Source organism: Pseudophryne corroboree, chromosome 9, assembly GCF_028390025.1.
Source record: "Pseudophryne corroboree isolate aPseCor3 chromosome 9, aPseCor3.hap2, whole genome shotgun sequence".
Classification (NCBI taxonomy): domain Eukaryota; kingdom Metazoa; phylum Chordata; class Amphibia; order Anura; family Myobatrachidae; genus Pseudophryne; species Pseudophryne corroboree.
The window spans coordinates 207,517,506-207,661,684 of NC_086452.1; the positions used below are offsets into that span (position 1 = coordinate 207,517,506).

A 144,179-nucleotide genomic window follows, 5' to 3' on the forward strand; every position below is an offset into this window, starting at 1 on the left:
TGGACTTGTACAGCAGCACTGGACATATGGCAGCAGAGGACACCACTGTGACTGGTCACTGGAATGACTGATGCACAGGAAACTACCACTGGTCTGATGCAGGACAACACAGCAACACTGTAAGGGACTTGTTGTTATTATTATTATTATACAGCAGCACTGAACATATGGCAGCAGAGTTTACCACTGTGACTGGTCACTGGAATGACTGATGGCTGATGCACAGGACACTACCACTGGTCTGATGCAGGACAACACAGCAACACTGTAAGGGACTTGTTATTATACAGCAGCACTGGACATATGGCAGCAGAGGACACCACTGTGACTGGTCACTGGACTGACTGATACACGGGACACTACCACTGGTCTCATGCAGGACAACACAGCAACACTGTAAGGGACTTATTATTATTATTATTATTATTATACAGCAGCACTGGACATATGGCAGCAGAGGATACCACTGTGACTGGTCACTGGACCGACTGATGCACAGGACACTACCACCGGTCTGATGCAGGACAACATAGCAACACTGTAAGGGACTCTGCACATGTTATATCTGCTCCTCCTGTAGTGCACATGGTTTTTCCCAACTGCTAACAAAATTGCTGCTGCGATCAACTCAGAATTAGGCCCCATATTGTATATCTAAGAATTAAAATATATTAATGGCTTTGAACAGACTAGAGTCTGAAAATAGTAGATTTGCCAATTAAATTGGACAGCACTTTTGGCCAATAGCAAATGTCTATAGTAGTGTTAAAATTGTTGTTATCTAAACATATATTTTTTACAAAGTAGTAATCAGTTGCAATGCTCAGAAGAAAAGTTTAAATTGTTGTTACCAAAACATATATCTTTACAAAGCTTTAATTAGTTGCACTGTTCTGCAGAAGAGCTGAAATTGTTGTTACCTTAACATATATCTTTACAGTGCAGTAATTAGTTGCAGTACTCTGTAGACAAGTTGAAATAGATGACAACAGAGCCGTAACTAGACTTTTTGGTGCCCTGCGCCAGAAAGAAAATTGTCGCTCTCTCATTTTTCCAGTATGGACATAAGGCCTAATTCAGATCTGATCGTAGCATCAACTTTGTTAGCAGATGGGCAAACCATGGTGGTCATTCCGAGTTGTTCGCTAGCTGTTTTCGGTCATTGCACAGCGATCAGGCAAAAAAGCGGCACTTCTGCACATGCGTATGCGGATTAATGCGCACACGCGACGAACTTTCATAACGGCTGATGCAGTTTTACACAAGGTATAGCGAAGCATTTCAGTCTCACTGCTGGCCGCAGAGTGATTGACAGGAAGAAGACGTTTGTGGGTGTCAACTAACCGTTTTCAGGGAGTGTTCGAAAAAATGCAGGCGTGACAGGAAAAACGCATGCGTAGCTGGGCGAACACAGGGCGTGTTTGTGAGGTAAAAACAGGAACTGAATAGTCTGAAGTGATCACAAGCACTGAGTAGGTCTGGAGCAGTTCTGAAACTGCACATTTTTTTTTTTTGTAGCCGCTCTGCGGTCCTTTCGTTTGCACTTCTGCTAAGCAAAAGTACACTCCAGAGGGCAGCGGCTTAGCGTTTGCACGACTGCTACAAACTGCTAGTGAGCGAACAACTCGGAATGACCACCCATGTGCACTGCAGGTGGGGCAGATATACAGTGAATGTGCAGAGAGAGTTAGATTTGGGTGGGTTATATTGTTTCTGTGCAGGGTAAATACTGGCTGCTTTATTTTTACACTGTAATTTAGATTTCAGTTTTAATACACCCACCCAAATCTAACTCTCTCTGCACGTGTTATATCTGCCCCCCCCTGCAGTGCACATGGTTTTGCCCATTTGCTAACAAAGTTGCTGCTACAATCAGGTCTGAATTAGGCCCATAAGGCGCATGCCTCGCAGGGAAGGGGAATGACAAAATTGATCCCAGAGAAAGCCCCTGAAGCTGTGATGCCCCTACACACACACACACACACGCACACATTTTCTACAACCACATTTATAGAACACTGCAAGAGAATGGATTTGGACACAAATCCTCTTTATACCACATTCATGCACTCAACCCAAGGACTCGCTCGCTGCCAGTCAGTCACAATACCCTTCATTAAATAACACATTTCAATATTCTACCACACCCAGAACTCAAACCCACAACCTGCTGCATACCCGCCAAACTCTTCGCCCACCGAACTACTTGATTTTGCATAAATACAATGAGATTTGCTGTATATGTATTAGCGACAAAAAGGGTGGGAGTAGGAGATAGGGGTGGACAGGAGATGCAAAAAAGGGGGAAGTTGCAATGAAATTACTTAAATAATTGATAAATGACAAGTACTGCCAAAAGCACCCCCTACCTTACAGCGCTATAGAGTATGTAGCGCACTCTCTGCATACATATAATTATGGGCCTGGATGACAATAAGAACGAAAGTCACTTCATTGTCTACTGTATATATTAGAGATGAGCGCCTGAAATTTTTCGGGTTTTGTGTTTTGGTTTTGGGTTCGGTTCCGCGGCCGTGTTTTGGGTTCGAACGCGTTTTGGCAAAACCTCACCGAATTTTTTTTGTCGGATTCGGGTGTGTTTTGGATTCGGGTGTTTTTTTCCAAAAACACTAAAAAACAGCTTAAATCATAGAATTTGGGGGTCATTTTGATCCCAAAGTATTATTAACCTCAAAAACCATAATTTACACTCATTTTCAGTCTATTCTGAATACCTCACACCTCACAATATTATTTTTAGTCCTAAAATTTGCACCGAGGTCGCTGTGTGAGTAAGATAAGCGACCCTAGTGGCCGACACAAACACCGGGCCCATCTAGGAGTGGCACTGCAGTGTCACGCAGGATGTCCCTTCCAAAAAACCCTCCCCAAACAGCACATGACGCAAAGAAAAAAAGAGGCGCAATGAGGTAGCTGTGTGAGTAAGATTAGCGACCCTAGTGGCCGACACAAACACCGGGCCCATCTAGGAGTGGCACTGCAGTGTCACGCAGGATGGCCCTTCCAAAAAACCCTCCCCAAACAGCACATGACGCAAAGAAAAAAAGAGGCGCAATGAGGTAGCTGTGTGAGTAAGATTAGCGACCCTAGTGGCCGACACAAACACCGGGCCCATCTAGGAGTGGCACTGCAGTGTCACGCAGGATGGCCCTTCCAAAAAACCCTCCCCAAACAGCACATGACGCAAAGAAAAAAAGAGGCGCAATGAGGTAGCTGACTGTGTGAGTAAGATTAGCGACCCTAGTGGCCGACACAAACACCGGGCCCATCTAGGAGTGGCACTGCAGTGTCACGCAGGATGTCCCTTCCAAAAAACCCTCCCCAAACAGCACATGACGCAAAGAAAAAAAGAGGCGCAATGAGGTAGCTGTGTGAGTAAGATTAGCGACCCTAGTGGCCGACACAAACACCGGGCCCATCTAGGAGTGGCACTGCAGTGTCACGCAGGATGTCCCTTCCAAAAAACCCTCCCCAAACAGCACATGACGCAAAGAAAAAAAGAGGCGCAATGAGGTAGCTGACTGTGTGAGTAAGATTAGCGACCCTAGTGGCCGACACAAACACCGGGCCCATCTAGGAGTGGCACTGCAGTGTCACGCAGGATGTCCCTTCCAAAAAACCCTCCCCAAACAGCACATGACGCAAAGAAAAAAAGAGGCGCAATGAGGTAGCTGACTGTGTGAGTAAGATTAGCGACCCTAGTGGCCGACACAAACACCGGGCCCATCTAGGAGTGGCACTGCAGTGTCACGCAGGATGTCCCTTCCAAAAAACCCTCCCCAATCAGCACATGATGCAAAGAAAAAGAAAAGAAAAAAGAGGTGCAAGATGGAATTGTCCTTGGGCCCTCCCACCCACCCTTATGTTGTATAAACAAAACAGGACATGCACACTTTAACCAACCCATCATTTCAGTGACAGGGTCTGCCACACGACTGTGACTGATATGACGGGTTGGTTTGGACCCCCCCCAAAAAAGAAGCAATTAATCTCTCCTTGCACAAACTGGCTCTACAGAGGCAAGATGTCCACCTCATCTTCACCCTCCGATATATCACCGTGTACATCCCCCTCCTCACAGATTATCAATTCGTCCCCACTGGAATCCACCATCTCAGCTCCCTGTGTACTTTGTGGAGGCAATTGCTGCTGGTCAATGTCTCCGCGGAGGAATTGATTATAATTCATTTTAATGAACATCATCTTCTCCACATTTTCTGGATGTAACCTCGTACGCCGATTGCTGACAAGGTGAGCGGCGGCACTAAACACTCTTTCGGAGTACACACTTGTGGGAGGGCAACTTAGGTAGAATAAAGCCAGTTTGTGCAAGGGCCTCCAAATTGCCTCTTTTTCCTGCCAGTATAAGTACGGACTGTGTGACGTGCCTACTTGGATGCGGTCACTCATATAATCCTCCACCATTCTATCAATGTTGAGAGAATCATATGCAGTGACAGTAGACGACATGTCCGTAATCGTTGTCAGGTCCTTCAGTCCGGACCAGATGTCAGCATCAGCAGTCGCTCCAGACTGCCCTGCATCACCGCCAGCGGGTGGGCTCGGAATTCTGAGCCTTTTCCTCGCACCCCCAGTTGCGGGAGAATGTGAAGGAGGAGATGTTGACAGGTCGCGTTCCGCTTGACTTGACAATTTTGTCACCAGCAGGTCTTTCAACCCCAGCAGACCTGTGTCTGCCGGAAAGAGAGATCCAAGGTAGGCTTTAAATCTAGGATCGAGCACGGTGGCCAAAATGTAGTGCTCTGATTTCAACAGATTGACCACCCGTGAATCCTTGTTAAGCGAATTAAGGGCTGCATCCAAAAGTCCCACATGCCTAGCGGAATCGCTCCCTTTTAGCTCCTTCTTCAATGCCTCCAGCTTCTTCTGCAAAAGCCTGATGAGGGGAATGACCTGACTCAGGCTGGCAGTGTCTGAACTGACTTCACGTGTGGCAAGTTCAAAGGGCATCAGAACCTTGCACAACGTTGAAATCATTCTCCACTGCACTTGAGACAGGTGCATTCCACCTACTATATCGTGCTCAATTGTATAGGCTTGAATGGCCTTTTGCTGCTCCTCCAACCTCTGAAGCATATAGAGGGTTGAATTCCACCTCGTTACCACTTCTTGCTTCAGATGATGGCAGGGCAGGTTCAGTAGTTTTTGGTGGTGCTCCAGTCTTCTGTACGTGGTGCCTGTACGCCGAAAGTGTCCCGCAATTTTTCTGGCCACCGACAGCATCTCTTGCACGCCCCTGTCGTTTTTTAAAAAATTCTGCACCACCAAATTCAAGGTATGTGCAAAACATGGGACGTGCTGGAATTTGCCCATATTTAATGCACACACAATATTGCTGGCGTTGTCCGATGCCACAAATCCACAGGAGAGTCCAATTGGGGTAAGCCATTCCGCGATGATCTTCCTCAGTTGCCGTAAGAGGTTTTCAGCTGTGTGCGTATTCTGGAAAGCGGTGATACAAAGCGTAGCCTGCCTAGGAAAGAGTTGGCGTTTGCGAGATGCTGCTACTGGTGCCGCCGCTGCTGTTCTTGCGGCGGGAGTCCATACATCTACCCAGTGGGCTGTCACAGTCATATAGTCCTGACCCTGCCCTGCTCCACTTGTCCACATGTCCGTGGTTAAGTGGACATTGGGTACAACTGCATTTTTTAGGACACTGGTGAGTCTTTTTCTGACGTCCGTGTACATTCTCGGTATCGCCTGCCTAGAGAAGTGGAACCTAGATGGTATTTGGTAACGGGGGCACACTGCCTCAATAAATTGTCTAGTTCCCTGTGAACTAACGGCGGATACCGGACGCACGTCTAACACCAACATAGTTGTCAAGGACTCAGTTATCCGCTTTGCAGTAGGATGACTGCTGTGATATTTCATCTTCCTCGCAAAGGACTGTTGAACAGTCAATTGCTTACTGGAAGTAGTACAAGTGGGCTTACGACTTCCCCTCTGGGATGACCATCGACTCCCAGCGGCAACAACAGCAGCGCCAGCAGCAGTAGGCGTTACACGCAAGGATGCATCGGAGGAATCCCAGGCAGGAGAGGACTCGTCAGAATTGCCATTGACATGGCCTGCAGGACTATTGGCATTCCTGGGGAAGGAGGAAATTGACACTGAGGGAGTTGGTGGGGTGGTTTGCGTGAGCTTGGTTACAAGAGGAAGGGATTTACTGGTCAGTGGACTGCTTCCGCTGTCACCCAAAGTTTTTGAACTTGTCACTGACTTATTATGAATGCGCTGCAGGTGACGTATAAGGGAGGATGTTCCGAGGTGGTTAACGTCCTTACCCCTACTTATTACAGCTTGACAAAGGGAACACACGGCTTGACACCTGTTGTCCGCATTTCTGGTGAAATACCTCCACACCGAAGAGCTGATTTTTTTGGTATTTTCACCTGGCATGTCAACGGCCATATTCCTCCCACGGACAACAGGTGTCTCCCCGGGTGCCTGACTTAAACAAACCACCTCACCATCAGAATCCTCCTGGTCAATTTCCTCCCCAGCGCCAGCAACACCCATATCCTCCTCATCCTGGTGTACTTCAACACTGACATCTTCAATCTGACTATCAGGAACTGGACTGCGGGTGCTCCTTCCAGCACTTGCAGGGGGCGTGCAAATGGTGGAAGGCGCATGCTCTTCACGTCCAGTGTTGGGAAGGTCAGGCATCGCAACCGACACAATTGGACTCTCCTTGTGGATTTGGGATTTCAAAGAACGCACAGTTCTTTGCGGTGCTTTTGCCAGCTTGAGTCTTTTCAGTTTTCTAGCGAGAGGCTGAGTGCTTCCATCCTCATGTGAAGCTGAACCACTAGCCATGAACATAGGCCAGGGCCTCAGCCGTTCCTTGCCACTCCGTGTGGTAAATGGCATATTGGCAAGTTTACGCTTCTCCTCCGACAATTTTATTTTAGGTTTTGGAGTCCTTTTTTTACTGATATTTGGTGTTTTGGTTTTGACATGCTCTGTACTATGCCATTGGGCATCGGCCTTGGCAGACGACGTTGCTGGCATTTCATCGTCTCGGCCATGACTAGTGGCAGCAGCTTCAGCACGAGGTGGAAGTGGATCTTGATCTTTCCCTAATTTTGGAACCTCAACATTTTTGTTCTCCATATTTTAATAGGCACAACTAAAAGGCACCTCAGGTAAACAATGGAGATGGATGGATTGGATACTAGTATACAATTATGGACGGGCTGCCGAGTGCCGACACAGAGGTAGCCACAGCCGTGAACTACCGCACTGTACTGTGTCTGCTGCTAATATATAGACTGGTTGATAAAGAGATAGTATACTCGTAACTAGTATGTATGTATAAAGAAAGAAAAAAAAACCACGGTTAGGTGGTATATACAATTATGGACGGGCTGCCGAGTGCCGACACAGAGGTAGCCACAGCCGTGAACTACCGCACTGTACTGTGTCTGCTGCTAATATATAGACTGGTTGATAAAGAGATAGTATACTCGTAACTAGTATGTATGTATAAAGAAAGAAAAAAAAACCACGGTTAGGTGGTATATACAATTATGGACGGGCTGCCGAGTGCCGACACAGAGGTAGCCACAGCCGTGAACTACCGCACTGTACTGTGTCTGCTGCTAATATATAGACTGGTTGATAAAGAGATAGTATACTCGTAACTAGTATGTATGTATAAAGAAAGAAAAAAAAACCACGGTTAGGTGGTATATACAATTATGGACGGGCTGCCGAGTGCCGACACAGAGGTAGCCACAGCCGTGAACTACCGCACTGTACTGTGTCTGCTGCTAATATATAGACTGGTTGATAAAGAGATAGTATACTCGTAACTAGTATGTATGTATAAAGAAAGAAAAAAAACCCACGGTTAGGTGGTATATACAATTATGGACGGGCTGCCGAGTGCCGACACAGAGGTAGCCACAGCCGTGAACTACCGCACTGTACTGTGTCTGCTGCTAATATATAGACTGGTTGATAAAGAGATAGTATACTCGTAACTAGTATGTATGTATAAAGAAAGAAAAAAAAACCACGGTTAGGTGGTATATACAATTATGGACGGGCTGCCGAGTGCCGACACAGAGGTAGCCACAGCCGTGAACTACCGCACTGTACTGTGTCTGCTGCTAATATATAGACTGGTTGATAAAGAGATAGTATACTCGTAACTAGTATGTATGTATAAAGAAAGAAAAAAAAACCACGGTTAGGTGGTATATACAATTATGGACGGGCTGCCGAGTGCCGACACAGAGGTAGCCACAGCCGTGAACTACCGCACTGTACTGTGTCTGCTGCTAATATATAGACTGGTTGATAAAGAGATAGTATACTCGTAACTAGTATGTATGTATAAAGAAAGAAAAAAAAACCATGGTTAGGTGGTATATACAATTATGGACGGGCTGCCGAGTGCCGACACAGAGGTAGCCACAGCCGTGAACTACCGCACTGTACTGTGTCTGCTGCTAATATAGACTGGTTGATAAAGAGATAGTATACTCGTAACTAGTATGTATGTATAAAGAATGAAAAAAAAACCACGGTTAGGTGGTATATACAATTATGGACGGGCTGCCGAGTGCCGACACAGAGGTAGCCACAGCCGTGAACTACCGCACTGTACTGTGTCTGCTGCTAATATATAGACTGGTTGATAAAGAGATAGTATACTCGTAACTAGTATGTATGTATAAAGAAAAAAAAAAAACCACGGTTAGGTGGTATATACAATTATGGACGGGCTGCCGAGTGCCGACACAGAGGTAGCCACAGCCGTGAACTACCGCACTGTACTGTGTCTGCTGCTAATATATAGACTGGTTGATAAAGAGATAGTATACTCGTAACTAGTATGTATGTATAAAGAAAGAAAAAAAAAACCACGGTTAGGTGGTATATACAATTATGGACGGGCTGCCGAGTGCCGACACAGAGGTAGCCACAGCCGTGAACTACCGCACTGTACTGTGTCTGCTGCTAATATAGACTGGTTGATAAAGAGATAGTATACTACTAATATTATATACTGGTGGTCAGGTCACTGGTCACTAGTCACACTGGCAGTGGCACTCCTGCAGCAAAAGTGTGCACTGTTTAATTTTAATATAATATTATGTACTCCTGGCTCCTGCTATAACCTATAACTGGCACTGCAGTAGTGCTCCCCAGTCTCCCCCACAATTATAAGCTGTGTGAGCTGAGCAGTCAGACAGATATATAATATATATAGATGATGCAGCACACTGGCCTGAGCCTGAGCAGTGCACACAGATATGGTATGTGACTGACTGAGTCACTGTGTGTATCGCTTTTTTCAGGCAGAGAACGGATATATTAAATAAACTGCACTGTGTGTCTGGTGGTCACTCACTATATAATATATTATGTACTCCTGGCTCCTGCTATAACCTATAACTGGCACTGCAGTAGTGCTCCCCAGTCTCCCCCACAATTATAAGCTGTGTGAGCTGAGCAGTCAGACAGATATATATAATATTATATATAGATAATAGATGATGCAGCACACTGGCCTGAGCCTGAGCAGTGCACACAGATATGGTATGTGACTGAGTCACTGTGTGCTGTGTATCGCTTTTTTCAGGCAGAGAACGGATTATATTATGTACTCCTGGCTCCTGCTATAACCTATAACTGGCACTGCAGTAGTGCTCCCCAGTCTCCCCCACAATTATAAGCTGTGTGAGCTGAGCAGTCAGACAGATATATATATAATATTATATATAGATAATAGATGATGCAGCACACTGGCCTGAGCCTGAGCAGTGCACACAGATATGGTATGTGACTGAGTCACTGTGTGCTGTGTATCGCTTTTTTCAGGCAGAGAACGGATTATAAATAAAAGTGGTGGTCACTGGTCACTATCAGCAAAACTCTGCACTGTACACTACTGAGTACTCCTAATGCTCCCCAAAATTAGTAAATCAAGTGTCTCTCTAATCTATTCTAATTCTAAACGGAGAGGACGCCAGCCACGTCCTCTCCCTATCAATCTCAATGCACGTGTGAAAATGGCGGCGACGCGCGGCTCCTTATATAGAATCCGAGTCTCGCGATAGAATCCGAGCCTCGCGAGAATCCGACAGCGTCATGATGACGTTCGGGCGCGCTCGGGTTAACCGAGCAAGGCGGGAAGATCCGAGTCGCTCGGACCCGTGAAAAAAAACATGAAGTTCTGGCGGGTTCGGATTCAGAGAAACCGAACCCGCTCATCTCTAGTATATATAACTAATTATTCCGCTGTAACGCAGAAGTTAAGCTTCAGTTTTGATCACACTTTGAAAATATGCACATGGATAATATGCAAAGCCTGTTTGTTCAACAACCTATGGAAGGAAACTTTGTATGCATGTGTTGCAAGACTATAAATGCTTTCCTAGCAGAGGTGCCAGACAAAAGTGCAAAAACTTTGTTAGCTGTCATTATTAACAAAATAGCAAAGGGCCCCATTATTTATTCAGATTCCTGACATGGTTACAAGACCAATGAACTAGAAGAATCTGTCTTCAAGCACTTCCAGGTAAATCACAGATACCTGTTTGTGGACAAGAACAAAAAGCAGAGAGGTACAGCAAGACATCACCATAAATCCTATCTAGCCAAGTTTCTATGGAAAACTGAAAATGGGAAAAAGAGAATGGCGTAAGGATGCTAAAGATCTCAAAGATGCTTCTTTATCTGCATAAACTGTTCTTAGATCTTAGCTGTTTTGCACATTTGACTGAGAAAATAGAAAATGTTTTAGCAGGCCTTACTGCCTAGTCAGAGTGTATCTTTGTCCTTAAAGTGTAAGGTTTTCACTATAAATGTGCAGTGTGGGATTCTTGGCGATGGGAAATGGAATTCTGTGAACTTTCATTAATGCAAACTGTATAGTGAGCTCCTCTCTGCCAAACACATGGACCTATCACTTCTCCAAGACAACCTCCTGATTATTTCCCTCTGATTTTTTTTGGCAGGACCACCAATCTTTCATTGCATCCATTTACCTTCCTACTATACAGATGTGCCCTCATACACCTAGAGTCCATATGCCATACAGCACAAGCCACCTGTACCAATTGAGCCCCTCTGACAACAGGTGCAGTGACACACCACTCAAAGTGTGCTATAGACGTTAGATTGTGACTTTCTCCACACAGGAATTAGTTTTAAACATGTACAGTCGCAGATAAAACACAACGGAACTTGTCATAAGAATGAACCGGGTGTGGTTCGTTTTATCGACAGTGTCTAGGTCGACAATGTTTAGGTCGACAGTCACTAGGTCGACATGGATGGAAGGTCGACAGGGTTTCTAGGTCGACATGTGCTAGGTCGACTGGTCTAAAGGTCGACATGAGGAAATTTTTTTTTTTTTGGTGTCGTTTTCTTCGTAGAGTGACCGGGATCCCAAATTAGTGCACCGCGTCCCCTCGCATGGCTCGCTTCGCTCGCCATGCTTCAGGCATGGTGCCTTCGCTTCGCTCGGCACACTTTACCGTTCCAATCGTAGTCCACGTGGATCGTTAAGTATGAAAAAATTAAAAAAAAGAAAAAAATATGTGAAAAACTCATGTCGACCTTTAGACCTGTCGACCTAGCACATGTCGACCTAGAAACCCTGTCGACCTTCCATCCATGTCGACCTAGTGACTGTCGACCTATAGTGGTCGACCTAAACATTGTCGACCTAGATTTAGATGCAGTCGCACACAAATATACAAATGTTGCACGTCAAATCAATTAGTGCAAGCTATCAATATAGTTGCTTCATTTATTAGAATAAGACACATAGGGGGAAATTTCAAATGTTTGAAAAGTCGGTAGGGTGTCTGTTTTTTCTTATCTATTAGATAGGAAAAAACAAACACCCAACTGACTTTTCAAACATTTGAATTCCCTCCATATTTTGAGCTAATAAGATACTAGGCGCACCTGAGTAGACTGGGACCTGACTTGCCGAGAGGGACTATTTGCTGCGACCAGAGCCAGAGTGAACGATGACAAATCTTCATGCAGCAATTGTGGATACCAGGTTAGCAATATCACCTTTCATAGGAGCAATTGTGTCTTGTCTGTGCCTATATGACTCTGTCTAATCCATTAACTCCTTTATTGGAATGGCAGGGAGGCTACCAAGAATTAGGTGGCGCTCTCGGCCCTTCAGAAAGATAGACAAGTCCCCCACATACCTCTCCAGTCACGTGCATCCCCCATGAGCTGCTTGCACCCCGAACATCCAGCAACTTACAAAGCACAAGAGAGTGGTCCGAGGGGGCCTTATTTCACAATTTGTGCTTAATTGCATCATCATAGCCCCACTCACCACTACAGTATATAAAGCTTGTTTTCTTGCCACTGTAAAGCCAGGGCGAAGCCATAAGGGTGCACAGCCTACCTTTGCAGCCGCCATGCCCCCTATGCGGTGACCGGGCTAACCCCTCCCGAAGGAGGGGGAAGCAAAGTCAGCAAGTATGATTTAAGTGAGGCACTCTTTGTACTCTGTCTTAGAACTATTCACTGATTACATCACTTATTTCTACATTTCTTACCTCCTTCCCATTCAAGCGATCCAGATACTTTTTGTAATGCCAAATACCCAACAAATTCTAATAGATTATACACTCATATTGTTGGGGTGGGCACCACAGGCGTGCGCAGAACATTTTATTAGGGGGTGCACAGTCAGAGGGGTGTGTTTAGCACCACCTACTGGGAGTGGTCTAGCACCACCTATTGGCACTCAATGCAGTATAAATCACATACCACAAGGGGCAACATGACACGCCATCTATTTCTAATCACTCTGGGACCATTCCTTTCCATTCCATATGCACCTTACCTTTATGGTGGTTTTTCACAATGGGGAACCTCTGAAGAAATGTATCCTCCCTGGTCAGACAGCATCTTCAGTCGGTAATAACTATTCATGTCGGAAATAACAAGGTCCAGAAGATGCCTGTTTTTGTAGGAACATAACCAAGATCATCATCATGCAATAGAGGTTCAACCAGACTCATGTCACCACCTGCGTCTGTCAGCCACATCATCTCCTCCCCCAGAGTCGGTCATAGGTATAGGCAAACTAGGCAATTGCCTAGGGCATTTGATATGCCTAGGGGCATCAGAAGCTTCTGCTGATTAAAATGATATGCGGCATGCCTATATTCTGTGTGTAGCATTTCATATGCAGATACAGCCACAGTCTCACACAGTATATAGGCATGCTGCATATCATTTTAATCAGCAGAAGCTGCTTGTGCATCCTAGCCACATAGCAGCGCAAATAAGATGCATTTTCATAAAAAAAAGGTGCCCGACGTTAGCATTGAGGCAAGATTTATGAGGACACATCTGTATCCAAGCAGAGGCAGAGGTCACAGCGTTAGTGGCAGTGTGAGTGCTGTGTGCATGTGAGTGGGTTGGTTGTGCGTGCAGTAGTGTTCGGAATATGTGTAAGCAGCATGTGTGTCATGTAAAAATGCATTAATAATGTGCAACATATGTGTAGGGGGCACTATGTGTGTCATTATGTGTATAAGGGCATTAATAATGTGCGGCATATGTGTAACAGGGTACTACTGTATGTGTGTCATTATGTGTATAGGGGCACTAATAATGTGCAGCAAATGTGTAGGGGGCACTATGTGTGTCATTATGTGTATAAGGGCATTAATAATGTACGGCATATGTGTAAGGGACATTATGTGTAAAAGGGCATTAATAAAGGTTGTCATAATGTGTAAGGTGCATTATGTTTATAAGGACATTAATAATGTGTGTCATATGTGTAAGGTGCATTACTGTGTGGAATTATGTGTATAAATGCATTACTAATGTGTGGCATTATGTGTATAAGGTGCTCTACTATGTGGCGTTGCGTATAGAAATGGCACTACTGTGTCATCTAATGGGAATAAAGAGCAATATGGTGTGGTGTAATGTGAATAAGGAGCAATTCAGTGTGATGTAATGTGAATAAGGGGCTCTACTGTGAGGAGTAACGTTTAAGGTAAAGTGATACTACTGTGGGATGTAATATGAATTATGGACACTATCACATGATCAAATGTGAATAAAGGTGCAGTACAGTGTGGCGTAATTGGAATTGGGGTTACTATTGTGTGGCCATGCCTCTTGCCAGCAAAAGCACACCCCTTTTTGGGCTGTGCGCCAAATGTGCAAACTGTTCCTATTTAAAATATAGGGGTACAAACACCAAAATAAGGACTGCTATGGGTGAGGGGTGATGGTGCTGGGAAAGAGGTGCAAGGTCAGAGCCGGAACTAGCAGCGGTGCTAGGGGGCACTAGCCAAAATCTTGCCTAGGGCATCATATTGGTTAGGGCCGGCTCTGTCCTCCCCTCCCTGCATCACCCACACCATCATTCTCTCTCTGTGCCATCTTTCATCCACACCATCATCTCATGCCTGTATCTCCCTGCCATGCATCTCTCACAATTTAAGGGTTACATAATGTAATCCTTCTTTTCCTTTTCATTTTTCTACCTCTAGAGTGCACTGTGCACACTGCACCCACAGATCTCCTTTTTATGGTTGGGTTGGGTAACTAACTTCATGAATGTACTGCTGTCTTTAAATATATATACTACATACTTTTGTGCCCCATGGCCCGGGCCCCCTCTCTTTACCCTACAGCAGGAGCAGCTGCAGGCTGAGCATACGTGCACACAGGGGGGGTTTCCAAGTATCTAGAAACCCCCCCATGCCAACAATATATTGCGCAACTGACCTTTTTTATATTTACACAACGGTCCCAGAGCAGGCAGCATCAGCAGACATCTCAGTTCCAAACCCTGCACACTGAGAAGTTAGAACTGGAACTGGCCACTGGCTGCATGTAGGGGGATCAGCTCCTCCCAGGCTGTTCTTTCATGTTGCTCAAGATAGAGGTGAGTGAGGCCCATGGTAGGCAGCATCGATGGATGGACTGTCTTCACATGTACAATAAACTCAGCAACAGCAAGGTCTGTGCGGAGGGTGGCTGGGCGAACACCGGCAGTCTTTAATTATGCTGGCTGAGTCATGGTACTCAAATTTTCAATTAACAGTAGAACATCCACCTGAATGTGTGGATGATGGGGTGAAGAATGATGGTGTTCTCTGACTATGGAGGGGTGGGGTGAGGTGTGCAGGAAGAGGGGGGGGGGGGAGGTTATGGAGCCTGTGCTTTCATACAATGGTGTTGTGGTGATGGGGTGGGAATTATGGTGCCTGTGCTTTCTGCCTATCGGGGAAGGGGAGGGGGAGGAGGGGGTGCTGGGGGAGGGGGGGTGCCTGTGCTCTCTGGAGCAGGTTATTTAATACTGAAAATATATTTAATACAATGAAAACACACCGACCAGTAGACAGATAAAATCACAATACACAACACATCAATAGGATGAAACATAGAATCCAGCAGTCACATGACTTAATATGCCATGATGTATATATATATATATATATATATATATATATATATATACATATACATACATATACATACTGGAATGGTGGACCGGTACTCCTCATAATAGATCCCAGTGCTCCGGTGCCTTCTGATATTCTTTTGAATAGAATACATATGTAGCAAAACAACGGCACTCAGGAGACTTTTTAGCAAAACAAAGAGTGTATTTCACATGTCAAACTATTAAGTTTCGGGGCGTTCTAGCCTCTTGAACAACAGTGTAGAATGAGTAAAAACTAGAGATGAGTGGGTTCGGTTCTTAGAGAACCGAACCCCCCCGAACTTCTTGTCACGAGCCCGGATCTGACTCAGGCTCTGGTTTTCCCGCCTGACTCGGAAACCAGAATGTGGCAAAACGCCATCAACCCTCTGTCGGATTCTCACGGGGTTTGGATTCCATATAAAGAGCCACGTGTCGCTGCCATTTTCATTCCGGCATTGGAGAGTGTAGAGAGAGGACGTGTCTTCGTCCTCAGTGTCCTGCTTCAGTTCAGTGTTAGTGTCTTGTTCTGTGTCAGTCCAGTCACAGTGGTTGTGTCCTCTGCTGCCATATATCTAGTAGAGATGTGCACTTGAAATTTTTCGGGTTTTGTGTTTTGGTTTTGGGTTCGGTTCCGCGGCCGTGTTTTGGGTTCGACCGCGTTTTGGCAAAACCTCACCGAATTTTTTTTGTCGGATTCGGGTGTGCTTTGGATTCGGGTGTTTTTTTCAAAAAACACTAAAAAACAGCTTAAATCATAGAATTTGGGGGTCATTTTGATCCCAAAGTATTATTAACCTCAAAAACCATAATTTCCACTCATTTTCAGTCTATTCTGAATACCTCACAATATTATTTTTAGTCCTAAAATTTGCACCGAGGTCGCTGGATGACTAAGCTAAGCGACCCTAGTGGCCGACACAAACACCTGGCCCATCTTGGAGTGGCACTGCAGTGTCACGCAGGATGGCCCTTCCAAAAAACACTCCCCAAACAGCACATGACGCAAAGAAAAAAAGAGGCGCAATGAGGTAGCTGTGTGAGTAAGATAAGCGACCCTAGTGGCCGACACAAACACCTGGCCCATCTAGGAGTGGCACTGCAGTGTCACGCAGGATGGCCCTTCCAAAAAATACTCCCCAAACAGCACATGACGCAAAGAAAAATTAAAGAAAAAAGAGGTGCAAGATGGAATTGTCCTTGGGCCCTCCCACCCACCCTTATGTTGTATAAACAGGACATGCACACTTTAACCAACCCATCATTTCAGTGACAGGGTCTGCCACACGACTGTGACTGAAATGACGGGTTGGTTTGGACCCCCACCAAAAAAGAAGCAATTAATCTCTCCTTGCACAAACTGGCTCTACAGAGGCAAGATGTCCACCTCATCATTATCCTCCGATATATCACCGTGTACATCCCCCTCCTCACAGATTATCAATTCGTCCCCACTGGAACCCACCATCTCAGCTCCCTGTGTACTTTGTGGAGGCAATTGCTGCTGGTCAATGTCTCCACGGAGGAATTGATTATAATTCATTTTAATGAACATCATCTTCTCCACATTTTCTGGAAGTAACCTCGTACGCCGATTGCTGACAAGGTGAGCGGCGGCACTAAACACTCTTTCGGAGTACACACTTGTGGGAGGGCAACTTAGGTAGAATAAAGCCAGTTTGTGCAAGGGCCTCCAAATTGCCTCTTTTTCCTGCCAGTATAAGTACGGACTGTCTGACGTGCCTACTTGGATGCGGTCACTCATATAATCCTCCACCATTCTTTCAATGGGGAGAGAATCATATGCAGTGACAGTAGACGACATGTCCGTAATCATTGTCAGGTCCTTCAGTCCGGACCAGATGTCAGCATCAGCAGTCGCTCCAGACTGCCCTGCATCACAGCCAGCGGGTGGGCTCAAAATTCTGAGCCTTTTCCTCGCACCCCCAGTTGCGGGAGAATGTGAAGGAGGAGATGTTGACAGGTTGCGTTCCGCTTGACTTGACAATTTTCTCACCAGCAGGTCTTTGAACCCCAGCAGACTTGTGTCTGCCGGAAAGAGAGATCCAAGGTAGGTTTTAAATCTAGGATCGAGCACGGTGGCCAAAATGTAGTGATCTGATTTCAACAGATTGACCACCCGTGAATCCTTGTTAAGCGAATTAAGGGCTCCATCCACAAGTCCCACATGCCTAGCGGAATCGCTCCGTGTTAGCTCCTCCTTCAATGTCTCCAGCTTCTTCTGCAAAAGCCTGATGAGGGGAATGACCTGACTCAGGCTGGCAGTGTCTGAACTGACTTCACGTGTGGCAAGTTCAAAGGGCAGCAGAACCTTGCACAACGTTGAAATCATTCTCCACTGCGCTTGAGACAGGTGCATTCCACCTCCTATATCGTGCTCAATTGTATAGGCTTGAATGGCCTTTTGCTGCTCCTCCAACCTCTGAAGCATATAGAGGGTTGAATTCCACCTCGTTACCACTTCTTGCTTCAGATGATGGCAGGGCAGGTTCAGGCGTTTTTGGTGTTGCTCCAGTCTTCTGTACGTGGTGCCTGTACGCCGAAAGTGTCCCGCAATTCTTCTGGCCACCGACAGCATCTCTTGCACGCCCCTGTCGTTTTTTAAAAAATTCTGCACCACCAAATTCAAGGTATGTGCAAAATATGGGACGTGCTGGAATTTGCCCATATTTAATGCACACACAATATTGCTGGCGTTGTCCGATGCCACAAATCCACAGGAGAGTCCAATTGGGGTAAGCCATTCCGCGATGATCTTCCTCAGTTGCCGTAAGAGGTTTTCAGCTGTGTGCGTATTCTGGAAACCGGTGATACAAAGCGTAGCCTGCCTAGGAAAGAGTTGGCGTTTGCGAGATGCTGCTACTGGTGCCACCGCTGCTGTTCTTGCGGCGGGAGTCCATACATCTACCCAGTGGGCTGTCACAGTCATATAGTCCTGACCCTGCCCTGCTCCACTTGTCCACATGTCCGTGGTTAAGTGGACATTGGGTACAACTGCATTTTTTAGGACACTGGTGAGTCTTTTTCTGACGTCCGTGTACATTCTCGGTATCGCCTGCCTAGAGAAGTGGAACCTAGATGGTATTTGGTAACGGGGGCACACTACCTCAAGAAATTGTCTAGTTCCCTGTGAACTAACGGCAGATACCGGACGCACGTCTAACACCAACATAGTTGTCAAGGCCTCAGTTATCTGCTTTGCAACAGGATGACTGCTGTGATATTTCATCTTCCTCGCAAAGGACTGTTGGACAGTCAATTGCTTGGTGGAAGTAGTAGAAGTGGGCTTACGACTTCCCCTCTGGGATGACCATCGACTCCCAGCAGCAACAACAGCAGCGCCAGCAGCAGTAGGCGTTACACACAAGGATGCATCGGAGGAATCCCAGGCAGGAGAGGACTCGTCAGAATTGCCAGTGACATGGCCTGCAGGACTATTGGCATTCCTGGGGAAGGAGGAAATTGACACTGAGGGAGTTGGTGGGGTGGTTTGCGTGAGCTTGGTTACAAGAGGAAGGGATTTACTGGTCAGTGGACTGCTTCCGCTGTCGCCCAAAGTTTTTGAACTTGTCACTGACTTATTATGAATGCGCTGCAGGTGACGTATAAGGTAGGATGTTCCGAGGTGGTTAACGTCCTTACCCCTACTTATTACAGCTTGACAAAGGCAACACACGGCTTGACAAATGTTGTCCGCATTTCTGTTGAAATACTTCCACACCGAAGAGCTGATTTTTTTGGTATTTTCACCAGGCATGTCAACGGCCATATTCCTCCCACGGACAACAGGTGTCTCCCCGGGTGCCTGACTTAAACAAACCACCTCACCATCAGAATCCTCCTTGTCAATTTCCTCCCCAGCGCCAGCAACACCCATATCCTCCTCATCCTGGTGTACTTCAACACTGACATCTTCAATCTGACTATCAGGAACTGGACTGCGGGTGCTCCTTCCAGCACTTGCAGGGGGCGTGCAAATGGTGGAAGGCGCATGCTCTTCACGTCCAGTGTTGGGAAGGTCAGGCATCGCAACCGACACAATTGGACTCTCCTTGTGGATTTGGGATTTCGAAGAACGCACAGTTCTTTGCGGTGCTTTTGCCAGCTTGAGTCTTTTCATTTTTCTAGCGAGAGGCTGAGTGCTTCCATCCTCATGTGAAGCTGAACCACTAGCCATGAACATAGGCCAGGGCCTCAGCCGTTCCTTGCCACTCCGTGTGGTAAATGGTATATTGGCAAGTTTACGCTTCTCCTCCGACAATTTTATTTTAGATTTTGGAGTCCTTTTTTTACTGATATTTGGTGTTTTGGATTTTACATGCTCTGTACTAAGACATTGGGCATCGGCCTTGGCAGATGACGTTGATGGCATTTCATCGTCTCGGCCATGACTAGTGGCAGCAGCTTCAGCACGAGGTGGAAGTGGATCTTGATCTTTCCCTATTTTTGGAACCTCAACATTTTTGTTCTCCATATTTTAATAGGCACAACTAAAAGGCACCTCAGGTAAACAATGGAGATGGATGGATACTAGTATACTTATGGATGGACGAGCGACTGCCGACACAGAGGTAGCTACAGCCGTGGACTACCATACTGTGTCTGCTGCTAATATAGACTGGATGATAATGAGATGAAATTAATATATATATATATAATATCACTAGTACTGCAGCCGGACAGGTATATATATTTATTATGTAATGACGGACCTGCTGGACACTGTCAGCTCAGCACCGCAGACTGCTACAGTAAGCTACTATAGTAGTATGTATCAAGAAGAAAGAAAAAAAAAAAACACGGGTAGGTGTTATACAATTATGGATGGACGAGCGACTGCCGACACAGAGGTAGCTACAGCCGTGGACTACCGTACTGTGTCTGCTGCTAATATAGACTGGATGATAATGAGATGAAATTAATATATATATATATATATATATATATATATATATAATATCACTAGTACTGCAGCCGGACAGGTATATATATTTATTATGTAATGACGGACATGCTGGACACTGTCAGCTCAGCACCGCAGACTGCTACAGTAAGCTACTATAGTAGTATGTATCAAGAAGAAAGAAAAAAAAAACACGGGTAGGTGGTATACAATTATGGATGGACGAGCGACTGCCGACACAGAGGTAGCTACAGCCATGGACAACCGTACTGTGTCTGCTGCTAATATAGACTGGATGATAATGAGATGAAATGAATATATATATATATATATAATATCACTAGTACTGCAGCCAGACAGGTATATATATTTATTATGTAATGACGGACCTGCTGGACACTGTCAGCTCAGCACCGCAGACTGCTACAGTAAGCTACTATAGTAGTATGTATCAAGAAGAAAGAAAAAAAAAACCACGGGTAGGTGGTATACAATTATGGATGGACGAGCGACTGCCGACACAGAGGTAGCTACAGCCGTGGACTACCGTACTGTCTGCTGCTAATATAGACTGGATGATAATAAGATGAAATTAATATATATATATATATATATATATATATATAATATCACTAGTACTGCAGCCGGACAGGTATATATATTTATTATGTAATGACGGACCTGCTGGACACTGTCAGCTCAGCACCGCAGACTGCTACAGTAAGCTACTATAGTAGTATGTATCAAGAAGAAAGAAAAAAAAAAAACCACGGGTAGGTGGTATACAATTATGGATGGACGAGCGACTGCCGACACAGAGGTAGCTACAGCCGTGGACTACCGTACTGTGTCTGCCGCTAATATAGACTGGATGATAATGAGATGAAATTAATATATATATATATAATATCACTAGTACTGCAGCCGGACAGGTATGTATATTTATTATGTAATGACTGATGACGGACCTGCTGGACACTGTCAGCTCAGCACCGCAGACTGCTACAGTAAGCTACTATAGTATGTATCAAGAAGAAAGAAAAAAAAACACGGGTAGGTGGTATACAATTATATATATATACAATTATATATATATATTAAACTGGTGGTGATTAATTAAACTGGTGGTCAGGTCACTGGTCACACTATCAGCAACTTGCAAGTAGTACTCCTAAGCAGACAATCACAATATACTGGTGGTCAGTGTGGTCACAATGGCAGTGTGGCACTCTGGCAGCAAAAGTGTGCACTGTACGTTAAAATATGTACTCCTGCTCTCAGACTCTAACTGCTCCCCACTGTCTCCCCCACAAGTCAGATATACATATACAGTCACACTACACTTCAGCAAGTAGTAGTACTCCTAAAAATGCTCCCCAAAATTACTAAATACTGTGTCTCTCTCTACTCTAGTCTCTTCTCTATAAACGGAGAGGACGCCAGCCACGTCCTCTCCCTATCAATCTCAATGCACGTGTGAAAATGGCGGCGACGCGCGGCTCCTTATATAGAATCCGAGTCTCGCGAGAATCCGACAGCGGGATGATGACGTTCGGGCGCGCTCGGGTTAACCGAGCAAGGCGGGAGGACCCGTGAGAAAAAAGCTGAAGTTCGGGCGGGTTCGGATTCCGAGGAACCGAACCCGCTCATCTCTATTATCTAGTGCTGCTGTATAAGTCCAGTCCAGTGGTGCTGTGTTGTGCTGCACCAGTCCAGTGGTGGTGTCTTGTGCTGCATCAGTCCAGTCACACTGGTGGTGTCCTCTTCTGCCATATGTCCAGTGCTGATGTATAAATCCAGTCCATTGTAGTGGTGCTGTGTTGTCCTCCATCAGTCCAGTGATGTTGTCCCTGTGCTGCTGTATATGTCCAGTGGCAGGGGCGGATCCAGAAGAAAATGATAGGGGGGGCACCATGGAAGGGGCAAGTACATTTGCGTGCAGCTTCAGTGCATGTGAGGTGGCACTTCTTATACAATGCCCACAGTTGTAGCGCTCATTATGCAATGTCCACTGTACTGGTGGTGCCCCTTATATAGACCCCATAGTAGTGGTGCCCCTTATGCAATGCCCGTATTGCCCCCAGTAGTAATGTTGCCTGTAGTAATGCCCCCAGTCATTTAGCGCCCTAGTAGTTATGCCCCCAGTGGTAATGCCCCTGCAGTTATGACCCCAGTAGTTTACCCTCCCCCCCCCTTTAGTTTAGCCTCTCAGTGGTAATGCCCCCAGTAGTTTGCCTGCTTGTAATTTAACCACCAGTAGTAATGCCCCCCTGTAGTTTGCCCCATTGTAGTTTAGCCCCTGTAGTTATGTCCCCCTTGTAGTTTAGCCCCCAGTAGTAATGCCCCCAGTAGTTTGGCCCCTGTAGTTATCGCCCAGTAGTTTGGTCCCTGTAGTTATGCCCACCTGTAGTTTAGCCCCCAAGTAGTAATGCCCCTGTAGTTACGCCGCCAGTAGTAATGCCCCTGTAGTTACGCCGCCAGTAGTAATGCCCTCCTGTAGTTTGCCCCCAGTAGTTAGCCCCTTTGTAGTTGGCCCCCAGTAATAATATCCCCCAGTAGTGTGCCCCCCAGTAGTAATGCCCCCTAGGAGTTTGCTCCAATAGATGACCCCCCAGTAGTAATGCCTCCAGTAGATGCCCCCCAGTAATAATGCCCCTAGTTGTAATACACCCAGTAGATGCCACCAGTAATAATGTCCCCCAGTAGTTTGTCCCCAGTAGTAATGATGCCCCCCAGTAGTAATGGTGCCCCCCCAGTAACGATGCCCCCCCAGTAGTAATGCCCCCCAGTAGTAATGTCACCCCCCCCCCCCGTAGTTTGCCCCCAGTAGATGCCCCCGCTGCACTGAGGAAGAGAAAACACAACATACTTACCGAGCCCCGTTCTCGCTTCCAGACCGCTGCAGTACTCCTCTTGGCGTTCGCTCCTCAGCACTATGAGAGAGACATCATGACTGACGTCTCTCCCATAGCGCACGCCGCACAGTGACAGCGCCGGAGGCAGGAGCTCAGTACTGAACTCCTGCCTCCGGCTTTCGGTGAGGAGAGATGGGCGCCCGCTGGTAACACAATCTCAGCGGGCGCCCGTCATCTCCCTGTGTGGCGCCGGGAGGACGGAGGCCACAAATGACGGGGGGCACGGGCCCGAGTGCCCCCCCTGGATCCGCCACTGTCCAGTGGTACTGCCGTATATGTCCAGTGATACTGCCGTAAATGTCCATTGATACTGCCGTATATTTTCAGTGATCCTGCTGTGTAATTCCAGTGGTACTGGCGTATATGTCCAGTGATCCTGCCGTATAATTCTAGTGATCCTGCCATATAATTCCAGTGTCCTGCTGTATAATTCTAGTGGTACAGGCATATAAATCCAGTCCTGTGAATCTGCCATATATGTCCAGTGGTACTGACGTATAATTCCAGTGATCCTGCCGTATAATTCCAGTGGTACTGGTGTATAAATCCAGTCCAGTGATACTTCCGTATATGTCCAGTGGTACTGCAATATAATTCCAGTGATCCTGGCGTATAATTCCAGTTGTACTGGCGTATAAATCCAGTGATCCTGGTGTGTAATTCCAGTGGTACTGGCTTATAAATCCAGTCCAGTGATTCTGCCGTATATGTCCAGTGGTACTGCCGTATAAGTCCAATGGTACTGCCATATAATTCCAGTGATCCTGCCGTATAATTCCAGTGGTACTGGCGTATAAATTCAGTGATGTTGCCGTATAATTCCAGGGGTACTGGCGTATAAGTCCAGTCCAGTGGTACTGTCGTATAAGTCCAGTGGTACTGTCGTATAAGTCCAGTGGTACTGTCGTATAAGTCCATTGGTACTGTCATATAAGAAAAAAAGGGCTGGATAATCAGGCATAGAAACATAAAGTACAAGCTAGAGTACTTATCCAAAGTGTCTGCCATTCATCATGCCACCAGTGTGACCATCTGCAGCTCGACAGCTGTTTTGGTGTCCATGCACCTTAGTCATGTGCACTGCCCCCCCCCCATCCCCGCAGTGCACATGGTTTTGCCCAACTGCTAACAAATTTGTTGCTACGATCAGGTCTGAATTACCACCATAGACAAGTACTGTACAGAAGATTTTGCCATGTATTTAGAGAGCATATAGCAAAGCAAATACTGGATTACTATTAAATAACTAATATAATGAATTAACCAGTTGTAATGCAGTTTCCAATTTACCCAGAGCAATAGTTCATTGTGTGTTCTGAATTGATTATAGCACATTCATGTGCACAGATAATAAATGTGGTAATTAATACATACCTCTCAAAGAGTTCCAATATTGGGAAAAGCGAAAACTTTTAACCCTTCCTAGAGAGTGACCCACACCGAGAAAAATGAACTAGTAATATATGCACTGAAGTTGGGGTGCCTTCTATATGTGTATTCACATCCCGAAACTGTTAATGAGTGGGGGGATATACTAATGATGTGCACCGGAAATTTTTCGGGTTTTGTGTTTTGGTTTTGGGTTCGGTTCCGTGGCCGTGTTTTGGATTCGGACGCGTTTTGGCAAAACCTTACCGAATTTTTTTTGTCGGATTCGGGTGTGTTTTGGATTCGGGTGTTTTTTTAAAAAAACCCTCAAAAACAGCTTAAATCATAGAATTTGGGGGTCATTTTGATCCCATAGTATTATTAACCTCAATAACCATAATTTCCACTCATTTTCAGTCTATTCTGAACACCTCACACCTCACAATATTATTTTTAGTCCTAAAATTTGCACCGAGGTCGCTGGATGGCTAAGCTAAGCGACCCAAGTGGCCGACACAAACACCTGGCCCATCTAGGAGTGGCACTGCAGTGTCAGACAGGATGGCACTTCAAAAAAATTGTCCCCAGACAGCACATGATGCAAAGAAAAAAAAGAGGCGCACCAAGGTCGCTGTGTGACTAAGCTAAGCGACCCAAGTGGCCGACACAAACACCTGGCCCATCTAGGAGTGGCACTGCAGTGTCAGACAGGATGGCACTTCAAAAAAATAGTCCCCAAACAGCACATGATGCAAAGAAAAAAAGAGGCGCAATGAGGTAGCTGTGTGACTAAGCTAAGCGAACCAAGTGGCCGACACAAACACCTGGCCCATCTAGGAGTGGCACTGCAGTGTCAATCAAGACAGGATGGCCCTTCCAAAAAATACTCCCCAAACAGCACATGATGCAAAGAAAAAAAGAGGCGCACCAAGGTCGCTATGTGACTAAGCTAAGCGACACAAGTGGCCGACACAAACACCTGGCCCATCTAGGAGTGGCACTGCAGTGTCAGGCAGGATGGCCTTCAAAAAAATACTCCCCAAACAGCACATGATGCAAAGAAAAAAAGAGGCGCACCAAGGTCGCTGTGTGATTAAGCTAAGCTACACAAGTGGCCGACACAAACACCTGGTCCATCTAGGAGTGGCACTGCAGTGTCAATCAAGACAGGATGGTCCTTCAAAAAAATACTCCCCAAACAGCACATGATGCAAAGAAAAAAAGAGGCGCACCAAGGCGGCTGTGTGACTAAGCTAAGCGACACAAGTGGACGACACAAACACCAGGCCCATCTAGGAGTGGCACTGCAGTGTCAATCAAGACAGGATGGCCCTTCCAAAAAATACTCCCCAAACAGCACATGATGCAAAGAAAAAAAGAGGCGCACCAAGGTCGCTGTGTGACTAAGCTAAGCGACACAAGTGGCCGACACAAACACCTGGCCCATTTAGGAGTGGTACTGCAGTGTCAATCAAGACAGGATGGCCCTTCAAAAAATACTCCCCAAACAGCACATGATGCAAAGAAAAAAAGAGGCGCATCAAGGTGGCTGTGTGACTAAGCTAAGCGACACAAGTGGCCGACACAAACACCTGGCCCATCTAGAAGTGGCACTGCAGTGTCAGGCAGGGTGGCCCTTCAAAAAAATTGTCCCCAAACAGCACATGATGCAAAGAAAAATGAAAGAAAAAAGAGGTTTATGATGGAATTGTCCTTGGGCCCTCCCACCCACCCTTATGTTGTATAAACAGGACATGCACACTTTAACGAACCCATCATTTCAGCGACAGGGTCTGCCACACGACTGTGACTGAAATGACTGGTTGGTTTGGGCCCCCACCAAAAAAGAAGCAATCAATCTCTCCTTGCACAAACTGGCTCTACAGAGGCAAGATGTCCACCTCATCATCATCCTCCGATTCTTCACCCCTTTCACTGTGTACATCCCCCTCCTCACAGATTATTAATTCGTCCCCACTGGAATCCACCATCTCAGGTCCCCGTGTACTTTCTGGAGGCAATTGCTGCTGGTGAATGTCTCCACGGAGGAATTGATTATAATTCATTTTAATGAACATCATCTTCTCCACATTTTCTGGAAGTAACCTCGTACGCCGATTGCTGACAAGGTGAGCGGCTGCACTAAACACTCTTTCGAAGTACACACTGGAGGGAGGGCAATTTAGGTAGAATAAAGCCAGTTTCTGCAAGGGCCTCCAAATTGCCTCTTTTTCCTGCCAGTATACGTCTGACGTGCCTACTTGGATGCGGTCACTCATATAATCCTCCACCATTCTTTCAATGGTGAGAGAATCATATGCAGTGACAGTAGACGACATGTCAGTAATCGTTGGCAGGTCCTTCAGTCCGGACCAGATGTCAGCACTCGCTCCAGACTGCCCTGCATCACCACCAGCGGGTGGGCTCGGAATTCTTAGCCTTTTCCTCGCACCCCCAGTTGCGGGAGAATGTGAAGGAGGAGATGGTGACGGGTCACGTTCCGCTTGACTTGACAATTTTATCACCAGCAGGTCTTTGAACCTCTGCAGACTTGTGTCTGCCGGAAAGAGAGATACAACGTAGGTTTTAAATCTAGGATCGAGCATGGTGGCCAAAATGTAGTGCTCTGATTTTAACAGATTGACCACCCGTGAATCCTGGTTAAGCGAATTAAGGGCTCCATCCACAAGTCCCACATGCCTAGCGGAATCGCTCTGTTTTTAGTTCCTCCTTCAATGTCTCCAGCTTCTTCTGCAAAAGCCTGATGAGGGGAATGACCTGACTCAGGCTGGCAGTGTCTTTACTGACTTCACGTGTGGCAAGTTCAAAGGGTTGCAGAACCTTGCACAACATTGAAATCATTCTCCACTGCGCTTGAGTCAGGTGCATTCCACCTCCTTTGCCTATATCGTGGCCAGATGTATAGGCTTGAATGGCCTTTTGCTGCTCCTCCATCCTCTGAAGCATATAGAGGGTTGAATTCCACCTCGTTACCACCTCTTGCTTCAGATGATGGCAGGGCAGGTTCAGGAATGTTTGGTGGTGCTCCAGTCTTCGGTACGCGGTGCCTGAACGCCGAAAGTGGCCCGCAATTCTTCGGGCCACCGACAGCATCTCTTGCACGCCCCTGTCGTTTTTTAAATAATTCTGCACCATCAAATTCAAGGTATGTGCAAAACATGGGACGTGATGGAATTTGCCCAGATGTAATGCACGCACAATATTGCTGGCGTTGTCCGATGTCACAAATCCCCAGGAGAGTCCAATTGGGGTAAGCCATTCTGCGATGATCTTCCTCAGTTGCCATAAGAGGTTTTCAGCTGTGTGGCTATTCTGGAAAGCGGTGATACAAAGCGTAGCCTGCCTAGGAACGAGTTGGCGTTTGCGAGATGCTACTACTGGTGCCGCCACTGCTGTTCTTGCTGCGGGAGGCAATACATCTACCCAGTGGGCTGTCACAGTCATATAGTCCTGAGTCTGCCCTGCTCCACTTGTCCACATGTCCGTGGTTAAGTGGACATTGGGTACAACTGCATTTTTAGGACACTGGTGAGTCTTTTTCTGAGGTCTGTGTACATTTTCGGTATCGCCTGCCTAGAGAAATGGAACCTAGATGGTATTTGGTACCGGGGACACAGTACCTCAATCAAGTCTCTAGTTGGCTCTGAATTAACGATGGATACCGGAACCACGTTTCTCACCGCCCAGGCTGCCAAGGCCTCAGTTATCCGCTTTGCAGCAGGATGACTGCTGTGATATTTCATCTTCCTCGCAAAGGACTTTTGGACAGTCAATTGCTTACTGGAAGTAGTACAAGTGGTCTTCCGACTTCCCCTCTGGGATGACGATCGACTCCCAGCAGCAACAACAGCAGCGCCAGCAGCAGTAGGCGTTACACTCAAGGATGCATCGGAGGAATCCCAGGCAGGAGAGGACTCGTCAGACTTGCCAGTGACATGGCCTGCAGGACTTTTGGCTTTCCTGGGGAAGGAGGAAATTGACACTGAGGGAGTTGGTGGTGTGGTTTGCAGGAGCTTGGTTACAAGAGGAAGGGATTTAGTGGTCAGTGGACTGCTTCCGCTGTCACCCAAAGTTTTTGAACTTGTCACTGACTTATGATGAATGCGCTGCAGGTGACGTATAAGGGAGGATGTTCCTAGGTGGTTAACGTCCTTACCCCTACTTATTACAGCTTGACAAAGGCAACACACGGCTTGACACCTGTTGTCCGCATTTGTGTTGAAATAATTCCACACCGAAGAGCTGATTTTTTTAGTATTTTGACCAGGCATGTCAATGGCCATATTCCTCCCACGGACAACAGGTGTCTCCCCGGGTGCCTGACTTAAACAAACCACCTCACCATCAGAATCCTCCTTGTCAATTTCCTCCCCAGCGCCAGCAACACCCATATCCTCATCCTGGTGTACTTCAACAGTGACATCTTCAATTTGACTATCAGGAACTGGACTGCGGGTGCTCCTTCCAGCACTTGCAGGGGGCGTGCAAATGGTGGAAGGCGCAAGCTCTTCCCGTCCAGTGTTGGGAAGGTCAGGCATCGCAACCGACACAATTGGACTCTCCTTGGGGATTTGTGATTTTGAAGAACGCACAGTTCTTTGCTGTGCTTTTGCCAGCTTAAGTCTTTTCTTTTTTCTAGCGAGAGGATGAGTGCTTCCATCCTCATTTGAAGCTGAACCACTAGCCACGAACATAGGCCAGGGCCTCAGCCGTTCCTTGCCACTCCGTGTCGTAAGTGGCATATTGGCAAGTTTACGCTTCTCCTCAGACGCTTTTAATTTTGATTTTTGGGTCATTTTACTGAACTTTTGTGTTTTGGATTTTACATGCTCTCTACTATGACATTGGGCATCGGCCTTGGCAGACGACGTTGATGGCATTTCATCGTCTCGGCCATGACTAGTGGCAGCAGCTTCAGCACGAGGTGGAAGTGGATCTTGATCTTTCCCTATTTTACCCTTCACATTTTTGTTCTCCATTTTTTAATGTGTGGAATTATATGCCAGTATCAATAGCAATGGCCTACTGCTATATTTACTGCACACAACTAAAATGCACCACAGGTATAGAATGTAGATGGATAGTATACTTAATGGATGACGAGTGACGACACAGAGGTAGGTACACAGCAGTGGCCTACCGTACTGCTATATATAGTATACTGGTGGACACTCTCAGCAAACTGCTAAACAAGTCTAGAAAAGAGGCACCACAGGTATACAATGTAGATGGATGGATAGTATACTTAATGGATGACGAGTGACGACACAGAGGTAGGTATAGCAGTGGCCTACCATACTGCTATATACAGTATACTGGACCTGGTGGACACTGTCAGCAAACTGCTAAACTAGTCTAAAAAAAAGGCACCACAGGTATACAATGTAGATGGATGGATAGTATACTTAATGGATGACGAGTGACGACACAGAGGTAGGTACAGCAGTGGCCTACCGTACTGCTATATACAGTATACTGGACCTGGTGGACACTGTCAGCAAACTGCTAAAGTAGTCTAAAAAAAAGGCACCACAGGTATAGGAATGTAGATGGATGGATAGTATACTTAATGGATGACGAGTGACGACACAGAGGTAGGTACAGCAGTGGCCTACCGTACTGCTATATACAGTATACTGGACCTGGTGGACACTGTCAGCAAACTGCTAAACTAGTCTAAAAAAAAGGCACCACAGGTATACAATGTAGATGGATGGATAGTATAGTTAATGGATGACGAGTGACGACACAGAGGTAGGTACACAGCAGTGGCCTATCGTACTGCTATATACAGTATACTGGACCTGGTGGACACTGTCAGCAAACTGCTAAACTAGTCTAAAAAAAAGGCACCACAGGTATACAATGTAGATGGATGGATAGTATACTTAATGGATGACAAGTGACGACACAGAGGTAGGTACAGCAGTGGCCTACCGTACTGCTATATACAGTATACTGGACCTGGTGGACACTGTCAGCAAACTGCTAAACTAGTCTAAAAAAAGGCACCACAGGTATACAATGTAGATGGATGGATAGTATACTTAATGGATGACAAGTGACGACACAGAGGTAGGTACAGCAGTGGCCTACCGTACTGCTATATACAGTATACTGGACCTGGTGAACACTGTCAGCAAACTGCTAAACTAGTCTAAAAAAAAGGCACCACAGGTATACAATGTAGATGGATGGATAGTATACTTAATGGATGACGAGTGACGACACAGAGGTAGGTACAGCAGTGGCCTACCGTACTGCTATATACAGTATACTGGACCTGGTGGACACTGTCAGCAAACTGCTTAACTAGTCTAAAAAAAAAGGCACCACAGGTATACAATGTAGATGGATGGATAGTATACTTAATGGATGACGAGTGACGACACAGAGGTAGGTACAGCAGTGGCCTACCGTACTGCTATATACAGTATACTGGACCTGGTGGACACTGTCAGCAAACTGCTAAACTAGTCTAAAAAAAAGGCACCACAGGTATACAATGTAGATGGATGGATAGTATACTTAATGGATGACGAGTGACGACACAGAGGTAGGTACACAGCAGTGGCCTACCGTACTGCTATATACAGTATACTGGACCTGGTGGACACTGTCAGCAAACTGCTAAACTAGTCTTAAAGAAAGGCACCACAGGTATACAATGTAGATGGATGGATAGTATACTTAATGGATGACGAGTGACGACACAGAGGTAGGTACAGCAGTGGCCTACCGTACTGCTATATACAGTATACTGGACCTGGTGGACACTGTCAGCAAACTGCTAAACTAGTCTAAAAAAAAAGGCACCACAGGTATACAATGTAGATGGATGGATAGTATACTTAATGGATGATGAGTGACGACACAGAGGTAGGTACAGCAGTGGCCTACCGTACTGCTATATATAGTATACTGGACCTGGTGGACACTGTCAGCAAACTGCTAATCTAAAATGCACCACAGGTATAGGACTGCACTGTACTCCTCCTATATAATATTAATAATACTGGTGGTCCCCAGTCCCCACAATAAAGCAGCACACTGTGAGCACACATATAGAGTGTTTTTCAGGCAGACAAACGTATACTGGTGGTCACTGTCAGCAAAACTCTGCACTGTACTCCTGCTATAGCTGCTCCCCAGTCCCCACAATTAAGCAGTGTGAGCACTCAGCACAGATATATCATGCAGCACACTGAGCACAGATATGGTATGGAGCGTTTTTTTCAGGCAGAGAACGGATAAAAACTAAACTCTGCACTGTACTCCTCCTAACAGCTGCTCCCCAATCCTCCCCACAATTATAGTAATAAACAAGCAATCAAATCAACTGTCTTCTACTAAACGGAGAGGACGCCAGCCACGTCCTCTCCCTACCATCTCCAATGCACGTGTGAAAATGGCGGCGACGCGCGGCTGCTTATAGAATCCGAATCTCGCGAGAATCCGACTGCGGGATGATGACGTTCGGGCGCGCTCGGGTTAACCGAGCCATACGGGAGAATCCGAGTATGGTTCGGACCCGTGTAAAAAAGGTAAAGCTCGGGGGGGTTCGGTTTCTCGGAAACCGAACCCGCTCATCACTAGGATATACCCGTGTCCACTTACAGAAGAAACTTGAGTCTCAAATGGTGCTACCAACTGGTTTGGGTTACGATATGTTGTTAAATCCCCATAGAGGAGGTAAAAAGTATTAAAATCAAAAAGAAAAAATGTGAAAGAAAATTAACATAAAGTTAATAAAGATTTAAAAACAAAGCAAATGTGTTGTTCCCTTTATTTTTCTAGTGTCAAATTTCACAAGTTCATGAACCAGAAAAAATGTTAATATATATACAGCACTGTTCCAGTGCTAGATTTCTATAAATGCTAACTACAGTGATGTCAAACAGAGCTTTTACAGTGTATCACAGGAAGAAATGCATTGCTTGCCACTAGCTCATAAGCTGTTGCTAGTTGTAATAGTGTAGTATAAATATTGTAACAGTGATTCACTTCCCTTGATATTGGGGTTATGAATGTGGTGAGATAGTCCCTTAGATACTTATTGACAGAATGGGTTCTATACCCAAAATTGGAAACAGTGTTATACTATCTGTAACTTCTGAAATAGGTTTCTAATCATCACACACTGTAAATGAGCTGGATAAATATTACTATGCCTAGAAGTAGAGAGGGCTGATTGGGGTATGTATAAACTTCAAAAGTGTCAGTCTTTTTTTATATTTAACATGTGTCTATGTATAGATCCTCTGACACCATATATTGTAATATACTCAGATGTATCTCAATGAGGTTAGATAGCGTACCCACTAGGTTACAATACGACCCCCTGTGTATTGTGGCTCCATTCGTAGCTATTTATATGGATTTAAGTATGGCGGATGCCTGCTATATTGGGATACTATGACTTCCTTGAGGTATCTAAGGGATATATAAGACTCTTATTTAAATAGCTGTAGGAAGTGAAATCCCATGTTGTGATCTTCATATAGAAAGTACCACTCAACAGTGTGTGTGCAAAGATAATGTTTGTCCCTCGGTATATGCACTGATGTTACAGTGTTACAGTATCTATGATTGCAATGTTACAGTATCTGTAATTGCTGTAGTAAGTTTCTAATCACCATACACTGTGAATGAGCCAGATATATATTATTGTGCCTATAAACAGGGAGGACTAATTGGGGTATGTATGTGCTTCAAAAGTGTCGGTCTTTAATATTTAACATATATCTGTGTATGAATCTTCTGAAACCATGTATTATGATATGCACTGATGTATCATAATGAGGTTGAATAGCATACCCACTCAACTTATCACGTAATCCCCTGCATATTGTGGCTCCCTTAATGAAGCTATTTGTATGTACTATAATATGGAGAATTCCTGCTGTATTGTGATACTTTAACTTCCTTGAAGTATCCAAAGGATATATGAGACTATTATTTATGTAGATATTGAAAATAAAATCCCATACTGTGATCTCAATATATAAAGTGACACTCTGCAGTGTGCGCAAAGACAATGTGTGCTCCTTGATATGTGCACTAACGTGTCATATTTCATGTGACTTGACCATACAGTCATATCCTCCCAGTGGGACATAAACAAACTGGCATAACTTGGTGCCACCCTGTTGCCCATCGCTGTCCCTGACCTCTGTAGAAAAAAATCTTCATAACAAAAAAAATTATTCTTTGATATCAAAGAAACACCATCTAGAATAAACTCTTGATCGGCCTCAAGCCCATGGTTATGGTTAATAATTGTATATAGTGACGAAACATCGGTTGATACCATGATGTATTCTGATGACCACTTGAAGTGTTGTAATTTCTGAATGACATCAATTGTATCCTTAATATAAGATCTAGACTCCAAGACCAATGGCTGTAGCGTGGAATCAAGAAAATGTGATAGATTGGCAGTTACTGATGAGGTTCCGGCTACTAAAGGTCGCCCTGGCGGTTTGCTCAAACTCTTATGTATTTTGGGCAACATGTATATAACCGGTATAGCTGGCTTATCTATCTTTATATATGCCACTTCCTCATCAGTAAGAGATCCCAATCCAGTATAAAGTTGAATTAAATTATCATGTTTTCTCTGAATATTATTTGTAGGATCACTTCAAGGCTTTTTTAGGTGTCTTTCACTGATAATTGTCTCATCACCTCTTTGTGGTAATCGTCGCAATTCAGGATCATGACTCCCCCTCCGTTATTGGCAGGTTTTATTCCAATTTGCTCATTCTTCCTTAAGCTGGTGATGACTTCTCTCTGTTTTTTGGTAAGATTACTACTCCTGGGGATTCAAACTGATACTGTTCCAGGTTCTGTTTTACAAGATTCTCAAAGCTTTCTACAAAACAACCCCTTTTATGTTTTGGAAAAAAGGTCGATTTACTTTCAAAGACACTAAAGTTGCTATCAATAATGTCTGTGTCTTTAGTTTCCTGTTGGAGAAAAAAATCTCTTAAGGGCTAATTTGCGAATACATTTTTGCAACTCAACAAACACCTCAAACGTCGGCTTTACTAGTCGGCGTAAATTTTACTCCCTTACTTAAAACATAATTTTCCTCCTCTGTTAATTGATAATCACTGAGGCTATAAATATTGCTTTTTCTCAGCTCTGAGTTTGCTATAACTATTTCACCCTGTTTCGTATCCTGTTCTCTAGATGTTGCATTTTTCATAACTTTGCCTCAATATTTTTTCAATTTTCGCAACCAACGCCCTGCTCTACAACCTCTCTTTTTCTTTCTCTTTTTTTGTATCTTATTCTGTAAGGTCCCATTACCAGCTATCTCCCCCTTTTTTGTGGCCTGTTACCTAAAAAGGACGATGTGACGGGGGACTGTCTGAAACTCACTTTATCCAATTCCTCATAATCATGTTCTCTCCTCTCCTCATATCTAAGACCCCTTCTATATCTACAATTCTCATTCTTATTTCCCTTCTCTCCACATCCCTTTGTGGGCGACAGTCATCGCTCCACTCCGGAGATCATGGATGATGGAAGGTTGTCAGACTGCGAGGGGGAGTTGAGTTATGGTCAATATGATTTTTCAGATGTTGAGCTTGGGCTACCCCATGACTCCCATTTTCATGGATTCTGTCATAATGGGTTCTTCGATTTATTGGTTTTATTTTTTTAGCTTGATCATTGACCGTTTGACTCTGAATTTGACTGTTCCTTATTTGGTGTATAAATCCTTTATGTTTTATCCCTTCTTCTCTATCTGTTCTATCCCTTATAAATTTCTTTTGTTTTTTCTGTATTAACCTCTCTAATTTTTTTCAACTCTAGTGGTGATTTTACTCTCATATTCCTTATACTCAGTTGAATTCTCATAAGGCTTAATTAATGAGCTTGCAACCTCAATCTCATCCTCAGTCTTCTTTAATACCTCGCTCCTCTCTCTCACAATATGTTCCATTAGGGAAAAGGAGCAGCTATCAAGAATGCTACACCACTCAGTTTTAAAGGCCTTCCGACATTTCATTAAATGTTGGGATTTTTTCAATCCTTAGTCCTCTGGGGATGAGTCACTCTTTAAATTATTTTTTAAGAGATGTTACCTCCCACCAGAGTTTACTTTCTCTAATTAATACTTTTTCAACATTGAACATAGCACTTTCTAAGTACTTATCTTCCAATACAGTAATTTTATCTGTACTAAACACATACTCTGTTAAGTTGTGTCTGCAATTCCTATGGTTAAACATAATTTATTTGCTGAGCAGCAACGGAAAAAAATCTAATGGATGCAAAATACAAGGTACGACAAAAGCACAGATTAATCTCCTTTTGCGCTCCACCTGAATGCAAGCAGGTGGCTGGAAAACAGAAGGAGCACCCACTTCCAACAAATATTAGACTTCTGTCAATATTTAAATAGTAACAATAGAAACAGCGAATTGATGTTCAATAAAAGTAAGGTTGAAATCAATTACTTAGATCTTACAATTTATATTGAAGATAATCAATTATATACACAAAATTATACTAAAACCACGGACTGCAATTCATATGTTCATTTTAAAAGTAACAATCATCATAATTAGATTAAAAATATTCCCTATGGCCAATTTCAGAGATTGCGGAGGAACCGCAGTCAAATAGAGACATTTAACACTCATGCTAAATTAATGGCCAGTCAATTGATGGAGAAAGGATACGATGCACAATTAGTAAATCAGGCAAAAGAAAAGTGTAGAAATTTAGAGCAAAATACTTTTTTTGCAGAAAAGGAATAAACAAAACAATAATGGTAATCAGGATGTTAGATGTATTATGAAGTATAGCTTCAATCACAAACAAATAGAGAATATTATTATTATTATTATTATTAAACGACATTGGAAATTGCTTCAAAATGATCCCCTTCTAGATGGGCATATAGGAAAAAATCCAGTTTTTACATATAGGAGGACAGATAATATAAAATCAGCTATCGTAAAAAGCGCACTTCCAATCAAGAGAATTCTCACCAGCTCTGCCTCTAGGGGTTTCCATAGATGCGGATCATGTGTAATGTGCATGAAGTGTAAAACAGATCTCAAAGTAACATCATATAAATCCCAAGTCACTGGTAGACTTTACACCATCAAAGATCTTATAACCTGCAACAGCAGGAATGTTATCTACCTATTGGAATGTAGCTGTGGGCTACAATATGTAGGAAGGACAGGCAGGAAACTACAGGAATGCCTGAGGGAACACTGTGGGAACATATCTAGAGGGTATGATAACCACAGTATTTCACTGCACTTTAAAGAAAAACATGAGTGTAAATTAGATTCGCTTAGAAGATTCTGTGGTATCAAAATCGCAGCTATAAATTGGAGGACGAGTGACATTGAAGGCACGCTAGTGAGGCTTGAAATGAGAACCATTTATGAATTACAAACCCTGACACCTAAGGGTTAAATGTTGATTTTGAGACAGTGGTTTTATGAAGCTTGTATATCCCATCACTAATATTTTTTTATGTGTTTGTTTGTGGGCTTTACTGGATCTGTTCTACAATCGGACCAATGTGTTAACGTGGATGAAATTTACATTAACAAGAAAGATCCACTGGATAAAAAAATCTGGACTGTGGGATGAAGCCATTGGATTATATATCACGATTGGGAGGTGAACTGGAAAAAATCCTGTGTTGTATATGTGTATAATGTGAAAAACTGGAGTATATCACTTTTTCATTATTAATGTGGAATGTATAGTGTAATGATTATTGCCTGTTATAAGAATGTCTATAAAGTTCATTGCGGGGACCTGAGTGTTAACCAACACACATTAATATGTTTGGTGGAAGATAACCAGCCCATTCATCAATTTGAAAAGTCCATTATATAAATCTATGGCTGTTATACTGATTCCATTCTCGAGCCGGTGCAGGAGTCATCATGGAAATTGGGTGTTCTTTGAATATAAGATCGGAAGCACATCCCAGCCGTAATTTTTTATATATATGTATATGGGATTATTCAGTGCACTCGTAATAAAAACAAGGGCAAAATCCATTTAATATGGGCACTACATGAGGGGTGGGGATTCTTATACAATCTCCATTTAGTAGATAGGAGGGATAAGATTAAAGCCGTATAGTGTACGTATCGAACACCTAGTTACAGGATGAAAATGAGCCGGATTGGTGAACAACATACTATGTGTGTTTTTTAAATGCTAATTATGTTTGAGGATAGAGAATATAAATGAGTTAATTTAAAATACCTGGCTGTGGACTGGTGATTGGCCCACCCATGACTGGGGGATGGACTATTGTAGGTTTAAATATCCGGAGTGTGTAGCAGACGGCATAACCTGAAAAAGGAGCAGGTGAGCTCCAAAATGCGTTATGTGCCGTTTACCCGCCAGCTATCTAGACATCTGATCGAGATCTGAAAACGAAGGGAGACGTGGGGCAACCACCGCTGCAGAGGATTGCCAGCACCGATCTCTCCAACAGGACCTGGTCGATGTGAGACTATTGAACTATTTGCATTCTGGCGTTTGCATTTTTTTATTCCCTGAAAACTTGCTGTAGAAATCAGTTTTTTTTTTAAATATTAAATATACCTTTTTCTATCCACTGCTTCTGTGCCTGAGAGGATCTCTATACTAGAGGGGAGTGAATAGAAACCGTGATGCGCTTGCGAGATAGAAAACTGATGTAAGTTTATTTCTGATCTTTGGTCTGCAGTAGAAAAGTCTAAAGAAACCGTTATGTGCATGCGAGACTGAACTAATATGTAAGTTCGTCTCTAAGTGTATTTATGCAGATCCATATTGATGAGTCAAAACCACATTGATCGGTGCAATAGACTGATATAACTTACCTGGGAGCGCAAGAAGCTGGTTACTATTTTTTAAATTCAGTATATATTTGTTGGAAGTGGGTGCTCCTTCTGTTTTCCAGCCACCTGCTTGCATTCAGGTGGAGCGCAAAAGGAGATTAATCTGTGCTTTTGTCATACCAGGTATTTTAATATATTTACTTATATATGTACTTGTCCTATAATGTCTTGAACTGTAAGTCACTGTTTTCCTTTTTTGTTTGTTATATGTAATTGGGCGCAGCGAATCCCTTGTGGTGCCATATAAATAAATGTTGATGATGATGATAATAATAATAATAATAATAATATCCCCGTTATCCTTGCAGCTATCCTCTGACAGCGGCACCCACCCCCTGGTGACCATGCACCGCATGCCATGAGCTGGGTGGAACGCATGCTGTGGTCTCCCAGACAACGGGCCTAGCGACCTCCGGAAACTGATGGGTGGAAGTGACGTGTTGATGGGGATGCTGCACGGAGCGGGAGATGCGGCGGTGACCAGCTTCGGTGGGGTATTTAGCAGGGTATGCACCATTGTTTGTTATGTATGCTGTTTGATGCCCTGACAACGGGAGAAACCCCGAAACGTTGACTTGTGGATAACATTTCTTCTTTTCACTGTCTGTTGTCTCCGAGTGCCAAATATCTGTGGACCTTATATATATATATATATATATATATATATATATATATAGAAAATGGGGTGGATGAAGGATATAGCGACTCTAGGTGTCAATATAATAAGTGTATATTTGCCAAATGTAAATAAAACAAATATTTTATTAATGAAGTTTAAAATTTTACAGAGAATAATAAAGTATCAGTAAAATAATTAAAAGAACATTCTAAAAAATGGGACAATAATAAAACACACAAATGAACTAAAAGCACTTAAATGAATATTTAAAAGTAAGTAAGAGCAAGTATAAGATTTTTCCTTATCTTAATTGAGGTAGGTGTAGCTTCCCAACGCGTTTCGTCTGATGAGACTTCTTTGAAGAAGTCTCATCAGACGAAACACGTTGGGAAGCTACACCTACCTCAATTAAGATAAGGAAAAATCTTATACTTGCTCTTACTTACTTTTAAATATTCATTTAAGTGCTTTTAGTTCATTTGTGTGTTTTATTATTGTCCCATTTTTTAGAATGTTCTTTTAATTATTTTACTGATACTTTATTATTCTCTGTAAAATTTTAAACTTCATTAATAAAATATTTGTTTTATTTACATTTGGCAAATATACACTTATTATATTGACACCTAGAGTCGCTATATCCTTCATCCACCCCATTTTCTATAAATCTTAGTCAGGGAATCACCATCCCTGCATTTATTTGAAGGAACCAGCTTGACGCCCCATTAAATAGAGAGGGGAGTGTCTAAAAAATTGCCAAAAATCTAGTATCTCAACATATCTGTGTACATCACAAGTGGCGCAATATTAATCCTTGTCTTCCAATATATATATATATATATATTACTCGTACTTGTACTATTTGGTGCACTTTGGTCATGTGCATTAATAATAGGCACTGTGATCCACACAGTTTTAATGGAGCTGCAAGTTAAATATATATATATATATATATATATGTATATATACATACAGTGTGTGTGTGTGTGTGTGTGTGTGTGTGTATGTATATATATATTTTTTGTTTGTTTCTTTGTACTGCTGGTTAGTGTGCTATGCTCTAGTGTGCTTTGTTCACGTACATCTATAAGTCCTGTGATCCAAGCAGTGATCTGCGACTTGACAAATGGAATGCTATCAGTTTAGAGGAGAGCAACCAAATACTAGTGCAGTAGCCGCTGCCACGAGTCATGATGACAATGCTAGTCCCACAAAGTCATCTACGATAGCCGATGCTCAAAGGCATAGCTGTCTGGTCTGTGTCTGTTCCTGGAGGGGGCACTAGTGGGTTAGTGGTGGTGCGGTGGAGGAAACGAGGAGGCTGCAGTAAGTTCCTGCACATGTGCGCAATGATGTTTTATTTTAGCACACAGACATATAAACAGCAACTGGAGAAAATGTCAGTACAGATGGTTCTCAGCGGGGAAGCTGACTGAGGTATAATAACAGTCACAGGTAATGGGCTGGTCTGGAAACAAGTGTGATTAGCCAACTGTGATGATCGGCCTGGAAGCCGATGATGAACATCGATGGCCAGCCTGGAAGTCAATGGTAAACAGGATAAATATGCAGAAGGTAAGTATTGCAACTGATGACAGTAAATACAGGCAATAAGTAACTCCTGTATTCGGTCTGGAAACTGACAACAATTAGAATCACACAGTCAGTTCATATGCACAAAGTTCACAGAGCCAAGCAAGGCTATAGCAGGAGACAGTTGGTAATTACAAGCTGGTTGTTTAAGTATTGGATGCAATAGAACAGTGTTGAATGCAGATTAACAGCACACAGGTGAGAATGGTAAGGCAGTACCTGGGGAGTCTCATCCTGCATGTAGAAGTGGAAGCAGACTGTGAAAGGAATTGTAGCAGGACTGGATGGCTGGTGCCTTTAGTTCCACGGAAAAACTGGAGCTAGGAGATCACCGGAGACAGGAGACTGGATCCAGGAGATGCTGTGCACTGGATGTGATGCGTTGTTCAAGGCGATGAGACTGAGCCGATGTTCTGAACTTATACCCCATGGTCAGCAGGCTTTGGATGCTTGAATCATGTGTGCAGACACAGCGCAGGATTGGGTGTTGCAGATCAGCTGACCGTAAGCGTCATGGCGGCACCCATGCTGTACAGATGGCGGGCACACAGCGGGGTACACGCTGGATGGACTTCAGGGGTACACAGTGACAATGGGTACTGCGCTCCGAACAGGGCATTCATGCAGCAGCAAACTGGGGCCGTGACCTCCGGAAGGCCTGCACACCAGCACGCTGGTAAGTGAGATACCACTGAACGCTGATTCCTGACACATAGCGAGTCTAAGTCAGGGCATCTAAAATCAAATAACCAATATGCAGTGTTAAAAAAAACTGTTATAAAGGGAAGGTTTGGTGCAGAAAAATATAACATTGCCAACATGCCATTCACCACACGCAGTAGAAAGGAAAGGCTCAGGCCTTGGCCTTTATTTATGAGTGTTGGTTCAACTGTCAGTGAGGCATATTATTTTGCCCCTCATGACGATGCAAGACCTTTTCACTTAATCCTATTAGCTGTGATGATTGTGCAAGTGCAAATCATCTCGGCTGCACTTTATGGCTTCCAGAATTTGCACTAAAGCTCTTTGTGACCCATTGGCTCCGAGCAATTGGATATAAATTCAGCCCAGAAACTACCTGCGAATAATAGGATTGACCCCAGAGTCTAGATTAGGCCTAAAAAAATTAAAACCACTAAGGCAGTAGAACAAACTGTGTTCAGAACTGTCACACATCCCAGAGGAGAGTCTGGGGGTGTCCACGTTAGCTATGTGTGAGTCTGACATTTCTCACACTGTCCTCATAGTGAAGCCTCTGTCATCTCCTTTCACCATTTTTGCACCATCTGCACATGTTGTCAGTACAAGTAAACATGGTGATGAGGACATAACAGAAATTGAGGATGCCTGTGTGGAAGTGAAACAGGATGAGGAGGATATGTGTGTACTACTACTTTCTGAATCTGAGGATGAGTCTGTTGATGACATTATTTGTATAAGTCAGCCACCAGTGGATGCAGTTCTTGCCCGTAATAAAAAGAAAGCCATTGTGATGCCTGGGCATAAGTCCAAAAAAAGTCACCTCTTGGGTGTGGGATTATTTTTGCTCAAATCCTAACAATGTTTGTGAAGGCATTTACTCCATTTACAAAGCCAAAGTTAATAGAGGTCGGGAAGTTAGCCATCTAGGCACCTGGTCCATGGTACGACATTTGCAGAGGGTTGATGAAATTGACAATATTTTACAAAATTATAATGTAATAAACACAATCATCATAAACCTCATTACTGCTCAGAGGTAGTCCTTCCAAAAAATTGTTTTGTGCAAGCCCAAACAAACCAAGCATTTCAGCCACATACGAGTCAGTTCCAGTCGCTGAAGTGCTTGGTTTGTAAAACTGTGCATGTCCTTTTTAATATCCAACATAAGGGTGGGTGGGAGAGTCCACGTACAATTCCATCTTGCACCACTTTTCATTTCTGCCACAGCTGTGTGGCAGTGTTTCATAGATGTGCTGTAAACTGCTGTGTGTTTCTGCCGCTGCTCTGTCACTTAGTAACCAGCCATCTTGCTACAATCTTTGGCCATTATTGGTGAAAAGAATATTGTGAGCTGTGAGGTGGTCAAAATTCACTAGAAATTATGTTATTGAGGTTAGTAATACTGTAGGAACAAAAAAAAAGTCCCAAATTATGTGATTTTAGCTTTTTTTGTAAATGTTTTGAAAAAAAAAATCCAAATCCAAAACCAGTTACAGTGGTTTGGTAAATCCAAATCCAGATGATGAATCAGAGCCAAATCCAAATACATCAACAATGGTCTGTCACACATCTCTACTTAAAATACATGTATAAGTAAGCAAAATAATTGAAACTAACAATACCAGAATAACAAATAGAAAATGAAAACAAAAAAAGAGTAACAGTGTATTATTCAGTTTTGGAATTAGCAGAACAGGAATAGAGGCAGTGTTTTAGCAACTAGAGACTTACAGTAATAGGGTTTCCATGTACTTTTATGCCTTTTCCTATGAGGAACTATCTGTTCTATCAAACAGAGATCTGCCTGCATCAGGATTAAACAACAGATTTTGCTTACAACTGAATAATCCCTTAATAGAGGCAGATTTAAGAGACATACTCATAGCCACCAACTACCTTAGTTTTCAATTCACAAGGAACATCACCTCTCACCACCTACATCAGCTGCACAAATGAGAATTGTTTTCAGTCAGGAACTCATAATAAATAGAGATATATACATTTGATGTAACTTGCATTCATAGAAATGGGAAAGTTTAGTAGTATTATAAGGAATGTTTTTTTAGAATTTCTAAAAATCAGCAGTAAGAGGGAACAGTTGCCTTTAGAGGTAGGGCCACAGTCAACTCCAAGTCAAGCCAAGCAACCAGATACTTCCTAAATACTGTTATTGTATTATTTTGTGTATTTTGTACTGCTAAATGTCAACTAAAAAAATAAAAAAGATCTAATTGATCTTCCAGAATGAATTCCCCAGGTCATCTCTTGTTTAAAATAAAAGAATCATACTTCAACCGACTGTAGGAAGAGACACGAGGACATGCACTAAAACTGGAGTGTAGCAGATTCAAAGGAAATTTGAGTAAAAATTAGTTAATGGAAAGGGTAATGACTTTGTGGAATAGCCTCCCTTCAGAGCTGGTAGAGGCTAATATGGTAGAGCAGGCCTGGCCAACCTGTGGCTCTCCAGATGTTGTGAAACTACACATCCCAGCATGCCCTGCCACAGTTTTAGCATTCCTTAATAGCAAAACTGTGGCAAAGCATGATGGGACATGTAGTTTTTCAACAGCTGGAGAGCCACAGGTTGGCCAGGCCTGTGGTAGAGCATATTAAACATGCTTGGGATAGACATAAGGATATCCTGACAAAGAACTAAGTATAAAATAAGGTTTCAGGTTATTATAAGGTTAAAAAAGGGGCAAACTAGATGGGCCAAGTGGTTCTTATCTGCCTTCAAATTCTATGTTTCTATGTTTTGTGGCGGCATTTATAGCAGCTAACTCGTTTTTGTCAAAATGTATCTGCTAGTTTGTATAGTATGTAGGCAAACCCTTAACTAATAAGTAACTATGTCCTCCAGTTATTGTTTCATTTTGTAATAATTGTGCAACATTTTTGTAACATTTTCCTGAATGTTTTACATTTTTTATTTTGTCATTTGCCAAAAGTTATCTACAGTACTTAGTAAAAACAGATTGACATTTCCATTTTCTAGCTGTTGACAGATCAAACATTTGCAAGAATTCTTTAGCTTCCCAAACATTTAATTTTAAAAGATTTTCAGGCCTAACTTAAGTACAACATAATGCAGGATATGTCCATAATTAAGGTTTAGGTATCTTTGAAGCACATACTATAATTTCTACTACATGCATAATACTTCAGCAGACTCTTGTGGCACACAAAGCTTGAAGACTAAATTTATTTTTTGAACACAAATCAGATTGAGGCTTCCGAAATTATATGGTCTGTATAGTATAAGTACAGTATAATTCTTTTATATCCCAAAGAGATCAGACTATGGTAGTGGTACCACATCAAAGTTTTGTACTTCTACCCTCATTTACATGTTAAAAATAGGGATGACAATATTTTATCCTGGATTGTCCCCTGTGTTTACAATGTATATTGGAGATTTGTGAGGCGATGAAACTGAAGGACTGAACATATTGGCCTTAGGTTAAATTAAAGTAAATTGTTACAGTATATGGAGCTACTGTATAGGATTTTATAAAATGTTACATGAAGTTATAGATGCCTGAGTAGAGCCACTTACATAAGAAGGGCTACCGGGTTCAGTATGAATTGCCAGCGGACAGGATCCCAGATGTCATGATCCCGACAGCAGGATCCCGTCCGCCAGAATGCTGGCAGTGGGGTGAGCACTAGAAAGCCCAATGTAGGCTTGCTGCGCTCACCACGCTGCGGGCACGGTGGGTCACTGCACTCACCACAGTTTATATTCTCTCTCTATGGGTGTTGTGGACACCCAAAGAGTAAGAATAGCCTGTGTTGCCAGTATTCCTGCAGCGGAATTTCAACGCTAGTCGAGATTCCGGTGTTGGCATTGTGACCGCCGGGTTCCCAACTAGCGATATTTTAACCGCTTCATGGGCTACCATTATTTTTTCATGCTGCTAGCTAAATGTGTGTGTATATATATATATATATATATATATACATACATACACACACAGGTTGAGTATCCCATATCCAAATATTCCGAAATACGGAATATTCCGAAATACGGACTTTTTTGAGTGGGAGTGAGATAGTGAATCCTTTGTTTTTTGAGGACTCAATGTACACAAACTTTGTTTAATATACAGAGTTATTAAAAATATTGTATTAAATGACCTTCAGGCTGTGTGTATAAGGTGTATATAAATCAGCATTCTCAATATATATAAACATTCACAATAATTCAATCAGCGGCACTCAGAGACTATAACGGCTGGAAATGGGTAAAAAAGTGCTAAGTGCTGTTAATCCATCATATCAGGATCACAAGCTGATATGATGGATTAAAAGCATTTAGCACTTTTTTACCCATTTCCAGCCATTTTAGTCTCTGAGTGCCACTGATTGAATTATTGCGAATGTTTATATATATTGAGAATGCTGATTTATATACAGGAATGAAAAGCTATACCTTAAACACACTTTAAATACACTTTACCATGGAGCCGCTGTGGCCACTATACTTAATACACACTCTACACACTCTACGTACTTTGTACGCTATTTGCGTACAGAGTCCCGCACTGTGTACGGACTTTGTGTACGCGCTGTGTGTACTTTGTACCGTCAGCGCGTACACACCCAGAGATACACCACAAACCCTTAACAACAATGCAAGCGATAGCAATAAACTTTTAACCTTAGCAGGGAAAGGAAAAACACGACACCGGTTTGCTATTTAAAATGCTGGGTTCCGACACCACAGCATATTATTACGGAAAGGGGGTTACAATATAAACAATACAATACAACAGAATAATGGCTACAGTCAATGGTACATACTTTTGGTTTCGCCTGCGCTTCCCGATCCGGTCCTCGGTCATCTAATAGATAACTTTGTGAGTCTTGTGTCTGACCAGGCCTGCAGCAGGCTCTCTTTATACAATTCATCCAAAACTTAGCACAATGGATACTGTAATCTCTTTGTCCATTGGACACAGAGATGGTCATTTACAGTACAGGAGAGGTCATAGGTTGGTTTGAATAGGTGGGCGGTGTCTGTTCCAACTGCTCTTGTGGGTGGTCTCCTCTGGATTCCCACTGCATACGTAATGTACAGTAAATACAGTTTATATCTATATTCTGCTCCTGCACATAACTATCCGCAGGAACATGCGATCTGCTTCAAACCAACACCGGAATGTTACCCTTAAAATACCCTACAGCTGGATACCAAACACCACCTTATAACCTTGTTCTGTCCCCTCCTATCCTGTAAAGGTGAATCCCTTTGTTCTGCTACCATTTAAACTGCTGTTACTTTCTGATGTGGTACAGAGAGACTATGTGTACATTGTGCACTATTTGGATTAAATATGTAATGTGTTTTGATAGCTTTCCATGCGTTCACAAACTCTACCGTAAATACTCATACCACGCGCTAATGCGCAGGACCGCGGGAGCGACCATACACAAATTGCGGATATGTGCACGCACGGCAGAAAAAGGCCTCTGCACGTGTACATCTGTGTGTAGTTTGTACGTGATGTGCAATATTTTTCGACTTTGACAATATATATATATATATATTATATATATATATATAAAAACATTCGCAATAATTCAATCAGCGGCACTCAGAGACTAAAACGGCTGGAAATGAGTAAAAAAGTGCTAAATGCTTTTAATCCATCATATCAGGATCATAAACTGATATGATGGATTAAAAGCATTTAGCACTTTTTCACCCATTTCCAGCCGTTTTAGTCTGAGTGCCGCTGATTGAATTATTGCGAATATTTGGATGAATTTTCCAGAGGGCACCAGAGCAACAATTTACAGGGAAGAAGAGCGCCGATCCGATTGCAAGAATTATATATATATATATATATATATATATATACACATACAGTATATATTAGACTATTTACAGTGTTAACAAATGAGAATCACAGTTAAAACATAAGTGTTATCACCTTGTCGGAATGCTTGCACAGAATTTGATTTTAGTACTGCGGATCCAACAAACAGGAGGTAAGCAGCATGCACTGTATAACTGTTTGCCGTTATAAGACCTGATTCAGAGTTGTACTCAAACTGATGGTTTACTTACTTCTCAAATGTTTGTTAAACTGTGCATATGCAGATCGGGTCCTGCTTGTCAGGGTCGGACTGGCCCACAGGGGTAATCCCCTGTGAGCCCCACTGCCTGGAGGCCCTCCTCCTCCTCTAGGGATCAGGTTCCAGACTGTGCACTAATTACACATTATACATTAGTGATGAGCGGGTTCGGCTCCTCGGATTCCGCGAACCCCCCGAACTTCACCCATTTTACACGGTTCCGAGGCAGATTCGAATCTTCCCGCCTTGCTCGGTTAACGCGAGCGCGCCCGAACGTCATCATCCCGCTGTCGGATTCTCGCGAGATTCGGATTCTATATAAGGAGCCGCGCGTCGCCGCCATTTTTCACTCGTGCATTGGAAATGATAGTGAGAGGACGTGGCTGGTGTTCTCTCACTTTGTTTCAGGGGGCTGCAGTGCAAATATCTTTATTCTGGGGACCAGCAGTATTATAGGAGGAGTACAGTGCAGAGTTTTGCTGACCAGTGACCACCAGTATTATACGTTGTCTGCCTGAAAAATGCTCCATATCTGTGCTCAGTGTGCTGCATATATCTGTACTCACACTGCTTTATTGTGGGGACTGGGGACCAGCAGTATTATATAGGAGGAGTACAGTGCAGCGTTTTGCTGACCAGTGACCACCAGTATTATACGTTGTCTGCCTGAAAAACACTCCATATCTGTGCTCAGTGTGCTGCATATATCTGTGCTCACACTGCTTTATTGTGGGGACTGGGGACCAGCAGTATTATATAGGAGGAGTACAGTGCAGAGTTTTGCTGACCACCAGTATATAATATATAGCAGTACGGTACAGTAGGCCACTGCTCTACCTACCTCTGTGTCGTCAAGTATACTATCCATCCATACCTGTGGTGCATTTCAGTTTTGCACAGTTTGCTGACCACCAGTATATAATATATAGCAGTAAGGTACAGTAGGCCACTGCTCTACCTACCTCTGTGTCGTCAAGTATACTATCCATCCATACCTGTGGTGCATTTCAGTTGTGCGCAGTATATATAGTAGTAGGCCATTGCTATTGATACTGGCATATAATTCCACACATTAAAAAATGGAGAACAAAAATGTGGAGGGTAAAATACAAGTAAATAGGATTCTAACATACTGTACAAAATTCCTAATCTCAAGAGGCAATAGTGAACTTCTAACACGTCCATTTGCGACAGTGTACACTACTGGTTTTATGCTGTTTTGTCTGCGGGACTTGGACGCTCACATATTCATAAAGTACTGTAGATGGATCATATACTGCATGCTGTTCTATTTGCGTCTGTACCATATATACTGTATAAAATAATGCAGCGTAATGAGTATTTACTGTATGCAGCGTAATGAGACACTTAGTAAAGTAGTCCTTATTATATATTTCAGTATTGTATTTTACGGGAGACCACACGCATGCGCAGTGGTGATTGCAAAAAGCGACATCTGGTAGATAATCGCAGGTATTACACGTAAAGGTAACGCCAAACGCTCTGTCTGCCTCCATGCGATTAGGTACGCCTCTCTGTGACTAGGCGCGGCTCCCTATGCCCTGGTACGCTGCGTATGCTCGATCGGGACAAACGCCTCAGCCAGTCAAGATAAAGGTGGCTACATCTGTAGGGAAAGATTAAGATCCACTTCCACCTCGTGCTGAAGCTGCTGCCACTAGTCATGGCCGAGACGATGAAATGCCATCAACGTCGTCTGCCAAGGCAGATGCCCAATGTCATAGTAGAGAGCATGTAAAATCCAAAAAACAAAAGTTCAGTAAAATGACCCAAAAATCTAAATTAAAAGCGTCTGAGGAGAAGCGTAAACTTGCCAATATGCCATTTACGACACGGAGTGGCAAGGAACGGCTGAGGCCCTGGCCTATGTTCATGGCTAGTGGTTCAGCTTCACACACTGTAAGGATGGAAGCACTCATCCTCTCACTGGAAAACTGCAGTGCCACTCCTAGATGGGCCAGGTGTTTGTGTCGGCCACTTGGGTCTCTTAGCTTAGTCACACAGCTACCTCATTGCGCCTCTTTTTTTCTTTGCATCATGTGCTGTTTGGGGACTATTTTTTTGAAGTGCCATCCTGTCTGACTCTGCAGTGCCACTCCTAGATGGGCCAGGTGTTTGTGTCGGCCACTTGGGTCGCTTAGCCTAGTCACACAGCTACCTCATTGCGCCTTTTTTTTTCTTTGCATCATGTGCTGTTTGGGGACTATTTTTTTGAAGTGCCATCCTGTCTGACACTGCAGTGCCACTCCTAGATGGGCCAGGTGTTTGTGTCGGCCACTTGGGTCACTGAGCTTAGTCATCCAGCGACCTCGGTACAAATTTTAGGACTAAAAATAATATTGTGAGGTGGGTGATGTTCAGAATAGACTGGAAATGAGTGGAAATTATGGTTATTGAGGTTAATAATACTATGGGATCAAAATTACCCCCAAATTCTATGATTTAAGCTGTTTTTGAGGTTTTTTTGTAAAAAAACACCCAAATCCAAAACACACCCGAATCCGACAAAAAAATTTCAGGGAGGTTTTGCCAAAACGCGTCCGAATCCAAAACACGGCCGCGGAACCGAATCCAAAACCAAAACACAAAACCTGAAAAATATCTGGTGCACATCACTGTTATACATATGATACATTTAGGGATGAGTGGGTTCAGTTCCCTGGGAATCAAACCCACCCGAACATTGCGATCTGAGGTGGGATCCGAGTCCGGCTCAGGACTTCCCACCTTACTCAGATCCCAAAGTGAGACCGAAGGTCATCTTCCCACTGTCGGATTCTTGAAGGTTTTGGATTCTATATAATTCCCGTGCATCTGCGCCATCTTTAATCTGGCTGTGGAGATGTGTCCATCTCCAGTACTGTGCTCCCTCTGTCTGCTGTATCTGAAAAATGGGTGATCTCTCTGTCTGCTGTATCTGAAAGAGTTGCTTTCTCTGTCTGCTGTATCTGAAAAAGGGGTGCTCTCTCTGTCTGCTGTATCTGAAAGAGGTGCTCTTTCTGTCTGCTGTATCCAAAAAAGAGGTGCTCTCTCTGCTGTATCTGAAAGGCGTGTTCTGTATGTCAGCTGTATCGGAAAAATGGGTGCTCTCTCAGCCTGTTGTATCTAAAATGGATGATCTGTTGTCCATCCAGGGGCTCTGCCCCAGTGTAAAATTAAAATAATAAAAGCTAAAAACAGAAAGTCTAAAATTATAAAAAACATCTTTTTGTTTGTGCTGTTTCCCAGTGTACTATACAATTTTTATTTTATTTTCATAAGTACTGTGACACTGCCAGTCAGACTGCAGTATATTATTTCCTACTTATAAACATATTGTGTGAGGCTGTCAGTGAAGTCAATTGCAGTGTGTAATTATATATATATATATATTTCTGACTCATTTGTATGACACTGTAACCGCCTGTGTGTGATATAAAAAATACTTTGCCATATTTCTGACTCATTTGTGCGATGCTGTCGGTGAAGTCAACCGCAGTGTGTAATTATTATATATATTTCTGACTCATTTGTGCGACACTGCATCCACCGATGTGTGATATAAAAAATACTTTTACATATTTCTGACTCATTTGTGCGATGCTATCGGTGAAGGTCAACTGCAGTTTTTAATTATTATATATACTGTATTTATGACTCATTTGTTCAACACTGTAACCGCCGGTGTGTGATATAGAAAATACTTCTATATATTTCTGACTCATTTGTGAGATGCTGTCGGTGAAGTTCAACCGCAGTGCATATTTATTATATGTATATTTCTAACTCATTTGTGCAACACTGTAAATGCAATGTGTGATATAAAAAATAATATGTATACTGTATTATTTTGATTTAAATTAATATTTTGTGCTCTGTCGTCCCATCTAGGGGTGTTCTGTCAGTCCACTCAAAATAAAATACATCTTTTTTTAAATATATTTTGTGCTGTATCCTCCTAGTATACATAGAGGTGTGCTCTTCCATTTCATTGTGCTGCGTCCATAGCTCATATTCTTATGTTATACTTATTGTCCTATTTTTATAATTATTCTTATCACCACATTGTGATCAATTCAAATTAATATTATTAATAATAATAATAATAATTATAAATTAACTTAATTTAAATTAGATTAATATAAAAAAAAACTCCACACTTGTATAGCAAACCTTCTGCATATCAAAAATGTCTTTGAGGAACAGACGAATTTGATCCAAATGAAATTAAATAAATTCAAATTAAAATAAATTAAATCTAAAATATTGTTTTTTTTTAATTATTATTCTTTGCCTTAATCATCTTTTTTCCCCTTCTGCATATCAAATATATCTTTTAGGAATAGAATAACTTGATCAAGATAAAGTAAATTAAACAAGTTAAATAAATTAAATCTAAATATTGTCTTTTTGTTATTCTTCTTTGCCTTAATCATCTTTTTGCTCACCTTCTGCATATCAAATATTTCTTTGAGGAGCAGAATAACTTGATCAAAGATAAATTAAATAAATTAAATCTAAAATATTGTCTTTTTTATTCTACTTTGACTTAATCATCTTTTTGTGAACTGAAATCTTGAGCCTTGCCTAATGCGTTGGTTTTTTTTAAATACATTCTTTTTTTAATATTTTGTCCCCCCAGTAAATATATCCAAGGTCAGCTGCTATTCCGTCCAACTACCTCAGTGCAACCTTTTGGCCTAAACTGGATAAAAACAATATTGTGAGCTGTGAGGTTCAGAATAGACTGGAAATGAATAGAAATGAATGCCATTAAGGTTAATAATACTGTAGGAACAAAAACAGGCCAATTTTTTTTTATTTTAGCTGTTTTTATTATTTAAAAAAAATACAGATCCAAAACCAAAACCCGCAAAGGCAGTTTTGGCAAAACCAATACAGATCTAAAACACGAAGTAGATACAGATCCAAAATCGAAACATGGCTCGGCACACACCCCTAGTTACATTATACTGCACAGGACTATGATTTATTTTCCACAGTGCATTGCTATTAATCTGGTACATTATTGTGCATGCACTAGAAGTATTTAGTATATATATTTATCAAAAGGCCCAGACCATGCACTTGCTAATGGTTAGTCAAGCTTCTGTTGTGACTGGCCACACCCCCTCTTGAGACTTACCACACCCCTAAGCATGGGTCCCTACCAATGCACTCCCCCGGTTGGCCTTTCATGCCCCATTATGACACTGGACACAGTGCCTCCTAAGCCGCAGTGTGATTGAAAGGCTGCACAGTACAGTATTTAAATTCTGAACACTTTTGGAGAAGCCATACTAATGGGCTTCTGGTTCAGCTGTTCTATGCCAGCTCACAATCTATATATTAACTGCAAGTTGAAAATGCTGTTATGCACTATGTGGTGTAGTAGGCTATTTGTTATTGTCTGTTCAAAAAGAACACTTGTGGCAACTCCCAGATATTTGCTTTGCACATACACTGAAAGTGTTATAAATACTACTCACCACAATTGTACATCATGTTATCAGGCCACTTACACTGTATATATTATTGAGATGTAACTCACTCTCTTCCAGAATGTTCCTCCTAAGCATCTGACATCATAAAGAGCTTAAAGAAGCAAAATTCTCCATTCACATTATCTTTATAATGTTGTCAAAACTGTAATGTTGTCATGTACAGTGACAGATTCTACAGATCCTTAAAAATGTTTGTTATTCATTGTTCATTATCTTATTTCTCTTTTTTTTCCAACATATATTTTATTGAGGTACAAATAGGACAAGAAAATATACAAAAAGGAGAAGGGGAAAAACAGTGTAAAAGGACATAATGGAGCACAATAAATGAATAAAATATAGTGTCCACAGTAATAGACCTCAAACTTTTCTAATTTTTCCTCCAAAACAAAATACAGTATATATCGGTAAAATAGAATCATTGTTCCAAGATAGTACAAGGGCTACAGTCATCATAAATGGTTACAGGGTAGCAGACAGGAGGACTTGCAAAGAAATCCATTTACGCAACTGATAAAATGCATCAAACTGGACTACAGGGCGCCGAGCTTAAGTAAACATCGAAGGAGGAACATATGATATACAATAAAAGTAGAAAAAATATATATAAAACAATAACAAAAACAGAGATAAAAATATACTGCATCAACATTGCCTTCCAAGACCCGGAGACTGCCGATCCATCCATGGAGAAAGCCAATCGGCTTGAGATACCAGATACAAAGGAGATTCAGAAAGGAAAAGGAAGGAGAAAGGGAGGATGAGAGAAGGGGAAGATTAGGTACAAAGATATAGTGGAATAAGACATAGAGAATGAATAAGAGTGACAAGGATATGAGGGCGATATTAAGAAAGAGGAATAGGGGGCCTGTCATCTAAAAGCTGGTTAGAGTACCATGTAGTGGCTTGGAAACATTGCTTGATTGCTAATTTAGTCGGGTGAGGTAGGGTACAAATTGAAACAATGAAACAATGCAGGAGTCAAGATTTCATTGTTCAAGGAAGTTTCCAGCCAGTCTGTGGTAAATAAGAAGAGTAGTCAGGTGGTCGCCATGGGGATAGTAGAACCAGCATCATAGATCCATTGTTGAAGTATAAACTTCCAACCCACTGCAGAAAGAAGTGCCACTAGTTTTTTGTCTTGGTTGGGGATGGATGGTTGATCGAGTAGACAACCAAAGAGTGCCCATGAGGCAGTGCAGCGGAACAAAATACCCAACACGAGGCGCTATATGTATATGTAGCTCATTCCAAAACCGTTGGATATGGGGGCAGTGCCAAAAACAATGCATAATATCAGCCTCTTGTTCAGGACATTTAATGCACTTCGCAGAGTCAGAGAAGCCTTATTAGATTACTCTTTTTTTGGTGATTTGTATGCCCGATGTAGGATTTTGTATGACATCCTGATACTCACTAACTGGAATAAGTTTCAGAGATGTAATAAAGTTGTCCGTTATAATTTCAGGGGACAAGGAAGGAATTTGTGATGACCATTTCACCAGCTGTGTCATGTCAAAGGCAGGAATAATGTCAGTAAGTATATAGTACGTGCGTATATTGAGGAGATAGAATATGTACCTGAATGTGTAAGTGTGTCCAGGGTATTCAGAAAGTCCTGTTTTTGTAGTTTAGACAATAGAGAGTTTATATAATGAAAGGCTTGAAATAGTGAAATTTGTGATTGGGACTAATATCAACATTTTTCATAGCTTCAGTAAAGATGAGGGGTTTATTAGAGGAATTGAGAAGATGATGAAGGTGTATAATTCCAGTAGATCGCCAGGCTTAAAAAAGGCATTGAGGTCTTATCCTCTTGGAAGTCAAGATTACCAGTGAGAGGTAGGAACACTGAGTAAAGATGCTGAAGGTTGAGCGATTTCCTGAACATTCTCCACACCTTAATATGGAGGTCAAAAGAACATTATCCAGGTGGGGTGCCTTCAAGTCAGCAATGCGTGCATGTAGTATGTAACTAAGCAACAAAGGAGCACAAAGTTGAGAGTCTAGTGTAGAGTCAGTATAGAGATTAATGTCTCTGAGCCAGTCTATGGCAAAACGAAGGAGGCATGCCTGATTATATTGCTCGATGTCAGGCAGATTGAGCCCACCATTCTGCACCATTTGGGATAGTTTAAGAAAGTTAATTCTGGGCCTTTTATTAGACTGGATGAATTTAGAGATATAGGAGGTGAGGAGAGAAATGTTAGATTTCGTGAGTAGTATGGGAACCATCTGTAGAACATAGAGCAATTTCGGAAAGCACACCATTTTGACATGATTACAGCGATCTAGAAGATTAAGAGGCAAGGTTTGCCAAAGGCTAAGCTCAGTTTGTATTTTAGAAATAATAGAGTTAACATTGTAAGAATATAAATGAGAAGGGTCAGAGGGCAGTATAACCCCTATATATGTGATGTGGGTGTGAACCCATCAAATAGGGAAGGGAATGGCCCAATCCAATTTCGCCTGTCTAAAAAGGGCCAAAGCCTCAGACTTGTCAAAATTAACGGAGAAGCCTGCAAAGAAGGAGAATCAAGCAATGACATCCAAGACCGCGGGAACAGATTGTTTAGGGTTAGAGGTTAGAAGAAGAATGTTGTCTTCAAACACCACTAATTTAACCTCTCTATCACCAATTCTAATACCCCAAAAGGCAGACGGGCAATGTAACGAATTAAGGGTTCCAATGCCAGGTTAATGAGGAGGGGTGATCCCTGTCTAGTCTCTCTTTCGACGGTAAAGGGGGTGGAAGACAAATTGTTTACTATGCTCTGTATATAAGGTTTGAACTAAGCTACAGAACATTGTCCCAAAGTGCTGATAACTTTTACAGCGACAAGATTAATAAGGATGTTACTTTGAGTTTATGGGTATGGGACTGAATTATCGCAGCCACAGCAGCCCTAATACCCTACACCGCCTGTCTATTTTTAATAAAGCCCAATTGTGCAGGCGAGATTAAATGGGAGAGACAGGACTGTAGACGCTTAGCCAACAGCTTAGTCAGAACCTTAAAGTCCTGATTAAGGAGAGAGATTGGTCAATAAGAACTGACCAAGGAGGGGGCCTGGTTTAGCCAATACAATAATCTTGGCTTCATTAAACTTGAGGGGAGTCTGATGAGAGGTAAGTACGTGGTATAAGGTCGTTAAAGTAGGGGCCATATCAACCTGTAGCATTTTGTAGAACTCAGCACTGTAGAACTCAGCACATCAGGGCCAGGGCATTTGTTATCTTATTTCTAAAGGCCACTGTATCATTTCTCTTTTTTTTTGTATTAGATTAAATTTTGATGCGGTATTTTCAGAATGACAATAAGGGGTTTATTTACTAAAGGTCGATTTTCATCAGTTTCAAATCAATTAAAATCAATCTAAATTGGTTTCGTTTTAGGGGCTAAAACGCACATTTTATACTAATAGACAATTTTTATATGAAGTTTTACATTTTACATTGTACAAAATGTGTGTTTTAGACCTGGAAATCCAAACAATTTTCATCGATTTAATAATCAATGAAAATCAACCTTTAGCAAATGCCCCTAAGAGTAAAATACATAACAGTAATATAATTGCTAATTATGTCCAGTGACCAATGATGATTAAACAATCACTTGGCACCTCTAAAGCAAAGGACTCCAGTAAATCTATAGTTTTTGTTCATGGTTGTACACTAAACACTCAGACTTTTAAACTTTACAGCCGGGAACATTTACATTAACATTTTAGAAACAACAGGCTACTAGACCAACTTTAGTTTACACACCAATCCTCATAGTCCATGTCTGTTACAATACACAACTAAAACACAAATCCAATTTGTTTGAATATTCAATAAGTACTTCACTCCTACAGCCGTAATTTATTTTTAAGGCCACTCTTGCACTAACAAATTGATTATATCTATACATCTACTCAGCAGCTAAGTATCTCAGGAAATTGTTGTGTGCCCCTAACCAGCACAATGCAAAACTTCAAAAGGGTGCAGGGGATTGCCTGCTGGGTCTTTTGGGCTGTCTAGCTGAGCTCCAGGAGTAGGTGAGTGCCAGTTGGCTTTGACTGAATCTGGATAAAACAGAGGTCCTTATGAAAGCACTGCAACATCAAAGGACAATACTACAGCATAGCCAACCAACTAGAATTACACTTGGGGATTCAGAATTACAAACCACTGATCATGTGCGGAAGCTTGGAATTGTGCTGGATGGTGGCTTGACACTTAAACATCAGATATCAGCCACAATCAAATCCTCATTCTTTCATCTGAGGAACATAGCCAGAATAAAGCACTTATTTCCCTCTGAAGATCTGCCGAACGTCATACATGCATTTGTATCATCTCTATTACACTACTGCAATGCCCTCTACCTTGGTCTCCCAGCAAAATAATTGCACCACTTACAGCTGGTGCAAAATGCAGCTGCCAGGCTGTTAATCAACCAGCCCCGTTCCAGCCACATAACACCAATTTTCTACTCCCTCCACTGGCTGTAGGTAAAATGGTGAATCATCTTCAAGATTGGCATGCTAACTTTCAAAGCCCTACATGACCAGGGCCCAAGGTACCTGAAGCAGCTTCTGATTTCATGCGGCCTGACTCGATTACTATGATTTGTAGACGAAGGACTATTAGCAGTACCTAGAATCTCCTGGAATACATCTGGTGGTTGAGCTTTTAGCCATGTGGCTCCAACTCTATGGAACTCTTTTCCCCATACAGTTTGAGAGGCCCCCACTCTAGAATCCTTTTAAAAAATGAACTCAAGACTTTTCTGTTTACTCAAGCATTTCCATAATTTTCCCTTTAATATACCCATGCTCCCTGTATTTTATGGAAAGCGTTTCTGTTCTTCATTGTTTCTGTACTGTACTATGTTAATTCTATTAAGTGCCTTGAGTCCTATTGGTGAAAGAACATTATATAAATAAAATTATTATTATTATTATTATTATTATTATTAATGTGCAATTGGTCCATTGTCTCCCCCCTTCCCCACCAATGGTCTCTAAACAAACCTCAGCTAACTACAAGCATGCCTCGCTACAGTGAGGAGTGCAAAGTCTCCTAGGGCACAGGAAACAGTGCCTCAGAAAAAAAATTGATGGGCCCCTAATCACTGTAATTACAGTACTTTGTGAATAAATACACTCATACTCTGTATGTTAGTCTGTACTAGTATGAATTAAAGGTGCTGTATTGGTTTTCTCAACTGATATAAATTTGATATCATCCATAAAATATACTATTGATGAATTTACCAAGCATTAACATTTAAAAAAAACAAACAAGGTACAGGAGTGTCATATTCAGAACATACAACTCTACAAAACATGCATTGTTTCATATTATGAATATCCAAATATAGAAGTAGCTTAGTAACAGGGAAGAGTTTCCCCACAGGTACCTTACTCAAACAAGTGCAAGAGCCAGACAAACAGAGAAGGCAGTCTTGCCAACCAATGAAACTCACCAAAAATGTACCTGATCCCCTTGATTTGATGTAACAGTGCCACTGCAGTGCATGTGCCAGAAGCATACACAGTTCTCCACAATGTATGACCTGTATTCAGTACCAGATAAAATGTTTTAAGGTTTCTAGCCAACAATAAGCACCATAACCATAAAAGCAAGCACTGGTTAATTACTGTAAAGCTGTGCAGCAACAACTACCACTAGGAGTACTACACTACCCTTATTACGTAACAATCCTAACAAGCAAAGGTATTGCACTACAACTATAATACATTGCAGCAGCCTAGGTGAACAGCAATGAAGAAAACAATGAAACAATCAATAAACAATACACAGCTGCAAATACACCAAGATACTGTATAACCTCTAATGGGGACCTGACTGATGAGAAACCTAGTTGCAAGGTGATAAGGGAGGTGGCTTTGGTGGTTCGTGGGGAGGTGGTGATAGGCCCAAGGTCTAAATTACTTGGTGGGGCAATGGGCCTACTAGAAAAGATGCCAGGCCTAGTACCTGGACCAATAGGGTAACCTCTAGGGTAGCCTAATGCCACAATAAGAGGGTGCAGTGCCTTTTCTCTAAATATGACCACAGGCCTACCATGCCAATTATGTGACTGTGGATTTATAGGCTTTATTGGCAGTTGGGGTCAGTCCTTCTGTGACTCATTGGTGTCTAGTGGGCAGTGGTGCAAGTGGGCGGGTACGGGTGGGTACGGCGTACCCGTAAGAATTTAGCCGTGGGTACGCCGTACCCACACCGACGGGCCACCGCTCCTCTTCCCTCCCTCCCTCTGCTGCTCCACGCCGCACCCGCCGTCCCCGCCGCATCACCGCTGATGTGAGGGGAGGAGAGCGCAGCTTGCGCCTCTTCTTCCCCTCAGTCTCCGGCGGGTGTCATAGTTTAATTCAGCGCCGATCCGTGAGCCAATCAGAGCTCGCGGTGCGAGCTCTGATTGGCTCACGGATCGGCGCTGAATTAAACTGTGAGACACCCGCCGGAGACTGAGGCGAAGGAGAGGCGCAGGCTGCGCTCTCCTCCCCTCACACAGACAGACGGCAGCAGTGAGCAGGGGAGGAGGGGGGAGGGAAACATGTATACCTGACACTGGGGGATATCTGGCACTGGGGGGGGGCATGTTATACCTGGCACTGGGGGATATCTGGCACTGGGAGCATATCTGGCACAGGGGGGCATATATACCTGGCACTGGGGGATATCTGGCACAGGGGGGCATGTATACCTGGCACTGGGGGATATCTGGCACAGGGGGGCATATATACCTGGCACTGGGGGATATCTGGCACTGGGGGCATATCTGGCACTGTAGGGGCATTTCTGTATCTGGCACGGGGGGCAATGTATATCTGACACAGTGGGGGCATTTGTGTATCTGGCACTGTGGGGCAATGTGTATCTGACACTGTGAGGCAATGTATATCTGGCACTCTGGGGGCATTTCTGTATCTGGCACTGTGGGGCAATGTGTATCTGGCACTGTGAGGCAATGTGTATCTGGCACTGTGGGGCAATGTGTATCTGGCACTGTGGGGCAATGTATTTCTGGCACTGTGGGGCAACGTGTATCTGGCACTATTTGGGGTCATACGTGTATCTGCCCCTCCCCCCATATGTGTATCACGCCCCAATTTTCATTGACCACGCCCATGTGGCATTTGGCCACACCCATTTTTTTGCGCGCGCGCCTTTGGTGCGCCCACACAGTACCCATAAGACATTTTTTCTACTTGCACCACTGCTAGTGGGGCTCACTAAATAAAGAAAGGTACTCAAAGGACACAGGAATGGCAATTGTCCTCGACTTTACTGTGGATGACTTTTCACAGAGCCCTTCGCTGAACCAGGGCTTCTTCACCTTGCTGTTTGTTATCTCTACCCATTCTGGCTGGCAAGACCTATTCTTTCTTCACCTGGACGTCTCTCTCGCTTCAAAAGGTCACTTTCTTACACCTCTGCTGATGGACTGAAGCTGATCCACTAATGATAGCGCTAAATGTAATAGGGTATTTAACTCCCAATCCTGTCCTATGATTGGAAATACAGAGGATAGCGAGGAATCAATATACGCTTATTGGATTGGGCTGCAGCACCAGCAACAGTTCCATGGTACAGTTGCCTTCTTTGGACAGGACCCAGTGGCTTAATTTACATCATTCTTCCTTCTTTGGCTCCTTATGTTCAGGGCACTTCTCCACATTGGCTATTTCCCCAAACTAATAGACCAAATATATGGCAATTAGAGGGAAAGCTGCAGAGTCCCAGAAATCTTCGTAAACTACTGTTTTGCAAATGGATCGTGCAAAAGAATTGCTTCACAAAGATGTATGGAATTTTTAATACAGGCAATACTAATATATCAGTTAATGCTAATCTACATGAGAGATTAGAAAATGCAGTTTTTAGTAATAATAATAATAATAATAATAATAAATTATTATTATTATTACATTAGCATGATCCATTTTAAACAATAAGGTTATCACAAGTGTAAAAGTGCTCCACCCATTTGAAGAAAAAAAAACCCTCAGCATAATGAATTTCTGCTTTTTAGTCACTGCTATTTTTCAGTTTGGTCTTATTACAGTTATTCATTTTAAAATGCAATTGAACCACTCCCCTGTGTTTTTTTTAGATATTATTATTACTATGATTATTTGACTCGGAGTATTAGTCCTTGGAAAATCACCAGGCAATGTAATCATTCCAGGATGTCTTCTTTGCTCAGAATATCTGATTCTAGCAGAAGGTTCCTGGCAGGGCCGATAGACAGAATGTGTGAAAACATCTAATAGTCTGCAGCTGGGTGGATTTATTGTTCACAGATCTGTTCTCAACTCTCACAATTGAAACAAACAGCCAAAAGGGATTTAAACAGCAGTCATAATATTATTAAGAGGTATTTGAATACTTCAGCTAAGACGAAGGGAAATATAAGTTATGCATGTTACCTTACCACTACCAAGCAATGTCCATATTAGATGTTAATGGATCATTGGCATATTTCACAATAACCTACAGTACCATTTGCATGAAATAAGTAGTAACATTCAACTGTACTTTGGATCTGCAATGTATTATGCAGTATTTATATGTCCCAGGTTCACAAGATATCATGCCCAAGGCTGGCAACAGAAATATCGGGGGGCCCCGTACAGTAATATCTCTGGGGCCCCCTCAGATTATATATATATATATATATAAAGTGCAGCCCCCTTCCTCCCTCAAATCCCTCAATCTGTCTGTCCCAAATGACTACATACTGCATTCCCAGTTCCCCCACCCCATGCCAAAGCCATATATACCCTCACCAATCCACTCTCACCCCTGGAGAGATTCACCTGCGCTGCACTTCCCACTATCCAGATCCACACAGCAGGAGCCACGCGACCCTCACACCTTACCAGAAGAAGCCTGCACAGGGCACAGGAATCCTGGACAGCAGAGCTGCTGCCATGTCCCATAACTGCCTGCAACAGAGAGGGGCCCGGAATAGCAGGCGCACACTTGTACTGCACAGTCACTGTGTGTTAGAGGATCCTGTCACTCTGAGGCTGCGTCCACACCGCTTACAGCTCACTGCCCTATTTGGAACAGATGGCTCACATTCCTGGTGGTCACCAAGTGGCATATCCTTGGGGACCCTCTGAACCTTGGGGCCCAATACAGTTGTCTCCTTTGACCCCCCCCCCGTCGCCGGCCCTGATCATGCCTCTCCAAATGCACTGTTTAAAAGCTGTACTCTTTGTCTGACACATCCAGTCATAAACTCATATGCCTTGGTCTCAATCATATACCCTCTTAGGACAGATGTGAAAAAAAAGTAAACCAATGGTGGCATGCACTTTACTGGGAATTTGCCTGATTTTATTTGGTGTTTTTTAAAAAATTACTGGGGATCCAAGGAGTTGGGTATGTGTCACAATACCGACGGTGGGATCCCGGCTGTTACATGGCCGGCGGGGGGGGGGGGGTTGGAGGGTTGAGCGCAACTAAGCCCCTTGCGGGCTCGCTGCACTTACCACACAGTGGGCTCGGTGGCTCGATGCGCTCGCCACAGGTTCTATTCCCACTATATTGGTGTCGTGGACACTCAAGAGAGGGAATAAGGGAATAGTCCCTTTTGGTCAGCATGCCGACTGGATTTTCAGATGCTGGGTTCCCGGTGTCAGTATTGTGACTGGAGGTCTCCTGACCGCTAGTCACATAACCGCATTCCGATCCAAGAATGAACCTAAAGTATGTTCTCCAGTTCAGCTTCTTTACTTTTATAGTGTTTTGCTGTAACCATGGGCAGTACTAGCATTAGGTGATCTTTATGTCACTCATCCAATGTTTTTAATGGCACCCAATTGCACCCACTTTGAGCATTGATTGCTGACATGAAACAGAAATAGTTAGCAGCTTATAGTGTAACTGCTGGCTGCTGCTACTCTTTGTCAGTGTTACACTGGGTAGGTGACCTTTGCTTATGATGCAGGGTCTCTACATCAGGGTGATACAAAAGGCCACCATCAGGGGGGGACTGCTGGTACTGGAGTCCTGGGCCCCTGCTCCTACCGTCAATACATGTGGATCGCCGGTCCTGAGAAAGACTCAGAGAAGACAATTGTCAAGAGGTAAGTGACCACGTGCAGGGTAATGTAGGGTCTGGTGTGTTTTTATTAATATGTATTCCAGAACTAGATGCTGTGTAGCTTTGTACATAGCGTAACCTCATCCTCAGCTACATCATGCAATTTAGAGAATGTGGAGGAAGTGTTTAACATAGGGGGTCATTCTGAGTTGATCGTAGCTGTGCTAAATTTAGCACAGCTACGATTGTAAACTCAGACATGCGGGGGGACGCCCAGCACAGGGCTAGTCCGCCCCGCATGTCAGTGCCGCCTCCCCCCCTGCACAAATACAAAAGCATCACACAGAGACGGTGCCTTTGTATTTGAGGAGTAACTCCCTGCCAGCGCAGCTCCCGCGGGTGGCCGGGAGTTGCTCATCGCTCTCGCTGCCCGCAGCGGCTGCCTGAGATGTCACGCAGCCGCCGTGGCCCGCCCCTCGAACGGTCCGGCCACACCTGCATTGGCCGGACCGCCCCCCCCCCCCTAAATGGCGACTTAACGCCGCCGTTCAGCCCCCTCCCACCTAGCGACCACCTCTGTCTCAGAGGCGATCGCTAGGTAACGATGGCTGCCATGAACCGGCGCACTGCGGACCCCGGGTGCATGCACAGTTCTGACCCGAATGCTGCGCTGCGACAAACTGCAGCGAGGGATCGGGTCAGATTGACCCCCATAGTCTTAAGTGATTTTTATAGCTGCCCCACAGAGACAGCGCTGATTGTTATTGTTGTGGGTGGGGTGAGATTGAACTTTTTAGTTGTATTTTTTTGTCTTAGCTTTTTTGGGGGGGCTTAAGGTTTTACTGTTTCTCATTTTCAAACGCTATCCCAATGAAAACCCTGAACAATGGGCCTAATTCAGATCTGATCGCAGCAGCAAATTTGTTAGCTAATGGGCAAAACCTTGTGGACTGCTGGTGGGGCAGATATAACATTTGCAGAGAGAGTTAGATTTGGGTGGGTTGTTTTGTTTCTGTGCAGGTTAATATTAGCTGCTTTATTTTTACACTGCAATTTAGATTTCAGTTTGAACACACCCCACCCGAATCTAACTCTCTCTGCACATGTTATATTTGGCCCACCTGCAGTGCACATGGTTTTGCCCATTAGCTAACAAATTTGCTGCTGCGTTCAGGTCTGAAATAGGCCCAATAGCATCAGTGCATCAATAGCATTATTTCAAATACTGGATTGTAGAGTTGTGCTCTTCAGACACTCTGCTGCACTTAGACAAAATACATCTGTATGGCAGTGGTGCCAGCTGTCCTGTGGGCTGAACATCAGTGTTCATAGGATTTCAGTCTGTTCATTAACTACCTTTGTTCTCCAGTTATTAATGACCTGATGGATCTTCTCATGAATACAGCTTCATCCCACAGAATGTCTGCTTCCATGGTGCATAAGTGTGTGTGTGTGTTTGGTAGGGGCGACTGCCTATTTCTTCACTCCCGGGCCCCACAATTTCTGATGGCAGTCCTGGTGATACATTTGGCAAGCAAGCCTGCTGGCATCAATGGATTGTGAACTGCCTGTGAATAAGAAGAAGTCTGGCTAGGATAATTGACACTGGGTGATCTGGGATAAGGGCATGCTGCCCCCTAAACACCCCCCCCCCCTAAAAAAAAAATGGCACTCCCAACCCAGATCTGTGCTAACATTAGCCACAGAAAGGCAGCACTGCATCTAACATCAATATGTGTCCCAGCTTCCCCTCTTCTCCTTCACTCCGGCTTCATTTTTAACTAGGGCTTAATGCTTTATACTGCTGCCAGTTCCCAGTAAATTGAACTGAAACTACTGTAGTTTTACCTTTCCTAATGCCCCATTAACACATTTGCCTTAACCTACTGTACATTACCATTCTGTGCAATTCACATAGTATATAGGATGGGATGTTAGGAAAAAAGTATATCACATGATACTTGCTCTGTTACTGCTCTATGGGTTAGATAATGACTGAGCGCTCACTAGTATGTAATATAGGCAGAAGCTAGGACTTTTGTCACCCGGGGCAAGGCAGCAATTTGGCGCCCTCCTCCCGAACCCCCACCACCCACACACACACAAAAAACCCTGTCACTAAAATAATTAGATTATCAAAAAAATTTAAAAAAGGGATACTATTGGACAATATTCCCCTATGTGCCTCAAATACCCTATTTGTCACATGCACCTCCAGCAGCATGTTCAAGTACATGCTCCTCTGTGTGTCCATATACATTGCACTATATCACTGCACTATATCATAACACTTCATCACTGCACTACATTCCCCTATCCACTGCACTACTATACTACATCCCCTACAAGCTGAACTACAAAACTACACTACATGCCACTATACACTGCACTACATACCCTATATGCTATTGACGTGATGAGCCTATACATGTGTATACCCCATGAGTGGGGATTACGGGCTGTATATCAGTTAATCTCAGATAACCCTAAATACTTGGGTCCTAATGTGATGTTTTTTATTGAGTTATTAGAATTTACATTAAAACATAATTGTTTTTTATATGATGGCCAGTTCTTTTTACAAAATGCCGGCTGTGCCATGGAGAGTTGTGTGGCTCCATCATATGCTAATTCCTTTATGCATGCTGTGGAATTGAAGTTCTTTTTTGATGATCTCTCTATATTTGTTTTCAGATATTATCGTTATATTGATGACATCTTGATCTTGTGGGGTGGTGAGTTATGTCAGCTTACAGATTTGATTGAACGTCATAACAACTCAGCATGTCCAGCCAAATTAAGTATGACTACTAGTTCTCAATGTATACAATTTTTAGATGTAAACATCTCTATTGTTAATGGGAAAATTCAAACTAGTTTATTTGTGAAACCTACGGACAGGAAAACTGTTCTTAGACATAACAGTTTCCACCCACAAGCAACTATCGATAGTCTGCCATTTTCGCAATTTTAGATACCCTTCTTCAAGATACTGTAAGGTGACAGCTCCTTCATCCTTGCAGGTTATCCCTTGGGTTAATTGTTATACAGTAAAAATCAAGTTCACTAATAAGCAAGCTAAAAGATTATGGCCAATCATTAATGCAGGCCCTGATTTACCTTCGTTATATAATGCTCAATTGCTTCCAAGCTATACCAGGGGTTCCAATCTGAAAGACCTACTTGTGAGGACAGATATCGCTGGGATGGGCCCAGAAAAACAGCATTTTCTTTCCAGAAAGGGAGGTTGTTATTGTTGCACTGGATGCTATTCATGCAGTGCAATGATCACAGGCCATACATTTTCGCACCCGTATTCGGGTAAAGAGTACGTGATCAAAGTTCCCTTGACATGTACGTCTGAATTTGTGGTCTACCTCCTGTCTTGCCCATGTGGTTTACACTACATGGGCAATACAGAGAGGCAATTCAAAGAGAGAATTGCCCAGCATAGAACTGCTATCAGAGCTGCGCTCATTTCGTGTTCCAGTGATCAAGCTGTAGCCCGTCATTTTGTGTAGGCTCGTCATAGCATAGCAATGCTCTGTTTCAGGATGGTAGCCCAGGTATCCAATTCATTAAGAAGAGGTGATAGAGCAAAAAAACTTTTACAACTGGAGGTTACGTGGATTTTTACCCTGGACACAGTCAGTCCGAAAGGTCTGAATGAGTCACTTAGCTTCTCATGCTTTTTATGATTTTGTAATAATTGTGGTTTAGAGTAATTGGGTAACATTCCTGGAAACATAAGGTTGCATAGCAATATGGTTTATTTGTTATAAATCAGATCGTATTATTGACTATTCTAATGCTGTCAAATATTTTATACAGTTGGTTCTTTGTATTTTTATGTATGCTTGTTTTATAGGCTCTGACGCATTGTATGTCTTTTTATATTTTGTTATTATTTATTCACTTGTGCAAGGTTTGTTTACCTTGCACCTTACATTCTATTATTATAACGGTGTAGTGTGGTTGTCATGGTAACCACTCATTTCCAGTGATGTGTACGAATACGAAAGTGCCGCGTTAGGTCCCGGGACGGCATCCGCCGAGGAGGGGGCAAATAGAGGTCTGTGTAAGTATAAATTCTTGTTTACTGCACTGTACACTTTATCCTGATGATGGGGACACGCTCCCCGAAACGTTGATGTGTTATCACTAAAGTTGTATCACCTTTGATTAAGTCTTGGAGTGCCACCTCATTTTTCTTGGTGTGTATATATATATATATATATATATATATATATATACACATACACACACTATATATATATATATATATATATATATACACACATATATATATATATACATACATACATATACATATTATATATATACATACATACATTTTGTAGACAAAAGTGATTGGACAGACGCAATCAAAATAGTGTGCTCCTGAAGCAGACACATGTTCATGAGGGTATAAAATGGGTAGAAGCACTGATTAGATCATTTGCTAATGGAATGGCTTGCTGTAAGAAGCTAACCGAGTTTGAAAAGGGGATCATCATAAGCTGTGCAATGTCATGTTTCCAGGTTGATGCTGGACTAGTATACAGAAAATTCCGTTACGCAGATGGACTGGCCTGATCTTTGGATGAATTGGAGAGATGTGTGCATTCTAGACCTACTCAACTTTCTATGCAAGGTGGAATAGCAAAACATAAAGCATGCTGTTGTTCAGAAACTTGTGGACAGTTTGCCAAGAATGGTGTCTGCAGTGATCACTGCATATGGTGGACCTACAAAGTGGTGATGTCAATAAAATCTTATTGACCTACAGATGTAGCCATGCTCATCTTAGTACGATGCAGTATGCTGCAACATGGTTTACTGCATCACAGTAAGATGAGCATGGCTATATCTGTATTTGCTGTCAGTGTCCAATCACTTTTGTCTACATAGTGTAGATTCAATAGTTCTTCTTATTCAACCTTTAACAAGTCCAGGTGCAAAATCTACTAAAGTTTGATTTTCGTGAGCCAAGGGATTTGGCATTCTGTTTCCATTCAATTTCCATTTGATTTACTAAGACCATATCGAATGTCAAATCGATTCTATTGCCAAATTCAACTCACATCCCAATAGAAATCGAATTTCTGAAAAACATCAATATTTTCCCATAGCTCAACATAGAATTGTCTTGTTTACTAAAGTTTGATTTAGAATCGAACTCCAAATCAAACTTCAAATCCCCAAATGTTTAGAATAATGTTAGGTAGGACATTGATAGTGTATGGCAGTGTGAAAGTAGTAATCCAAGGTTATGGTATATAGTGCACCTACCTGCACAATGCAAATCACCACCTGACTTAGAGAACCCTGGAAGATCAATTAAAGAACCATCAGCAGCTTCATGAGTCGCATAGTGCACATATTTATACTTATAGGCATCATACTTATTCTATTAATGTGCAATAGATAGCAGCAGAGCACAATATTAGGCAATTTGGCTGGAAAATATATAGAAATGACACGAGTGTTGTAACTGGCTATCCTGATTCAACCCATGATGCTTACATCCACAGCAGTTCATCCTTACCAGCAAAAACTCTTGTGGGACAAATGTCAGAGGGATGGTTGTTGTGTAAGATACCACTATGTGCTAATAATGCAGCTAGTTACTATATTGTTCTAATTTGTTCCCCTACCACCAAAAAAGGTTATTAAGGCTATGTTGCTCTTGACTTCTGACCCCATTGTCAAATCCACAAACTCCTGCTGAGCATTAGCATAAAGAGACACATACAGCCACCCAATCCATGACAGAATGCATATTTGTTTTTTGTTTTTTTAAAAGAATATTTGGAAGACATATTATTGTATCATTTGGCAAAAATGTTCAGTATTGTACTCTGTTGCCATCTATTGCATAATCGCGCATTAAATAAACCACTCCCTACCATGCAGAGGGTTTTTTTTATAGCAACAACTGACTATGGGGTATATTTACTAAAATTTCGTGTTTGTCCGATTTGTGTTTTTTTTCTAAGTGGCAACACGGGAATTTACTAAGCACAAATCTCGGCAGTGTTTGGGCAATTTGTAATGGTTTTCACGGCTAAGTTCAGAAATATGAATGAATAGACCATCAGTCAAACATGGCTGTTTGTTCATGCAACATGGGAATTTACTATTCATTCGTATTTGGGTGTTAGTTTCTGAATGCTCTATTGCGATCATTTTTTTTAACGAATCATTAAAAAAAGCAGCAAAAAAAAAGACCTGCTTTTTCCAGGCGAGTTTGGATAATCATGCACGGATCATTGAGATCTGTGCATGGTTATCTATGGGAACGGACATGTTCCCCCTCCTAAGCATAACCAGCCTCGGGCTCTTTGAGCCGGTCCTGGTTGTAAAAATACGGGGGGGAAATTGACAGGGGTTCCCCCATATTATAACAACCAGAACCGGGCTCTACGCCTGGTCCTGGTGCAAAAAATACAGGGGACAAAAGACGTAGGGGTCCCCGGTATTTTTACCACCAGCACCGGGCTCCACTAGCCAGAGAGATAATGCCACAGCCGGAGAACACTTTTATATTGTTCACTGCGACCGTGTCATTACCCCCCCCAACTAGTCACCTCTGGCCGGGGTACCCTGGAGGAGTGGAGACCCCTTAAATCAAGAGCTCCAGCCACCCAAGGGCCAGGGATGAAGCCCGAGGGAGAATGGGAGGCTGATAGCTTTTTGTGTAAAAAATAGAATATTGTTTTTTTTTTTCCAGAACTACAAGTCCCAGCAAGCCTCCCCCACAAGCTGGTACTTGGAGAACCACAAGTACCAACATGCGGGGGAAAAATGGGCCCGCTGTTACCTGTAGTTTTACTACAAAAAAATACCCAAATAAAAACAAAACACACACACCTTGAGAGTAACATTTTATTAAACATACATGCACACTTACATTCATACATACTTACCTATGTTGACACGAAGCAGTCGGTCCCCTTGTCCAATAGAATCCTGGGGTACCTGTAAATAAAATTATACTTACAAAGAATCCGGGGTAGATCGGTACTCTTCTTATAAGTTATAATCCACGGACTTGTAAAAATAAAAAAATGAAAACCCGAACCACGCACTGAAAGGGGATCCATGTTTACACATGAATCCCCTTTCCCCATCTGGCAGGACCCCCATGACTCCTGTCAAAGAGGGTCCCTTCAGCCAATCAGGGAGTGCCACGTCATGGCACTCTCCTGATTGGCTGTGCGCTCCAGAGCTGTCAGTCAGGCTGCGCACTGTAGATATAATGTAGCACATAGGCGCTCCATCTTATCCAATGGTCGGAACTTTGTGGTCTGCGGTAGACCGCGAGGTTAAGTGGGGCCAACCACAAGAGTGACCCCACTTAACCTCGCGGTCTACCGCAGACCGCAAAGTTCCCACCATTGGTGGTAAAAATACGGGGGACCCCTACATCTTTTGTCCCCCATATTTTTTGCACCAGGCGCAGAGCCCAGTGCCATTTGTTAAACTATGGGGGAGCCACTGTCAATTTTCCCCCCGTATTTTTACAACCAGGACCGGCTCAAAGAGCCCGAGGCTGGTTATGCTTAGGAGGGGAGACCCCACGCAATTTTTTTCTGAATTTTTAACACTTTAAACACTTTTTTTAAGGTACACAATGAAGCCCTGCACGGATCTCACAGATCCGTTCGGGATTCATTGTGTTTTGTCAGGCAGTGTTTTACTAATCACTCCCGTAAAACACTGCCTGACATTACGAATCACATCGACATCGGAAAACACGAATGTGGCAAACTCTGCAGCTTAGTAAATTACCGTATCAGGATTCAAAAAGTTGCAGTAAAATGCACCCGATAAAAAATGAGTTTAAACACAAGACAAATCGACTCAAACACGAATATTAGTAAATATACCCCTATGTGAGCACAGAAAATGGGAGGCAGAAAGGCAGATTAGGGCTAAGCGTATTGCCAACAATTTCAGCTGTAAATATTTTTTTCAAAATTAATCATCAGTTTTCATGTATAAAACAATGTAAAGAGAGAGCTTCCCCCCCAAATCGATTTTTAATAAATAAGGAATTTTTCAAAAAAGTTTAGAAACTTAAATGGAATCGATTTCAATCGATTTTGAAGATTCATAAAGTGGTTTTCAAAATCAAATTTGAGTAAATATACCCCAAAGTGTTAATAGGAACAGGTGCCTACATGGGTGGGGGTGTTTGTTGAGAGTAGTGAACAAACAGTACAGAGTGTAGGCAGTGTTATGTTAATCCAGTGGTTGAAACATCAGCAACTCACTTCAGGAGGGGAGACCATAGGGAAACCACATCAAGTAAGACAAGTTCAGCAGGGGTATGGGACACCGGCCTTTCGTAAGAGTGGACATCCACAATCCACTACCACTGGATTCACATACAACTGCCTACACTCTGTACTGTTGGCTCATTTATCCCATTAATATAAGGTGTGTGTGTTGTTGTTTATAAAAAGTTGTTTGTTGCAATTCCTCCTTTTTACTTCTGGAAATCCTTTCCTCCTTAATATTATCCATTTCTTGCTGATTTGTTTTCATGTTTTGCGTGGTGACTGTAAAACAGCTGCATGTTTGTTATTTATATCAGTGATTTCTCTACTATATTTTATAATGGTCAACCCAAAGTCCCTACTTGGAATTTAACACAAGCCTGTCTAGGTTTGTTAAATGATTGTGGAGAATTGAACATCAATGTTTGGGTTTGTTTAAACTAGAGATTAGTGGGTTCAGTTCTCCGAGAACTGAACCCACCCGAACATTGAGATGTGAGCCATGATCCGAGCCTGGCTAGGTTTTTTTTTGCCAGCTTCAGATCCAAAAGTAAGGCAAAGCATCATCATCCCACTGTTGGATTCTCGCAAATTTTGGATCCTATATAAGTCCTTGTGCATTGGTGCTATCTTCACTCCGGCATTGGAGATTGTACAGTGTAAATGTGTTGCCTGTCTGTGCTGTGCTATTTGCTATTTTTGGGGGGTTGAGGGCTTTCTGAACTTAAAGAAGGAGCTGCTGTGGTACTTTGGTGTACACAAGGGTCTGCTGCAGGGGTGGTCTGTCCATAAAACAGGTGTTTTGGGTGTCCATAAACTGGGGCTGTACAGTGTACATGTACTGCCTGTCAGTGCTGTGCTGTGTGCTATTCTTTAAGGGGCTGTCTGAAGGCAGAGGCTGCTGTGGTACTCTGGTGTACACAAGGAGCGGCTTCAGGGGTGCTCCGTCCATAAACTGGGGCTGTCTGACTGAAAGGGGCTGCTCTGTCTGTCCATCAAGTGCTGCGTCCTCCAGGGGTGCAGTGTGTGCTATAAAAAATACATATTTCTGACTCATTTGTGTAACATGGTTGGTGAAGTTAAACAGTGTGTAATAATATATATTTCTGTCTCATTTGTACGACACTGTAACTGCCGGTGTGTGATACAAAAAATAATAATACATATCTTTGACTCGTTTGTGCGACACTGTTGGTGAAGCTAAACCACGGTGTGTAATAATATATATTTCTGATTCATTTGTGCAACACTGTAACCACCAGTGTGTGATATAAAAAATAATACATATGTGTGACTCATTTGTGTGACACTGTTGGTGAAGCTAAACTGCAGTGTGTAATAATATACATTTCTGGCTCATTTGTGCGACTCTGTAACCACAGTGGGTGATATAAAAAAATAATATATATATTTTTCTGACTCATTTGTGTGACACTGTCAGTGACGCTAAACCACAGTGTGTAATAATATATATTTCTGACTAATTTGTGCAACACTGTAAGTGCAGTATGTGTGACAACACCCAGTCAGTTATCTTGTACTGTTGAGTTAGCAATCCAGGCGCTGTTATTAGGCTGCCTCTAGATGTGTTCTCATCTATCTTGCCTCAATATGCCATGCAGCAGGAGATGCCTGGTGTGAGTGAGCTGACAGGTCCTGTGCAACTCCATTAACGCAGGGTGACTAGAAGGCTATTTATGGAGAGTCTAATAAATTACATGTACAGTATATGGACTATGTTGAAAGTTAAACATATTTTTGTTTGACGATTTTGCATGTACTCATACGCCATTACATTGCTGGGTTTGCAAAATGTCCAACTTTTACAGCAAAATAGGACATTTTACAAACTCCTTTTAAACTTAGCTTCTATTACATTCTGGCCAAAGACTGATATGTAATGGTACCCCTGTGTGTGAGAGTGCAATTGTACCTGCTTTCTTCGGTGTCGTTGGCGGCTTCAAGACCTCTCTCAACCTCTTCCTCAGGAGCCTGTGGCAGAAGAATGATCACCCCAAGGAGGACCCTGCAGATAAAGGATATGCAAATGGGTGGTGACAACACATTTATTTTCAATTCGGAGAAAGAAAAGTCACCATTTAATTTATATTCGAAAGCCATCTAATAAGTCAGCTCTATTCCAACCGACACCTTGCGGAACATCACATATAACTTGTATACTATGCATCAGTATTACCACATATCACTTGTTGAATAGGCTGTGTGTAGCGTTCTCCCGCTCCGTGCGGTTGGCAGTCAGGTCCCGACTCTCCCCTTGCGTCGTGCGGCTGGTGGCTCTCTGCTGGCGACACGGCTCTCATCAGCCGCTTCTACTGCCGCGATCGGTCTGCCTCTCCTTTTCGCGCCAACCCGCCTCCTCTTTTATAACGGATCCTCCTTCATCTTCCCACAAGCTGTCCAGCCAATCAGAGGAGATCTCGGGCCTCCCGCATTCTGATGTACAGCAGATGCCCCAGCTGTTAATAGGTACTGAAGATAAGGGGTTTTAACCCTAACAGCGTTCTTTACTAAAGCCTCTCAGGTACTCTGGCTGCCATTAGGACTGCATGACATGCAGCAGGGATATCCACACTGGGTATCACATGTTCCCTTGGTAGTATTATGCGTGTCCTCACGCGCTCTCTGCCAAAGTGACTTAACAGTCCTGAGTAACAGTCTTTTGATGACAACGTTCACCAATTAAAGGTAATCAAATTCAGCACGAACATATTTACATGTAGCACATTATACTCTATTCTCGGTAGCGCAAGGGCAGAACACCTTTAGTGCTGCGTTCTGACCTCCTGACACCGATTACAGTAGATTCGGTTTCAAAGTCAGAGATACCTGAAGAAAGACTCTGTCTGTCACTGGGTAGTTCATCATCTGATAACTCTGGGGTGAGCTGCTGGGCAATGGGGAAAGGTATGGTGCCCTCCATAAACATTAACAACTTAATTGGGTCATCTAGTGGTATCTCTCCCTGGGGCTCCCATCCCTCTGCCACAGGACTCCTCTCCCTCTGCGGTACAGATTTTTCGGAATTGCACAACTTCAGTTGGTCACGAGGTACAGTACTGAGTCGGCCGTCTTCTCCCTCGATCTGATACGTATACATGTCATCAGTCGGTACTCTGGTGATGGTATAAGGCACAGCCTCCCACATGGTGTCGAGTTTACTGGTTCTACGGTTTTTCTTTCTCCACACTCTGTCGCCTATCTGTAGAGGCACCGGCCGTGCGTTAGCATTGTAGTTTCTCTCTTGCCGGGCATGCACGACTTCCAGTCGCATTCCTACAACTTGTCTGGTGGTCTCAATGCGATGCTGGTGCTCTTGCACCCAGTCAGTTTGTGGAGCATTGGGTTCGTCTACCTGAGGAGTCAACTCCAGGTCCTTGGGGAGTCTGCATTGCCTCCCAAACATCAAATAGAAGGGTGTGAATTCTGTTGAATAATATTCCGTGTTGTTGTACAGGTACGTCATTTCCGGTAGGAGAGTGGGCCATCGGGCTCTGACTTCTGCCGAGAGACTTTGGAGCATCCCTATAATGGTCTGAATGGCCCTCTCGCATAGACCATTCCCCTGCGGGGACAGGCCATGGTCCTCAATTTCCGGCTTCCGTACATGGAACATAGCTGGTGGAATAATTGAGACTCGAAGGCCGGGCCCTTATCCGTCAGGACCCGATTGGAGTATCCGTAAGGCCGGATGAAATGCTTCATGAAAAGTTCAGCTGTCGTCTTCGCGGTTAGATCACGTGCGGGGACTACGACCAGGAAGCGGCTATAGTGGTCAATGATCGTGAGGGCATATTGGACACCGGTGGAGCTTGGTTCCAGCTTTATGTGATCTAATACCACCAATTTGCCCGGGCGGCTGCTGGGATTTGGGAGAAGGGGATTTTTCTAGGTGGCTTCGGCTGGGCGTTTCAGGTTGTAACTCACGCAGTCGCGGCACCAGCTCTCCACATCAGCCCGCATTCTAATCCAGAAGTACCACCTCCTCAGAGTGGCCTCCGTTTTCTGCGTCCCGAAGTGGCCGGACTGGTTGTGGTAAGCGGTGAGTAAGAAGCGAGCTTGTTCCTTTGGTACCATGATCTGATGAATGGGCTGTTGGGTCCCAGGGTCAAGACTTGTGCGAATGACAAGTCCCTGTCGGAGACTCAGACGATCATGGTGCCTCAATAGTTTAATTAACTCTTGATCTACGTTAATTCTCTCTACTCTGGTCAGCCGACAGTTTCAGCGGAGAAGCTCTTTGAGGTTCCGAATCACTGAACTTCCTTCTTGGATCGACTCCCAGTCAAATTCCCCTTTGTCTTGTAGACTTGGTTCAGGCGAGGGGTCTGTGGTAACAACAACAGTGTCGTAGGTGACCATACATCTTTGTGCTTTATGGGCCTTGAAGACCGGAGTCTCGATGCCTTCAGTCCAATCTCGTTCTTCTTCCTCAATGTCTGCTGTGGGCAAATGGGACAGGGCATCCGCGTTGCCATTGGATTTCCCGCTGTGGTATGTTACTGTGTAGCGGAAGTTGGGCAAGCGTGACAACCATCTCTGCTCCATTGTGCCCAGCCGGGCTGTGGATAGGTGGGCAAAGGGGTTGTTGTCGGTGACAATTACGAATGGGGTGGCAGTCAAGTAATTTCTGAACTTCTCCGTCACAGCCCAAATCAGGGCAAGCAGTTCCAATTTGAACGTGCTGTAGTTTTTGTTATTGCATTCTGTTTTCCTGAGCCCCCGACTAGCGTAGGCGATTACCCTTTCCCGGTCATCCTGCACTTGCGACAGCACAGCCCCCAGGCCTCGGTGGCTGGCATCAGTATAGACTTGAAAGGGATTCTCATAGTCATGGTAGGCCAGGAGGGGTGCCTCGACAAGTGACCGCTGAGCTGTTCGAAAGATACTTGGTGGTCCTCGGTCCATGCGACCACGGTCGTACTTCACCTCTCTTGGCCCGATTTTCCACGCAGGAGCTCATGCAGAGGGGAGGCCACTTTAGCAAAGTTCCCAATAAAGCATCGGTAGTAGCCGACGAACCCCATGAAGCTGCACACTTCTTTGACGGTCTTCGGTACTTGCCAATCGCGCACCACGCAAAATCTTCTGGGTCTGGCTTCAACCCCTCAGTGCTCACAATGTGTCCAAGGTATTGCACTTTCGGCTTCAGGAGGTGGCATTTGGACGGCTTCAACTTCAGGCCACAGCGAGCCAGTTGTACGAACAATCCCTCCAAGTGTTTCAGATGGTCCTCGTATGTTTTCGAGAAGATGATCATGTCATCGAGATACAGGAGGACCATCTTGAAGTTGCGATGGCCCAAGCAGTGTTCCATGACCCTCTGGAAAGTGGCAGGGGCGTTGAAGAGTCCGAACGGCATTCTATCCAATTCGAATAGGCCCATGGGGGTGGTAAAAGCAATTTTCTCTTGATCTTCTGGGGCCATCGGGATCTGCCAGTACCCGCTGGTCAAATCCAAGGTGGAGAAATAGACAGCGGTCTTCAGGGCAGTCAGGGGACTCCTCAATTCGGGGGAAATGGATATGCGTCCTTGTGGGTGATTGCATTCAACCTCCTGTAATCGATGCAGAAATGAAGGCTGACATCCTTCTTCTTGACAATGACCAGCGGGGCGGCCCACAGGCTGTGGCTCTCTGATCACGCCGGCCTCTTGCATCTCACTGATCATGGTTCGCACCGGTTGGTACATGGCCGGTGGGAGTGGCCTGTGTATCTCTTTAATTGGTGGACTAACTCCGGTGGGAATGTGGTGCTGCACCCCCTCTGCTCTACCAAAGACAGCTGGATGTTGGCTGAAATCCCCGGCATTCCTATATACGACTTGGATAACACCCTCTAGTTGATCTTCGGGTGTATCCGCATCTCCGAATTGAATCTCGTTCCACCAAGGGGTGTCTGTGGTGATTAGGCTGGACTGGCTGGTTATGGTTCTTTGTTGAGTTCCGGGCACGGTTCCTCCCAACACGTCTTGAAAGTCGACCAACACCACGCTGGCCACTGGGCAGTTCCGAAACAGCCGGATCGGGTAACTGTGTGGATTGAGTACCCGGACTGGAACTCTTCCACGTTCCACTCTCGCCAGTGTCCTGGCCACTGTAAATGGCTGCCAGCTTCGATGACAGCTTGGTAATCCCGCCCCCTGGTCCGATTCTAGCTTTACGCCATATCACATGTTCGGCATTGGGTCGAAGTATAATGGGTCGGCGGTCCGTGATTCTAGCCTTGCCCACTTCTCCTTTGGGGTTGGTGAACCGCTTGTGCCCCTCAAGCAGACACATCATCTGCTGCATCATTTTCCGGTCTCTCTGGGCCACTGTCTTCATCTCTATCCAGAGGTCCTCCACCAGATTGCCGGGGAAATTTCTTAGCACGTTCATCCCCAGGATGCCAGGGGGTAGTTGTTCATTACAGGAAGTCGTGATCAGGAAGCCTTGATGTTCTAGCCGTGCTTCGCCAATAGACAACTCGGACTCCCAATAGCCACGGAACTGAATTGGTTGGCCATTGCTGGCCAGTAGGCTGAGCCAGGTGGTAGGAGGTGTAACGATCTTGCTATCTTTCCAGAACTCGGTGAGCTGAATAGTCGTTACTTGGGATCCAGTATCTAGAAGAGCTGCCATTTCTATTCCGTTGACCCTGATCTTCAAGTGGGGGCACTTGCCCACGTATTGTGGCCACCATTCTGGTGCCGATGGACCTATTTGCAAGGTTCTTCCTAAGGGTCGGTCCCTCGCCTCGGGGGCCACGTTGTTTAAAGGCTCGACTTCACATTCGCGCTCAATATGCCCACTCAACCTTCAGCATCGACAAATGGGTCTCCCCTGTGCATCGAACTGATTGGTGGGGTGTCGTCCTGAGCCTCGCGGGACGTCCCATTGTCGTTTGTTTCGTCCACCTGAATCATGACGCCAGCCTCCGCATTTATTTTCGGCCTGTTCCAAGCGAATATCTCAGATTTCTTTCATCATCTGTTACGGCACTAGTGAGGGCTCAGACCGGATCTTGGCTGGCTTGGACCTGCTGAGTGGCGATTTAGTTTGGGCTGGCTGGGTTCGGGCATCACATACAGCTGTGCCTCTTCGCCCTCTTCATCCTCGATGAGTTCTGAGGTCGCCCCATATTCTGCGTCTGTGTTCTGATTCAACCCTAGTATGTCCATGGAAGTTTCTTTAAATTCTGGGCATGTGTAGTTGGGTTTCTGTTTTCTCCACATTCTCAGCTGGGCCCTCGTTGTTTCACTCTTGGCTCCTTCAATAAACAGGTCCATCAATGTTTAGTCAACATATTTCACGTCCCTCAGAGCTCTAGCTTGGATTGCTCGCATCGCCAATCCCAGAGCAAAGTCTCGCAGGGATTCTTGCGGTCGTTGTTTTCAGGCATATAATCGCCCCTTCAGTTCTGCGATGGACTGGGAGTTATAGATGCTGGCCAGTTTTTTTAGGAATCTTTCTGCCATCTTTCGGTCTACTTCCGACCATGATCGTGCCTCCCATAGCGCGGACCCTTTTAACTGGCCGATGACAATCTCGGCCTGTTGTTCTTCGCTCAGCATGTATAACCAGAACATGGAGTGTAACTTTTCCTTGAATTCTCTGAATGAGCTGGTCCCCCAAACGGTTGTCCACCGAGTATGTGGGAAGCCAGGGGGCCCCGAAGTAGTACGGCATGGTGATTGGTGGCGTTGGTACTGTCGGCATTGGTACCGTCGGTATAACTGCCACTGGAGGTGCTGGGTTGGGTGTATCAGGCGCTCTCCCGCGGCTCGGGGTATAATCCACAGGCTGCGGTTGGTCTCCCGTATCTGGTGCATCTTGCGACTGTGACATCTCGCCGTTCACAAGGGTATCTGTAATCCTGTTCGGAGATGCTAAGTTGTAATGGTACCCCTGTGTGTGAGAGTGCAATTGTACCTGCTTTCTTCGGTGTCGTTGGCGGCTTCGAGACCTCTCCTGACCTCTTTCTCAGGAGCCTGTGGCAGAAGAATGATTACGCCAAGGGGGACCCTGCAGATAAAGGATATGCAAATGGGTGGTGACAACATGTTTATTTTCAATTCGGAGAAAGAAAAGTCACCATTTAATTTATATTCAAATGCCGTCTAATAAATCAGCTCTATTCCAACCGACACCTTGCGGAACAACACATATAATTTGTAGAGATGTGCACCGGAAATTTTTCGGGTTTTGTGTTTTGGTTTCGGTTCCGCGGCCGTGTTTTGGATTCGGACGCGTTTTCCCAAAACCTCTCTGAAAATTTTTTGTCGGATTCGGGTGTGTTTTGGATTCGGGTGTTTTATTTACAAAACACCCTCAAAAACAGCTTAAATCATAGAATTTGGGGGTCATTTTGATCCCATAGTATTATTAACCTCAATAACCATAATTTACACTCATTTTCAGTCTATTCTGAACACCTCACAATATTATTTTTAGTCCTAAAATTTGCACCGAGGTCGCTGGATGGCTAAGCTAAGCGACACAAGTGGCCGACACAAACACCTGGCCCATCTAGGAGTGGCACTGCAGTGTCAGACAGGATGGCACTTCAAAAAAATTGTCCCCAAACAGCACATGATGCAAAGAAAAAAAGAGGCGCACCAAGGTCGTTGTGTGACTAAGCTAAGCGACATAAGTGGCCGACACAAACACCTGGCCCATCTAGGAGTGGCACTGCAGTGTCAGACATGATGGCACTTCAAAAAAATTGTCCCCAAACAGCACATGATGCAAATAAAAATGAAAGAAAAAAGAGGTGCAAGATGGAATTGTCCTTGGGCCCTCCCACCCACCCTTATGTTGTATAAACAGGATATGCACACTTTAACGAACCCATCATTTCAGCGACAGGGTCTGCCACACGACTGTGACTGAAATGACTGGTTGGTTTGGGCCCCCACCAAAAAAGAAGCAATCAATCTCTCCTTGCACAAACTGGCTCTACAGAGGCAAGATGTCCACCTCATCATCATCCTCCGATTCCTCACCCCTTTCACTGTGTACATCCCCCTCCTCACAGATTATTAATTCGTCCCCACTGGAATCCACCATCTCAGATCCCTGTGTACTTTCTGGAGGCAATTGCTGGTGAATGTCTCCACGGAGGAATTGATTATAATTCATTTTGATGAACATCATCTTCTCCACATTTTCTGGAAGTAACCTCGTACGACGATTGCTGACAAGGTGAGCGGCTGCACTAGACACTCTTTCGGAGTACACACTGGAGGGAGGGCAACTTAGGTAGAATAAAGCCAGTTTTTGCAAGGGCCTCCAAATTGCCTTTTTTTCCTGCCAGTATATGTACGGACTGTCTGACGTGCCTACTTGGATGCGGTCACTCATATAATCCTCCACCATTCTTTCAATGGTGACAGAATCATATGCAGTGACAGTAGACGACATGTCAGTAATCGTTGGCAGGTCCATCAGTCTGGACCAGATGTCAGCACTTGCTCCAGACTGCTCTGCATCACCGCCAGCGAATGGGCTCAGAATTCTTAGCCTTTTCCTCGCACCCCCAGTTGCGGGAGAATGTGAAGGAGGAGCTGTTGACGGGTCACGTTCTGCTTGACTTGACAATTTTCTCACCAGCAGGTCTTTGAACCTCTGCAGACTTGTGTCTGCCGGAAAGAGAGATACAACGTAGGTTTTAAATCTAGGATCGAGCACGATGGACAAAATGTAGTGCTCTGATTTCAACAGATTGACCACCCGTGAATCCTGGTTAAGCGAATTAAGGGCTCCATCCACAAGTCCCACATGCCTAGCGGAATCGCTCTGTTTTAGCTCCTCCTTCTATGTCTCCAGCTTCTTCTGCAAAAGCCTGATGAGGGGAATAACCTGACTCAGGCTGGCAGTGTCTGAACTGACTTCACGTGTGGCAAGTTCAAAGGGTTGCAGAACCTTGCACAACGTTGAAATCATTCTCCACTGCGCTTGAGTCAGGTGTATTCCCCCTCCTTTGCCTATAATGTGGGCAGATGTATAGGCTTGAATGGCCATTTGCTGCTCTTCCATCCTCTGAAGCATATAGAGGGTTGAATTCCACCTCGTTACCACCTCTTGCTTCAGATGATGGCAGGGCAGGTTCAGGACTGTTTGCTGGTGCTCCAGTCTTCAGCATGCGGTGGCTGAATGATGAAAGTGGCCCGCAATTCTTCGGGCCACCGACAGCATCTCTTGCATGCCCCTGTCGTTTTTTAAATAATTCTGCACCACCAAATTCAATGTATGTGCAAAACATGGGACGTGCTGGAATTTGCCCAGATGTTATGCACCCACAATATTGGTGGCGTTGTCCGATGTCACAAATCCCCAGGAGACTCCAATTGGGGTAAGCCATTCTGCGATGATGTTCCTCAGTTTCCGTAAGAGGTTGTCAGCTATGTGCCTCTTATGGAAAGCGGTGATACAAAGCATAGCCTGCCTAGGAACGAGTTGGCGTTTGCGAGATGCTGCTACTGGTGCCGCTGCTGCTGTTCTTGCTGCGGGAGGCAATACATCTACCCAGTGGGCTGTCACAGTCATATAGTCCTTAGTCTGCCCTGCTCCACATGTCCGTGTTAAGTGGACATTGGGTACAACTGCATTTTTTAGGACACTGGTGAGTCTTTTTCTGACGTCTGTGTACATTTTCGGTATTGCCTGCCTACAGAAATGGAACCTAGATGGTATTTGGTACCGGGGACACAGTACCTCAATCAAGTCTCTAGTTGCCTGTGAATTAACGGTGGATACCGGACACACGTTTCTCGCCACCCAGGCTGACAAAACATGAGTTATCCGCTTTGCAGCAGGATGACTGCTGTGATATTTCATCTTCCTCGCAAAGGACTGTTGGACAGTCAATTGCTTACTGGAAGTAGAACAAGTGGTTTTCCGACTTCCCCTCTGGGATGACGATCGACTCCCAGCAGCAACAACAGCAGTGCCAGCAGCAGTAGGCGATACACTCAAGGATGCATCGGAGGAATCCCAGGCAGGAGAGGACTCGTCAGACTTGCCAGTGACATGGCCTGCAGGACTATTGGCATTCCTGTTTAAGGTGGAAATTGACACTGAGGGAGTTGGTGGTGTGGTTTGCAGGAGCTTGGTTACAAGAGGAAGGGTCAGTGGACTGCTTCCGCTGTCATCCAAAGTTTTTGAACTTGTCACTGACTTCTGATGAATGTGGTCCAGGTGACGTATAAGGGAGGATGTTCCTAGGTGGTTAACGCTCTTACCTCTACTTATTACAGCTTGACAAAGGCAACACACGGCTTCACACCTGTTGTCCGCATTTGTGTTGAAATAATTCCACACCGAAGTGGTGATTTTTTTTGTATTTTGACCAGGCATGTCAATGGCCATATTCGTCCCACGGACAACAGGCGTCTCCCCGGGTGCCTCACTTAAACAAATCACCTCACCATCAGAATCCTCCTTGTCAATTTCCTCCCTAGCGCCAGCAAAACCCATATCCTCATCCTGGTGTACTTCAACAGTGACATCTTCAATTTGACTATCAGGAACTGGACTGCGGGTGCTCCTTCCAGCACTTGCAGGGGGCGTGCAAATGGTGGAAGGCGCAAACTCTTCCCGTCCAGTGTTGGGAAGGTCAGGCATCGCAACCGACACAATTGGACTCTCCTTGGGGATTTGTGATTTAGAAGAACGCACAGTTCTTTGCTGTGCTTTTGCCAGTTTAAGTCTTTTCATTTTTCTAGCGAGAGGATGAGTGCTTCCATCCTCATGTGAATCTGAACCACTAGCCATGAACATAGGCCAGGGCCTCAGCCGTTCCTTGCCACTCCGTGTCGTAAATGGCATATTGGCAAGTTTACGCTTCTCATCAGACGCTTTAAATTTTGATTTTTGGGTCATTTTACTGAACTTTTGTTTTTTGGATTTTACATGCTCTCTACTATGACATTGGACATCGGCCTTGGCAGACGACGTTGATGGCATTTCATCGTCTCGGCCATGACTAGTGGCAGCAGCTTCAGCACGAGGTGGAAGTGGATCTTGATCTTTCCCTATGTTAACCTCCACATTTTTGTTCTCCATTTTTTAATGTGTGGAATTATATGCCAGTATCAATAGCAATGGCCTACTACTATATATACTGCGCACAACTGAAATGCACCACAGGTATGGATGGATAGTATACTTGACGACACAGGTAGGTAGAGCAGTGGCCTTCCGTACCGTACTGCTATATATACTGGTGGTCTCTGTCAGCAAACTGCAAAACTAAAATGCACCACAGGTATAGAATCTAGATGGATAGTATACTTGACGACACAGAGGTAGGTAGAGCAGTGGCCTTCCATACCGTACTGCTATATATACTGGTGGTCACTGTCAGCAAACTGCAAAACTAAAATGCACCACATGTATAGAATCTAGATGGATAGTATACTTGGCGACACAGAGGTAGGTTGAGCAGTGGCCTTTCGTACCGTACTGCTATATATACTGGTGGTCACTGTCAGCAAACTGCAAAACTAAAATGCACCACAGGTATAGAATCTAGATGGATAGTATACTTGACGACACAGAGGTAGGTAGAGCAGTGGCCTTCCGTACCGTACTGCTATATATACTGGTGGTCACTGTCAGCAAAACTCTGCACTGTACTCCTCCTATATAATACTGCTGGTCCCCAGTCCCCACAATAAAGCAGTGTGAGCACAGATATATGCAGCACACTGAGCACAGATATGGAGTGTTTTTCAGGCAGACAACATATAATACTGGTTGTCACTGGTCAGCAAAACTCTGCACTGTACTCCTCCTATATAATACTGGTGGTCCCCAATCCCCACAATAAAGCAGTGTGAGCACAGATATATGCAGCACACTGAGCACAGATATGGAGCGTTTTTCAGGCAGAGAACGGATACAACTGGTGGTCACTGATCAGCAAAACTCTGCACTGTACTCCTCCTATATAATACAGCTGCTCCCCAGTCCCCACAATTAAGCAATAAGCACAAATATTTGCAGCAACATTAATAAACGGAGAGGACGCCAGCCACGTCCTCTCCATAACATTTCCAATGCACGAGTGAAAATGGTGGCGACACGCGGCTCCTTATATAGAATCCGAATCTCGCGAGAATCCGACAGCGGGATGATGACGTTCGGGCGCTGTGACAACACAGCCGGCGCGTTGTGTCTCACAGTGGTAACAGACACGCAGCTACTTCCCTAGCCCTGGTCTGACCCATTGACTACACTGATTGTTGATTTGTATTTTGGCTATGTACTAGGCAATATTGGATTATATTGTATGATGTTATTGTTACAAGGGTACAGTTATGTTTTCGATGTATATATATGAATGTATTGGTTATTGGGTTATAGTTTGTAAAATAATGTTCCCCCCAATGTGACTGCGCAGATAACCTGTGTGTTTGCTGTTGTGTAGATACAGCCAGTCTCAGATGTCAGGCCATTCAACCCCCCCTCATTCTTCCCCACACAATGGATTCCAGGCCACACAATCAGATTAAGTAAGGTTAATTTAGTTAACATCTATTGTGGCCTAGGGGACATGCCTGGGCATGTGAAAGTAGGTTTGCTTTGAAATTGTTCTGGGGGTGTCGCCTTATTGTAGGAAAGACAAAGGTTTGAGAATAGCAAAGAGAAAAGTTGGGAGAGTGGCAGGAGACTGACTAAGAAGTAATGTTCTGTCAGGAGTTCCAGGAGGGAATTCTCATGTAGAATTGGATCACAGAAGTGTGCTGAGCTGTTTATAACCCATTCTGTTCAATAAACCACTGTTGGTTTTTCATCTACCACCGTGACTGAGTGATTTTGAACCCAGTATCCTCACATTTGGCGGCAGCAGTGGGATCACTCAGGACACCAGCAGAAAGGAATAAACCACAGCAGGCAATGGATTCTGCCCCGCTATGCTACCGATACAGCAAGAAGGATCAACTACAGGACCTCTGTCGAACAAGACGGATTGAGTTTAATGCATCGGACACCAGAGCAGTCTTAATGGCAAAGCTAGCTGAATGGGACCAAGAACACCCTGGGCAGGAGGATGATGAGGACTGCATCCCAGAGCAGGCCGAGGGTCAAGGAACCACTGGAACTGCTACAACGAGCCCTGCACTGGCCGTTGGAAGTACAGACCAGTTGCGGGAGTTGCTGGCAGCACTAGGACAAGGAGCATCAGTACTGGGAGCCGCATTGGGGGCGCAGACCGGTATAACCGCCCCGGCAGTAGCGGTAAGGCAGACATCCCGGCTGAGGTATAATGAGGTCCCACCTTTTGATGAGGTCAGTTCGGATATTGATACTCATTTGCAGATGTTTGAATCTGTTATGATAATGCATGGAATTGAGGCAGCAGAGTGGCCTCGATATTTGGTACCCAGTCTGAGAGGGCGGGCACTGGAGGCATTCCATGCCCTGAGTCCAGAGCAGATCCTGGTATATGAGGAGGTACGGAGTGTGCTGCTTGCCAGATATGCGGTGACCGCTGAATCGTATCGCATAGTTTCGGTCTATGGCGCGGAAAGGAGATGCCTCATTTATAGAGTTCAATAACTTGCTGCGGAGGAACTGTGATAAGTGGCTGGCTGTGAAGAAGGCCCTTACTGTAGCAGACATTAAAAATGCTTTTATTTTGGAGCAGTTGCTAAACAAGATGCCTTCAGAGATCAGGGAGTGGGTGGCAGACCGGAACCCTACCACTCCGGAAAAAGCAGCACACCTAGCAGATGAGTTCACAGCTAACAGGCCTCGGTGGAGAGGTGCCAATACAGAGGAGAGGACAACCCTCCGACGGCCCCAGCAGGATCGTGATCTACCATTGCTCCCCCACCGGCCGGCCCCAATACATACCCCAGCTTCCCTAGCCAGAAATTCAAGGTCTCGGGGACCAGCGTCACCTGCAAGCCGACGCTGCTACAACTGTGACCAGGTGGGGCATTTACTTCATGACTGTACACGGGTAAGACGGCCATTACCAGGTACCCAATCTGCCATGTCGCGGGTGGCTGTGTGCCACAAATCATTTGGAACGGGCGAGGCGGACTACTTTCCTGATGCGCCAGAGGCGGAGGAAGTAGCATACCAAGTAGAGGTGGTAGCAGCTATTGGGAAATCCACCCCGGATAATATGAAGACCCACCTACAACCTGTAAAAGTTAATGGGAAGGAGCTGCAAGGGTTGAGAGACTCTGGAGCTTCTATCACCCTTATCCAGACAGAATTAATTCCCCCCTGCCAAATACTGAAGAAAAGGAAAGTTAAAATTTCCATGGCAGGAGGGCAGATCACTGTAATACCTATGGCAAGGGTACACCTGGACTGGGGCCGGGACTCTGGAGAGGTAAATGTGGGACTTTTGGATGGATTACCCACTCACGTCATTATGGGCAACGATCTGAGTGCTGGATTGGCTAGTTACTTTGTGGGAGCTATCACCCGAAGCCAAGCACAAGCATTGGAGACGGTGCATGAGGACCGTCTCATGCCAGCACCAGGAGTCTCTGTGGAAGTGACAGCCACAAACCTTGAACCATTGGCGGTGAGTAACCCTGTACCAGACTTGCCTGACTGTGATGAGAATCTGGGGGAAGTAGATAGGGTAGCCTTTAGGGAAGCCCAACGGACCGACCCCTCCCTAGCTAGCCTCCGCAGGGCAGAGGGACGAACAGATTGGGGGCCTCAGGAGGATCGCATTATGTGGGAGGAGGGGAGACTGTACCGGGTGCCAGCAAAAGCAGACCCATTAGAGCCCGGGGTCCTAAGATAACAGTTGATTGTTCCACAGCAGTACCGTGCCCGGTTGCTGGCCCTTGCCCATGACATTCCCTTAGCAGGCCACTTAGGGGTTCGGAAAACCCGTGCCCGGCTGCTGCGACATTTCTTCTGGTCTGGGGTTAACCAGGAGGTAAAACAGTATAGAGAGTCATGTGAGGTCTGCCAACGCCTCGGGGGACCCCCACGCCGGGTTCCCCTACAACCCATGCCTGTCATAAGTGTTATGCACACCAGTGCCTGCAGGAAAGTACTAGTGTCAGAACTGTTATGCACTCCAGTGTCTGCAGGAATGTACTGGTGTTTGAACTGTTATGCAAAACAAATGGACTCACAGACAAACTGGGGAATATGACATAACGTACACAGAAGGTGATAGGGTAACAAAATACACACACAGTGAACAGAGAAGCCCAGAGGCTAAGGAACTGGGTATCTCCCTTGTATTAGAACTGCTCAGATGTAAAAAGCAAGATGTTGTGTTTTAATACGTAGAGAACCCGAAATGCTGTTGCTAAGGGCAACAGCAAAACCCTAAAGGGTTACCAACGGGTGTGGCAGTAAACTCCTTGGTCAGAGATGGAATGATAGACACAAGGAGAGCCTCCACAATCCTGATTCTCACTTGCAGTGCACAGGTTTAAGCTTACTGCCACTAAACTGACCCCTGACACCTAGCACAGTGAGACAGGATTAGACAGGCAAGTGTTAGAATACAGCCGCAAACTTGCTAAGTTCACAGAGTAATAACAGAACCCCAGCAAGCTAAACGACTGACTCCAGTCTTACTGCTAGGGCTGGATTGGCAGAGTGTAATACCAAATCCCCAGGCCTATTTGCAGTAAGCAACAAACAAATACAAAGCTACACAGTACTGGCTAACTTTCATGAACTGACTAACCAACAGAGATTCAGCAGCATCTGCTTACCCTGAAAAGAGGCCTTATAAAGCAGGTGCTGTCCACGCCCCACTCAGACCTCACAGACTGTGAGCACAAAAACCAGCACCGGATCCCCTGCCGTGCACAGAGCCTATAACCACTGCACAGCAAAAGACCCGAACCGGAGTATCAGCTGCGCTCAGGTTACTCCACTAGCACTTGTCTCCCGGTTGCCATGACGACGTGGCAGCACAGGGCAGGAGACCCTAACAATAAGTGAGCCATTTAAGAGAGTGGCCATGGACATTGTGGGGCCTTTTAAGAAACTGAGCCGAACAGGAAAGAGATACATACTGACTGTAGTTGATTACGCGACTAGATACCCTGAGGCAGTGGCATTGGCATCCATAGATGCTGAACATATCGCCCAGGCTCTTATGGATATTTTTAGTCGCGTAGGATTTCCCCAAGAAGTAGTTACTGATCAGGGTACGCAATTTCAAGTGGAATTGCTGCAGACAGTATGGGACAACTTTGGGGTCCATCCCTTACGCACCACCCCTTATCACCCCCAGACTAATGGTCTCTGTGAGAGATTCAATTTGACCCTAAAGCAGTTGCTGCGGGCATTTTCTGAATCGGAGGGGGGAGACTGGGAGAAGCCCTTGCAACAGCTATTATTCGCGTACCGCGAAGTGCCGCAGGATTCAACCGGATTTTCTCCTTTTGAGTTACTATATGCCCGAAGGGTAAGGGGACCACTTGACCTAGTCAGGGAAAGCTGGGAAGGGTTATTTCAGGAACCTGAGGTTCCCATCTTGGAATATGTAGGCCAAATGAAGGAGAAACTGCACAGGCTGATGCAGCTTGCGCATGACCACACCCTGGGCGCGCAGGAAAGACAGTGCCGGTACTATAACCAACGAGCGCAGGACAGGGAACTAGAGGTTGGACAGAAAGTGATGGTGCTAGTACCTGCCCGAAAGCATAAGTTACAGGCGACCTGGGCAGGGCCTTATACTGTAGTGCAGGCCTGGCCAACCTGTGGCTCTCCAGGTGTTGTGAAACTACAAGTCCCATCATGCCTTGCCACAGTTTTGCTATTAGGGAATGCTAAAACTGTGGCAGTGCATGCTGGGATGTGTAGTTTCGCAACATCTGGAGAGCCACAGGTTGGCCAGGCCTGCTGTAGTGGATCGGCAGGGACAGGTAGATTACATTATTGCCCTAGACCAAACAGGGAAGCGGGTGGGTACCTACCACATAAATAGGTTAAAGAAATATGTCACCAGGGAGATAGGGGCGGTGGCAATCTGTTGCCCACCTATGGATGACCCAGAGACTGACCCCATCCCTGACATTCTAGCAGCCACCAAGAGGGACCTAGGAGTGGAGGCGGTGCCCATAGGCTCGCAATTAACCGAAACCCAGGCCCTACAGATGAGGGAGGTATTGGAGGTAGAGGCCACAATTCACAAGCAGGCCAGGGCGCACTCATGTAGTGGCCCAACATGTCAACACCGGGGAGGCTCGGCCCACTAGGCAACCCGCTTATCGGGTGAACCCCAGGGTGATTGATATGATCAAAAGGGAGGTCGATGAAATGCTGGCGCTTGGTGTTATTGTACCGTCCCATAGTCCCTGGGCCGCCAGCGTAGTCCTAGTGCCCAAGAAAGATGGCAGTACCCGCTACTGCGTGGACTATAGGAGGCTGAACGAGGTGACCGTGACAGACGCATACCCCATGCCCCGGGTAGATGAGCTGTTAGACAGGTTGGGAATGGCACGCTATGTATCCACTCTGGATCTTAGCAAAGGATACTGGCAGATACCCCTTACCAGGGAGGCACAGGAGAGGTCTGCATTCAGCACCCCATTTGGGCTCTTTGAATTTACTGCCATGCCCTTTGGGATGAAGAATGCCCCAGCCACCTTTCAGCGTACCATAGATCACCTACTGACAGGGTGTCAGGACTTTGCCCAGGCATACCTTGATGACACGGCCATTTTTAGTCAGACATGGGAGGAGCATCTGCAGCATGTGGCCCAGGTGTTGGCACGGATCAGCAAGGCAGGGTTAACAATCAGACCTGACAAATGTCAGATGGGGATGGCAGAGGTGTTGTACCTCGGGCATAGGGTTGGCGGAGGCCATATTCGTCCAGAGCCAGCTAAAATTGAGGCCATCCTGAAATGGCCTCGGCCCACTAACCAAAAGCAGGTACGGGCCTTCCTTGGAACAGCAGGGTACTACCGTAAATTTGTGCCCCAGTACAGCACCATTGCCAAACCCCTGACTGACCTAACGACAAAAAAGTACACCCGACAAATTGACTGGAGCCCAGAGTGTGAGCAGGCTTTTTCCCAGCTGAAGGACATTTTGTCCCAATCCCCAGTGTTAGCAGCCCCCGACTTCCGCCGGCGGTTCATTGTGCAAACAGATGCCTCGGGTTGTGGAATAGGAGCTGTGTTGAGCTAAGTAGGGGAGGATGGTTGTGAACACCCAGTTGCCTTTCTCTCCCGAAAACTTATGGACCGTGAGATAGCCTATGCCACTATTGAAAAGGAGTGCCTGGCCATAGTCTGGGCACTCAAGAAATTGCAGGCATATGTGTACGGGCGCGAGTTCTCAGTGGTAACAGACCACAGTCCCCTTAGTTGGTTACAGCGCACTGCCGGTGACAATGGACGACTGCTGAGATGGAGCTTAGCCCTACAACTATACAATTTCTCTATCTCTCACAAAAAGGGCAGAGATCATGGGAACTCAGATGGCCTGTCCCGTCAGCAGGAACCAAACCCAGCGCCGAGCAAGCCCAGGAAATCCCTCGCTACAAATACCCAGGGTACAGGAGAATACCATTACTCTCAGTAAGCTTAAGCCACCCAGGACACCGGGCTTGGAAGTAGAGGGAGGAAATGTGACAACACAGCCGGCGCGTTGTGTTGCACAGTGGTAACAGACACGCAGCTACTTCCCTAGCCCTGGTCTGACCCATGGACTACACTGATTGTTGATTTGTATTTTGGCTATGTACTAGGCAATATTGTATTATATTGTATGATGTTATTGTTACAAGGGTACAGTTATGTTTTCGATGTATATATATGAATGTATTGGTTATTGGGTTATAGTTTGTAAAATAATGTTCCCCCCAATGTGACTGCGCAGATAACCTGTGTGTTTGCCGTTGTGTAGATACAGCCAGTCTCAGATGTCAGGCCATTCAACCCCCCCTCATTCTTCCCCACGCAATGGATTCCAGGCCACACAATCAGATTAAGTAAGGTTAATTTAGTTAACATCTATTGTGGCCTAGGGGACATGCCTGGGCATGTGAAAGTAGGTTTGCTTTGAAACTGTTCTGGGGGTGTCACCTTATTGTAGGAAAGACAAAGGTTTGAGAATAGCAAAGAGAGAAGTTGGGAGAGTGGCAGGAGACTGACTAAGTAGTAATGTTCTGTCAGGAGTTCCAGGAGGGAATTGTCGTGTAGAATTGGATCACAGAAGTGTGCTGAGCTGTTTATAACCCATTCTGTTCAATAAACCACTGTTGGTTTTTCATCTACCACCGTGACTGAGTGATTTTGAACCCAGTATCCTCACAGGCGCGCTCGGTTTAACCGAGCCATACGGGAGAATCCGAGTATGCCTCGGACCCGTGTAAAATGGGTGAAGTTCGGGGGGGTTCGGTTTCCGAGGAACCGAACCCGCTCATCACTAATAATTTGTATTCTATGCATCAGTATTACCACAAATCACTTGTTGAATAGGCATAAGTATTATCACATATCGTCTGCTTAATTGCATGAGAGTTATCACATAACATCTGCTTAATAGGCATAAGTGTTATCACATATCATCTGCTTAATTGGCATGAGAGTTATCACAGTATATTGACAGGCCACTGGGGGGCGATATGAGCCCAGCAAAAAGAAAACCTTAATGTAATACACAATCCGGAGAAGTCCACAAGTGAGTCTCTGCACAGCACAACAAAAATAACCGGCCCAGTGGACTCCGTTCCCCAACGTCCGCTGGGGTGGATAATGAACTCGCTCGGGGCACAAATGGTTACTGCAGGTTAGTGGGTATCTCAGTTCCCTTGTATAGCTGCGTGACGTGGGCGGGGAAGGTGCAGTCTATTAATGCTGAGGACTCAGGAATGATTGTTCCACACTGTCACGGAAAGTTCTGGTGGCAAACAAAGGGGTGCAAGAGTGTAACAACGATCTGTGGAGCCCAGTATGTGCATCTATTCTGGTATGGGAGTATAGCATCGGCTATGTGCTGATATTGGCTGAGGCAATAAAGCTGGAGGTAGGATGCTAGGTTTCCTGCAGGCTCTAATGGACTAGCAGCATGTGACCGTCTGGGACATGAACCCTTAATGTGATCCCTGAGGGCAATTCAGGCGTGCTCTCCTTGGGTGACTACTGCGAGGCAGCGGAGTGTGGGGTTTAAAGTGTCTTGTTGTCTGCGGCATGCAGTGTTTCTGGCACTTACCCTTTGTCAGATGGTCTGGCAGCGGTAGGTGACTGTAGGGCTCCCATTCAACGTGGCACGCTTGCCCCGTCTTCTGCTCCTACAACAGGTGGTGCGCGGCAGCACAGGGCGCGTGAGTAGGCCTCCCGATGTCTGCGGCTGGCAGTCAGATATCTGCTCTCTCTCTCGTTGCATCATGCGGCTGGCTGCTCTCCCTTGGTGGCTGTGTGTAGCGCTCTCCCGCTCCGTGCGGTTGGCAGTCAGGTACCGTCTCTCCCCTTGCATCGTGCGGCTGGCGGCTCTCTGCTAGCGGCACGGCTCTCATCAGCCGCTTCCACTGCCGAAATTGGTCTGCCTTTCCTCGTCACGCCAACCCGCCTCCTCTTTTATAATGGATCCTCCATCTTCCCACAAGCTGTCCAGCCAATCAGAGGAGATCTCGGGCCTCCCGAGTTCTGATGTACAGCGGAGGGTCCTGGGTCCCGATGCCCCAGCTGTTAATAGATACTGAAGATAAGGGGTTTTAACCCTAACAGCGTTCTTTACTAAAGCCTCTCAGGTAGCTTTGGCTGCCATTAGGACTGCATGACATGCAGCAGTTATATCCACACTGGGTATCATAGATACTCAACACTTCAATGTACAGAACTTCTTTTTACTAAAGACTGAGAGTGTGTGATCATGCTTCTGGAATCCTACAACCCAGTATTTACATCCAAGTATAATTATAGACACTTGAGATTGCAATTGTTGTTTGGTTCATTATTACACATGGTACAACTGTATCAAATATCCAGCTTTAGGTGTATTTTTTCACCTTCATTTACCCAGTTGCATCCATTTTTATACACTGCATTCCGTCAGTTGTAATTGTAGGCGGCCGCCCGCCCACAACATCTAATTGCAGGCAGCAGCGGCTGCCTGATTATAAAGCACTGGACTTCTGGGAGTCGGCTCTGCACACGTGTCTATCTGGCTGCCCCACCCCTGCCCTCCCACCTTACCCAGACACAGCTGGGCCTGCTGCCTGATACATGAAGCACGACTCGGAGGAGGCTCAGGCTGACTTCCCAATGGCTGACCCGCTGTGAGCCACCCACCTACACCACCCATATCAATAGACACGTGGACAAGGGGAGATTATGTCAGAGAGATTCATCACCAGCACTGGTTACTGTGGTCCTTCCTTGCATTCGTATGACAAACTGAGTCTGCAGCAGTGCAGCTACATGTTATCATGTAGTTACTTTTTAAGTTTTATGAGAGCATTCTTATTCTGTTTCTGCTAACATGATCAATACTGTTTATTGTGACCCTAGGTGCTGCTTCCACTGTCCACCCCCAACCCCCCATTGCATGTGATCACCCTGCTCCCACCCACACCCAAAACTTAATTTCATCGCCCTGCTCCCACCCCACCCCCCATTGCATGTCGTTACCCTGCTCAACTGCCCCTCCACCTCACCCCCCCTCTGAATGTGAACACCAAGCTCCCACTTTCCCCTCACTGTATGTAAATAAAGGTCTACAGTAAAACAGGCCATTCTGCAGGTTGTAGCAATACCCTTGCACAGGGGCAGACCGGAGTTAGCCGGCATCATATACAGAGTGAGATGTACTAAAGCAAAAATGCGGTAAAAACCGTTTTCTGTTCCACCACCTCACTAGGATCACTTTAAGCAGTGCATATGACTGATTAAATATATAATATACTAGGTGATTCATTGCACCCTACGGGCGCTCTTCACGCTGTCATAAGGGGCTACACTCCGTTGCCGTTAACCCTTGCACGCCCTTGTATTATATGGCGTATTACCTCCAATCATAATTGTTTTAGTGGTTAAATATTGCACGGACAAAAAGAGTGCGATGGTTAAGGGGTTGTAGCCCCTTGTAACGACGTGAACAGCACACGCAGGGCTTGATGAATCACCCAGTAGGTGCTGTAGTTGGGGGAGTGGCGGGTGCTGGGGAGACGCAGATGGGGAGGGGGTCCAGGGTTGCCGTGGGTGGGGGTGGGGTGGTAGTGGGGGTGCCGCGGGGTGGGAGGGGCTGGTGCATGGGTGCCGTTGGTGTGGGAGGAGCAGGTGCGGTGGTACGGCGGGTGGGAGAGTTGTGGGTGAGGGGTGCTGCGGGTGGTGGAGTGGGTCCGGAGCCACCAACGCGGGTGGCGGAAGGGGTGTGTGTGTGGGGGTGCCATGGATGGGGCCTGGAGGTACTGCGGGTGGGGGAGGGGCAGGTAATGCTTTTCCTGCTTCTCCTCCTGGAAGCAGCTATGCTGCTGTCCTCCCTTTGGCAGTAGCTCTCCCGGAGACTTGCACAGCAGCCAAGCAGCCAGTCACTATTGTTAGCGCCGATGTCCCAATGCGCCGCATTACAGGGAAGAAGGTGCACTCAATAAACTACAGCTCCCAGCAGGCTGTAGAGCCAGATTGCTTTGGCACTAAGGGCTGCTGGGAGCTGTAGTTTATTTAGTGTGTCTACTTCCCTGTAATGCGGCGCATTGGAACACCGGTGCTAACAATAGTGACTGGCTGGCAGAACTGACTCGCTGAATCAATGTAAAAGGTGAGAGTGCTGTGCAATGTCAGTGACACTGCACACCCACTGCACTGCACAGCACGGTCACCTTTTACACTGATTCAGCATCCAAACATTACCCTCTGCAATATCACCCACTCTATCCGTTACATTAGCCATCTCGGGGCTTCCAGGCCGGCAGCCCAGGTGCTGTGTCAGGGCCTCTGGGGATCTGGGCGTGGCTGTGGCAGGGAGGCACTTCTGTGACATCACGTGCAGAGGAGGCTCCGAAGCTCAGAGAGTATACAGCACAGGGAGGGCTATGAAAGCCTTCTGCTGCGCCACTTTCATAAACATCTATGCCGGTGGCCGCAGCAGCTTTTGTCCACCTGCGCCGCGACTAGAGAGTGGGGATTGTTGATGCCGGAGGGGCAGGTGGACTGGCAGCAGGACATAGGACGATGCAGTAAAAGGATTTATTTTCCCAGTGCCGTAACTAGGTATGGGCAAGAGGGGCATTGCACACAGCGCTATGCGCTGTGGGGCAGAAAAATCTCCACATGCACCCGCAGGGCTACGCGACACTACCGCCTGCTGCCCGAGGAGCATGGTGGAGATGGAGAACTGCTAGTTCGGTAGGCGCTGTGATCGCCTCTACATTCCCCCTCCTACCACCCCCCCCCACCCCCCCCCACTGGGCTGCGCCGCGTCGCCGAAGCTCCGCTCACCAGCTTTACTATTGTGGAGGGCTGGAGGCGTCACCAGGCAGCAGCAGCTGATCTTGAGGGGAGGAGGCTGAGGCGCTGAGCATCCTTTCTCCCCTCATCTGCGCTGCTCAACGCCGGGCGTGACGTCATCATGTGTGCCCAGAGCAGCCAGAAACAGCCTCTATTGACTTAGCCAGCCAAACCAGCATGCGGCGCCTGACATGGGAGCTGGAGCCGCGGAAGAACAGGGAAAGGCATGGAGCAGAGGGACCCGTACACCAGCACCTGTCAGAGCAGGACAAGGAGTCAAATTTACACGAGGGCATACCACCACCTCAGGTTAGGGATTTATTACAGCCCCCCCCCCCATTCCCTCCCTCCCCATTGTGGGCCTCTCACCTGCTCTCTCCATACCTCTCCTCCCTTCTGTATGCCGCTCAACTCTATCCCAAGCCCTCCCCCCCACATTCCTCTCACCTGCTCTCTCCCTAATCCTCCCCCCGCGTTCCTCTCACCTGCTCTCTCCCTAATCCGCCCCCGCGTTCCTCTCACCTGCTCTCTCCCTAATCCTCCCCTTGCGTTCCTCTCACCTGCTCTCTCCCTAATCCTCCCCCTGCGTTCCTCTCACCTGCTCTCTCCCTAATCCTTCCCCCGCGTTCCTCTCACCTGCTCTCTCCCTAATCCTCCCCCCGCGTTCCTCTCACTCGCTCTCCCTAATCCTCCCCCTGCGGTTCTCTCACCTGCTCTCTCCCTAATCCTCCCCCCGCGTTCTTCTCACCTGCTCTCTCCCTAATCCTCCCCCCGCGTTCCTCTCACCCGCTCTCTCCCTAATCCTCCCCCCGCGTTCCTCTCACCCGCTCTCTCCCTAATCCTTCCCCCGCGTTCCTCTCACCTGCTCTCTCTAATCCTCCCCCCGCGTTCCTCTCACCTGCTCTCTCCCTAATCCTCCCCCCGCGTTCCTCTCACCTGCTCTCTCCCTAATCCTCCCCCCGCGTTCCTCTCACTCGCTCTCTCCCTAATCCTCCCCCCGCGTTCCTCTCACCTGCTCTCTCCCTAATCCTCCCCCCGCGTTCCTCTCACTCGCTCTCTCCCTAATCCTCCCCCTGCGTTCCTCTCACTCGCTCTCTTTCTAATCCTCCCCCCTGCGTTCCTCTCACCTGCTCTCTAATCCTCCCCCTGCGTTCCTCTCACTCGCTCTCTCCCTAATCCTCCCCCTGCGTTCCTCTCACCTGCTCTCTCCCTAATCCTCCCCCTGCGTTCCTCTCACCTGCTCTCCCTAATCCTCCCCCTGCGTTCCTCTCACCTGCTCTCTCCCTAATCCTCCCCCCGCGTTCCTCTCACTCGCTCTCTCCCTAATCCTCCCCCTACGTTCCTCTCACCTGCTCTCTCCCTAATCCTCCCCCCGCGTTCCTCTCACCTGCTCTCTCCCTAATCCTCCCCCCGCGTTCCTCTCACTCACTCTCTCCCTAATCCTCCCCCTGCGTTCCTCTCACCTGCTCTCTCCCTAATCCTCCCCCCCGCGTTCCTCTCACCTGCTCTCTCCCTAATCCTCCCCCTGCGTTCCTCTCACCTGCTCTCTCCCTAATCCTCCCCCTACGTTCCTCAACTGCTCTCTCCCTAATCCTCCCCCTGCGTTCCTCTCACCTGCTCTCTCCCTAATCCTTCCCCCGCGTTCCTCTCACCTGCTCTCTCCCTAATCCTCCCCCTACGTTCCTCACCTGCTCTCTCCCTAATCCTCCCCCTACGTTCCTCAACTGCTCTCTCCCTAATCCTCCCCCTGCGTTCCTCTCACCTGCTCTCTCCCTAATCCTTCCCCCGCGTTCCTCTCACCTGCTCTCTCCCTAATCCTCCCCCTACGTTCCTCACCTGCTCTCTCCCTAATCCTCCCCCTGCGTTCCTCTCACCTGCTCTCTCCCTAATCCTCCCCCTGCGTTCCTCTCACCTGCTCTCTCCCTAATCCTCCCCCCGCGTTCCTCTCACCTGCTCTCTCCCTAATCCTCCCCCCGCGTTCCTCTCACTCGCTCTCTCCCTAATCCTCCCCCTGCGTTCCTCACCTGCTCTCTCCCTAATCCTCCCCCCGCGTTCCTCTCACCTGCTCTCTCCCTAATCCTCCCCCCGCGTTCCTCTCACTCGCTCTCTCCCTAATCCTCCCCCTACGTTCCTCAACTGCTCTCTCCCTAATCCTCCCCCTGCGTTCCTCTCACCTGCTCTCTCCCTAATCCTCCCCCTACGTTCTTCAACTGCTCTCTCCCTAATCCTCCCCCTGCGTTCCTCTCACCTGTTCTCTCCCTAATCCTTCCCCTGCGTTCCTCTCACTCGCTCTCTCCCTAATCCTTCCCCCACGTTCCTCTCACCTGCTCTCTCCCTAATCCTCCCCCCGCGTTCCTCTCACCTGCTCTCTCCCTAATCCTCCCCCCGCGTTCCTCTCACTCGCTCTCTCCCTAATCCTCCCCCTGCATTCCTCTCTCGATCTCTCCCTAATCCTCCCCCTGCATTCCTCTCATTCGCTCTCTCCCTAATCCTCCCCCTACGTTCCTCTCACTCAGTCTCTCTCTAATTCTCCCCCTGCGTTCCTCTCACCTGCTCTCTCTCTAATCCTCCCCCTGCGTTCCTCTCACTCGCTCTCTCCCTAATCCTCCCCCTGCGTTCCTCTCACTCGCTCTCTCCCTAATCCTCCCCCTGCATTCCTCTCACTCGCTCTCTCTCTAATCCTCCCCCTGCGTTCCTCTCACTCGCTCTCTCCCTAATCCTCCCCCTGCGTTCCTCTCACTCGCTCTCTCCCTAATCCTCCCCCTGCGTTCCTCTCACTCGCTCTCTCCCTAATCCTCCCCCTGCGTTCCTCTCACCTGCTCTCTAATCCTCCCCCTGCGTTCCTCTCAGTCGCTCTCTCCCTAATCCTCCCCCTGCGTTCCTCTCACTCACTCTCTCCCTAATCCTCCCCCTGCGTTCCTCTCACTCGCTCTCTCCCTAATCCTCCCCCTGCATTCCTCTCACTCGCTCTCTCTAATCCTCCCCCTGCGTTCCTCTCACCTGCTCTCTAATCCTCCCCCTGCGTTCCTCTCACCTGCTCTCTCCCTAATCCTCCCCCTGCGTTCCTCTCACCTGCTCTCTCTCTAATCCTCCCCCTGCGTTCCTCTCACCTGCTCTCTCCCTAATCCTCCCCCTGCGTTCCTCTCACCTGCTCTCTCTCTAATCCTCCCCCTGCGTTCCTCTCACTCACTCTCTCCATAATCCTCCCCCTGCATTTCCTCTCACTCGCTCTCTCTAATCCTCCCCCTGCATTTCCTCTCACTCACTCTCTCTAATCCTCCCCCTGCGTTCCTCTCACTCGCTCTCTCTCTAATCCTCCCCCTACGTTCCTCTCACCTGCTCTCACCCTAGCCCTCCCCCCCCACGTTCCTCTCACCTGCTCTAACCATCCCAAATGTGTAAAAAATGGGGACTGCCTGCCTAATGTGTAAAATAGGGGGACTCTGCCTGCTGTTATGTGTAAAAACGGGGCTCTGCCTGCTGTAATGCGTGAAAGGGAGCTCTGCCTGCCGTAATATTAAAAAGGGAGCCCTGCCTGCTGTAATGTGTAAAAGGGAGCTCTGTGGTCACGCCCCTTTCACATGAAGCCACGCCCCCATATATTTTAGGCGCGCAGCAGCCCTGCTTTGTATGTAAGTGGAGGGGGGGGCGCCGATACTGTTTCTTGCACACAGCGCTAAAATGTCTAGTTACGGCACTGTATTTTCCCCTATCTACAGTGCAGAGACTTGCTGCAGATGCAGTGGCATACCCTCCAGCTGTACCTTTTTAGTAGATACAGTACCTTTTTTTATGGTCTGTACTGAAACTTCCATTGAAAGTATAGTTAAAGGGGTGTGGCAATGCCCTTTACCCGTGGTCATGCTCCCTTTTTGAATTTGTAGCAATTTTTATGTGGAAATTGTTGGAGGGTATGTTGCTGCAGATGCAGTGGACCTATTTTGGGGTGTGGACCTGGAGCTGCAGCTCCAAAAGAGCAGAGCCTCCCATTGGCTGAAACCTGTGTGGGAGGGTGTTTCTCGCCCAATCAGCTGTGGACTGGGTGTGATAGACCTGCTGCTAACCCAATGAGAGCTCCTAGCCATGCCCAGCGTTATCCACACAGTCACAGAGTGACAGATCTGGGCTATTTTATAGGACATAAAAAATAAATGTGCATGTAACTTTTTGCACAAGTTTCAGCTGGCTCGTGTTTCCACCAACAAAAATAATGTGTGTCAGCAGCTTTAACATTTACAATATGCCAAAATGTTTCCTTTCGCCCTGTTACTCCTCCTCAGCATTCTGTGGCTGGGAGAACACACACAGCGTCTTCATGTAGCGTAATGTTTGGAAATGTGTGTCCTTGTCTAACTGTCCTATGGTTCATCATTCATAAGTAGTTACAATTACATGTAGCTCAGATCAGAAATATAGCTCTTAATGTTAGAAAGTAATCTGGCCTATGACCAGAAGAGCAGGGATAGGAAACTGCAGTCCATTATGCAAATAGAAAAATACCAAAGCAGAATACATAAATGGGATAGTTAAATGCATTTAACTGTCCTTTGATAGCCAAGATGTCTAGGTTAAATGTACTCATTCATATGCAATTTGTAAACTGCATATCCATAGCCTCCAACTGTACCGATTTAGCCGGTACAGTACCGTTTTTTTAACGGTCTGTACCGGTTAAAAACTTTTGTACCGATTGTACCGTTTTTTTTTCTGCAGCCAGCGCTCACTGACAGGCGGCGTTCCGTGGTTCCTGGATCAGTCTCTCCTCCGCTTGTGCACTGAGCAATCGGCGCTGACGTAATGACGTAATCACGCTAGCGCCAGTCCAGATGGAGAAGTCAGGAAGTACAGGGTAGGCGGCGCCGGGCGGTGAGTGTCAGACGCCGGGGTGGTTCTGGTGCGCACCGATAGGAGGCTGCCTTCTCCTGCTGTGCTCCGCCTCATCTCTCTAACCAATGAATTTGAACTTGCCCGGCGATCCCCTGTATGCGCACATGTGACGTCACGCATCGCTCGCACTAGCCTGCTCTCTCTCTCCTTCTGTGCCTGCCATTGATGAGCGTTATGCACAAGTGCTCCTCCTAGGACGAATGGCCCAAACTGACACTGCATGATTGCATCTCTCTCACCAGGTGGACCTGTCAATCACAAATTGTAAGTGACTTGCTGAATTTAATGCTGTAGGGGATGTGTGTATTTATATATATATATATATATATATATATATATAAATTTCCAAAAATAACTGGCACTCGTGGACCAAGAAACAGACAAAACTCCAGTACGTGCATTCAACGTTTTGGGATTTTATTCCCTTTATCAAGACCACATAAACCATCAAACAACATACCTTATAAAGAGTGCACCATCACCATCTCCACGGGTCCCGTCGGAGTCCCGATGACGTCATCATGGCACGTCCTCGCCGGCGTGTCGGGTACTCACTGGGAAGTGGATCTCACCTCTGTGCATACAGTAAAAAAATCGTAAACACTAAAAACTACATAAAACTGCATGTCTGGAACTGAATCAACATGGTGCAATAACAGCATAAACAGTATATCATGATAAGCCAGATAATGACTACTCAATTTAAATTTAGCAGAACGTAATGACGGCAAGTACAAGCTCTACACCAGTGTAACCTAGTGACATTTTCCTGACGTCAAAAAATATACATTAATAAACAGTAATCACGCATCATGGTGGCATCTAAGCGGATCATGGTTGGTAAAAATCCACATCGGACACACCATCATCGATCCAGGTGTTACTAACATGAGGAGTTTCACATGTCTACATTATGACACAGCTTCCATAGTAGGGAAACTCATGGAGTAGGGCAATGTGCTCATGTATATCCAAATCATATGGACCAAACAAATGAAATTTCATAGAAATGAAGTATAGGATAACATGTCATTTAGTCCATGTGGAAGCTGTGTCATAATGTAGACATGTTAAACTCCTCATGTTAGTAACACCTGGATCGATGATGGTGTGTCCGATGTGGATTTTCACCAACCATGATCCGCTTAGATGCCACCATGATGTGTGATTACTGTTTATTAATGTATATTAATGTATATTTTTTGACGTCAGGAAAATGTCACTAGGTTACACTGGTGTAGAGCTTGTACTTGTCGTCATTACGTTCTGCTAAATTTAAATTGAGTAGTCATTATCTGGCTTATCATGATATACAGTTCCAGACATGCAGTTTTATGTAGTTTTTAGTGTTTACGATTTTTTTTACTGTATGCACAGAGGTGAGATCCACTTCCCGGTGAGTACCCGACACGCCGGCGCGGACGCGCCATGATGACGTCATCGGGACTCCGACGGGACCCGTGGAGATGGTGATGGTGCACTCTTTATAAGGTATGTTGTTTGATCGTTTATGTGGTCTTGATAAAGGGAATAAAATCCCAAAACGTTGAACGCACGTACTGGAGTATTGTCTGTTTCTTGGTCCACGAGTGCCAGTTATTTTTGGAATTCTATGCTATTGAAAACCAGGGCACCGTGGCATCTACTCACCTACAGCGGAGTGCCGGACACAAACTGCAGTGTGTGTGTATATATATATATATATAATCATCCAACAGGTTCGCTTTCCTGTTATTTATGTTATGTCCCTTATCTCACCCCCCACCGCTCAGCTTCCCTACCCTCACCCTTCCTGTTACTGCCCCCTCAGCGTCCCTGCCCTCACCCTCCCTGTATCTCCTCCTCAGTGTCCCTGCCCTCACCCTCACTCAGGGGCGTCAGAATGGGGGGGTGCAAGGGGGCAGCTTACTCCCCCCAAACATGAGAGAGGCACCGAATCTGGAGGAGCAGGGGAGCGGCGAGTGGTCAGGTTAAATGCCGCTGCCGCACCTTACACCTCCTCCGTAGTGCAGTGACTATCCCATGGTGCTGTGGTGTACCCAGGCCCGGCTCTACGCATATGCCGACTACGCAGATGCGTAGAGCGCTGGACCTGTGTGGGCCCTCTGGCGCTGATTAAGTCACCATCACTCATTCTCCGCCGCATGCCGCCCACTGTTCACCGCCCGCATCCTGTCGCTCACCACCCAACGATCACCTCTCTCTTCCCGCCACGGCGCTCACCACCCGCCTCCCACCATGGACAGTAACAAGCAGGCTCCTCTGACAAGCACACAGAGGAGACCTGCAATGATCCGCCTCCCGAGTGACTGCTCTGTCTCCACAGCCCTCCCCTGATGCCAGGGAACAGGTGGAGGGAGACAGTGCAGCGTCTACTAAGGAGGAGGAGCTGGAGCTATGATCCTACAGATAGAAGATCTGTGCAGCTCCTCTGTACAATGTGTCAGTGTGCCCCTGGTTGCTGTTATATGTGTGTGTGTGTGTGTGTGTGTGTGTGTGTGTGTGTGTGTGTGTGTGTGTGTGCCCTTTATGCAATCTATGTAGCGTGTATAAGCGACTCTTCTGTGGTGTAACGTGTATAAGAGGCTCTTCTCTGGTGTAACGTGTATGTATAATCAGCTCTACTGTGCTTTAATGTGTATAAGCGGTTCTTCTGTGGTGTGGTTTAAGGTCGCCATGAGCTAGGGACGCCAAACTGAGATTCTAGCTTGGCCCCCCAACCAAAAAATGTTCTGACGCCCCTGCTCTTACTGTAACTCCCCCCTCAGCATCCCTGCCCTCACCCTCACTGTGAGGGCTGTTTCACATGCAGCGTTTTTGCCCGGATGGCAAAAAGACAGACTAACTTTGCCCGGCTTTTTGTCATCCGGCAGAGTCTTTCACACTCAACGGCTTTGAGCCGTGTGTAATGCTGCGCGCATGCGCAGCAGCAGACATGGTTTGAAAAAAAAAAAAACCGTTGTGTGTGAAAGCTCCTCTTCACACACACGGTTCACTACATACAAGGACGGCACGGCAGCCGGACTTTTCAGTGGATATTTCCGGCTGCAACCCGGCAGCCGTGCCGTGTGAAAGCACCCTACACATTATTAATAACAATACCGGCATGGAAAAAAACTATCCGGATTTTTCCCGGCGGGCAAAAGTTGCCGTGTGTGTAATAGCTCTAACTCCCCCCCTCAGCATCCCTAACCTCACCCTCCTGTAACTCCCCCTCATTGTCTCCATCACTTATTCACTTACACCATTTGTATCACTCTGACCATCAATGTCCCTGTATTCCTGTCACACTATCACTAATGCTAAGGGGTTTTGTAACAGTAATTTAAATTAATCAGCGCAGGCTGGTCCCCAGCCCCAAGTGATAGGGATGAACTTCAAATAACACTGTTACCAACCAGCCAGCATTGACTGCTCCCAGCCCCCAATGTACAAAAGGAACATAAAAAGGTGAAGGAGGCCATTTGATTTTATTCTAACTATGCAGCAGTAGTGAGTGATCACTACTATTAGCAAAATAAAGAAGGTAAGAAAAAATTATCCCCTGTATATATATTTAAAATCACTGTGAATAATTAGCATGAATATTATAATTTAATAAAAGTTTTAAAACCTTAAACAGCATTGGCGCGACATATTCCTAACCATCTTGCATGGGTTTCTTCAGGGTACAGTACTACAGTTTCCTCCCACAAATCAAAAATATACTGGTAGGTTAATTGGCTCCCCACAAAATTAACCCTAGCGTGTAAGTGCTATTTCACACACTACAGTTTTGACCGGACGGCAAAAAGCCATCCATTTTTTTTTCCAGTGTGTGTGTTTTTAATAGAGATGAGCGCCGGAAATTTTTCGGGTTTTGTGTTTTGGTTTTGGGTTCGGTTCCGCGGCCATGTTTTGGGTTCGACCGCGTTTTGGCAAAACCTCACCGAATTTTTTTTGTCGGATTCGGGTGTGTTTTGGATTCGGGTGTTTTTTTCAAAAAACACTAAAAAAACAGCTTAAATCATAGAATTTGGGGGTCATTTTGATCCCAAAGTATTATTAACCTCAAAAACCATAATTTACACTCATTTTCAGTCTATTCTGAATACCTCACACCTCACAATATTATTTTTAGTCCTAAAATTTGCACCTAGGTCACTGGATGACTAAGCTAAGCGACCCTAGTAACCGACACAAACACCGGGCCCATCTAGGAGTGTCACTGCAGTGTCACGCAGGATGTCTCTTCCAAAAAACCCTCCCCAAACAGCACATGACGCAAAGAAAAAAAAAGAGGCGCAATGAGGTAGCTGTGTGAGTAAGATAAGCGACCCTAGTGGCCGACACAAACACCGGGCCCATCTAGGAGTGTCACTGCAGTGTCACGCAGGATGTCCCTTCCAAAAAACCCTCCCCAAACAGCACATGACGCAAAGAAAAAAAGAGGCGCAATGAGGTAGCTGTGTGAGTAAGATAAGCGACCCTAGTGGCCGACACAAACACCGGGCCCATCTAGGAGTGGCACTGCAGTGTCACGCAGGATGTCCCTTCCAAAAAACCCTCCCCAAACAGCACATGACGCAAAGAAAAAAAGAGGCGCAATGAGGTAGCTGTGTGAGTAAGATAAGCGACCCTAGTGGCCGACACAAACACCGGGCCCATCTAGGAGTGGCACTGCAGTGTCACGCAGGATGTCCCTTCCAAAAAACCCTCCCCAAACAGCACATGACGCAAAGAAAAATTAAAGAAAAAAAAAGAGGTGCAAGATGGAATTGTCCTTGGGCCCTCCCACCCACCCTTATGTTGTATAAACAGGACATGCACACTTTAACCAACCCATCATTTCAGTGACAGGGTCTGCCACACGACTGTGACTGAAATGACGGGTTGGTTTGGACCCCCACCAAAAAAGAAGCAATTAATCTCTCCTTGCACAAACTGGCTCTACAGAGGCAAGATGTCCACCTCATCATCATCCTCCGATATATCACCGTGTACATCCCCCTCCTCACAGATTATCAATTCTTCCCCACTGGAATCCACCATCTCAGCTCCCTGTGTACTTTGTGGAGGCAATTGCTGCTGGTCAATGTCTCCACGGAGGAATTGATTATAATTCATTTTAATGAACATCATCTTCTCCACATTTTCTGGATGTAACCTCGTACGCCGATTGCTGACAAGGTGAGCGGCGGCACTAAACACTCTTTCGGAGTACACACTTGTGGGAGGGCAACTTAGGTAGAATAAAGCCAGTTTGTGCAAGGGCCTCCAAATTGCCTCTTTTTCCTGCCAGTATAAGTACGGACTGTGTGACGTGCCTACTTGGATGCGGTCACTCATATAATCCTCCACCATTCTTTCAATGGTGAGAGAATCATATGCAGTGACAGTAGACGACATGTCCGTAATCGTTGTCAGGTCCTTCAGTCCGGACCAGATGTCAGCATCAGCAGTCGCTCCAGACTGCCCTGCATCACCGCCAGCGGGTGGGCTCGGAATTCTGAGCCTTTTCCTCGCACCCCCAGTTGCGGGAGAATGTGAAGGAGGAGATGTTGACAGGTCGCGTTCCGCTTGACTTGACAATTTTCTCACCAGCAGGTCTTTCAACCCCAGCAGACTTGTGTCTGCCGGAAAGAGAGATCCAAGGTAGGCTTTAAATCTAGGATCGAGCATGGTGGCCAAAATGTAGTGCTCTGATTTCAACAGATTGACCACCCGTGAATCCTTGTTAAGCGAATTAAGGGCTCCATCCACAAGTCCCACATGCCTAGCGGAATCGCTCCGTGTTAGCTCCTCCTTCAATGTCTCCAGCTTCTTCTGCAAAAGCCTGATGAGGGGAATGACCTGACTCAGGCTGGCAGTGTCTGAACTGACTTCACGTGTGGCAAGTTCAAAGGGCATCAGAACCTTGCACAACGTTGAAATCATTCTCCACTGCGCTTGAGACAGGTGCATTCCACCTCCTATATCGTGCTCAATTGTATAGGCTTGAATGGCCTTTTGCTGCTCCTCCAACCTCTGAAGCATATAGAGGGTTGAATTCCACCTCGTTACCACTTCTTGCTTCAGATGATGGCAGGGCAGGTTCAGTAGTTTTTGGTGGTGCTCCAGTCTTCTGTACGTGGTGCCTGTACGCCAAAAGTGTCCCGCAATTCTTCTGGCCACCGACAGCATCTCTTGCACGCCCCTGTCGTTTTTTAAAAAATTCTGCACCACCAAATTCAAGGTATGTGCAAAACATGGGACGTGCTGGAATTTGCCCATATTTAATGCACACAATATTGCTGGCGTTGTCCGATGCCACAAATCCACAGGAGAGTCCAATTGGGGTAAGCCATTCCGCGATGATCTTCCTCAGTTGCCGTAAGAGGTTTTCAGCTGTGTGCGTATTCTGGAAAGCGGTGATACAAAGCGTAGCCTGCCTAGGAAAGAGTTGGCGTTTGCGAGATGCTGCTACTGGTGCCGCCGCTGCTGTTCTTGCGGCGGGAGTCCATACATCTACCCAGTGGGCTGTCACAGTCATATAGTCCTGACCCTGCCCTGCTCCACATGTCCGTGGTTAAGTGGACATTGGGTACAACTGCATTTTTTAGGACACTGGTGAGTCTTTTTCTGACATCCGTGTACATTCTCGGTATCGCCTGCCTAGAGAAGTGGAACCTAGATGGTATTTGGTAACGGGGGCACACTGCCTCAATAAATTGTCTAGTTCCCTGTGAACTAACGGCGGATACCGGACGCACGTCTAACACCAACATAGTTGTCAAGGCCTCAGTTATCCGCTTTGCAGCAGGATGACTGCTGTGATATTTCATCTTCCTCGCAAAGGACTGTTGGACAGTCAATTGCTTACTGGAAGTAGTACAAGTGGGCTTACGACTTCCCCTCTGGGATGACCATCGACTCCCAGCAGCAACAACAGCAGCGCCAGCAGCAGTAGGCATTACACGCAAGGATGCATCGGAGGAATCCCAGGCAGGAGAGGACTCGTCAGAATTGCCAGTGACATGGCCTGCAGGACTATTGGCATTCCTGGGGAAGGAGGAAATTTACACTGAGGGAGTTGGTGGGGTGGTTTGCGTGAGCTTGGTTACAAGAGGAAGGGATTTACTGGTCAGTGGACTGCTTCCGCTGTCGCCCAAAGTTTTTGAACTTGTCACTGACTTATTATGAATGCGCTGCAGGTGACGTATAAGGGAGGATGTTCCGAGGTGGTTAACGTCCTTACCCCTACTTATTACAGCTTGACAAAGGCAACACACGGCTTGACACCTGTTGTCCGCTTTTCTGTTGAAATACCTCCACACTGAAGAGCTGATTTTTTTGGTATTATCACCAGGCATGTCAACGGCCATATTCCTCCCACGGACAACAGGTGTCTCCCCGGGTGCCTGACTTAAACAAACCACCTCACCATCAGAATCCTCCTGGTCAATTTCCTCCCCAGCAACACCCATATCCTCCTCATCCTGGTGTACTTCAACACTGACATCTTCAATCTGACTATCAGGAACTGGACTGCGGGTGCTCCTTCCAGCACTTGCAGGGGGCGTGCAAATGGTGGAAGGCGCATGCTCTTCACGTCCAGTGTTGGGAAGGTCAGGCATCGCAACCGACACAATTGGACTCTCCTTGTGGATTTGGGATTTCGAAGAACGCACAGTTCTTTGCGGTGCTTTTGCCAGCTTGAGTCTTTTCAGTTTTCTAGCGAGAGGCTGAGTGCTTCCATCCTCATGTGAAGCTGAACCACTAGCCATGAACATAGGCCAGGGCCTCAGCCGTTCCTTGCCACTCCGTGTGGTAAATGGCATATTGGCAAGTTTACGCTTCTCCTCCGACAATTTTATTTTAGGTTTTGGAGTCCTTTTTTTACTGATATTTGGTGTTTTGGATTTGACATGCTCTGTACTATGACATTGGGCATCGGCCTTGGCAGACGACGTTGCTGGCATTTCATCGTCTCGGCCATGACTAGTGACAGCAGCTTCAGCACGAGGTGGAAGTGGATCTTGATCTTTCCCTAATTTTGGAACCTCAACATTTTTGTTCTCCATATTTTAATAGGCACAACTAAAAGGCACCTCAGGTAAACAATGGAGATGGATACTAGTATACTTATGGATGGACTGCCGAGTGCTGACACAGAGGTAGCTACAGCCGTGGACTACCGTACTGTACTGTGTCTGCTGCTAATATAGACTGGATGATAATGAGATGTAGTATGTATAAAGAAGAAAGAAAGAAAAACCACGGGTAGGTGGTATACAATTATGGATGGACTGCCGAGTGCCGACACAGAGGTAGCTACAGCCGTGGACTACCGTACTGTACTGTGTCTGCTGCTAATATAGACTGGATGATAATGAGATGTAGTATGTATAAAGAAGAAAGAAAAAAAAACCACGGGTAGGTGGTATACAATTATGGATGGACTGCCGAGTGCCGACACAGAGGTAGCTACAGCCGTGGACTACCGTACTGTACTGTGTCTGCTGCTAATATAGACTGGATGATAATGAGATGTAGTATGTATATAGAAGAAAAAAAACCACGGGTAGGTGGTATATAATTATGAATGGACTGCCGAGTGCCGACACAGAGGTAGCTACAGCCGTGAACTACCGTACTGTGTCTGCTGCTAGTAGACTGGATGATAAATAATGATATAAAAAATATATATATATCACTACTGCAGCCGGACAGGTATATATTATATAATGACGGACCTGCTGGAGTGGACACTGTCTGTCAGCAGAATGAGTTTTTTAATTTTTATAGAATAAAAAAACACCACACAAGTCACACGACGAGTGTACTTTTTCAGGCAGACATTCAATCACAATATACTATCATGGTGGTCAGGTCACTGGTCACAGTGGTCAGTGGTCAGTCACACTGGCAGTGGCACTCTGGCAGCAAAAGTGTGCACTGTTTAATATGTACTCCTGGCTCCTGCTATAACCTATAACTGCTCCCCAGTCTCCCCCACAATTAAGCTGTGTGAGCACAGTCAGATATTATACATAGATGATCCAGCACACTGGGCTGAGCACAGATATGGTATGTGAGTGTGACTGAGTCACTGTGTATCGTTTTTTTCAGGCAGAGAACAAGAACAGAACGGATTATTAAATAATAATAAATTATAAAACTGCACTGGTGGTCAGGTCACTGGTCATCAGTCACTAGTATAACTCCTCCTAAGCTCCAGTAAGTAAATGAAGTGTCTCACTCTCACATCTATTTTAATTTCTAAACGGAGAGGACGCCAGCCACGTCCTCTCCCTATCAATCTCAATGCACGTGTGAAAATGGCCGCGACGCGCGGCTCCTTATATAGAATCCGAGTCTCGCGATAGAATCCGAGCCTCGCGAGAATCCGACAGCGTGATGACGTTCGGGCGCGCTCGGGTTAACCGAGCAAGGCGGGAAGATCCGAGTCGCTCGGACCCGTGTAAAAAAACATGAAGTTCGGGCGGGTTCGGATTCAGAGAAACCGAACCCGCTCATCTCTAGTTTTTAATTGAGTATTGTTGCTTTTCGGGGCTTTCAGACAGCATGGGGACGGCACGGCTGCCGGTTTGCAGCCAAATCTATCCACTGAAATGTCCGGCTGCTGGGACGTGGCCGTGCCGTCCCTGAAGGCAGTGTAGTATGTGTGTGAATGGGAGTTTTCACACACAATGGCTTTCTTCTGCTGCTGCACATGCGCACAGCAGTAAGCACGGCTGAAAGCCATTGTGTGTGTGAAAGGCTCTGCCAGCCGGTACAAAAATGGACGACTTTTGTCCGTCTTTTTGCCGTCCGGACTAAGCCTGAGTGTGTGAAATAGCCCCAAGTGTGTGTATGTACAGTACATGTGATTAGGGCAGACTAGATGGGCCAAGTGGTTCTGATCTCCCGTCAAATTCTGTGTTTCTATTGTTGATTTGTCTTCTTAGTAATATGTGCCCTCAAAAGATGTTCACTGATTTCTCTGTAAAGCTAGGTACACACTGGGCGATATGCCGTCCAGTCGGGTGGATCAGACCGACATATCACCTTCATCGCTCACTTGGGGTCATTACGAGTTGATCGCTCGCTAGCTGTTTTTAGCAGCCGTGCAAACGCTAAGCCGCCGCCCTCTGGGAGTGTATTTTAGCTTAGCAGAAGTGCGAACGAAAGGATCGCAGAGCGACTCCAAAAAAAAAATTGTGCAGTTTCAGAGTACCTCCAGACCTACTCAGCGCTTGCGATCACTTAAGACTGTTCAGTTCCTGTTTTGACGTCACAAACACGCCCTGCGATCTCCCAGCCACGCCTGCATTTTTCCAGGCATGCCTGCATTTTTTCGATCACTCCCTGAAAATGGTCAGTTGACACCCAGAAACGCCCACTTCCTGTCAATCACTCTGCGGCCAGGAGTGTGACTGAAAAGCTTTGCTAGACCTTGTGTGAAACTACATCGGCCGTTGTGAAAGTACGTCGCACATGCGCATTGCGCCGCATGCGCAGAAGTGCCATTTTTTGCATCATCGCTGCACAGCGAAAATTTTCAGCTAGCGATCAACTCGGAATGACCACCATTATGCATGCTTATTTAAAAACTTGTATTAGGTATCTCCAAGTTGTTACAGAATAGGTTGGACGTGTGTACACTAATTTATTTATGTTGACTGCTAATTTCATGCTAATTTTAATTAGTAGCTTTTTCACCTTACTGTGAAATACCTATAGTTTTTGACACTGTATTTTAATATAAATGTTATACATTTTAATAAGTCAATTATTATTATTGTGACACAGGCAGGAGTGAAACGGCGATCAATTCGGGAAGTAGATGCAGGCAAGCCAGGAAAGGCACAAATCGGCGAGCTAAAAACAGGCAGGAGTGAAATGGCGATCAATTCGGGAAGTAGATGCAGGCAGGCCAGTAAAGGCACAAATCGGCGAGCTAAAAACACAGGCAGGAGTGAAACAGGCAGGAGTGAAACGGCGATCAATTCGTGAAGTAGATGCAGGCAGGCCAGAAAAGGCACAAATCGCCGAGATAAAAACACAGGCAGGAGTGTAAAGCTGACTGATAGAGGAATTACTGCAAATTGCACACAAGACAGCATTAGAATAAAGAAAGAAAGCAAATATAAAGAAAATGTCTAATACCTCCAAGGCCAAGGTGGCACGACGTGATAATACCTTTAAGGCTTCTTACTCTGCTAGTGGCAGGGACTTCAAAGCTTCCCGGAAAGGAGTAAACTATGCATTTTGTGAGCACTGTGCTTGTAATTTCTCTATTTCTCATGGAGGAATAAATGATGTGAAAGCTCACATGAGCACTGCCAAACACAAGTCGCATGCAGAACTGAATAAGGGTTTAGCCTTATCAAAAGCTCTGATGAATGTCTGGGCCAAACCACAGAACCCTGCAAACGATGCTACAGTAAAAGCTGAGGTTCTTTTTCAAGGTTTTGTTTTGCAGCATAACTTGCCCTTTGCAGTGAATGACAGCTTCAGTAAGATGGTTTCCAAGATGTTCCCTGACAGTGAGATAGCAAAACGATATTCATGTGCACACACAAAGGCTACCCACTTAATTCAGTGCATTGCAAAAGAAAGTCTTAGTGAAGTAAAAAAAACAGCTGACGACAACAGAATCCGGAGAAGCTGTAAAATGGCATGCTCTTAGCACTGATGGAGGGTCTGATAATGATGATAAATACTTCCCAATACTGATAACATATGAACATGCAGATGGGTTAATTAAGACTAGGTTTCTTGACATGCCCGCAATAAATTATGCAGATGCAAAAAACATTGCGGAAACTGGAGACATGTCTTTCCAATGCCGGACTTAATCTCAGCAATTGTGCAGCATTTGTATCAGACAATGCATCAGTCATGATAGGCAAGCACAGAGGTGTCCTTAAATTGCTCCAAGACCAACGTACAGGTGGAGAGATCTATGGAGTAGGCTGTGCTTGCCACCTTGCACATCTTGCTGCAAAACAGGGAGCATAAGCTTTGTCATTTGATCCACAAGATTTTCTAGTAGATATTTTTTACCATTTTGATAAAAATGCCAAAAGAAAGCAGTTGCTAAGAGAAGATATTTCATTTTGCAATGAAACGATAAGAAAAGTGTTAAAACATGTGTCTACTCGTTGGTTAAGCATGTCTCGTACACTTGAACGTGTCCTTGAAATTTGGGATGGACTTCGCTGCTATTTTTTGACCAACTTTGATGAAGACTCTGCTGAACCCCCTTCTTCCATACGACAGAGGATGGACAAAACACAGAAAACTTTCCCGATGGCCAGGGAGAGACTGGTAAAGATTTTTAAGAACCCTGTCTACAAATTATATATTTTGTTTTTGCATGCAGTTATGCCCAGATTTGAAAACTTTAACAGACTGCTTCAACGTGAAGATCCAATGATCCACCGGCTACGATGAAGCTTTACCTTGATTTGCTGGGATGCTTGATGCAACCTTCTGTTATTGCGGAAAACAGCAGAAACCTACTAGATATTATTGTCACTGAACATTTACAAAAGCCTGATGAAGATTTGTTTATTGGTTTCTCTGCAACTCAACTGATAAGGAAGGAAAACCTTGCTGGATCTTCAGAAATCATCAAATTTTATTCTGAGGTGAGAGGATTTTTGGAAAAGTCACTGAACTACTTGAAACAAAAGTTCCCTCTCAATGATCCTGTCTTGAAGGCTGCTGCTGTTTTTGATCCCAAAGTAAGACTGACATCCACTTCTTCAATGATTGAAACATTAATACAAAATTTCCCGGATATTATTCCCTCAAACAAAGTTGACCAACTTCTCATGGAGTTTACATCCTATCAGACTTCCCTGTATCTACCCATATTCTCTGAAGAGGAGAGAATTGATCAATTTTGGCATAACGTAGCAGACCTTAAAGAACCAGCAACTGGGCAACCCCAATTTAAAAATTGCTTTCACAGTTAGCTAAATACATCCTGCTCATTCCACATAGCAATGCTTTCTGTGAAAGTATATTTAGTATGGTTAGAAAGAACACAACTGAGGTACGGAGCTCCCTTGGAAAATCGGTGGAAGGTCACTCCTCAAAAAGGAGCCTATGCAGACTGTACAGGCATCAGGAACAACCTCTGTGCTGTTCTGGCCTCCAAAATTAATGTATTTAAAAACACACCATGCACAATGTGGTCACCATCAGATGATCTGCTGCAAAAGGCAAAGTCAGCAACTTACACGAGTTTAATATCAAGAAAAGAAGCACGTAATTAGGATTCAAGAAAGTGTCTTCTATGTTTCTGCATTATCTGTTTTTAAGACTATGCATAGAGTTGTCAGTTTGTTAGTGTAATAAGTTAATTGTTTTCTTCATATCTGTATACTGTAATAATTAGCAGAAAATGCTTTATGATTAGGTTATATATTGTATGCTATTTTATATTTACACTGAGTTCTTTTTCACGTACAATAAATGTTAATTTATTTAAGCCTGTTGAACTTCTTAATTATTAAAGGTAATGACTTTATAATCATGTGGAAAATGAGAGTAAGGAAATGCAACCCATGGATGGGGCAAGACACGCCCCCTCTAATTGTCACGCCCCTGGGTGTTAAAGACACGCCTCTTCTGTGTTTCAAGTGTACCTTTTTTTAGCTGTGAAATGTTGGAGGGTATGCATATCTTTGAGATTTTGTGGAATCCATGTAATAGTAAATAGAGTCCTAAAGGCTATATTTCATGGTACATTTTGTGCTGAAACATATCTTTTAACTGTACCTAATCCAAGTATGAATAAGACTGACAAAAATAAAAGTAGCCAAAATGAAGAATAAATGTAAATCTGAACACTCCTATTTAAACGCTAAGCAGGTGCAGAGAAACAAGTATTTCCCCACCTTGGACATGACCATCCCATGGCCGAAACTAGGATTTTCGTCGTCACTCGGGGCAAGACCGTAATTTGGGGACCCCCCGTACCCCCAAAAATAAAGGAAAAAAACAAACCCCGTCAGACTAAAATTATCAGATTATCAAAAATTTAGAAAAAAAGGGGATACTGGTCGAGATTTGACAAGCCTTGGAGAGTGATAAATTGCACGGCGATAAAGCACCAGCCAACCAACTCCTTATAGGCTATGTTTGAAAAATGACAGTTAGAAGCTGATTGGTTGATACTTTATCACTGTGCAGTTTATCACTCTCCATGACTTGATACATCTGGCCCACTGTTGGACAATATTCCCCAATGTGCCTCAAATGCCCTATGCATCAAATGTCCTGCCAGCAGTGTGTTCAACTACATGCTCCTCTGTGTGTCCCCATACATTACACTATATCACTGCACTACTGTATATCATACTTCATCGCTGCTGAGCTACATCACTGCACTACATGCCCCTATACACTGCACTACATACCCTATATGCTACACTACATCACTGCACTACATCCTCTTATATACTACACCACAGCAGTGCACTACATGCGCCTATATACTGCAATACACTACATACAGTATATAATACACTACATCCCCACAAGCTCGGACTGGCCTGCTGGGGATCCAGGGAGATTCAAAGGTGGGCCCCGGTGATTTAAAGCCACTTTTACATAGGGGCAGGGCCTAGCACATAATCGGCCACTGCAGTCACTTTGCTTACTAGCTGCATGCCGTGGCAGGCCAGTAATCAGAAGATGACGGTCACTGGCCTGGCGGCTGCAGGTTACATGTAAACTGGTAGAGGGGTCGGGCCATTGAACGCCGGTGTCAGGTTATGTCCCAGGTGCATGAGCTTAGACAAGCTGCGGTCTCTTCCTTCTTTCTGGCATTCAGGCTCCGCAGCGCACTGACTAAGCATCTGGCACCAAAGAGGTTTGGGTGTGTGTAAAAAGTACAGATGTGCAGCTGGCACTTTTCGGGTTTTGTTTTTTGGTTCAAATTCCACGCTCATGTTTTGGTTTTGGCTTGCTTTTGCCCAACCACCCTTTCATGTTTTGGTTTTAGTTTTGGACAGTGGCGGAACTACCACCAGTGCAAGCGGTGCCTTTGCACTGGGGCCCGCCACTGTCAAGGGTCCCAATGAGTCAAACTGACAAATTACATGCCGCCTGCTGCTGTGTGCTGCGGTCCACCACCACCAAGGTGAAGAAGAGCACAGGGACGCAGCGGCCACGGTGGGGAAGGAGGAGGAGAGAGGTGGCGGAGGGAGCCGCAGCAGCGCAGTGTAATTGGTGGAGGCGCTGCTGCAGCTGTCCCTCTGCTTCCACATAGGCTGGCCACCGCTGTGAATGTCTGCTATAATGTGTAAAAAGGGGACGCTGTCTGCCGTTATGTGTAAAAAAGGGGACTCTGTGTGCTGTAATGTGTAAAAACGGGACGCTGTCTGCCGTAATGTGTAAAAAGGGCATGGTGTCTGCCGTAAAGTGTAAAAGGTGGACTATCTGCCGTAATGTGTAAAAAGGGGACACTGTCTGCCGTCGTGCAAAGAAGTAAAAGAGGTGCAATGAGGTAGCTGTATGACTAAGCTAAGCAACACAAGTGTGCGGCACAAACACCTGGCCCATCTAGGAGTGACAGTGCAGTGGCAGACATGATGGCACTTAAAAAAAACTAAGCCACAAACTGTACATCAAGCAAAGAAGAAAAAGAGGTGCAAGATGCAATTGTCCTAGGGCCCTCCCACCCTTATGTTGTATAAACAGGACATGCACACTTTAATAAACTAATAATTTCAGTGTCAGGGTATGCCACACGACTGTGGCTGAAATGTCTGGTTTGTTTGGGCCCCCACCAAAAAAGAAGCAATCAATCTCTCCTTGCACAAACTGGCTCTACAGAGGCAAGATGTAGACCTCATCCTCATCTTCTGATTCCTCACCCCTTTCACTGTGTACATCCTCCTCTTCAAATAGTATTAATTCGTCCCCACTGGAATGCACCATCACCGGACCCTGTGTACTGAGGCAATTCCTGGTCAAGGTCTTCCAGGAGGAATTTATAATTAATTTTGATGAACATCATATTCTCCACATTTGGTGTAAGTAACCTCCTACGCCGATCGCTGACTAGGTTACCGGCTGCACTAAACACTCTTTCAGAGTACACACTGGAGGGGGGGGGGGGGGGGCAACTTATGTAAAATAAAGGCAGTTTGTGCAAGGGCATCCAAATTGCCACTTTTTCCTGCCAGTATATGTACGGACTGTCTGACATGCCTACTTGGATGCTGTCACTCATATAATCATCCAGCATTCTTTCAATAGTGACAGAATCATATGCAGTAACAGTAGACATGTCCGTAATCGTTGCCAGGTCCTTCAGTCCGGACCAGATGTCAGCACTCGCTCCTGACTGCCCCGCATCACCGCCAGCGTGTGGGCTAGGAAATCTTATCATTTTCCTCGCTGCCCCAGTGCAGGAGGAAGCGAAGGAGGAGTTGTTGACGGGTCACGTTCCGCTTGATTTGACAATTTTCTCACCAGCAGGTCTTTGAACCTTTGCAGACTTGTATCTGCCGGAAAGAGATACAATGCAGGCTTTAACCCTAGGATCGAGCACCGTGGCCAAAATGTAGTGCACTGATTTCAACAGATTGACCACCCTTGAATCCTGGCAAAGCGAATGAAGGGCTCCATCCACAAGTCCCACATATTTGTGGAATTGCTCCATCTTAGCTCCTCCTTCAATTTCTCCAGCTGCTTCAGCAAAAGCCTGATGAGGGGAATGACCTGACTCAAGCTGGCAGTGTCTGAACTGACTTCAAGTGTGGCAAGTTCGAAGGGTTGGAGAACCTTGCACAAGACGGAAATCATTCTCCACTGCGCTTGAGTCAAGTGCATTTCCCCTCCTTTGCCTGTATCATAGGTGGATGTATAGGCTTGAATGGCCTTTTGCTGCTCCTCCATCATCTGCAGCATATAGAGTGTTGAATTCCACCTCGTTACCACCTCTTGCTTCAGGTGATGGCAGGGCAGGGTTAGGCGTGTTTGATTGTGCTCCAGTCTTTGGCACGTGGTGGCTGAAAGTCAAAAGTGGACTGCAATTTTTCGGGCCACTGACAGCATCTCCTGCATGCCCCTGTCATTTTTCAAAGAATTCTACACCACCAAATTAACTGTATGTGCTAAACATGGGAAGTGCTGGAATTTGCCCAGATGTAATGTATGCACAATATTGGTGGCGTTGTCCGATATCACAAATCTCCAGGAGAGTCTAATTGGGGTAAGCCATTGTGCAATGATGTCCCTCAGTTTCCATAAGAGGTTGTCAGTGGTGTGCCTCTTACGGAAAGCTGTGATACATAGCGTAGCCTGCCTACGAACGAGTTGGCATTTGTGATATGCTGCTACTGGTGCCGCTGCTGTTGCTGTGGGAGGCCATACATCTACCCAGTGGGCTGTCACAGTCATATAGTCCTTAGTCTGCACTATTCCACTTGTCCACATGTCCGTGGTTAAGTGGACATTGGGTACAACTGCATTTTGTAGGACACTGAGGACACTTTTCTGACGTCTCTGTACATTCTTGGTATCGCCTGCCTAGTGAAGTGGAACCAAGATGGGATTTGATACCGGGGTCACAGTACCTCAAACAATTCTCTAAGTCCCACTGAACTAATGGTGATACCAGATGCATGTCTAACACCCACATAGCTGTCAAGGCCTCCGTTATCTGCTTTGCAAAAGGATGACTGCTGTCATATTTCATCTTCCTCAAAGGACTGTTGGACAGTCAATTGCTAACTGGAAATAGTATGTGGTCTTCAGACTTCCCCTCTGGGATATCAATCGACTCCCAGCAGCAACAACAGCAGCGGCAGCAACAACAGGTGTGCCACTCAAGGATCCTCCGGAGGAATTCCGGTTAGGAGAGGACTCCTCAGTTTTGCCAGTGACATGGCCTGCAGGACTACTGACGTTCCTGACTGAGGAGGAAGTTGACGTTGAGCGAGTTGGTGGTGTGGCTTGCAGGAGCTTGGGTACAGGAGGAAGAAGGGTTTTAGGCGTCAGTGGACTGCTTACGCTCTTACCCAAAGTTTCACAACTTGACACTGACTTCTGATGAATGCGCTGCAGGTGATGTATTAGGGAGGATGATCCTAGGTTGTTAACATCCTTACCCCTACTTACTACAGATTGACAGAGGCAACACATGGCTTGACACCTGTTGTCCGAATTTGTGGAGAAATAATTCCACACCGAAGAGGTGGCTTTTTTGGTAGTTTGCCCAGGCATCACAATGGGCTTCTTCATTCCACGGACAACAGGTGTCTCCCCCGGTGCCTCATTTAAACAAACCACATAACCATCAGAATCCTCATTGTCAAATTCCTCCTCAGCGCCAGCAACACCCATATCCTCATCCTGGTGTACTTCCACATTGACATCTTCAATTTGAATATCAGAAACTGAAATGGTGGAAGGAACCACCTCTTCCCATCCTGTGTTGGGAAGGTTAGGCATCACAACCGCCGACACACTTGGACTCTCCATGGGGATTTGTGATACCATCTTAGAACGCACAGTTCTTTTCTGTGCTTTTTCCAGCTTAACTCTTATAGTTTTTCTAGCGGGAGGATGAGGGCTTCCATCGTCATGTGAAGCTGAACCACTAGTCATTAACATAGGCCAGGGCCTTAGCCGCTCCTTGCCACTCCGTATCATAAATGGCATATTGGCAAGTTTACGTTTCTCCTCAGACTATTTAAAAATTTCTTTTTTTGGGGTCAGCATCGGAGCCAACTGCTGGCATACAGGTGCGTCAAAGACACTGCCCGGGAGCCATCTGCTGTTGTTAGCAGTTGGGCAAAACCATGTGCCCTGCTGAGGGGGGAAGATATATCAGCCAGTTCAGCCACTATAACGAGCCAGTTCAGCTATAACTCTATGTGTCACTATCACCAGTGTTTGTGGTAAAATGTCCCTAAAATATTAGGGAGCTCCGGATCTGCGTCACTTTGTTTTTCCCTGGGCTGTAGTAATTAGAATGGTGCCTCTTACCATAGAAAATGGCTTAACATGCCCCTCTCATCTTGGCAGATAGTCGAGACGTTCTAAGCTAGTTGGTCGAAATTTCCATGGCATCTAAGATGGGGAGAGCCTACAGGGAAGCAGTTCCAGGGGAGGGGCATTTCTGAGGGGCAAGATCCACTCCGGCAGTTGCTGTCTTTTCTAGGAAAGATAAGGCAGGAGTGGGCGTCAAAAGCCACGGCCAACACCATGGTGGCACATATATCTTTCTTTTCCAAGCTACATGGCTAAGGGGATCATACTAAGGCATTTGTGGTGCGCACTGTCATGAGAGGATGGGCCAGAGCCGAGCCAAGGAGGCTGGACATGCGCGAGCCAGTAACCATAGAAAGGCTCGGTAGAATAAACTACATTTTGCCCCGGGTGTGTAGCAGCAAGTACAAAGTGGTGCTGTTCAGGGCGGCACTTACTATAGCATTTAGTGGAGCATTTAGAGTGGGGGAGCTGGCTGCAGAGTCAAATAGGGCAGCGGGAACAGGGCTGCTATTCGAAAATGTAGTCTTTAGCGAGGGCATGGTGTTGTGCAGGATCCACAAGTCAAAGACGGACCTGGGAAGAAAACGGAGATGATTCCAGCTGGCCAGGCACCAGGACGCGGCAGTCTGCCCTTTCTTGGCAGCGCGTAATTTTGCAGAAGTTAGGCCAGCAGGAGGTGGATACTGCTAACTGGGAGCAAAGTGTCTAGCATGAGGCTAAAATTTCCTCTTTCATGTGGATAGGGTGGCACTCACCAGGTGCCAGTTCTCTGCAATCTTTAAGAGATGCATTACAGGATTGGGATGGGATGCCAAAAAATTCGGTACTCACTCTTTCAGGATTGGTGCGGCAATATCCGTGCCCTGTCAGGGTCAGTCAGTGGAGGAGATAAAAGGGCTAGGAAGGTGGAGGTCTGACAGTTACAAAGCGTACGTCAGGCCCGTGGTTGCAACGGCATCACAAGAGTAATTGTTGTAATCTGCTGACACCCCCACCCCCCTTGTGTTTCACAGAATTTGGTAGGAAGAAGCGGGTTTGGATCATTGGGCATTCGTATATGTACACTGGGCAGTGGAGCAGGCTGCAGGCAGTCCATATGGGCGGCAGCTGGGGCTGCGGCAGGAGATGGGAACTATATTTTGGTTTGGCAACAGAGGCATGTCATAGGTGCAGGTCAAAGAGGCCTTACGTAAGGCCGAACAGGCATCCCGATGCGATTGTGTTTCACTTTGGTGGAAATTACCTCAGTAAGATCAAGTCACTAGATATTAAGCTTGCCTGTGAAGACATTACTTGGATAAAGGCGCAGTGGGGCAGCGTACACTTAGTATGGTCTAAAATCATACCGAGATTAAACTTGGAGGGGAGCCAGGGTGGGGTCAGGAATTGACAGGGCCAGGAAGAAGGTAAATGCAGCCATCAGTAAGTCGGTCACAGCCAGTGGCAGAAGCACCATTCAGCACAATGATTTGGCGGTAAAGTGCAGAGGTTTATGCAGGAGCGATGGTGTACACCTGTCCAGCATAATCCTGGACATATTCAACAATGCTTTGCAGGATGCCCTGGAAGGTTTGGGGTGATAGCCTCATGTTGCAGGTAGTGAGCGGTGCACAAGGCATGAAAGTAGGCATCAGAATGCCTTGCATATTCACCAATAGGTGGCCAGACACCTGGTTTCAGCAATAATACGGCATGGGCCAGGTGAGGGTGCTGTGCAGATGGTAGCTGGTCCCAAAATGAGAGGGGGCTTGGTTGTGTTTCTACAAGGTTGGAACGGGCATGCCCCAGGTGATACATTGTTGAGAGAGCCTTTACACACTGCTTCCCTTTTCCTTTCCCTGCGATTTGGTTTGTTGTGATTTAGTGATTAATAAATAAAGCTGTGATCGGTTTAGTTTGCCCAAAGTTATGTATTCTCATCTCAGTTATAGGTTGACTATTATATATGGGCGCCGGTAAGCCGGCCTGTCCATCCTTATGGGGGCGAAGGAGCCAAAGATGGCCACCGCAGCCCTATAAGGGGGAGGGGCACCAGGCAGCCCACGGGCCAACGCCGGGAATCCAGGGAGGGCGGGAAATGGGAGGAAGTTGCAGGCAGGCTGGCCGGTCCCCTTCCTATCACTTGGCTGGCCCTGCCGGCCAGTGGAATCCAGCGGGGTTAATTACAAAGGAGGAGGCAGCCGGGGGGGGGGGGGGGGGGGGGATTTAAAACAGACTTCAGGGAAGGAGAGGTCCGTCTTACCTCACAGCAAGGCCCGGACACTTACTCACCCAGCCCGGGGAGCGACAAAGGAGGGGGTGATTAGATGGCCTAGGGGCTAAAGGAAGGACAGCCAGCGGTAAAGTTGTAATAATGTCATGGCTATTTTTATAGTATGTTTTATTGTGAAAGTGTGTATTATAAAAAAAAAAAAGATATATATACAAAATAAACAAATAAGAAAATCGAAAAATCAAGATATAAAAGCCAATGAAGAAAAACCCCTTTTGCTTATAATTTCAGGTACATTGGTTCCTGATATGGTTTGATGTGAAGCTGTATTTTGTCACAGTATGTTCGCTGGGAGGGAGCGGTGCACAAGTCATAAAAGTAGGGGATTGTCAGAATGCCTCGCATATTCACCAATAACTGCCCGCACGCCTGGTTCCAGCAATAATGCGGCATGGGCCATATGGCTTGCGCGCCTTGTGAGGGTGATGTGCAGCTGGTAGCTGGTCCCAAAATGGAAGGGGACGTGGTCACGTACCTACAAGGTTGGGATGGGCACTCCCCAGGTGGTACAACGTTGATAAAGCCTTTACGCACCGCTTCCCTTTTCCTTTTTCTGCGATTTGGTTTGTTGTGATTAAGTGATTAATAAATAAAGCTGTGACCGTTTTAATTTGCCCAAAGTTACGTATTCTCATCTCAGTTATTGGTTGGCCAACATGTAGGGGTGGCGGTAAGTTGGCCTTTCCATTATGGTCCATAGCAGCTCCTATTTATCTCCTCCCCTGGGGTCCCCAGTGGGGTCTCGAGCAGCTCCAGAGCCGGCACTTGGGAGAGTGTCCCAGATTATCCTTACGCGCTAGCCCTGCTCACACTGTCACCAATGCATCGCAGTCCAAGGCAGCAGGATGAGCTGCATGCAATAAGCAATAACAAAGGCCTCTCTCTGTTCAATCCCCCCCCCCCCCCCCCCCTCTCTCCTGGATCAAGGGTAAATATAAAAGGGGGGTACCACAATAGGAAGACATATTGTTTAATTCCAACACAATAACCAATACTGTATGTAAAAGAGTAGAAAACAGATACTGGGCGTAATTCAGATTCAGTCGCAAAGCAGGTATTGAATGCAAATCGTTTGATGTTTTCTTACAGCACATGTGTCTGAGCTGCAGTGTGCATGTGCAGCAATTGAAATGCAATGGTGGTCACAAAGTTATTGACAGGAAGACTGAGTTTTGGGGTGTTACCGTGGAATGATCGGGTAAGCCCAGGGCGTGTCATGGACGTTCAGACGGTGTATTTTGGGCGTACATAAGTGAATAGTTGTAATCTTACCTGCTGTTAGAGAGCACTTGGCATCCCAGGAGAGCAGCTCAGCTCTGTTCGTCATCAGAGTTACTCAGAATCTGCGACCCGATTTGCAACGATGGTACTGATGTATCAGCACTTGTACGCTGTTGGATGGAAATGAAGAGACAGCAGTGGGCGTCCCAATGCTCAGGTTAGCTTCTGCCTATATTAGCATAAAACAACAATTGTGTAATTACAATTGCGAACAGCAAAAGATAGCAACTGCAATAGCAAGAACAACACATCCGAATTAGGACCACTGGGTATACTTGCTGATATCTCCCAACACTTGTAAACTAAATGTCAAAAAGACAAAGGAACAGACCATAGAGAGGTGTTTCTAGAGAGGAGGGGACCCATGTGCAGACTCCGTGTGTGGGACACCTCCTCTCCTGTAGCTGTCACCGCCGCTGTTACCACTCTCAGCACTGAGACTCTGGCACAGTGGCAGAATCAACAGCGCATGTGCAGGACTCTGGAAAAATGGCCGCCGCACCATTTTTTGGAGTCCTGCGCATGCGCTGTAGACACTGACACCGTGCTAGAGTCTCTAGAGCTCAGTGCGCTAGCAGCAGCTGTGATGGCTACAGGAGAGGAGGCGGCCCACACACAGTCACCGATGGACGCCGGAAGGTGTGCATAGAAGAAATGGGTGCAGTGTGTGCGATGTGGGCCCCCTCCGGAGCCAGGGGCCCGTGTGCACCGCACCCATTATAGATACGCCACTGAGATCATAGATGTAAATATAAAAGTATACAAAAATGTACAACTTTGTGGGAAATGGTCATTCGATCAGATTTAGTACAGAGATTAATATTACAGCTACTATTAAAGGGACCCAGCATATGCCAGGAATCTTTAGTCCCCAAACGCCACCTGACCCATCCCCCAATGTCCAGCCCAGCCCCCTCTCTTTGCTGCTCCATCCCTCTCTGCTGCTCTGTCTCAGGACACCGACACTTTTCCTTCCCCACCCTGCTCCCATACCTATCCTAATCCTGATGGTTCAGCATCTCTTCCTCTCCAACTATAGGAGTAATTCAGACTTTATTGTAGCAGCAAATTTGTTAGCAGTTGGGCAAAAGCAAGGGGGTAATTCTGAGTTGATCGCAGCAGGAACTTTGTTAGCAGTTGGGCAAAACCATGGCCCTCATTTAGAGTTGTTCGCTCGCTAGCCGCTTTTCGCAGCAGTACACACGCTATGCCACCGCCCTCTGGGAGTGTATCTTAGCTTAGCAGAATTGCGAACGAAGTATTCGAATATTTCAAAAATATTTTTCTGTGCAGTTTGAGTAGCTCGAGACTTACTCTTCCAGTGCAATCAGTTCAGTGCTCGTCGTTCCTGGTTTGACGTCACAAACACACCCAGCGTTCGCCCAGACACTCCCCCGTTTCTTCAGCCACTCCCACGTTTTTCCCAGAAACGGCAGCGTTTTTTCACACACTCCCATAAAACGGCCAGTTTCCGCCCAGAAACACCCACTTCCTGTCAATCACACTACGATCAACAGAACGAAGAAAAAAACCTTGTAATGCCGTGAGTAAAATACCAAACTTCTTAGCAACTTTACTTGGCACAGTCGCAGTGCGAACATTGCGCATGCGCAATTAACAGAAAATTGCTACGAAGCGAAGAAAATTACCGAGCGAACAACTCGGAACGAGGGTCCATGTGCACTGCAGGGGAGGCAGAGATAACATGTGCAGAGAGAGATAGATTTGGGTGTGGTGAGTTCAATCTGCAATCTAAATTGCAGTGTAAAAATAAAGCAGCCAGTATTTACCCTGCACAGAAACAAAATAACCCACCCAAATGTAACCCTCTCTGCAAATGTTATATCTGCCCACCCTGCAGTGCACATAGTTTTGCCCAACTGCTAAAAAAAAATCCTGCTGCGATCAACTTAGAATTACCCCCAATGTGCACTGCAGGTGTGGCAGATATAACATTTGCAGAGAGGGTTAGATTTGGGTGGGTTATTTTGTTTCTATGCAGAGTAAATACTGGCTGCTTTATTTTTACACTGCAATTTAGATTTATTTATTACCTGCTGTGAGGTATGCTGGAAACCAGAGGCTGTAAGCATCATTGTGATGTTTTTATAGGTTATTGCATCCTTTACAATGCCTGTAATTTGTTTGGTGATTTCAGCCTCCCCTCTAATACTCAACTCCCTAACTTCGGAGGTAATTCCAAGTTGATCGCAGCAGGATTTCTGATAGCAATTGGGCAAAACCATGTGCACTGCAGGGAAGGCAAATATAACGTGTAGAGAGAGTAAGTTTTGGGTGGGTTATTTTGTTTCTGTGCAGGGTAAATACTGGCTGCTTTATTTTTACACTACAAATTAGATTGCAAATTGAACACACCCCACCCAAATCTAACTCTCTCTGCACATGTTATATCTGTCCCCCCTGCAGTGCACATGGTTTTGCCCAACTGCTAACAAATTTTGCTGCTGCGATCAACTCTGAATTAGGTCCATAGGGGGGGTTATTCCGACCTGATCGCATGCTAGGATTTTTCTCTGCGCTGCGATCAGGTGAGAATTGCGCATGCATTGCAATGCGCAGGTGCATCATACGGGTACAAAGCGGATCGTTGCTGAGCGATGTATTTTACGAAGAATCCTTTCGCACAGCCGATCACAAGGAGATTGACAGGAAGAAGGCATTTGTGGGTGTCAACTGACCGTTTTCTGGGAGTGGCTGGAAAAACTCAAGCGTTTGCAGGGCGGGTGTCTGACGTCAATTTCCAGTCCTGAACAGGCTGAAGTGATCACAGCAGCTGAGTACATTCTGAGCTACTCAGAAACTGCACAAAACTTTTTTGTAGTGCTCGGCTGCACATGTGATCGCACACTTGCAAAGCAAACATACACTCCCCTATAGGCAGCAAATATCTGTTCGCATCGCTGCAAAAAATAGCTAGCGAGTGATCAACTTGGAATGACCCTCATGGTTTTGCCCAACTGCTAATAAATTTGCTGCTACGATCAGGTCTGAATTACCCCCCTATATTTGTCCCAAGTTCCTGACAAACGGAGCCATTGGAAAGGTAGCACATGCATGTGGGAGATGGAGCAGACCCTAGATAATTATTCTATACAATAGGTTATTATTATTATTATCACCATCATTTATAATTTACCAGAATAATTAAAAAAGCTTTACAATTGGGAAAAAACACATCGTGATAAACTAAGAATACTGTAGGTATGTTTTCCTGGCACATGTAAGATCTAAACCTGGACTGTTTTTCTATTTTCTAGTACAGTTTTTGTTGGTTGACCATGCTGAAGGTTTTTGACTGATCAATGACCTGCCCATGGCTGCTGCTACTTTGCCAAAACTAGGGATGAGCATGTTCGGTTCCCCGGGAACTGAACCCCTCCGAACTTCCCATTCCGAGCCGGGATCTGAGTCTGAGGCAAAATGTCATCAACCCGCTATCGGATTCTCGCAGGTTTTGGATTCTATATAAGTCCCCAGTGATCGGCGCCATTTTCACTCCGGAATTGGAGAGTGTAGTGGACGGACGTGTTTGTCTCAGTATTGAGTGGCATGGCATGGAGTGGGTGCACTGTCTGCTGTATCTAAAAGGTGTGCTCTCTATCTGCTGTATCTGAAAAAGAGGTGTTCTCTGCGGTACCCGAAAAAGGGGTGCCCTGTCTGCTGTGTCTGAAAAAGGTGTGCACTCTGTCTTCTGTATCTGAGTGTAAAATTAAAATAAAAGCTCATAACAAAAAGCCTAAAAATATAAATATATATATATATATATATATATATATATATATATATATATATATATATATATATATATATATAGTTTGTTCTGTACCCCAGTGTACTATATCCCAGTACTGTGACACTGCTGGTCAGACCACAGTATATTATTTCCTACTCATACATGTATTGTGCAACGTTGTTGGTGAAGTCAACCAGTGTGTGTAATTATTATTATACTGTATATATTTCTGACTCATTTGTGCTACGCTGTCTGTGAAGTCAACCACAGCGTGTAATTATTGTTGTATATAATTCTGACTCATTTGTGCAATGCTGTCGGTGAAGTCAACCACAGTGTGTAATTTTTATACACATTTCTGACTCATTTGTGCGATGCTGTCAGTGAAGTCAACCGCAGTGAGCAATTATTATATATATATTTCTGGATCATTTGTGCGACTCTGTCGGTGAAGGTCAACCCCACTTTGTATTGATAGAAATGGAGGCTACTAGTAGTGTAGAAGCTGCTGCCACTAGTCATGACATTGACAATGCAAGTTCATTAACGTCATCTGCTAAGGCAGATGCCCAGGGTCAAAGCAAAAGGAAAGTTAGCTGCAGAGGCATTAAGACAAACTGAGCATTCAGAATCATAACCATCAGACAATCTTGAGGACCATTTAGGGGTGTCCACGTCAACTATGTGTGAGTCTGACATTTCTCACACGGTCCTCATAGAGAAGCCTCTTTCACCTACATCTACCGTTTCTGAACCATCTGCACATTTGGGGAGTAAAGATGGTGATGAATCTAATGAGGAGGACATATTACAAATTGAGGATTCATGTGTGGAAGTGGAACAGGATGTGTGTACTATCTGACAGTGAGGATTTTGGTGATGTTGTATGTGTAAGTCAGCTACTGGTGGCTGCCATTGTGGACAGTGATAAAAAAAAGCCATTGTTTGTAAATTTTACTGTAAATGGGCCCCGTTTAGTGGCACTTTGGATATCGAAACTCAGCTGCACATTTATAAATCCCTTGAGAATTTCTCTCCATGACCTTTGTTTCTTATTGTTAAATATATTGTAGTGAGTCTATTTTAAATGCCAATTCGACACTTATGTGTGTTATTGAATCGTGTGGAACCCCCTCTTTGTTCCTTTCGTTCCCCCTCCTTCCTTTCCCTCCCTTCTGGTTATTTATCTTTTTGATGTTGATTAATTTCACAGTATATTCCTGTATTAGCCTTTATGGTCTTATTGTAAGTATTTTTCTACCTTACAAGGAAGTAAACTACTCTGTTGATTTATCATAGCCCTTAGTTCTTCTCCTTACTTGCACAGTATTTCATACATACTTGATTACATTATTGTCAAATTGGGACCTACTATGGACTCATTGTTAACTATGGACATGTTATTTGAACCTTTACTGGTCAAATGGGAGTTATTAATATCCTATTTGTAGGATATTGGATTACTGTGAAAATTATTTGTTTTGCTTCTTTTATGTGATAAAAATGGTTAATAAATATATTTCAAAAAAAGAAAAAAGCCATTGCGACGCCTGGGCATGAAACAAAAAAAATCCACCTCTTGGGTGTGGGATTATTTTTACTCAATCCTGACAATGTTTATTAAAGCATCTGCTCCATTTGTGAGGCCAAATTTAGTAGAGGTAGAAACGTTAGCCGTCTATCTACCTCCTCCATGTTACGTCATTTGTGGCGAAGACATGAAATTTATTGTACAAGATTATAATGTAATTAACACCTCATCATCAACATGGGGGAAGGATGGTTATAGGGTTGGAAAAGATTTTAAACTAGGCTCAGAGGGGTGTGGGACTAGAAAGAATTTACTGGATGATCAGTGAGAGCAGAAATGAGGGGTGTATTAAGTATATTAGAGGTGGAGAAGAAAATCAGACAGCATTGATAAACCAATGATTAATCATTTAAGCAAGGTAAAAGAATCATAAAAAAAAAAAACCATAAGAACATTGGAATTACTAAACTAAATTGTATGCTTGCAAATGCAAGAAGCCTATCAGTTAAAATAGGGGAATTAGAAATTATTGCATTAAAGGACCAATATGATATTATAGGTATTATGGAGACATGGTGCTATGACTCTCATGACTGGACAACAAACCTGGAGGGATATACTTACTTCAGGAGGGACAGGGCTAACAAAAGAGAAGGAGGGGTATGTCTTTATGTTAAACCATTCTTTAAACCATTTTTAAAGGATGTTATATACAGTATAAGGGTACAGCAGATAACGTGGAGGCATTATGGGTTGAATTTTCAAGTGGGGAAAAGGAACAACAAGCTACTATTAGGGACATGCTACAAACTACCTGACATTAGTGTGACTGACGAGGTACAACCCTTGCAGCAAATCAAAAAAGCTGCAGGACTAGGGGAGGTCCTAATCATTGGAGACTTTAATTATTCTGACATCAATTGGAGCAAGGTATGTGTTACAGCTAGGGGAAACAGGTTCTTAAATATACTAAAAGAACACTACTTGTCTCAAGTTTTCGAGGAGCCTACTAGAACAAGGACTATACTAGACCCAGTAATAACTAATAATGTGGAGGTAATATCAAATACTATAGTAGGGGAGAGCTTGGGAAACAGTGATCATAATATGGTCACATTCGATATTAGTTTCCAAAAGCATAAGGGTTCAACAAAGACATAAATTTAGAAAGGAAAATTTCAACATGTTGAAACAAACACTAACGAACATTGACTGGGACACTTTGTTTCATAATAAGAACACTGCTGAAATGTGGGATGCTTTTAAAAGTTTGCTCGATAAATATACTCATAAATTCATTCCCATGTGCAGCAAACACAGGAGTTCTAAATACAAACTGATGGCTTAATAAGAAGGTTGAGGAAGAAATGGATAAAAACAGGCGAGCATTCAAATCAGATTGGAAGGAGGAGTCATTCAAGTACTACAAGGACTGTAATAGTAAATGCAAAACATGTATTTATTAATGACCTAGGAACAGATCTTGAAAGCAGTGTAAATTTTTGCAGATGATACCAAGCTATGTAGGGTAATTAACTCAGAAAAGGATTCAGAGTACCTACAAAATTACTTATTTAAAATGGAAGTTTGGGCAGCCAAATGAAGAATGAGGTTTAATATAGATAAATGTACAGTCATGGATGTGGTGTAGACCTAATTCCGCGCTAATGAGTGAGCGTCAACCTTAAGACGTACCCTCTGTTAGCTGGGGTACTGAGGTAGGATACAAGAAACAAAAAAATGTCTAAGGGAGCTGTGTAATTGTAACTTTAGATGTAGGTTCTTCACCAAGATTATTTGACCACAGAATCATTAAAATAAATGTATTCACATATTGTCCTTGAACAGTACATTTGCAGTAAGTAATGTGTACCTGACAGTTTAAAATACAGACTTTGATACACAACCTGACATAAAAATTCTAAATGAATTCATCCAATGATGTCTTTCAATGAATGTCTGATGTTCTCACATCTGAACCTCAACCCAACGCGTTTCGTCCCAAAGGACTTCATCAGGGGTTCATATCTGGATGAAAATATTATACACAATAAAATATATTAAGAACATTTGTATGTACTGCCATAGTGGTCAACTCAAGGAATGATGATTATTTACATACCAATAGATGTTGAAAGGGCCCTATGGGATCAATAACCGATTTATCAGTAATGCTGTTCCCACAGGGATATCTGAAAGAACATATCAATGGATAAATTCCTCAGTATTAACAGAGGAGATGATCGTCCAGTGTGGTAATTGCTTTATCCGGTATTGTGGTGGGTGGGGGTGGGGGGGGAGATAAGTGTCCAGGGCCTAAGCCAATTCATATGGAAAGTGGTCCTGTGTACATATTATGAAATTCCATATTGTAACAAGAGGTTAAATCAGGCGAGGGAAACTGGAGTTATCTCCTTAATATTATTATGATCATCCTTTTGTATTCTGACTGTGGTGATAAAATGACCTTAATAATTCATTGTTAACAAAAATGCATAGTTTCCATAATTTATACAGACAAGCTTTCATAGTCAGAAGTGGAGCATATATCAAAGTATCAATAAGAGCTTCAAGATAGTACAATACAAGGAGTCAATTGACAGTACATAAATTTTTACATACCAGTATGGCAATAACACAACAAGAACGTTGAATTCGTCCGTATTGGACAACGAATCAGGCCTATAGAGAATAATATCCATATATAGTATTATACCTCATTAAATTGTATTCTCATTTAATAAACTGGATGGAAATGGAAAATAATTTTTCCTTTAAAAAAAAAAAAACTGGTTATACATACCAATATAAAAATGTCATAAAAGGATCTCAATGCTGTATTCTCTACCAGTTATAACCACAACTATGTTGGTCAGGCCTAGAAAATAATAATTGACATCATATATTGTTTTCCATAATGATTAGTAGGCTATACATAGTGTTTTAAAACATATGGGCTATGCCCTTTTCAGATAATCAGTGGAATGATTTCAGATCTGAAACAGCCTGTCACAATGCTTTTCTAACAGACAGTGGTTACAATTTGTTTAATCTTATGTGGATTAACATTCATGTATCAAAGCAGTCCTTCCATGTGGAACTGGCAATATCAAGCAAATATCTATGTATCCATTTAAACAGTGAAAGTATAACAATCTTAGCATTTCTGTGAATCCTAAGTGAAAATGACAACAATGTGACTTACTTTGTGGTCTGACAGGCTCTCCAAAACAGCAGTGAACACTGTGCTGGGTAGGAGGGTTTATATACCTGACAGGCTGATACCTCATTTCCTGTGTGTGTTACAAATTATTAATACTGATATCACTCTTAATTCATGTGTAATTTATTAGTGCAATTATATACTAACTAATTCTCATATGTTCTATCACCAAACTAATTAACCCTCTACATTGTATGGGTGTTTAAATCCTTAATTAAGACTATAGCCCCTATTCCTTCTAGGAGATGAAATAATACTTATTAATTAATTTACAACAGTTATAGTTTTTTGTGATTAACGTCCCTATTGGTGACTGATATTGTGTTACAAACCAGTAAATTAATAAAAGAAATATAATGCACCTAAATGGCTCTTTACAGCCAAATATAGGTTAAAGCTTGACCTATCAGGCACAGGTTTTTACTATAAGTGGTGTGTTGTTACAATATGCCTATTCTAACCTAATGGATTTAAATGGGTGGTGTTTATGAAAGGTGGACTTACTCTAATATCCTATACTTCTATTGTATATATTAAAGGTGGGCTCTAATAACCATGTTGCCTATCATGGGTATAATAATATCTATAACTATATTAACACTATAAAGTGGGACCTTATGGATACGTGATGTGACCTATTCTTTGGGTCTGACTATATGGTCCAAGTGAACCTAATATTCTGGATACTAATTTAAATACTGTTACCATCTACCTGTCCTTACTTAGGATTCAGAGTCCCTACAAAATTACTTATTTAAAATGGAAGTTTGGGCAGCCAAATGAAGAATGAGGTTTAATATAGATAAATGTACAGTCATGCACTCTGGGGCTAAAAATAATCATGCAACCTACAAATTAAATGGGGAGGTTAGGTGACAAAAAAGATTTGGGGATGTTCATTGATAATAGACTTAATGACAGTACCCAATGTCAAACTGCAGCAACAAAAGCAAATAAGGTACTAGCATGCATAAAATGGGGAGACAAGAGACGAAAGCGTAATCCTGCCATTATATAAATCATTGGTATGGACACATCTTGAATATTGTGTACAATTCTGGGCACCACATTATAAAAAAGATATCTTAGAGCTTGAAAGTGTGCAGAGGCGAGCAAAGAATTTGATGAAAGGGTTAAAGGCACTGGATTATGAGGAAAGGCTTACTAGGTTAGATATGTTCACACTAGAAAAGAGGCGTCAAAGAGAGGACATTATAAATATAATAGCAAATTATATTTACCGATAATTTTGTTTCTTTAAGATACCTCATGGCAGCCATTACTCTGAGATTACATCCCATCCCCCTAGTTCTAGACAGGAAGCTTTTTTCACACTTCAGGGACTGCCCACTTAGTGTATATAGAGCTACTCCTCCCCTTCCTCCTCAGTCTTTTTTCCTGTCTCCTAGTCAGGACAGTGTAGTTGTTTGTTATTTTGTACCAAGGGCTTACCTCATTATCTATACCCAGCGTATGCACCTCTTGGTAGCCGCAGTCTGGATGGGGTGGCACCCTGGGGAGAGGATGGTGCACGGCAGTTTTTAAGGCCAGTCAATTAATTGCCTGTCTGTATGTTTTGCAGAGCCGGATCGCTGCTGGCTTTCCTCTCTCCATTTGCAGCCACATGTGTTTCTATGCTTCCTGGCTCTGGCCCTGCAGAGCAGCCTACAGAGGTGCATGTGATGGCTGGTGGCTGTCCCAGGAAGCAGGGACGTGCAGTGAGGTAAATGACTGAGGAGGCACTGGCTAGCACCAGAGACAGATTTACATGCAATATATGAGCCAAAGCGTACATCTGGGCATTATACACATGAGCAGCAGTATAAGCTCCCGGGAATTTGGTGAGTTTTGATCACAGATGTGCGGAAAAGTTAGCCAGGTGAGGCACTGCCTCACCTGCCATAGACTTTTTGCTCCAGAGTTTTGGCTAGAAAAATTATTAGAATAATGCAAAGAAGATATTTCCGACATATTCTTTGTATTTTTCATATACTTTATACAGTCAAAACTCTGGCACAAATGTTAGTATGACAGGAAAGGCTCTGCCTCACCCCACCGCACGTCACTGCCAGGAAGATGGTCTGAACATACACCCACCCCAAGTTAGGGGTCAGAAACAGAGTGGCACCATGCACCGAGAAATAATGGAGTCGCTCGTCCCTCCAATTTATGCTACAAGACTATGACAATATGAAGGAGAGCCTTCTCCATAAAAGCCTGTATGTGCCCAAAAAAGAGGTAAGTCCTCATAGTGGGCACTTTATTAATATAGTGTTAGTTAGGATATATAGTCTGGTTACCATCCTATGCTGCATTGTGTCTTCTGCATTGGAGACAAGAAGAAAATAAGATTTTACTCACCGGTAAATCTATTTCTCGTAGTCCGTAGTGGATGCTGGGACTCCGTAAGGACCATGGGGACTAGCGGCTCCGCAGGAGACTGGGCACAACTAAAGAAAGCTTTAGGACTATCTGGTGTGCACTGGCTCCTCCCACTATGACCCTCCTCCAGACCTCAGTTAGGATACTGTGCCCGGAAGAGCTGACACAATAAGGAAGGATTTTGAATCCCGGGTAAGACTCATACCAGCCACACCAATCACACCGTATAACTCATGATACTATACCCAGTTAACAGTATGAAATATAACTGAGCCTCTCAACAGATGGCTCAACAATAACCCTTTAGTTAGGCAATAACTATAAACAAGTATTGCAGACAATCCGCACTTGGGATGGGCGCCCAGCATCCACTACGGACTACTAGAAATAGATTTACCGGTGAGTAAAATCTTATTTTCTCTGACGTCCTAAGTGGATGCTGGGACTCCGTAAGGACCATGGGGATTATACCAAAGCTCCCAAACAGGCGGAAGAGTGCGGATGACTCTGCAGCACCGAATGAGCAAACTCTAGGTCCTCCTCAGCCAGGGTATCAAACTTGTAGACTGTTGCAAAAATGTTTGAACCCGACCAAGTAACAGCTCGGCAAAGTTGTAAAGCCGAGACCCCTCGGGCAGCCGCCCAAGAAGAGCCCACTTTCCTCGTGGAATGGGCTTTTACAGATTTAGGGTGCGAAGTCCAGCCGCAGCATGTGCAAGTTGAATCGTGCTACAGATCCAGCGAGCAATAGTCTGCTTAGAAGCAGGAGCACCCAGCTTGTTGGGTGCATACAGGATAAATAGCGAGTCAGTTTTCCTGACTCCAGCCGTCCTGGAAACATATACTTTTCAGGGCCCTGACTACGTCCAGTAACTTGGAATCCTCCAAATCCCAAGTAGCCGCAGGCACCACAATAGGTTGGTTCACATGAAAACCTGATACCACCTTAGGAAGGAATTGGGAACGAGTCCTCAATTCCGCCTTATCCATATAAAATACAGATAAGGGCTTTTGTATGACAAAGCCGCCAATTCTGATACACGCCTGGCCGACGCCACGGCCCACAGCATGACCACTTTCCACGTGAGGTATTGTAGCTCCACGGATTTAAGTGGCTCAAACCAATGCGACTTCAGGAAATCCAACACCACGTTGAGATCCCACGGTGCCACTTGAGCCACAAACGGGGGCTGACTATGCAGCACTCCCTTAACAAAAGTCCGAACTTCAGGCAGTGGAGCCAGTTCTATTTTGGAAGAAAATCGATAGAGCCGAAATCTGGACCTTCATGGAACCCAATTTTAGGCCCATAGTCACCTCTGACTATAGGAAGTGCAGAAATCGACCTAGCTGAAATTTCTCCTTTGGGGCCTTCCTGGCCTCACAGCACGCAACATATTTCCACCATATGCGGTGATAATGGTTTGCGTTCACTTCTTTCCTAGCTTTAAATAGCGTAGGGATAACTTCCTCCAGAATGCCCTTTTCCTTCAGGATCCGGCGTTCAACCGCCATGCCGTCAAACGCAGCCGCGGTACGTCTTGGAACAGACAGGCCCCCTGCTGCAGCAGGTCCTGTCTGAGCGGCAGAGGCCATGGGTCCTCTGAGATCATTTCTTGGAGTTCTGGTTACCAAGCTCTTCTTGGCCAACCCGGAACAATGAGTATAGTTCTTACTCCTCTCCTTCTTATTATTCTCATTACCATGGGTAAGAGAGGCAGAGAAGGGAACACATACACCGACTGGTACACCCACGGTGTTACCAGAGCGTCCACAGCTATCGCCTGAGGGTCCCTTGACCTGGCGCAATATCTTTGTAGCTTTTTGTTGAGGCGGGACGCCATCATGTCCACCTGTGGCCTTTCCCAACGGTGTACAGTCATTTGGAAAACTTCTGGATGAAGTCCCCACTCTCCTGGGTGGAGGGCGTGTCTTCTGAGAAAGTCTGCTTCTCAGTTGTCCACTCCGGGAATGAACACTGCTGACAGTGCTAACACATGATTTTCCGCCCATCGGAGAATCCTTGTGGCTTCTGCCATCGCCATCCTGCTTCTTGTGCCGCCCTGTCGGTTTACATGAGCGACCGCCGTGATGTTGTCTGACTGGATCAGCACTGGCCGGTGTTGAAGCAGGGGTCTAGCCTGACTTAGGGCATTGTAAATGGCCCTTAGTTCCAGAATATTTATTTGTAGGGAAGTCTCCTGACTTTTCCATAGCCTTGGAAGTTTCTTCCCTGTGTGACTGCCCCCCAGCCTCGAAGGCTAGCATCCGTGGTCACCAGGACCCAGTCCTGTATGCCGAATCTGCGGCCCCCTAGAAGATGAGCACTCTGCAGCCACCACAACAGCGACACCCTGCCCCTTGGAGACAGGGTTATCCGCCGATGCATCTGAAGATGCGACCCGGACCACTTGTCCAACAGATCCCACTGGAAAATCCTTGCATGGGACCTGGTGAATGGAATTTCTTCGTAAGAAGCTACCATCCTTCCCAGGGCTCGCATGCATTGATGCACCGACACCTGTATACGTATTAGGAGGTCTCTGTCTAGAGACGACAACTCCTTGGACTTCTCCTCCGGGAGAAACCCTTTTTATCCTGTTCTGTGTCAAGAACCATACCCAGGAACAGTAGACGCGTCGTAGGAACCAGCTGCGACTTTGGAATATTCAGAATCCAGCCGTGCTGTTGTAGCACTTCCCGAGATAGTGCTACTCCGCCGAACAACTGCTCTCTGGACCTCGCCTTTATAAGGAGATCGTCCAAGTACGGGATAATTATTTCGGCCATTACCTTGGTAAATACCTCGGTGCCGGGGACAGACCAACGGCAACGTCTGGAATTGATGACAATCCTGTACCACAATTTTGAGGTACTCCTGGTGAAGAGGGTAAATAGGGACATGCAGGTAAGCATCCTTGATGTCCAGTGATACCATGAAATTCTCCAGGCTTGCAATAATCGCCCTGAGCGATTCCATTTTGAACTTGAACCTTCGTATATAAGTGTTCAAGGCTTTCAATTTTAGAATGGGTCTCACCGAACCGTCTGGTTTCGGTACCACAACATTTTGGAATAGTAACCCCGGCCTTGTTGAAGAAGGGATACCTTGATTTCACCTGCTGGAAGTACGGCTTGTGAATTGCCGCCAGTACTACCTTTCTCCGAGGGCAGCAGGCAAGGCTGATGTGAGGTAACGGCGAGGGGGAGTCGCCTCGAACTCCAGCCTGTATCCCTGTGATACTATTTGCAGAACCTAGGGATCCACCTGTGGGCAAGCCCACTGGTCCCTGAAGTTCCCGAGACGCGCCCCTACCGCACCTGTCTCCACCTGTGGAGCCCCAACGTCATGCGGTGGACTCAGAGGAAGCGGGGGAAGATTTTTGATCCTGGGAACTGGCTGCTGGTGCAGCTTTTTCCTTCTTCCCTTGTCTCTGTGCAGAAAGGAAGCGCCTTTGACCCGCTTGCTTTTTTGAAGCCGAAAGGACTGTACCTGAAAATACAGTGCTTTCTTAAGCTGTGGGGAAACCTGAGGTAAAAATTTTTCTTCCCAGCTGTTGCTGTGGATACGAGGTCCCAGAGACCATCCCCAAACAATTCCTCACCCTTATAAGGCAGAATCTCCATGTGCCTTTTATAGGCAGCATCACCTGTCCACTGCCGGGTTTCTAATACCCTCCTGGCAGAATGGACATTGCATTAATTCTGGATGCCAGCCGGCAAATATCCCTCTGTGCATCCTTTATATCTAAGACGACGTCTTTAATATGCTCTATGTTAGCAAACTATTATCCCTGTCTTAGAGTATTAATATTATCTGACTGGGTATCAGACCATGCTGCAGCAGCACTATTTATGCTGAGGCAATTGCAGGTCTCAGTATATAACCTGAGTGTGTATATACAGACTTCAGGATAGCCTCCTGCTTTTTATGAGCAGGCTCCTTCAAGGTGGCCGTATCCTAAGACAGCAGTGCCACCTTTTTTGACAAACGTGTGAGCGCCTTATCCACCCTAAGGGATATCTCCCAACGTGACCTATCCTCTGGCGGGAAAGGGTACGCCATCAGTAACTTTTTAAAAATTACCAGTTTCTTATCGGGGGAACCCACGCTACTTTACACACTTCATTCATTCATCTGATGGGGGAACAAAACACTGGCTGCTTTTTCTCCCCAAAAATAAAACCCCTTTTATGTGGTACTTGGGTTCATGTCAGAAATGCGTAACACAATTTTCATTGCCGAGATCATGTAACGGATGTTCCTAGTGGATTGTGTATATGTCTCAACCTCGTCGACACTGGAGTCAGACTCTGTGTCGACATCTGTGTCTGCCATCTGAGGTAACGGGCGCTTTTTTGAGCCCCTGATGGCCTTTGAGACGCCTGGGCAGGTGCGGGCTGAGAAGCCGGCTGTCCCACAGCTGTTTTACGTCATCCAGCCTTCTATGTAAGGAGTTGACATTGTCGGTTAATACCTTCCACCTATCCATCCACTCTGGTGTCGGCCCCACAGGGGGCGACATCCCATTTATCGGCCTCTGCTCCACCTCCACGTAACCTTCCTCATCCCACATGTCGACACAGCCGTACCGACACACAGCACACACACAGGGAATGCTCTGACAGAGGACAGGACCCCACAAAGTCCTTTGGGGAGACAGAGAAAGAGTATGCCAGCACACACCAGAGCGCTATATAATGCAGGGATTAACACTATAAATGAGTGATTTTTCCCCCAATAGCTGCTTGTATAAACAATATATCGCCTAAATTTAGTGCCCCCCCTCTCTTTTTAACCCTTTGAGCCTGAAAACTACAGGGGAGAGCCTGGGGAGCTGTCTTCCAGCTGCACTGTGAAGAGAAAATGGCGCCAGTGTGCTGAGGGAGATAGCTCCGCCCCTTTTTCGCTGACTTTTCTCCCGCTTTTTTATGGATTCTGGCAGGGGTATTTATCACATATATAGCCTCTGGGGCTATATATTGTGATGATTTTGCCAGGCAAGGTGTTTATATTGCTGCTCAGGGCGCCCCCCCCCCCCAGCGCCCTGCACCCATCAGTGACCGGAGTGTGAGGTGTGCATGAGGAGCAATGGCGCACAGCTGCAGTGCTGTGCGCTACCTTGGTGAAGACTGAAGTCTTCTGCCGCCGATTTTCCGGAACACTTCTTGCTTCTGGCTCTGTAAGGGGGCCGGCGGCGCGGCTTCGGGACCGAACATCAATGGCCGGTTCCATGCGGTCGATCCCTCTGGAGCTAATGGTGTCCAGTAGCCTAAGAAGCCCAAGCTACCACCAGTTAGGTAGGTTCGCTTCTTCTCCCCTTAGTCCCTCGCTGCAGTGAGTCTGTTGCCAGCAGATCTCACTGTAAAATAAAAAAACTAAAATATACTTTCTTTCTAGGAGCTCAGGAGAGCCCCTAGTGTGCATCCAGCTCAGCCGGGCACAAGAATCTAACTGAGGTCTGGAGGAGGGTCTTGGTGGGAGGAGCCAGTGCACACCAGGTAGTCCTAAAGCTTTCTTTAGTTGTGCCCAGTCTCCTGCGGAGCCGCTAGTCCCCATGGTCCTTACGGAGTCCCAGCATCCACTTAGGACGTCAGAGAAAACTTATAAGAAACCTCATTTATAAGAAACCTATATATACTGTATAAAGGACAATACATGGAGCTAATAGGAGATCTGTTTATTGAGAGATCGCTATACAAGGCAAGCGGACACCCTCTGAGGTTAGAGGAGAGGAAATTTTGTACCCAGCGAAGGAGGGGGTTCTTCACAGTTAGGGCAGTAAGGATTTTGAATTCTTTGCCAGTGACAGTACTAATGTCGGACTTGGTCAATACTTTTCAAAACAGGCTAGATATATTTCTAAGTGAAAAAAAGATATCCAATGATTTAACTTCTAAATGAATGTATTTTAGAATTTTTTTTTTTTTTTAGAAAACTATGCATTCTAGTTTTCAACTGGACGAAAAATGGTCTCAATTGTGTCATTATGGTTTAATCTATGGCAATAGAGATATAGATAATGTATTCTAGAAAAATGTATTTAGAAAAATTAAGCATTCTAGTTGTCAACCAGACGATAAGTGGTCTACACTTGAGTCATTATGGGTTAAGCTATGGTTATATAGGGATAAGTATAGGGTCAATATATAAAAGTTGAACTAGATGGACAACTTGTCTTTTTTCAATCTTATTTACTATGTTACTATGTTACTGTGTATTGTAACATCCTCAGGGTAATTACTTAATGGAGGAAGTCCTTCTAAAAGATTGTTTTGTAGGGGCACAAACCAAACAATAATTTCAGCCACAAGTGATGGTCCCTGTCGCTGAAATTATTAGTTTGTTAAACTGTGCATGTCCTGCAAAATTTATACAACATAAGGGCGGGTGGGAGGGCCTAAGGAAAATCTTATCTTGCACCTTTTTTCTTTGCATTATGTGCTCTTTGGAGCATTTTTTGCCACAGTTTGTAAAACTGATATCCTGTCTGCCACTGCAGTGCCACTTCTAGATGTGCCAAGTGTTTGTGCCACCCACTGCTGTCGCTTAGCTTAGTCATCCAGCTACCTCGGTGCAACCTTTTGGCCTAAACTGGATGAAAAAAATGAGCTGTGAGGTGTTCAGAATAGACAAGATAGTATACACCAGCACTAGTTGTATGGAAGAATTATGGTTTAAATGAATGTCTATATAGATGAATCAAGGACGGTAGGATATAAAATTAAAAATATTACATTTAATATATAAATTCACTTTAAAACACAGATGTCATAAAAACACAATTAATTGTCAAAAAACATTCAGATAACATGACACAATCATTTGTCTCCTCAGTAGAGGCTAGAACATACCCCGACTAGGACTTCCTCTGGAGTAATGTCCAGGATGAGTGGTAGGAGGTGATGAATGTACAGCACTGGAGTCCTATTGAGTCCCCAGTTAAGCACAATGGTGCAAGCGTTTATGCAGATGGGGGTGGCTCCGGTTCCTCCGTCCGTAATAGAAATCCAAAAGGAAATGCCGTCCAATAATGCCAGGTGAGATCAACTGAGTGTTCAGAATAGACTGGAAATGAGTGGAAATTAATGTTAATAATACTGTAGGAACAAAAACACCCCCACAATTCTGTGAGTTTAGCCATTTTTATGATTTTCCTCCCAAAAAATAAAGATCCAAAACCAAAACCAAAACCTGCAAGGGCGGTTTTGGCAAAACCAATACAGATCCAAAATACGAAGGAGATACAGATCCAAAACCAAAGCACAAAACCCGAAAAATTGGCTACCACCCCTAGTCAAAACCAGGTCAAATATCCTGTGCTGAAATATGGGACCAATTTGCAAGTTCATTTATTTTTACATTTGCATATTGGGTTTTCTTATATACTTACCAGGGGTGGATTTTGCCTATGGGCAGCAGGACTGCGGCTCCCCCAAGTATAAAACCGGCCCCCCTCTCAGTGTAAGCTAGCCAGATGCAGTCCGCCACTGTACTGGCTCCACTGTGATTGCCCATGACTTCCTATTGGATGTCCTACCTGTCTGTCACAGACACTACAAGAAGTCCCATTGGGAGGTGTTTTCTCCCTCCAGGACTGCCAGAATGGGCTGTAATAAGCAGAGAACTGGCTTCCTATAGGAAGCCACTCCCTGCCTATGACGCAGCCTAATCCGGCTTCTATGGGCTTCAGCCAATGCAGTCTATAGAAGTCGGGGGTTTGCATATGTGGAGTAGCACCGTGGCCTCTGCTTATGTGCCAGTCCCGGCACCTGCTGGATCAATTGTGCAGGTGCTGGAACCCGGGGCTGGCAGCTGGCTTTCTTCACTCCGGACATAGGGGAAGGATAAGTCCCCATACTAAATGTAAGTAAGAACCGCTGCTGATACTGACCATAAATTAAAAGGATATTAATAGAAATATGTGTCAAAATCCATATAAATGTTTTTGTAGCTTAGTATTTCTTAGCAAAAGTTAAATGTGAAAATTGGTCTGTCCTGAATAGAGTAAACCTCTAAATCATTAATAGGTTAATAATCTTAAACAACATAATAAAAAAATTACACAATTTAAAAATGTACAATGTTTAACAGCTTCAGTAAAATATAAAATGGATATTGGATCATTGTCAGTAGTTAGTCGTTACAGCTTAAAAATACATAGATAGAAAAATATTTTTGGAGGGTATAAATTTGCTAACAACTAAACTAAATAAAATAGAATTTATACAGAATAGTGCAAATATGGTTTGCCATTTTGTATGAGATCATCTCTGTCCTCACTGGCGTATAAGCACACTTACATCCCAGAGCAATTAGAGAAATTCCCTAAAACCACTCCAGTATATGAAATACCTGCTGATGGTACAAGTGAGTACACAGAAAATGGCAGAACTACACAGCAGTTACTAACAGTGGATGTCACAGAACTGGTAGTAATTCATATTATGGAGAGTAAATATATATATAATCCAATGTTTATTCACAATGGTGTCTGCTCAATCAATTGAATGGTCTTTCACAGGTGCACGAAAGGGAGGGGTTATTGTAGACAGGACAAAAAGGAAAAAATATTCCTCCAGGACACTGAAAAGGATCAACAGTGTGATTTCAATAATTCATGATAACAGAAATACAGAGATCTTATTACATTGATTGAGCAGCCACTATTTTATATTACTGTTCTGAAAGGCATAGATGGGACCAGGGTCCTTATAGTGCCATTTGGAGGATCATGGGGTGCCCCCAAGTGAGTTGGCTTTCAATTTTGATATATTCATGTATGTGCTATTATCATGCATAACAATGTGCAATTATATGACCCAGAGTGGGTGCTATTTGCTAGGGATCGCCAGAAACAGAGATGCCTTGACGTGGCCTGGTGGCTTAATCACACCTTTGCAAATATATGCAACCTGAGAGCTCTGTATTTCTATTATCATATAGTACTCAATTCTCATTGCTGATTCTTTTCAGTATGCTGGGGGAATATTTTTCCTTTTTTTCTAATCCAGTGTTTAAGAGCTATTATTTACATAAATTTAACTTTACAAAATATTCACCTATTTAATATACAATCAGAAATATCCTTTGTTAATTAACACAGAGTACAGTAGATAAATGCCCATTGCATTATTGAGAAATTTGACAATAAATGTCTATGTAGTGACCTATATTTGAGAACATCACCGTATCCCATAAACTCATATCCCCCATTCATAATAAAATTATTAAGAAATAATTAGATGTTTTTTGTTCTCTTCTATCATCTTCCTGCCTACAGGAGAATTCAGGAAGCTTAAATGAGTTTTATCTTTTTCATGCTTAATTTCTGAATTCACTTACACTTTCCCTCTCTTGGATTACAATCTTATTACCTACATGCTCTCCTCTATTAATCCAAACTCAATGAAGTCACTAAAGTCCTCCAATCCTCCTCAAACCCGCAGAAATATTAACACAATTCATTTTCAAGAACTTTCCACCTGTCTGCAACAACTGCTATCACCTATTTCTATTTCTGCATTCACTTCCCCTGAGATGGCTGTATCACACCTGAACCAGACTCTAGAAATAGCCCTTGATGAAGTGGCTCCAGCTACCCATTACACTCCACGTAGGCATGTCAACCGTGGCACTCTAAATTAACATGACACCTACAAAAACTCTCACATAAAGTTGAACGTCAGTGGCATAAATCCATTATTGGAATACCCTGGACACTGCCAAACAAAAATATTTCCAAACTCTAATCTCTGTCCAAGCCTTTAAACCCAAGCAACTTTTTAATACCTTTAAATCACTTTTCAACCCTCCCTCACCCAACCAACCAGCCACTATCACTGCACATAATTTTGCTTCCTACTTCAAGGATAAGAGTGGTAAGATCCGAGATGAAATGGTATGCTTTTCCTCAGCCAGTGACCTGATCAATTACCTAACTGAACCCTCTGGCACCTTGTCTTCATTTGATCCCACAAATGAAGATGAAGTATCAATGC

General features: G+C 45.0%; 2 long non-coding RNA genes across 3 annotated transcripts; both read right to left on the minus strand.

Annotated features, from left to right (window-relative positions):
• Positions 1–40,547: 40,547 nt before the first annotated feature.
• On the minus strand, positions 40,548–41,544 carry LOC134956893 (uncharacterized). Its single transcript, XR_010186270.1, has 2 exons — positions 41,033–41,544; positions 40,548–40,758 (listed from the first exon to the last, which is right to left on the minus strand). It is a non-coding gene; the product is annotated as an uncharacterized LOC134956893 (long non-coding RNA).
• Positions 41,545–43,407: 1,863 nt separating this feature from the next.
• Positions 43,408–111,962, minus strand: LOC134956894 (uncharacterized). Of its 2 annotated transcripts, none has more exons than XR_010186272.1 (4): positions 111,881–111,962; positions 73,391–73,483; positions 68,465–68,500; positions 43,408–43,459 (listed from the first exon to the last, which is right to left on the minus strand). It is a non-coding gene; the product is annotated as an uncharacterized LOC134956894 (long non-coding RNA). The 2 variants fall into 2 exon arrangements; XR_010186271.1 differs by lacking the exon at positions 111,881–111,962 and adding an exon at positions 100,560–100,838.
• Positions 111,963–144,179: the final 32,217 nt, after the last annotated feature.